The sequence below is a fragment of the Cyprinodon tularosa genome, unplaced genomic scaffold (genome assembly GCF_016077235.1).
Source record: "Cyprinodon tularosa strain WSP-4 unplaced genomic scaffold, ASM1607723v1 ctg55, whole genome shotgun sequence".
NCBI lineage: Eukaryota > Metazoa > Chordata > Actinopteri > Cyprinodontiformes > Cyprinodontidae > Cyprinodon > Cyprinodon tularosa.
Genome location: NW_024039285.1, coordinates 1,224,751 through 1,368,929, shown reverse-complemented (window position 1 = coordinate 1,368,929; position 144,179 = coordinate 1,224,751). Strand labels below are relative to the sequence as shown.

General features: G+C 38.0%; 1 protein-coding gene across 25 annotated transcripts; it reads right to left on the bottom strand.

The window, feature by feature from the left end:
• Window positions 1-66,237: 66,237 nt before the first annotated feature.
• Window positions 66,238-137,548, bottom strand: LOC119796432 (formin-binding protein 1). Of its 25 annotated transcripts, XM_038304962.1 has the most exons (19): window positions 124,671-124,838; window positions 114,457-114,572; window positions 108,433-108,489; window positions 106,915-107,062; window positions 98,866-98,928; window positions 97,488-97,592; window positions 92,856-92,984; window positions 92,463-92,609; window positions 88,205-88,393; window positions 86,076-86,264; window positions 78,149-78,163; window positions 77,790-77,825; window positions 73,522-73,631; window positions 73,297-73,429; window positions 72,727-72,848; window positions 72,434-72,609; window positions 70,088-70,246; window positions 69,243-69,294; window positions 66,238-67,806 (listed from the first exon to the last, which is right to left on the bottom strand). In XM_038304962.1, the coding sequence occupies exons 1-18, from the start codon at window positions 124,821-124,823 to the stop codon at window positions 69,284-69,286; spliced, it is 2,058 nt and encodes a 685-aa protein (XP_038160890.1). In that variant the 5' UTR covers window positions 124,824-124,838; the 3' UTR covers window positions 66,238-67,806; window positions 69,243-69,283. The 25 variants fall into 25 exon arrangements, with proteins under 25 accessions (XP_038160890.1, XP_038160892.1, XP_038160903.1 ...); XM_038304964.1 differs by lacking the exon at window positions 69,243-69,294; XM_038304975.1 differs by lacking the exons at window positions 66,238-67,806; window positions 69,243-69,294; window positions 124,671-124,838 and adding an exon at window positions 137,287-137,548 and having other exon boundaries at window positions 70,053-70,246.
• Window positions 137,549-144,179: the final 6,631 nt, after the last annotated feature.

Here is a 144,179-nt window from a genome sequence, read left to right as displayed (position 1 = left end):
CTGTTTTCCCCTAAAACGCATTCTTTTGTGACAGGCTATTGTGATTGGAAACACTCAGAAAGATTTGGTGAACATGAGCGAAGTGCTGAGCACATAACCTGCATGCAAGCAGTCTTGAACCGCGCCAAAGGTGCTACAGTTGATGCAGACCTGTTCAAACAGTTTCAGGCAGAGAGCAGCTATTGGAGGCAGGTGTTACAAAGAGTTGTTGCAGTCATTAAATTCCTTGCAGAAAGGGGCCTTGCATTTAGGGGTAAAAATGAATCGTTAGGGTCTCCTCTCATAGGGAACTACCTTGGTATTCTGGAGGTCCTGGCTGAATTTGATCCCTTTCTAAAGGATCACATCAGAAAGTTTGGGCAGATGGGTCGAGGTAATACCTCATATCTGTCCTCCACCATTTGTGAGGAATTCATTGAATTGATGGGTGCAAAAACCAAACAGGCTATAGCAGATGAACTGCAAGCAAGCAAATACTACTCTATCATTGTGGATTCAACCCCGGATTTATCTCATGTGGACCAATTGACATTCATATTCCGTTTTGTTAGCAAAGAGGGCAGTGTTGTTTAACGCTTTGTGGGTTTTAAGCCCATTACTAGCCATACAGGTGAAAGTTTGGCTAACTGTGTCATGTCTGTGTTGGAAAATCTAGGGTTAGAGCTGTCAAATTGCAGGGGGCAGGCTTATGATAATGCCAGCAACATGTCAGGGAGGTATAATGGGTTGCAGGCTCACTTAAAGAAAAGCAACCCATTAATACACTATATTCCATGTGCAGCTCACTCTTTGAATTTGGTGGGAGTCAACAGCATTGACAGATGTGGAAATGAAGTCTCTAAATATTTTGACTTGATTCAGTCTATTTACAACTTCACAACTGCATCCACACACCGATGGGACAGGGTATTTGGCAATTCCAACATAGATCTCACACTTAAATCTTTATCCAACACGCGTTGGAGTTGACGTGCAGAATCTACCAAAGCACTGTGGCAGAACTACAGTAAAATAAAAGCAGCACTACAGGTTATTTCCACTGATGACACAGAGAAACGAGACACACGAACTGAAGCTGACAGTCTAGTGCGGAAGCTGGATTCACTTGAGATGCCCTTCATGGCAGGCTTTTGGGACACTGTTCTGTCCAGATTTCAGGCCACAAGTCTGCAACTTCAAAAAGCAGACATGGACCTTGGTACAGCAGTTAGATTGCTGGAATCTCTGCGCACCTTTGTTCTCTCCCAAAGAGATCTATTTGATCCTTTTGAGCAGAAAGCCTTAAACATGTTGGGTGGCACCCCATCTTACAGGGCTGAACGGACGAGGAAACGTAAAAAGTTTGCTGATGAATCAGCATCCCCAGATGTGCTTGAGGGAAGGCAACTGTTTCAAATAGAGACATTTATTGCCTCTATTGATCAACTGAGTTCAAGCCTTAATCACCGTCTGGAGGCCTACAAACATCTGAACAATTTGTTCAGTGTCCATTTCTCTATAGATACAGAGTCCAATGCTTCAGTCCTTCACAAGGCCAAGATTCTCACTGAATCATACCCATCTGACCTCAATGAAAGTCTTGGACAGGAGCTTATACAGTTCAAATCTTTTATACAGCTCAACAACACTGGTGAGGAGAGGACCCCTTCAGGACTGCTCAAAACAATAATACATTTTGGACTACAGCCTACGTTTCCTAATACATACATTGCGCTACAGATTTTTCTCACTCTACCGGTCAGTAACTGTGAGGGAGAACGCTCATTCTCTCTTTTGTCAAGAGTAAAAAATGAGCTGCGCACAAGAATGACTCAGAAAAGATTAAATGCGTTATCTCTAATGGCAATTGAGAGTGAGCTGACAAGAGAGTTGGACTTCAATGATCTGGTGGATGATTTTGCAAAATTGAAAGCACGAAAGAAACCCCTTGCTTAAAGGTGCACTGTGTAAGATTTTTAGGTTATTTCCAGAATTCACCCATTCACTAATGTTAGGCTACCTGTTTTCATGAATACTTACCACCACCATAAAATTCTAAGTATCCATTATGACTTGGAGAATTGCACTTTCGCCATTTCTGGGAAGTGTCACCTGGATTGTGAAGATAGGATTGACTTTAGGCAGAAGCTTGGTGCTTTCTCTGGCAAACTGAACCTCAAGTTTCATTCTCTGCAGCTTTGCATTCTTGTGCAGACTTTCATCCACAAGGAACTTTTCAACTTCCCCACTATCGTGAAGGGGCCATCAAAAGATTTCAGTGTGTCCAGCATGTCTAGTCTCTTACTCTCCTTTCTTTGAGCCATCTCTTGTTTCTCATCTGCCCTACTCTCGAATTTTGCCTTCATGAATTTACTCCAGTTGAGTTCAACCTCCCTTTTTGCTTGTGCTGCTGCCTTGAAACCTCTGAAGCTCCTGGCACTTCTGTAAAATTATTGACCTATTGACTGCGTTCAGCATGCGCAACTTCTTCAGTTTGTAGTACACCTTGCCACATTGTCTCTCCATCCCAATGTTGTGCACAGGGGTGCCATCAATGTTACTAGCCTGTTCACTGACAGGGTCCATTGGGAAGGTCTCCTCATCCATCCTCTGCCTGGCCAGGACAGTCTTCAGATGGGGCAGCATGAGATCTGTCAGCTGCTTCACTTCATCCAAATATTCGGCAGCCACGTCTGACACTGAGTTCAGGACATGTCCAGTGCCTGTCCAGCCACTATAGCATTCTTGGAAATGGGCTATCTTGACCTGCATGCAGCCCTTGTACCATGAACTGGCCTACACCTTTCTTTGTGGTGCTCTTCGATGCATGTTATCATTTTACCTTTCTCCTTCTCCTCAAGCTTAACCACAAATAGATACAGACTTTGAGCCTCAATTTGCTGCACAGCTGCCGTTATGCCAAAGTGTTTTCCTAAGATATTATTTTATTTTTAATGATAGAAGGGAGGAAAAGGGGGCAAAAATCATGTCCGATTTAGTTTTTTGGGTGGGGTGGGGGGTTTATTTCATGATAGCTACCAACTTCCAATACATAACATCTCTCAAATGACCCAATGCACCATCACTGAAGTGGGCATAATCATTTTCCAAAATGTTTATTTTTAGGCCATTTATCCCCTCCCCCTGTGTCTGTGTGAAACCTGTGTTTGTCAGTGTCTGTGTGGTATACCTAATAGTGTGTGTGCAGTATGTGCACTCTTCTGTACAGGACAGTGTGCATGTCTGTTCACAGTATACAGTATTTCTTGCAGAGTGCGTGCGTGTGTGTGCGCCCGCACGCGCGGGGGGTTGAGGGGCCAAGACCATGTCAGGCCCAGGGGGCCAAAATTTCTTAATCCGCCCCTGCACACAATAGAGACTTTTCATTTATTTCCATTCATTTCTATGGCCTAATCTAGACCCTTACCCTAACCCTAACCCTGACTATTACTGTCATATAATTAACCCTAACATAAACTGAATTTACACCTTACCCCTTTAATCTCAAACTCAAGAAGTTAAATTTTTCATATAGGGAACAGTTAGGTGGTCCCTATTTCCACACATGTACCTGTGATTCCCCACCATTTAGCATATTTAACAAGGAATAGCCTTACACTGTCCTTACAAAAGGGAGCAAAAAAGGGAAATTTAAAACACACACCTTCCCCTTTTTCCCCCCCATCCCATTTTCCCAAACAGATGGGCCCGAGTGTTTCATAACGTTTTTATGTGTTTGCAGTTGACCCATGACACAAAGGGGGAAAACCGTAAGTAAGAGAAATTTTTTTACCCTTTTCTTAAGGCCTAGGGTTTGGGGCCCCCAATTCCATTAAAACTTTAAAAAAAGAAAAAAAACCCAAATCATGAAAAAGTTGAAAAAATGATACAATTCTTCACCCACCCGAAAACAAAACCTTTAACCCCAAATTTCCCTACGCATTTTTTAACAAAAAAAACCCCAAAAAATTTTCCCCAAATTTTTGGGGTTTTTAAAGGGTGGGTGCCCCTTTCCAAAAAAACTTAAGAAAATTACAAAAAAGGGTTTGGGGCCCCCCCCCCCCAAAAAAAAAATCCTTAAATTTTCTTTTCCCCCCCCCCCCTAGAAACCCTTAAGGCCCCCCCAGGGTTTCACCCACGGAAAAATCCCCCCAGGGAACCCTGTTAAACCCCGTGGTTAGATTGGTTAAATAAAAAAATAAATTAATTTTAAAAGTAAACCTAAGGAAAAAAAAAAATAAGATAAATTATCCACAGACAGTGTTGTTGTACTTTGGCATATGGCAAAGGGGATTTTAGGATGATGTAAGTTTTCAAAAAACAATCTTCTCATTTTACCATTTCAAACTGGAAAGTATAAAAACGCAGAAGGAAAAGCAAATTCCCAGGCAATGTAAATCAAAACAGAATGAACCCAAGTCAGTCGTAATCAGATGTGTCAAAAATAATCGCCATCATTACTCAAGCAGAAGAAAAGACACCAGGAATAAAAAGACTTTTGTAGATGTTCAAGCATTAGCTCAAGCTTTTGAATCAAGTAGAAGTATAAAATGACTAGTTCCGCGACCCCTAGGGGGTCCACGGAGCTACTGCATGGGGGTCCCAAAAGTTTTGGGGGATTAGACTGTATTTTCCACTAATTGAAATGTCTTTAAATTCACATTAACATGAATTCAACACACTGTAGTAAACAGATAAATGGAGGCAGAAGATGTCTTTCAGTCATCAATGCACACATTCAGCAACACACAGGAGCTCTTTCAAGCTGGGCACCGTTTCATTCAGAACACCTGTCCCATCGAGGAATCAGAATCAGAAATACTTTAATAATCCCAGGGCTAAATTACTTTCATTACATTACTCCATCTGTAATAGAGTGACTATTGGACCAGTTTGATATAACACAATTTCATACAATATATATAATTAGAGGGTCCCTGCTCCATCTTGCTATCAGTTTGGGGGTCCTTGGCCTGGAAAACATTGAAGACCCCTGACTTAAAGTATTAAATTAAAAGTAATGTGAAGGGGGAAAAAATGCCAAAAAATACAAAAGCTTGTATGTTACATAAAAATGTTAATGTTGAATAATTTGGAATACACTATGCTACCTATTTAAGCTGGATATATGTCCACTGAAAATTGTTTGATTTATGTACACTGAAAATATATCAAAGAACCCATCCCACCAAGCAAAAAACTGGTTGAAAAGACAGATAAAAGTTGACATGATTTATTTCCAAACAATGTCTATATTTGGTTGAAAAGTGAAAGTGTTTTAAAATGGGATAGATGAACCCAGTATTCAAGGTGAGACAGCCAGTAGGAAAGTTCAAACGTTTATTAAAATAAAACAGACGAGAACAGGATTGGACAAAGGAGCAGGGCTGAGGAGCTGAAGGCTCACAGGGATAATCTCAGACGCTATTGTTTAACAGATCAGTCCACTCAGGAACGGACAGACCCGGGTTCCAGGAATCCATCAGAGTGTAAAGGCAGGTTGTGAGTCCCATGCATCGAGCATCCAGCTCAGACAGAAATGCACCTTGGAAGACAGGTTCAAAGTCCTGTGCATCGAGCATCAAGCTCAGACAGAAACACACAGACAGGATCCAGCAGGAGTCCAACAGAGGTTCAGGGTGGTAGATCAGGTGGGGACAGACAGGGCCAGTGGGTGAGAGGGAACGGAATCAGGAAAGCAGAAATGCTAAAATGCTCTAAACGCTTGTTAAGGATTAAAACTAGCCTGAAGACATGGGTTGAAAAATAATCTCCTACTGGAAATGGGGACATGTAGTTTGGAAATAACATTAACTGACAGACGGGGCGCTAACAGAAGGCAAACAGGGAACTAACAGAAATTCAAAAATGATCTGGCCCTGATAGCTAGAACTGAGCCCAATATAAGGAAAACAGGTAGGTGGGTGAGATGAGTGACAATTAGAAGCTGGATAGAGTTAAGCAGGTGGAAGGCATGAGCAATTAAGGTGAGCTAACAGGGCAGATCATGACAGATCTTGGAGCTGATGACTGGCTGGATTGCTCATTTCAATCACTTGTCTAACTCTGCCCGTTTCTCATTATCGTTTATCTCATCCACCTGCTCCTGCTTCTATTTAACAAGCCCTCTAACCAGTCATCAGTGCCAGATTATTCTCAAGCCATTTCCTTAGTGTTTCTGATTGCCTGATCCTGTCCTGCTCTCTCTCTCAACCACTGAGCCCTCCTGTTCCTATCTGATCTATTTGCCTGACTTGTCTTTGGACTACCTGTTTGCTTGACTCTGATATTGATCTGCTATTATTGCAGATCTGCAATTTTTTATCAAAAGCTTTTGAATTATCTGACTGTCTGTCTGTCTGCCTTGAATACTGGGTTTCCCTGTTCTGAGCCATGACAGAAAGGTGAAAAGCCATGAGGGAAACTGGTTTTCAACATCTTCTCAATATCTATTACTGGACTAAAGTAGGACAAAATCAGACAAACCCTGAGAGACCAAACACAGCCCCAATTTTAAACAATTACGTCTGGACTGACCAAATTTTATCCTTAAAAACAGCTTCTAAACGCTGTCAGGTGTTTGGCGGGGATTGTGTGCTAGTGTGCAATAATGTGCTTCATGAAGCCCAAGATAGGATGACTAATTGCCTATGGTGCTCAGCTGGGACATTTCTCTTGACCTCTTTAGGATCTTTTCCCTCTTTTCCTCTGCTACGTTCATGCTGAAGTGTGACATAAATGTAATCTGTCTAAAGTCGTGGTAAGACGAACAGTTTATAAACCAATAGGGTGTCCAGATGTTAAACACTTGCTCTTCTCATCCAATTACAATCAAAGAATGTTTTATCAGGATACTGCAGTTTGTTTTTTTCATCCAATGATGACAAAAAAGGTGAACTGAAAATAATTACTCCAGTGAAGGATAGACAATGAAAAGGTCTACTAAAGTAAGGTAATGCAGTATATTTACTTCTTCATTGGATACCTCTGTTTTCATATTTTACAGGGACTTTTCATTGATTTGCTTTGGCAAAATTATTATAATGCATGTGGATTCCTGAAAAAAAATGTCATAAAGATCAGGACTTCCAGTAAGATAGCATTAAACCCACATGTCCAGATATAATCTTAGAGGCAGATAATTGTTCCAAGCTAGAGTTTTAATAATAAGTGTTTCTGTCACACTGTAAAAGAGAAGTCCAGCAATATGATTAAACTATGAGGGAAGAGGATGGCAAAGGAAAGTAGCAGAACAGAGCGACATTCAGGGTGAAAAACACAATGAATGTTGGGCTTTAAAACTGGGGGATGTTTTCTCTGAGATGTGTTCTACTTGGTGAAGACATCTTAGACAAGCCAAAGTCATCAAGGCTGAAATCAATGGTGAACATTCAGAAACCTCGAGAATACCTCTTGAGAAAATACAGATACAGCAGAGGTTTTTGGTTGGAAAAGAAAGTTACAGAGTCTTAATTGCTCCCGTTGATTGGGATTACTTTTTTATTTGGAAGGAATCTAGCAGGGAAACAGTTTATTAAATCTAATATTGAGCAGGGCTGGGATTTAAGCTCCATTGCCTCTACTTTTTACAGTTTCCTCTGCTACTGACTACAACACGTCCAAAACAAATGGAAAGTATTCAAGGGCTGAAGAGGTGCTAGTTGCAGCTGTTAGATATCAATAAAAAAAAAACTTGTAAAAATGGTTCTAAACAAATGTTTGTATTTTATTGACACTGTCTTTCATTAAGTTAAGTTTGTTGTTGCATAACTGCATGGGTTTAATTTGCATTCATTTCACAAACTATGGGGCTAAAGATGTTGATGGAGTTTCTTATTCTATACGTAAACTGAGGATATAATTCTATATAGCATCAGATCCCTTCAAGAAAAGACAACTGATAAGGTGTCTAACTATTCGTTGTCCATTCCTAAGGAGTTTGTTTAATCTTTAGTATCACGTGTACAGACATGTCTACTTTTACCTAATGTGGCCCTTAGAAGAGTAACTTTATTATTAACCATATATAAAGTAAGGAATCATTATCTATCCGCTTTTCTTTTCAGCATCCTTTTTTTAAATTTAAATCAGTTTTTTTGTGTTGTTCCAATTCTCAGCACATGTCATCTCAAGGCACTTTACAGAGACAACCTCTAACTCCTAATCTTTTTGGCTTAGCAGAAAAGATGAATACCTTTAATATGAATACCAAAAAGAATCGTTTCAAATAATTTTACTTTTGAGGTTGATTGAATAAGAATTTTCACTATATACTTTATACCATTATAATATGGGAAGGAAAAAGTAGATAAAGGTGACAGGTCTATTATATTTAACAATCTATCTATTTAGAGTTTACCAAGCCTTTTTATGGATTATAAAGTTTGTTTCTAACATCATCATAACCAAATTTAGTTTACCTGTTTTCCATTTTACAACACATAAACCTAAAGAACAGGGCATAGTGTCTTATATTGCTAAAATTAAAGCTCCACTGAACACGATTTCAACCCATGCTCCAGGCAAAAGACTTTCAAGATTATTCCACCATGCATCGTTTACCACATTAATTGCTAAACTGTCTAATTTATGTTTCTTTTTGGTTTCTCTCAGCCTAATTAAAGTACAGTATGCTTCCCCTCTGTTTTCTGTGCTCAGACATGTTATACTTCAATATTGACTCATCTGAAAAAAGCTGCCCTCTTTATCATACCTGAGTATTTTCAGATTTTCAATCACCTGTAAAACATTCCAAGGTTGATCTTGGTTTGGTTGTAATCACATTGTTATTTAAGCACAACATCCCCTGACCAAAATGTTCCACTTCATATTCTAAATACTTTCCCATATGTTGTTGAGGCTTATATGAAATGTGGAAGGTAAAAAAAAAAAAGGTAAATTCCATCATAAAGTTACAAATTATTCTCTTTATTAATGCTTTTTTTTTTATTTTAGGATCTACAAACCAAGATCTATGCTGGACTCAGTCATTGACCTGAACAGACTCATGCAGTGCATCAGAATGTGCACAACAATACTTTCACTTTTAATGGTAAAAACATTGCTTTCAAACATGTTGTCACTGTTTCGGAAATTACTCCACATTGCAGAATTATCGAGAAAAACTTTTTAATGTAAAATAAATGTCTGATTTCACTAAAAAGATTAAATTTGCTAACATCTGTGAAGAATTCTTAAGCCTTAAGAATGCTATCTAAAGTGTTTGTTCTGAGTAAAGAGAACTTGGGGAAAGAAAGCTGAAAGATGTAAACACAGAGCGTTCCTTTACACCCTGAACAGTGGACTGTATTGATCTTGCCACTGATGACTGACTTGATTGTTCAATCCATTCACCTGTCTAGCACCACCTAGTTCCTCATCACTGTTCATCTGTGTCACCTGCCTGTCTGCTTCCAGCCATTAGTGCCATATTATTAAAGCCTTTGGTGAGAGTTTCCCAGCGTACCTTTGTGTATTCTGATTGCCAGATCCTGACCTGTTGTCAGGAACCGGGGGCAGATGGACTCAGTATTCAAGGAGAGACAGTCAGTAGGAAAGTTCAAACGTTTATTGAATAAAACAAAACAAAAGCGGAGCTGTGGCCCGCGGACACTGCAGGCGGGGGGGCAGGGCACCGCCCAATCTCAGACACTCTAAGGAGGAAACACAGGTAAGTGACCATGATAAACTGATATAGGATAATCTGTGTTGGTCACTTACCTGGTTTAACAGTCCAGACCACGAGTGTCCCCAGTGCTGCACTCTCAGAGGTCATGCTGGAAGTCGATCCTGGTGAGGGATCCAGAACAGACAGGAACAGACAGAAACAGGCAGGATCCAGATCAGGCAGGAACAGAGACAGGTGGCAGGATCCAGACTTCCAGGCATCCACAGGCTTCAGGGTTCAGGGTTCAGGGTTCAGAGTCTGACTGGGACCAGAAGCATGACCAGGTAGTCACGCACAGGAGCAGACAGGGTCAGGTGCAGACAGTCGAAGAGGGTAGCCGAGACAGGACGTAGGAACCGGAACTTGAAGCAGGACTTTAAACTGGTCTCCTCCCTGGAGCCAGGCTTACTTTGATAAAAACTGAATCTCCCCCCATAATGAGCCAAAAACCCAGAGGACTCTGCGGGGGAGGAACAGTGGACAATCAGGAGACAAGACAAACACTAAAACCCTCTCTCCACTGGCAGCTAGGATCCAGGACATGAACCAAATAAAACTGAACAGAAAGACTGACAGAAAGACAAGCAATGATCTGGCACTGAATGCTCAGGCTGAACTGAATATAAACTAGAGGACACAGGTGAGAGAAATAAATTATAATTGAGGCATGGAGGGAAAAACTACAGGTGAAAGGAATGACTAATTAAAGGAGATCAAACAGGCCAGATCATGACACCTGTTCCCTTTCTGATCTGGTTGCCATACCTGTCTTCAGACTCCCAGTGGTTTCTGCCTGTTGACCAACCCTGCTTCCTGACATCGACCTGGATTTTTCTTTGGTACCTCTTCGGATTACTAATCTTTTGGCCCAGACTCCTATGAACCTGTTCGACACCCGCTCTGGCTTCGCTTTCTGGATAGTAGTACCTTCCTTTATGCTTGGATCTGATCTCCTGTCAGTTCGGCAGACTTCAAGGCTTCAGTGTCTGGATATGGCGTGATATTTATTTCAAAATGCCAACGAGCAAAATAAACATACTCACATGTGTGTAAAACTACTTCTGCGCAGGGTTTATCTACCAACGCGCAACAAAATCAAACATGCGTGAAAAATTGTCCCCTTCGAGAGGAGAGAATCGCCCTCCCGCACTTAAGTTCGTGCTCACCCTGCACATTATTGTCTATCCAGCGGTCACCATCGAGGATGGTTGTGTCTGTGCTTTTATTGACTGATTTTCTCCTTGTGTGAAGGAAAATGTGTTTTGAAAGACAAAAAAAAAAGAGACAAACCTCTTCTGTAAGCCTCCTGCTGATTGGGCCTTGCAGACCCATTTAGACGGAAAATAGTGTCAGGAAGTCATCCATCATTGAAGATCATGGCTGGAGGCGGGACAGTCTCCAACGATTGAGGTACATGGTGTAATTGGTAAGTATAACAGGTAAGTGTAACATCCAAGTCCATTTTTGAATAACTGCACATGTGCAAGACCGTCTTACCTGCTCTGTCACTCGTCATGTGCAGCAGCTAGTAAATGTGCATGTCTGAGCCCAACTGTTGTTGTGCACAGCTCTTTTTGTTGGCTTGCCAGTTTGTTTGAACTTTCAAATGATGTAAATGAGTATTGGAGCTACAATATATGGCTGAAATGAGGCTAACTGGATACATAAACACCAGGATTGAGTACATGCAGCAATAGAAAAACTTAGCAAGGAAGAATGCCTTACCTTGCATTAGGTCTATAAAGTAAGTTAGCTCAATCCACAATTATTTTGTGTCTTTCACTAGACGATTCCAAATGAAATATATGAAAAAAAGTTTGTGCAACCAGAGACAATCCCTACTCTTAGAAACCAAACTCTATCATCCAACATGTCAATGCTCAGCCCACAGAGCAAGAGACAACCTGTAGAAAGGAATGGTCCGCCTGCAGTACTGACTTCTACTCTATTCTTACATAGATTCACCCCTGCACTGGGAGTCAATCACAGGTCTTTCAGCTGACATAACTACACATTTCCCTCTTACATGCCTCTGAGGTGCTGAAGCATTAAAGCATGTGAAGATGTGGCTAGGGAACACTCAAGAGTTTAAAAATCAGCTGCTGTTAATGATTTTGCCCTCAGAAACTATGATAAAGGTAAAAGGGTGAGAATGTATCCAGACTTCCTGGCACTTGACTCAACACATTAGCAGCTTTAAAAAAATATTCATCCCATAAAGAGTTTCTGAAGAGAAAATAGAATAAGAAGCATAGTGTAATCTTAAATACAAGAACAAGTTACATTTAATTACATTCATTTTTAAATTGTGTTAAATTTAAAAACTTATATTTACCCAAAGTTTTTGTGACTTAATGAAAAGTCTAATAAAGAAAACTCAGAGGTTTTGGTTGTCTGTCAAAAGCTAATTTTCACATCTGTAAACTGAGCCTATGTTTGTTTTGTTTGTTTTTTTTTAACTAAAATATATTATAATTTCTTTAGCTGAAAAAAACATTGTTCTTATTTAATTTTTTCTAATAACACAAGAACCTACCGCCATGAAAATACTTTTATTGTCATTTTCTGTACACAGAGCGTATAGAAAACAAAATTGTGTTTAGTACAGCTTTTCGGACAGTAAATGAACAAAAGAACATGCTTGAAATACAAAACCAATGTTTACCTTAAATTTTTCTTATTTCATGTTTTGTTATTTTAAGGAGAAATAGTCAAAATTTCACCACTACTGTAGGTGTGCTGTTAAGCACTGTCCGTGGATTACAAAAAAAAAAATACATCATCATGACATGTATTGTGAATGGAAGCTCTAGACATTGTCATCTCAAGGCACTTTACAGCTCACCAGATCATACAGTCAAATTGATTCAAAGTTTTCTATCTGAGGAAAACCAGTTCATTTCAACGACTCATTGACTTGAAGGCAATCCCTCACACTAAGCATGCTTGTAGCGACAGTGAAGAGGAAAAACTCCCTTTTAACAGGAAGCCGAGGCCGACTGCCGAGAAGCAGAGATACAAAAAGCAGCTGTAAAAGGCGGCCCGATCCAGGAAACACACAGCCAGGCAGACGAGCTCCGAGCCAACTCCCATGTCAGAGGATGAAGAGAGCACATCCAGCCAGTAACAGTCAGAGAAACAGGACTACACTGGAAAACAAGCCGATCTCCAGAATCTATAAACAAGGCCGTTGATGGCAGCAGCACAGCTGATATTTCCCTCCAGGATGGTGTCATAGTCAAACAGGAACAGACGAGGCAAAGCTACTATGAGAAAAAGCAGAGAGAGCATAACGTTAGAGATTGAACTAACAGATTCTGCAGAGTGGGAGAATACAGATAGAATGAAGCACAATGATGAAATGGGGGTCCCTATGTACTCCAGAAGTCTAAGCCTATAGCAGCATAACTATGTAGATAGCTCAGAATAACCTGAGCCACTCTAACTATAAGCTTTATCAAAAAGGAAAGTTTTAAGGCTAGCCTTAAAAGTAGACAGGGTGTCTGCCTCAGAGACTAAAACTGGTAGCACAGGACAGGAGAGGAGCCTGATAACTAAAAGGTCTGCCTCCCATTCTGTTTTTTTAGGAACATAAGGAACAGTCAGATCTCTGATATAAGATGGAGCTTGGCCATTTAAGGCTTTATATGTGAGAAGGGGGGTTTTAAATTTTATTCTGGATTTAACAGGATTTAAAAACAAGGCGTTCAAATGCCAGCTCAAAGTAATTCACCCATGGTACAAGCTGCTTAGCCTTGTCCAATACTGATATTCCGCATCTTAGGCACATGTGTATGTTCTATTGCGTGTTAGCAAAACTGCTTTAATTCCAAACAAAAGTAGTTCACATAGGTACTTTTGCCTAAATTGTCCGGGTTTTATTTACAGAAAGGCTTTGGTAACACTGACCAGAGACTTGCATATTGCATATTGCCCACCCCTAAATGCTCTCCACCTTGGAGATGAGGGGCCATCGTTAAGGCTTGTTTTCTCCCTTTCCTTATCAGACAACTTCTCTGTCACTGTCTGAGATGGTTTCTGACATCTTACCATATTTCACCTAGAAAGATACCTTTAGTTCCTATTAGTCTTTTTATCTAAATTAATGCAATTTGGCTTGTTGTTCCTTTAAGCAAGTTAATTGGTAACACCACAGAAATTGCTTCATGTTTCAAACTCCTGGAGGAACTTGAAGTAGACTCACCTCTCCCCAGTACAGAGAAAAGATGCAGTTCCAGGTGTTTAGGTGTCAGGTGTTTTGTAAGGCATTGTTCCCTTCCAGCATATTCTATGTGTAATTTCATGTTAACCTGTGCAAAAGCGGGACTTCTCTTCCCCAGGCTATACTGTACCTTCTTTCACTGTCCAACACATTGCCTACATGTTTTTGTTTGTTTGTTTTTGATTATACTTCCTTTTTTACAAAATGATAAATAACTATTGTATACCAAGTTGTTATATTGGTGTGTATGCTGCAATAATTCAAATCAGTTCATTTATATAGCATCATAAACTTATTTGCTGAACTACAGTCCTGAACTTGTGACCTATGCACTTCTCATCTGTTGTCCATAAGAGAAAAGGATGGGTCCTCAGTAATCAACAAGGCTAGAAAATGGACAGAGGGACGCACATGCCTCCCCAGAACATGGAGACATGTAGGAGGATAGACACATCTAAAGTAAGCCAAACATCAGCCCTTGGGATTTTCAGAAGGACATCACAGGCATATCGCAGTGATCTTGGAACATCTGGAGTTTTCTCATAAGCAACAGGAGAGCATCACCACGCAGAGAGATTTTGGGATTTCCCTTCAGAGACTTCTAACTCCCCAGCCTGATACAGGATGTTAGGAAGAGAAAGGATTGATGGATACACTTTAACTCATTCCCTTTTATTTACTGCAAGGTTTCCTTTCTAACACTACTTCTAGTTAAGTAGTTATTTCTTTATAAACAGGAAACATAGTTCAGTAGCTGTATAAGCAAAGCAAGCTCAGAGAAATGTAAGAAGATACTGCACTAAATGTAAATACAAAGATGTAAGCACAATTTTATGGCAATAAGAAAACAAAAAGGCAGGAAAGATGTTAAGTTTTAGAACATTATGAAGGGTAATCCTGATTATTGGTCCACCTTACTCTGGAAACTGTCATTATTGTATGCAAGGAGAGGAAATGCAAAAAGAAAAGGTAGTTCAAGGCAAGGTCCTGCGCTGAGACTGGAAACCTCAAGGCAAAGGAAGGTGGAGCTGATTGTTGGAAAGGCAGTTTGCTGATATTACTCCTCCTCTTTTTCCCTCTACCCCCTCCCAATGGACTCAGAGATACGGTTTCCCTATATTTCCCCACAGCCTATCGTGTAATAGTAGAAACATATGGACTCTGGTGCGCTGACGTGCGCAGGCTGTGGGTCCACAGGGAGGGTGAGGGATACACGGTGCGCTGAGAAAACTATTAATTCTATTTGTTTTGTTTTTTTGTTTTTTTTTGTTGTTGTTGTTTCTCTTCTGTTCTGGTAATCATTTCACTTTGGACCAACAGCCACCCCACACACACACACACACACCTATCGCAAGTTTGTTGCATATACGGACCATCTCTTTACTGTCTTAATTCCCTTTTCTCTTGCCATCCTCTTTAAAAATTGCAAAATCAAATATTTTTCTTTCTGATTTACATTTATATCTTTTTGACTCTGTGTTGAAACAAGCTGTGCAAAGACGGGAATATGTTTTAAAGAGAACAAAAGTCCTTGACAGCTGCACCCTTGCCTTGGCTTCCACTTTTGAGCAAATTCCATCCCACCCCTTTGCATCACCCTCTGCTCCATCTGCTCACGTTCTCACAGCTCCTGCATTTTAACTTTGCTATTTTTTTCTATCCTCTCTCTCATCTCTCTTAGTCTGCTGTTCCCCTTTTTATTAACCTCTTCTATTCCAGTTCCCCTTCCTCCTTTCTCTCACCTCTCCATTCTAATACCTTTATTCTGGCTCTCTCTCCTCTCCCATCAAACTGCAGCCATTCTTTAATTTTTTTTCCCTCTGTTCCTATTTTGGATGTCAGAATTATCCTTTACAGTGACCATGATCCAAAATCCTACTGTCATCATACTTTAAACCAATAACAGCAAAGAACATCTAATGAGGTATTGAGAGGAAAAATTGGTGGAAAATATATAAAAATAACAAAGGGTTATATCTTCAATCAAATCTGTCTCGGCTCTGTTTTATAAAGCGCAACCAAGGTTTATGGTCTGTCTCCTGATTATATTCTTAGTCTGTGTGGGTGTTTAACAAAAAGGGAGGATGACTTGTCTCTCGGATAGGGAACAGACGGATGCCAAAGTCGTTCCAGGGGAAAAAAATGTAAACAGCTGTATTTTACAGAGTTTGTCATCATTTTCTCAAGACTTCATCCCATTAAAATCAAAGAACTGATAACAATAGAAATCCCAAGTCTAATAACACAGTATTATCTGGATGACCTAAATAATAGGAAACTCAGTGACTGAACAATCTTTTATAGTGTGATTGCAGTAAGCAAGATAACATAATAATGAAATATACAAGAAACATCAGTTACCCTCTTCTTATAGTTTTCACCTGTTCAAACCAAAATGTTCAGTATCACAGCTTTTCCTTTTAAAGTGTTGGATTAGAGCTGAAAGTTAACATTTGGCATCAGGCACGTGCAGGGGGGGGGGGGGGGGGGGGTGCTAAGGGGGCTTGAGCACCTGCCCCTTTTGCTCCATGATCCCAATGTGCCCTTTTGGTCCCTTTTTTTTTTTTTTTTTTTTTTTTTTTTTTTTGACACATGTACTGAAATTATTATTATTATCTTTTTTTTTGGCAAGAAAAACAATACAATAAGCCCTCCGGTCACATTGTTACCTTTGACCTTTTGCCGGTGACGACGCACTTGCCTCTCGCACAGTCAGATAAGGCGGCTAACTGCGAAGCTAAAGGTAGCGAACATTCCACATTACACTGTGGCCGCTGCTCATTTGGCCCTAAGCAAGATCAACCATGATCGGGCGGATGGCTATGTCTTCAGTCTGCACTGCCTCTCCAATGTCAACCTGAATAGACATGTAAGTGAAACCAAATGAGCCCCATGGATGATGCAGTATTGTTTGATCTAAAACACTGTTTACTCTGTGCTTTTAGTCTTTTACATTGAAAATGTAAATGTAATGATTACAAAACAGTTTTTTTGTGAATTAAAAAACATAATTTTTGGTGAAAATACTGGAGTAGGCTTGCTACTTGTCAGACAACGGAAAACTTTGAACGTTGTATAATTTCTCTACTTTAGCAAAGAGTAGCGGTTTAAACGGAGGAAAGTATTTCTTTCTCTGAAGAACTACTGAGCAGGAGGAGACAGCCAGGTGAGGAAAAGCTGTTCTTATCTATCGATTCAGTATTTTTATCATACAGACATTAGGCTGTTGTTCTTGTGCTATGAGCTAGCTGCTAGCTAATGACTTTGCTAGCAAAGCAAGATAACTAAAAAGCTTCTCTGTGTCGTTAATGATAATAGGACATTCTTCAGTATTACTTATGCGGTAGGGGCACATCGCCCGTCAAAAACCTATCATCTCCATAATGGATATATGTCTGATCTTCTAATTTCCTTTGCTGCATGATGTACATTGCATTTATTCTAGCGTTAGGTAAATGTATCTTGAAGGAGAACTCATCCAGAACTACCATGATAGATATATGATAGATATAATGTATGAAGCTGGTGAAAACAAAACTGCGCAGCTTATGCAAGGAGGATCGGTTGTCAGACCTTCTTTTGTTGGCAATCAAGAAGGATGTGCCAATCATTCACAGTGAAGTTATTAACATTTTTAAAGACATGGCTAACAGAAAACTGCTGCTGTGAACAAAAGAGAACAAAAATAGCAAAAATACTTAAAAGTTGGAAATTTGTTTTTAAACAGTTAAATCACCATGACGGAAAATAAGTTTTTGGATCATAATCTTGGATTTAGTTTGGGGGAAAAAGAAAGGCAAGAGACTGAAATAAATAAGACATTGACCTTCACTCAACACAGAAAAGATGAGACAATGAGGAAAAAAAGAAAAGAGAAACTGACAAGAAAAAAACGAAGAGGAAAGATTGAAGAAAATGTATATAGGTACTTACAAAATACACTAAGACACAAACAGAGTAGGCTTTTCTCATGGTGACATGCATTAATTAAATGTTTGTTTTGTTCTTTTTTTCTGCAGTTCCACGTTAAAGTTTGATGCAGCAGCTCTGCTTTTCTGAATGGACCGTCTCCATCTCCTCTGTCAGTACAGCAAACCAAGCAGACATTCTTTTTTATAGATTACAGTACACTAAAAGGTTGCATTGTGCCCTTGTATGCATTTTTAACAGTTTAATTCTGTAAAGACAAAATATGTCTGGTGGTCCAGCTCTGATTTACATCTTTGGCTAAATTGCAGGTTTGAATATTGTAATACTTTCCTATAACAAAATAGACCTGCAGAAAGAAATTACTAATAAAATATTTTACATATGCATAGTTCTATGTTCTATGTAGAGATTTCCCTTAGCTTTGATTGTCTCACAATTTTGTAATTTATCATTGTTCATTAAACTCAGAAAGCTATGTGACTTTGTTAATATTCTGTCCTAAGATGCGATAAGATGTGCCCTTTTTTTTTTTTTGAGCACCTGCCCCTTTAGTGGTCTCTGCACGGCCCTGTTTGGCATGTAAAATAAGTGCATATGTATTAAACGGTTTCAATATCCTTTGAACTTCTCATAGTTTTTCTTGTTAAATTATCAAGGTTTGCTTGGAGTCTGTCTGATGGATCAACACAAATCAGTGCAGATCTGAGAGGTTTGATCAAAACATATTCAGGTTCTCTTTTCAGATTTTTATTTGCAGAAAAACCTAAGTACCGTAATATTCCTTCTACTTCACAGTTATTTTCTACTTCATTCAACCATAGGTGAGTTTGATTGCTATTTAAATATCTATTGTGAGAACTTATAACTAAAGCTATGCTCTGAGATCTTCCAGATTGTGGAAGATCAATTGTGTAATCATGTGAAACTGAGGTCTCATAACTGAACTACTTTTAGCACCCAAGGAAGACTCTCAATCATGCACTGGTGTTTGCTTCAACACCATGCTGAAGCTGTGGTCACACAGAATGAATGTGGCCAGGATGCTGCCTGTTTTGTTTGGAGCTGCAACTTTGTGATGGCTCACGCTCAATTTAGGTGTCAGGTGATATCAAATTAAACTTGATTTACAGAAGCTTGGGGCATGCAAGGAGGCATTTTCTCTTAAGGTGGCTCCAACCGAGACCTGAGAAAACGATGTGAACGACTCTACGCACTTACTATTAAAAGATGTCTTGGAATGAATATAATTTTAATGTGGCAGTGGTTCCAGAATGAGCCAATGTGGATGGTTGGATAGAGCATTCTATCCTGCTGTATGTTCTCTAAAGCTTGCAAAATTAAAAAATGCCTTTAGTTCTAATTTACCCAACTTACAAATGTCTGCTTTATATTTAGTGGTTATATAGCTGTGTAATGTGGCTTGTTGTAGGCATGTTGTGCCCTCACCCTTTAGCTTTCCCAGCTGTGGCATAGAATCTTCAGCCCTGGTTAATGAGGTCCTCCTTCTATGGACGACTAAAGCTTAAACTTAAAAGATTTGCACGTCATCAAACTGTAAAAAAAGGTTGCAATATTTATTTTGAAATAATTAGCCATACATTTTTTTTATGCCTGTTTATTTACATCTTCTGGCACAGAGTAAAAACATGTGTTAAGGAACTCATTATTTTTTCAATTTGGAAAACTTTTAAGTAATTTGATATGACAAACCCACAGAAAGTAGTGGAACATGGACTTTAAAGGACTGATGTTGGGTTTTTTCTGCAAATAAACATCAGAAACATGTTGTGTGCCTTTGTATCCCGCCTCTTTACTCTGAGAAGCCTTATTAAAGTGTAGAGAAATCAATCACTTTCAGTTGTCACATAAGTAAAAGGGTCTGCATGTAATTTAATCTCAGTATGAATACTACTGAATGAAAATACATTAAAAATAACCTAGATGCCCATGCTGACCTTGGGGAAGGTGCAAAGCTAATGTGGGAGAATACACCAACAGCACAAGCATTAGTACAGTATTGTACACCACACATCTAATCATTATGGGTAGATGGGAGCAAAAAGCCTTACAAGCAGTAATAGTGCAATGGCTATAAAAGGTTTTCAAATGCACTGTATGATTTTTGTAGCGTATGATCTAAAGGGGCACCACTTTATAGATTTAATGTTCAGATTTTCCACCAGGAAACTGGAAAATAAGACAAAGAAGAATTATATAAAGGAGTTAGGGTGGTTATATTTTAAATCACTTAGAAGGATGGGAAGCTGTGTGATTTGGGGTTTTGGGCTCATCAGCTCAAAGGGCTAAAGGGCTCTGTTTACAGAATCTGCTAAAGTCATTACACCAATCTCTCCTCTGCTATCAACACTTTCAAGAACATTAGAACACAATCTCTGCCATGCCAACTCAGGTTTATGTCCATTGGTTCATGGGCTTTTACACACATGGCATTTAGAAAAACTGTTAGGAGTAAATTAATTACAGATCAGGGAATTGGTTTCAAACTTTAAATACCCAAAGGCTCTAAGGGAGAGCGCTGACATGGATGTTTTTTTTCTCAGAAGAGATACTTTGAAGTTGAGTCATCCCAGGCAGAAGGAGCCATATCCTTGGCAGGCTGGGCCCCTCTGACCCCTCCTTTGTGCCTCTCTGGGCTTCCTCCCTTCTGCCTCCGTTGAACATCATGTTTCCGAGGCACTCTTGGCAGACATGTTGGATGCCACCTTTTCTGGGAGGTCATCCCAAATTATGAGAACAAGGCAGAACGTTGGCTCCAGTTGGAAAGTGAGAGGATTTAATTTTAAAAAGTTCAAACTAATTATTGGGCACAGGCAGAACCAGGAGGCAATCAAACAGGTTTCGGTCTGTTCCATGTAAACTTCATCCACAGACCAATACCCAAAGCAGACCTGACACCCATGCACATGTGTATGTGTGAGAGTGTGTGTATAACTCCCGACACACAAGATAAACAAAGACCCCTGAAGTCTGGTTGGGTGGGCCTACTATTAGCTAAAATAACAGGAAACATTATCACCATTTTAGAAACCAGATTTATTTATTTATTTTATGGGAGCTTCCACTTATTAGACAATCAGTTAGAGCTCTAACACAATGAAAGGCTACAACTTTATAATTCCTGGTATAATTTTAAACATTTGGAATGTTTTTCCATCCTTGATGCATTAAAAATTCCCACCAACTGATCATTAAACTATCCAATTTATAACTAACAACACACTATTTCGCCAACCCAACAGCTGATACTTCTGAAAAAATATACCACAATATGTTTTCTAATTTATTGTGGCCTCTAAAGTTATTTTCTGTTTGATTTTTTTATGATTAAGTCTCAGGTTTTACCCTGAAATGATTTTATGCATGTGCTCTAAAATTCATAAAGCTGTTATCTGAATGCTAGCTCTCATTACAGCTCACTGTTTTCCCCACATACAGCTGTATTTGTAATGAGCTGTCATATAGCTAATATGCATATGTACTTCATTTTGGTCGGCCTATAAACACCTTGGTTCATAGGACTGAGGGGCAATAAATCCTCCACTTCACAGTTGGAATCGCACAATTCCACTCTGAGATGTGTTATTTCTGAACAGGGATACAACTGAATCTGAACAATACCATGTGCAATAACCTGTGCAATAATCTTTTTTAATATTTGATACCCAGTGCAATAGCAATAAATACCTTGTGCATTAACGCTGTATAATAATCCTGCAAGAAAATAAAAAACTGAGAATTTAGCTGTCAAATGTATATACATATATATATATATATATATATATATATATATATATATATATATATACATATATATATACATATATATATATATATATATACATATATATATATATATATATATATATATATATATATATATATATATATATATATATATATATATATATATATATATATATATATATATATATATATATATATATATATATATATATATACAAGTTATATATATACTTTTTCTTTTTTTTTTTATTCTTTTTGAATATTTGAGCCGTGGTAGCGAGCAAATTTCTCCACCGTAAGATCAATAAAGTCAATCAATGACTCCTAGCCCAGGGATCCATTAAAGGGCAATACAATGTTTTCTTAAGTGAACCATTATTCTAACATCAGAAGAAACCCTCAACAACATTTTGATTGACATTTTAAGAAGACAGTGGATTAAAAGAAATCCACGGTTTTTAATACAAATATTCACTGCAGACAAACATTTATTTAAAAAAACCTGTGTTTCACAAAAGCAGAATTAAGAAATCCACGATGAGAGATAAAGCTAAGCTTGACCTTGTGTGATCAGTGCATCCCAGCTTTCTATTTCACAATGGCCAATCTTTGCTCACCAAGCTATGTGAGGCTATGTGAAAGCCTTCTAGCTAAATGCAGATCTGCAGCCTTTCTTCAGAGACCATAAGGTCTATCACAGATTAATTGATGCATCAAACAATAGTGGATTGACTCAATGCCTAAATAGCCTAAAACAGGGGTCTTCAACGTTTTCAAAGCCAAGGACCCCCAAAATGATTGCGAGATGGAGCGGGGACCCCCTAATTATATATATTGTATGAAATTGTGCTATATCAAACTGGTCCTATAGTCACTCTATTACATATGGAGTCATATAACGAAAGTAATTTCTCCCTGGGATTATTAAAGTATTTCTAATTCTGATTCCTGGTTGATGGGACAGGTGTTGTGAATGAAACGGTGCCCAGGTTTGAAAGAGCTCCTGTGTGTCGCTGAATGTGTGCATTGATGACTGAAAGACATCTTCTGCTTTCATTTATCTGTTTACTACAGTGTGTTGAATGTTAATGTGTATTTAAAGACATTTTAATTAGTGCAAAAAATTGCAGGAGGGAATATTAAAAAAAGTAATTAACCAAGACTTTCGCGACCCCCATGCAGTACCTCCGCAGACCCCCTAGGGGTCACGGATCCCCTGTTGAAGACCTCTGGCCTAAAATATACATTTCTAAGCCCTTTTATTTTACATTGAAATGTCATAATTCTAGAAGCCACTTGTCAATGCCTTAAAAAAAGAAAAGTTGTGGAAGTCAATAAAATGCACAGATCTGACAGATACAAACTATTTAATGAATGTGAAGTTTAGTTTTTTTTTCTTTTGTAAATATGAATACAACATTTTTCAAGTTATAGAACAGTTTTTACAACTCAGTGAAAGTTGTTACATAACTTCTTGATTCCTTGAAAAAAGCCAAAAGCAGCATGTCTGCAGTGCACATACCTGGCTGCAGGTCCTTCTGACATTCTCACATTTCTTCTTTGTTTACCAAGTTTTGTTTTTTATTTGTCCCTTTGTCTATTCAATCTAAATTGCATCCTCGAGATGTTTTTTTCTCTCTTGGTATTCTTCACCACAACCGTCTTCTTTTAAATATTCTGCGGCTTTTTCCATTTCTCTGCAGTTTGCATTCTCTCTATCCTCCTTACCCTCCTTCTCCCCCAGACCTCCATCTCCCCATGTGTATATGGATAAGGAGGGGGTATTGGATGGTGGGAAAAGCTTCTTGTAGGAAGTTTTTTCCCCTTTTTGCGTTAACGTGTTCACCGGCTGGACAGCACATTCTTTCCACCTCTGTCGGCCTCATGGGTCAGGCAAAGCCATACCTCCCCCCCACGCTTATTACACAGCTCTGACTCTACTAAGCTGTTCGAGTGGGGGCTCCAGAGATGCATTGGAAGGAAAGGGGGTGAACTTTTTGGGTCGAATCACAGTTTCCAGCTCTTGTTTTTTTTTCCTTCGATGAAAGACAAAAAAAAAATGAGGAAATGGCTTTAAATATAAACATATGTGGCACTCTCGTAACGTGAGTATTTTTCCTCCCAGACACTTGATTTATGTCTGCCAACTAAAACACACGACACAGGATAAAGAGATGAATGTGGTCAGACTGGAAAGGCTGAAGAGAAGACAGAGGGGTTCTTGTTAAATGCAAGCTTTTCTGAAACATCTTTTTCTGCCACTGAAGAACAAACACATGCTCGTCATTCCCTTTCACAGCTGAGCAATTACCGAGACAAGCTCTGGACACTGTCTCTGTTGTCGTTTTCTTTAAACATCGGTAAAGTCTAAGCAGCTGGTATGTTTGTTTTACCAGTGGTAGGACATCTCTATGCCTCTACACATGACTGGAGATTCTGCAGAGCCATTCAGCGAACACAAACATTCTGTACAACAAGATCGAAGTCAATTCCTTCAGGAGTGAGTCATAGAGCGCTTAGAGGGTAATTTCCCTCATTGTGGGTTTTAAAAGTCTACCACCCCCAGTAATCACCAAGCACAGACACTGAGTAATCCTGACTAAAGGTGATTTAACAGCTGTAGTGCAGATGAAGTTCATTCACCTTAGCAGTTTGAACCTTTTCTGACTTTTCTGTTTTGGGTCACTATTGTAAAATGTTGGAAAATAGTTTAATACACATTTTCAAACACAAGGATTTGTCAGGGATCTGACTTGGCCACATGATTTACCCAGAACGCAATGTTCAGAACCCAAAGAACCAGCGTTGGGGAACTGATTGCTGGCAATAAGGACTGCACTGTGGCACTGAAAAGCGAAGGGATGAGCTAAAAAGGAGGAGGTTTGGCAACGACGAGGACAATATAACAAATAAAGTGAGATGATGCAACAAAGCCCAACTCCTTAAAAAGCACGCAGACACTAATGCCTCAGTTCTTAACATTAAACTTTACACAAGGGGGGCAGATCTTAAAATAACAAATGTCAGACAACTAGGATACTTATGAGGAACAATGTGTGACAGACATGGCTTTTTAAGCTGTGTGTTTAGAGACTGACTTTCACAGTGTTGCTTTACATCACCCTCCCCTTGTATCAGATTTCAAAATAACTTTGTCAAACTTCACAAAAGCTCCCTGAGAATCACCTTTCACTGGCCTTACTGAGTTATAAACAGCTCCACCATCTGTGTTGAGGATGCAATTTCTTCTCTTTAAATGTAGTTTCCATCATATTATACCCAAATCTTTTACCTGTTCTGTTTGTGCGCAGCTTGATCATAACATGGGGGCGCTGATAAGACTCTGTAACAATGACTGCAGTCGTGCTTTTTCTGCATTTTGGAAAAACACCAGAGAATTTTTTTTTTTTACTTTTTATTTGTAATTTGATGCAATCAAAGTCAGCAAATTGCTTTGAATTGTTGGACAGCGAGGCAGAAGTGAGAAATGCCGGACTGTCCCACACAAATCAGGACATCTGGTCACTTTACACAAAGCAGACAGATAAGTTAGACAAACTTTATTGTCATTTTGTACATACAGGGTGTATACAAAAAGAAATTCATTAGGTACAGCTCTCAAGACACTTCCAATTTTTTAAGTGTAGCGATGATCAAATATGAACATAAGACTGAGATAAGATTCACAGTTTTCCCAACAGTCAGTGCTTTTTTCCCCATTTTTTTCGATATTCAGCAGTCTAATGGCAGTGGGGAAAACGCTGTTTCGGAAGCTGCTGGACCTGCATTGGATGCTTCGAAGCCAATTCCCAGAGGGAAGCAGAGAGAACAGTCCATGGTGGGGGTGTGAGGGGTCATTTATGATGTTAGGGGCTTGGGACATGCAGCGCTGGGATAAAATGTCTTTTATGGAGGGAAGAGGAGCCCCAGTGCTCTTCTCTGCTGTTTTCTCCTCTCTTCTCACTTTCTTCCAGTCTTCAGCGCTGCAGCCTCCACACCATACAGTGAGACAGCTGGTCAGAATGCTCTCTATGGTGCTTCTGTAGAAGGTCGTGGGTGGGGGCAGGTGGGCTCTCCTGATCCTCCTCAGGAAGTACAAGTGCTTTTGTTCCCTTTTGAACAGTGAGGTGGTGTTTACAGTCCAGGTGAGGTTGTTTGTGATGTGTGTGATGGCCAAATCCATGGCCACACCTTAACTCTGTACTATACATGCGCCTTTATTTATTTAATCTATGCACATACTTTAGTTTGCAATTAAACTTTATTCTTGGTTCAAATACATGTGTTTTATTTGTAAGCATGCACATTTAGTTCACTGAATTTGTTTGCACTCATTCGTATTTCTTTCTGTTTTTGTCCCTAATCTGTTTCTATGGTGTTGAGGAGTTTCGCCAGACAAAATATGGCAGCCAGAGCTTAGATCTGCAAAATGCAGGAGGGGAAATCAGACTGTTCCATCAGCTATTGCTAAAAGGGGGGAATTTGAATTTTCCTTTTCTCATTTTTTTATTTTTCACTTAATATTTGTTTTGCGGTTGATGTGTCTTTATTTTTTCTAAGATATAGATATTTTTTCACCATACCTAACTGTACTGATGTGGTTTGTAATTTGTGATTGTTTGTTTAGTTTGAAATACCCCTATTGTGTTAATGGTCTGATCAGCCAGTGAATATATACCCTCGTGTGTCATTTTTTTGTTAGGTCAGTTATGTCTTTATGCAGTCAGTTAGTTTGGGCACAGTTTGCTTGAGTTAAATTTTTTCTTTTTGGTTGACCTCTTTTATGACTTGAATCCATGTATTTTTGGTAATATTCTTTTTTAGGTTAAAAATAAAAACACAATTTTTGTATTAATTCCTGTGACTCCTCATGCTTCTTACCTTAGTCCCTCACAATGTGCACCCCCAGGAATTTGGTGCTGCTGACCAGTTCTACAGCTCAGCTGTTGATGAGCTGTGGAGGGTGGATAGGCCGTTTTTTCCTGAAGTCAACGACGATCTCTTTCGTTTTCTCCACATTCAGGATCAGGTTGTCGTCTCTGATGAGGCCCACCTCTGTGGTGTCGTCTGTGAACTTCACAACGTGATTGATGGTGAACCAGGGGATGCAGTCATGTGTCATCAGGGTAAACAGCAGGAGTCTCAGGGCACAGCCCTGAAGGGAGCCTGTGCTTAGGGGGATGACATCAGAGGTGTTCTGTCCGACCTGGACTCACTGAGGTCTGTGTGTGAGGAAGTCTAGCAGCCAATTTCAGAGGGGTGTATTGAATCCCACCTGTTCCAGTTTTGCTATCAGATGCTGTGAGATGATGGTGTGGAAAGCTGAAATGAAGTCTAGGAACAGCTTCCGCATGTGGGTGTTCTTATCCTCCAGGTTTGCCAGGCTCAGATGAAGAGCAGAGGTTATGGAGCAAGCAGTGGAGCGGTTCCGTCGGTAGGCGAAACTAAAATGTTGGCGGCAGACTGGAGACGATGTGTTTTTTAACCAGTCTATCGAAGCACTTAATCATAATGGGAGTCATTGAGTGAAGTGACCTGAGGCTTCTTTAGGACCGGAATGATTGTGGCAGATTTGAAGCATGTTGGCAGTATGGATTGGTCCAGAGAGGTGTTGAATACGTCTGTGAGGACACCAGCAAGCTGACCTGCACACTCCTTGTACACCTTCCCAGGTATGTTATCAGGCCCTGGGGCCTTTCTTGGGTTGAATTTCCTCACTCTTTTCCTCACTTCAGCTATGTCAAGGTTGAGTGCCTCCTCCCCCTGGTTTGGAAAAGCTTTCACAGCTTTCACACAGAGCCCGCCACCCCGAGTCTTACCGCAGAGTTCTTTGTTTCTATCGGCGCAGTATAGCGTTAGCCAGGCTTATAGCATTGTCTGGTATTGCTGGATGCAGCCAAAATTCAGTTAGAATAATGGCGCAGCAGTTACTTGTCACATATTTTGAAGAGTTCGAGTCGGAGATTAACCATTTTGTTATCCAATTAGTGGACGTTGGAGAGCAGGATTGATGGTAGCGGTGGTCTGTGGGTATTCGTACTTAGCTTCCCATTAGTCCGGCTCTGCAGCCTCGCTTCCACTGTCTCGCTCATCTCTTTCTCCGGCCTGGTCTGTTAAGTGAGCCCGCTGTTGCTTTATTTACATCTGTCCGTAGCACTCCTCAGCTTTTTAAACAGTTAAGATTGGTATTTAAAACATTTTGTGACCATAGCTCCTGCAGGCATTGGCGGTCATAGATGCGGGATCCATGCCTAGTTTGTAGCGTTTTAAATGGCATATTTTGTGGAATTGTACAAAGCTGTTCGTGGCCACTGCTCCGAGGCGTCGCCATATTCAAGTGCTGCTCCCATACTGTAGCAACTTCCAAACTCATACTTGTCTACTGGACTTCCAAACATGTGCCCACTGCCCTAGAGTCCAGTTACGAATTCTTTGCTCCATGTTTTGCTTTGCAGTTTTCACCAACGCTCACTACCAGGGGTGTAGCTTTGTGTGGGCCTAGGTCATCCCAATTTAAATCAGGCTCAACCCATCAAACTGTTTTTTTTTTTTTTTTGAAAAATAATGTATGTAATTTTGTTTTATTTCTGAGGAATGTCACTTAAAGTCATCATAAAACAAAAAGAACATCATAACATCTATATTAAACTTGTTCCAAACATGAAAACATCAAGTCTCATGTTTTAACTCAGCAAACTAGCCTCATACAGAGAAACTGTTGCGCCTCAGAGCCAGGGGACTGTATCATACGGTGGCTGAGAAGTGCAAAACACATTTACAATTCAAAAACACATTAACAAATAAAAAACAAAATAACATTTGAAGAAACAAAATTATATTTCATGAAACAAATGTATTTTTGAAAAAAAAAGTTTAAATTTTTAAAAACAAATTTATATTTTAGGAAACAAATTCACATTTTAAATAAGTTAGATTTTAGGTGAGAGAAAGTTTCACTTTAGAGAAAAAAAAATACATTATAGGGAAACAAATTTACTTCTAAAAAAAAATTTGACCGTTTGGAAACACTTGTACAAGTGCAAAGACAAAACTGCAAGCAGCAAAACACAGTTAAATAGCCAAAAACAAATTAACAAAAGACGGCTACACGGAAAGGGAATGTCCCAGTGGCCGGATGTGATGTCACGATTACCCTGACTTGTAGTACAAACAGCTCAATCTGTAGTCCTCCGGCTTCACGTGAAAAGACAGCAGCGATTTTAGATGTAAAGAATTGCACTGAAGCTGTTTTTCTTAAGTTTATGCTAACCAAACAATGTTTTGCCCTTATTGTGGTCTATGGAACTTTTACGGGACATGGACCAGGTGGCAGGACCAAACAGCAGGGCCGAGCTCAATTCATGGCAGTGGCTGCGTTGCAGCAGTTCCGGTGGTCCTGCCACCTGGTCCGTGTCCCGTAAAAGTTCCAGAGACCGTCCGCACGAAGAACAAAATGGTGTAAATTGCCTGAAATTTGCTCCACAATAATAAAATCGCCGCTGACTTTTCACGTAAAGCAGGAGGACTACAGATTGAGCTGTTTGTACTACAAGTCAGGGTAATCGTGACGTCACATCCGGCCACTGGGACATTCCCTTTCCGTGTAGCCGTCTTTTGTTAATTTGTTTTTGGCTATTTAACTGTGTTTTGCCGCTTGCAGTTTTGTCTTTGCACTTGTACTTGTGTTTCCGAACGGTCAAATTTTTTTTAGAAGTAAATTTGTTTCCCTATAGTGTATTTTTTTTTCTCTAAAATGAAACTTTCTCTCACCTAAAATCTAACTTATTTAAAATGTGAATTTGTTTCCTAAAATATAAATTTGTTTGCTAAAATGTAAATTTGTTTGTAAAAATTTTTACTTTTTTTTCAAAAATACATTTGTTTCATAAAATATAATTTTGTTTCTTCAAATTTTATTTTGTTTTTTATTTGTTAATGTGTTTTTGAATTGTAAATGTGTTTTTAAAAATTTAAACTTTTTTTTCAAAAATACATTTGTTTCATAAAATATAATTTTGTTTCTTCAAATGTTATTTTGTTTTTTATTTGTTAATGTGTTTTTGAATTGTAAATGTGTTTTGCACTTCTCAGCCACCGTAGTATCAGGCCAAATGCAAGAAGAAGCAAGAAATATCACATGTTGAGAAACTGTCAACATGTGAAGGTGGGATTGGATATTTTCCAATACCTTCAACCACTAATCTCCACTGTTTTCTCTTTACTAAGAGCCCTTTACAGTGTATTTGCACAGCACTGAAAAGGAAAAAAACAAAAAATGTAATCCCGCCTCACTCTCATAACAGTTATTACTGACAATAGATTATACAGGAACCGGACATTGTGTTCCAAAATAGCCAACTTTTTTTTTTTTTTTTTTTTTACATCAAGTTAGGCTGTTACAAAAAAACTGAAACACAGTGAAATGCAGATTGTTACTCCTATACATATAAAATCTGGGTTTAAAAAAATTGAATCTAGATTTTAAGCCTAAACCCAACCTAGTCAAGTTTGGTACACAAGTTGGCTGTTCTGTGTGGGGTTTGAGTCAGACTCTAAGACCTTTTTTTTTTTTTTCTCATGAAATATAAGCTTAGTCTATTTAGTTGTTGTGGTGAATACAAACATGGTTACACTTGATTTGGAAAAGTTTAGAGTCAGGATGGAAGCTATAGACAGATAGCAGATCAGAGTCAGCTCCGTACTACACCCTGCACATCCGCTATACAACATGAACATCTGGGGAGGACATACTCTGCTGCAAAAGAATATTTTATTTAAGGTATTACTGCTTATAGATAGAGTAACTCCAAGGGGCACAAGCCACAGCACTGACAGCAAACTGACTCCAGTAAGGCTTGCTATATTTGCTGTGATAAGCTGGTAAAAAGAAGTTTGATATGTTTTTAAGTGAGAAAGTCCACATCAGAACACCATCTGTTCAGTTAGTTCATCAAGATTATGATCCTGCCTTAAAATATTATTTTGTCTTTAGAGCTGCTCGGATCCCTACATACCAGCTGGGGGTTTTCCCCTACTGTTCGTCGCGGCTGCAGATAGATGTTAACCTTTATCGGGTACGTGGTATAAACTGCAGGCACCGGAATAATAAAAGCAAACATATTTTGTCAACTGGTTTCGATATTTTAGGTTGATTAAGGCAATGATTAACTGTTTCAGTGGAGTGATCATAGCGATCTGCATTATCAGTGCTGTGTCTGTCTCCCTGCCAGCTCACAGATAAGCTTTTCTGATTGGTTGATGTGTCATGGTGCGCTGCTCCTGCTGCTCCAGATGTGCTGCAGGACCTTTTGATGCGCCTTGATGCACTTCAACTATAAACTTTGCATGTAAACCAGCTGCTTCTGCTGTTTTAACCACGTATTGTGTCTGAACAGAGCATGACAGTCAGCCCACTGGTGCATGATGCTTGTACTGACTGTGTCTAGTAGCAGGAATACTTTCCTTAATTAAAATACGGTATCTAATCAACCTGTGTTTTCTTTATGCTCAGACACACAACACATAGTTCCCAGAAACAGAAATCAGAGACTGAGAAATGCTTCATTCTGGTATAGGATACCTGTAGATAGCTTTATCTTATAGGATGCAAATTTTAGAGTAAGAAAACAGGATAGCTTTTTTATATGAATATATGATCTTTATTTCACTGTCTCAAAAATAAATGAATCTAAATCTAACATTATATATGTTTTTTTACAAGAATGTCAAGAAATTTGTTCGATTAAATGCAATAATGAGGCTTTTCTGTTCTATTCTCTATTGTTTACATGAATGTAGATTTACAGTTTTAAGGGGACGCCAACTTTTTGTTTTATTTTTATATCTGAAAATGTCCTTACCGCTAATGCAGTGATCAGAGTATTAGATGGCTTATGATTTTTCTGTATATTAACCAACCAATCTTGTCGATACTTAATGCAAAGTTGCTAAGTTCATTTTTATTCTAGATTGTGGATCCTAATAATCTACAGCTTAATGCTGCGACTATTCTTTCAGTGGTTAATACCAATATTCATACTAGAAAACAAAAGAAGGTAATACAAATGGCATAGGCTTTATGTAAATAAGAAAAAAAAATGATAATCAAAATGCATAAAAACCCAGCATGTTACATTAGTTCATGTAACTCTTCCCACACCACAATATGAACTAAACTTGAAATTAATAAACCTTACTACATGCCTGTATCAAACTTAGTATTTAAAGTAGTCATATACATGTCACTAAAATCCCATTAATTTTTATCTACTACTTTTGGGAGTGCTAACAAACATATGTATACACATAAACAATAGTAATGTCTTTCATACTTGCTTCAATATTGCTTCAAGGATACTTTAAGCAGAATTTTATCTTAATTCTCAACATTCCAGCCCCTTTTTTGCCATGATTTAATCCTCATGCTTTCCCTGTGTTCGTTTATGGTCAATAATAACTCCAACCAGTTTTAGATTACATACCTGATTAATTGATATTTGATATTTAAATTCAATATGGATGTTTTGCTTAAAGAGTAGTTTAAGCCAAGTATACTACTTGTTGTTTTTGTAATATTTAAATCCAGTTAAATTTGGTCACATGCAGCTTTACTGATTAGTGCGTATTTTTTCTTTCGTCATTTTATGTCTGGCTTAATTGTTCCATGAACTTGCTGTTTTATTTTGGTGCACCAATTTCTGATTTCATTTCAGACTACTTTACTTCTTTTAATCATCCTCGCCACTCCCTGACACTGCTCACTTGTGTCTTGTTGTTATTTGACTAGCCAATTATAAACCTCACCCTCTGCAGCTTTTCTTTGCCAGTTCCTCTTCGTTGTTTGTGTCGAGCGTTCCAGCTTTAATTCTGAATTCCCTCTCAGATATTTTTGCTCTTCTTGGTTTTGACCTGCTTCTACTTTTGTGGATATTTTGCCAGTTTTTTTTACTCAGTGTGCTGACTCTGCTCTCTATTAAAGGATCATTAATTTTATTTCCCTGAGTTGAGTCTTGCATTTGAGTCCTCTTTTTTTTGCCTCATGACAATTTAGTTTTACCCATTGGGACACAGGTTGCAATTTCCTTTTAATAGTCCTGCTAACTTTATTTATCACGAATGCATATAAGTACTGTATATGATTGAGTCATCTGCATTCTCATAATGTTTTGTCTTATTTAGTAATGATGCGTTCCCTGAGGTACTCCTCTGTTACGTTTCTAGCATCAGAATAACAATTATTAAAAACTGTTTGTGTTCCATTTGCCAGATATTTTTCAAGTGGATTATTTATTAGCAGAAAATATTGAATTTTCCATTAAATATATTTTAAATTATTTAACTTGACAGGAAGATCGGATGGCTGTTTGATCCAGAGAGTGGTAGTTTCTTGTTTTCGGCAATGGTACGATTTTAACACTTTTCAAATTTTGTGGACATTGACAGCAGATTAGATTTCGCTTGATAATATGATAACAGGGGCAATTTCCTCTGCCACCAGTAAACAAGCTTGAATTTGGGAGTTAAAGCTGGTGTGAGGCTTAACGTTTTATCTTCATTTTCAATCTTTTTTATATACACGCTATTCAATTTGAATGTATTTTTTATTGATCATTTTTTCTAATGTTGAATGAGCTTGTGTTCGTCTGACTATCTGTATGTAATGGAAACTTCTCATTATTATTTTATCTGGAATGTTCCTAGACCTTTAGACAGAACAATACACAACCATCTTGGTTCTTTGTGACAGTATAAAGACAACTGTCATGGTTTTGGTGATGTTATGCTTTACTTTGCTCCTTGTTTTCTAGTTTTTATTGGTTTAATTCCTATTTTGTTGTAATTTCTAGATTTATGTTAGTCTCATGTTGTCCTATGTTGCCCTCTTGTGTTTGTGTGTGTGTGTGTTCCTTTCCCCTTGGCTCCCTCGTTGTCTCCTCTCACACCTGCTCCTTGTCAGCTCGTTAGCCCTCCCTTTGTCTCTGTCAGCTATTTATGCTCTCCCTCTGCTCTCACTCTTTGTTGGTTCCTCTGTTGTTGCTGCAATCGTCTCCCCTCGTCTCTCCCTGGCTCCTTCTACATGTTTTCCCTTGATGTCTCCATGGTTCTGGTCTGTTACATTTTAGTTGGATTTTTGGACTGCCTTTGTTAATCATTTTTCATTAAAACTACAAGTATTCACCTCAGCACCTCTGCCTCTGCATTTGGGTGCTCCAAACCTCAACCAAGACGTGACAACAACGCTCCAAATACTATCACAGGGCAAGGATGTACTGCAGTGCCCCGAATTTTACGTCATGTGTGAACTATCTATTCAAATGTGTTTGTCGGGGTGGGGTCGATCTGTTAGGACATTTGCTATTGGGTTAAAGGCAATGCAGAGCTGGATCCATTCAGTCCACAGAAACATCTGCTGGGAGAACAACTTCAAACTCAGCATTAGCATGGGTAATTAAGCAGTTCATATGGCAAACCTGTAAGATGTGATAAAACAGGGTTATGCACCATAATGAGCCAAAAGACTAGGAGGAGAACAGGACATAATAGAGGGGGGAAACAGCAGCTGGACCATGCCCAATAACGCAGCATAACAAGGAGGCTTGGTGATATAGTGACAAATTATATTGTAGGTGTGGACTGATAAGAAAACGGCATAGATTGATGACAAACGTGGTTTTCATTTCCCATGTGAAGCTGATTATTCCGACTGAGGCTTTATAGACATCCGTCATATTTCCTTATTTAAGTCATAAAATGAAAAAAAGAGCATGTTCTCTTTACGTTTTGGATTTATTATGTAGAAAACAACTGTAATTTCCCCCTTTTGTAATATTAACTGTAATTTTGTGTTTAATTAAAAAGGAGAAAAAAAGAAGTTTCCCATTCATTTAAAAAAAAATTGCGTTCTGCATGTTTTTATCGATGTTACAGCAGGTGTTTCTAAGTGACAATTTGAGACCACTGGTTTAAAATCATCTGGATGATGGAACACAATCAACGAAAACTAGGCAGGGTTTTTACCCAAATCTGGTTATAACAACACAAACACTTGACATCGGAATATTCAGCGGTGGCCGAAATTCATGAAAGGACTTTTTCACTTTCCTATTATGGTACCATTCAAGGATTTATTTAATGTTTGCAAAAGCAGACTTGGAGCAAGAGTGGCGTCGGATGTAGGAGTTTGTCCTGAAATCAAAGGATTGATGGTTCAAGCCCTGGCTCCGACTTTCATTGTCGTTGTGTCCTTGGACAAGACACTTCATCTGCATTGTCTACTGATGGTGGTCAGAGGGCCCGGTGGCGCCAGTATACGGCAGCCCCGCTTCTGTCAGTGAGCCCCAGGGCAGCTGTGTGTAAGTGTGTGCATTTACCAGACTGTTGTAGAGACCACTGTAAAATATACAGCATGTGAGCATGGCAGAGAATATAGCATAGATTTGGATGGATGACTGAATACTATCAATTAATTTCAGTTTATTCATATAATGCCAATCCAGGACACATGTCATCTAATTGCATTTGAGTGAAGTTAAAGACAACTGGTATTTTGTCATTTAATTTATAATTGTTTATGAACCAGAAATACTTTGGTGAATCTCGTTCTGTGCATGTTTGGATCTTGTGTGCTTGAATGAATCGTGCTGTGCGTGTGTGGATCTTGTATTGTGTGTGTGGGGATTTTTTTGTGCTTCTGTGAATTTTTCTGTGCATGTGTGGATCTTGTCCAATGCATGTATGAATTACATAAGTGCATATGTGAAAATGCACTTATGAGACCAATCTAGAGACCGATCTAGATCCATATAAGAGCACCATAGAACAGGAGAGAGTGTGACCTCATTTGTTTGTACTTGAGGTTATGGACTGTAATGGGTCCATAGGATTTGTGCTATCAAGTGAAAACGGGATTGGTTAGAGGACGGTAGATGCACTAGTTGTATCAGTTCCTTTGCTACTTTTCTAACTTGTTCAGGAAAGCTAGCACTTTTTTCATATCTTTCTAAATTACACTCAGACATAAACGAAATCAAACAAACTCGTACCTCATTATTCGCTGTAACAAAGCACTATGTGAATGAAATGCTTCTTACAAGTGACCATAACTGTTTAAAGCCTCAAGGGAAAGCTATGATTTTTGGACCGTGGGGGGAAAAAAAACAAATAGCTAGTTTTCCTTTAAGAGTTGCTATATTTTGCTTTGTTTATTGAAAAAAAATATATATAAAAAAATGTACTCAGCAGCTACAAAAGTACTGCTTTAAAGGCCCAAAACATTGGGTCAGATGTCTATGATCTGAGAGGTCCCACGGATCTTCGGGGCGGCTTGTATAGTAAAGAAAAACAAAAGTCCACGAGACACGAGAGAGGGGTAATTTTCTTAAACTTGCCTGCCTACGGGTTCTGTTCCCTTCAAATCTGTGTTGATGGATATTGACTGCCATCAGATTTTCTGCACCAAGTAGAAGTAATTAAGAAAGGTGATTGGCATGCACGGCTTGAGGATTTAAACCATAAACTAACATCTGTTCCTATTATTTTTTTTATCTCTCTGTAAGCAAAACCATAACTTCTGATACAAGCAAACTGTGTTGAAACTGTTTCATATTAAATCTCTTCCATTTATATGAAGTGGGCCAAGCAGAAGCAGTTTCTTTCTCCAGTAGCATAGTAAACTGAAAGCTGGTATAATAAACATGCCATTAACTCAGCATAAGCTGAATCCAAACTGCAAGTATCTCTGCATTTCTTCCTGTTTCAAAGACATAAACCAGAACCAGAAAGGGCTCTCTTGCACGTTCTTTGCAATTTGCAGTGAGAAAAGCTAAATGTTCTTCAGGAGCATGCCCAGGCATTATAGGGAGGTCATACCTTCACATGGAGGCCACACACAATACCACGCCTCATTTTGCCCTGTTTTAATGACATTAGATCAAAGTTTGAAGAGACTGTAGTGTGTGTTTTTGCACTTTAATTTTGTGTCTCACTCCAAATCCAGGCCTCCATTGGTTAATAAATGTGATTTCCATTGATTATTTTTATGTGATTTTGTTTTCAGCACAATCAACTTCGTACAGAACAAAGTATTCAATGAGAATATTCTTTCATTCAGATCTAGGATGTGTTATTAGAATGTTCCTTTTCGAGCAGTATATAATGATTAATTTTATTAGACATTTTATGATTTCTAATAAAATGGACGATTTCTTCTAAGTAATAACAAATGTAGTGATTTAGTGAAATAAAAAAGGGTTTGGATTACAGCTCAAAGATTCCTACGTCAAGTCTGGAGCACTCGTAAAATTTGTTTGTGAGAAGATTAGAAATAGGAGAACAATGGTGAATGTGGCATTTTCTCCTAAATCAATAGTGTGAGTGATTTAAAAATTAATTTGTTTGCATGAGGTCCAATGTCTCTATCATATGAGGCAAGTTGTGCAGGTCACACAGAGCTGCCTGAGACCATCTTACTACATCTTTTGTGTCTGATATGATGCTCTCTCTCCAAAATACTCAAAGTTTTATGCCATAAATAAAGCAATACATTGTCGTGTCGATCCAATGAAGGATTATCAAAATATCCTGGGGTTATTCAAGATTTTGAAGGCAAATTTGAGAATGGCTGTGTTATTTTATTCTCAACAATGGTTTTTGCCTTGAAACGTTGCCATGGTTGCCGCTTTAGAGTCTTTCTCACTGTTGAAACATTAACACTGAGCTTAACTGAGGCGAGTGCTGCCTGCATACACTGATGCATATATGGCCTTGTTATTGATAGACTGGACAATCATTGGAAAGGTTCAAATGCAGTGGTGGTTTCTGATGCAGGCATCAAGGTTAGTTGCACAGGGTGTTGTTATCAGGGTGTGTGTGGTTGGAGGGAATGAGCAAAAGAAAAATATTTTTTTTTGTTGCACAACATATTTTTACCCATCCAATATCCAAAGGGATTTTTATGATTTTATTGCTTTTCAGGAGATAGGACTGTTTGGCATTGTCCATCAAACAGAACCTGCCTGGGGTAGACGTCCTTTGCCTTCAGATAACTAGAAAAGCGTCAGTTGTCACTCAAAGTAAGACTTTGTGTTTTGAGAATATACATCCTGATTTAAAGAAGACTTATTTAGTCCAATTGTCTTACTATACTGGCAGATTATTGCACGTGTATGGAATAGAACCCTCTAAAAGGATGACTAATAATCTAACAGAATCCGATCTTTCTTTGTGTATCAATCATAAGACAAGACAAAAACACTTGAATTTAGATATAAGATGGTAAGACCTGATTAGATTGCATGAAGACCTATTTTAAGAAACACCACAAAATTTGAAGCGTATTTAGTTGGCCTATCACAGAAACCTTAAAAATAGTTTTTACTGGCTCTTTCTACTGAAACCACTCACAATACACAACGGTTTTAACAAAGAAATTGTTTAGTAAATAAAAAAATCAAAAATGTTCCACGTCCATGGCATTCTACAGTCCATAGTGAGCGAGAAAACATGTAATATAAACTAATGATTGCATAACAGCAGACAAAAGACTGTGGAAATGGATAGATGGCCTAATAGAGAGGATGACAGATCAGATCCTTTTAACACTAAACCCCAACCCAAAACATTCAGGAGAAGACTAAGTTGTATTCTATTGGCATTATGCAAAGTATTAGACATTATGCCGACAATTTCCTGCAGCTAACCATTTAGTTTTAATGTCTAAAGCTAATAGAACTAGCCGTCTCTTGCATAGGGCAAATTTTGCTTTCAGATTTTTATGAAGCAGTGCAACAACTGCATGTCTAATTATTTAATATTCAGGATATCCTGCACTGTGGTTTATGGCTGCTTTTGCGCCAAACCGGGTTGCATAACTTCAGAAGTGTGAAGAGACAAGTCTGTCCTGTTTGACTCTTGGAATTATCATCAAGTTCAATTCACAGAGATTATGGGTATTTTTTTCCCAGCTTAAAAAGAGCTTTTTTTTTTACAACTTGCATTCCTCCCATCTCTATCTAAATATATAGAGGTGGAAAAAGCAGCAGGGAATGGTAGAAAGGCAAAGGCAACATACAGACTGTGGTGTTTGATTAAAAGCAGCTTGCTGGTCCTCATTACCATGACGTTTCGAGGATAGATGAAGGCAACTCTGACTCAAGACTGCAGCTGGGAATTATTTTGTTCCTCTGTCTTTACGGATATTCGGAGTTGATTTATAAACTCACAGCTGCTGATAAACAGTGTCTAAGACTCACTCATTTTCAGACGTGTTTTCTTGATGATCAACTTAATTTGGCCATTTTGAAAATATTGCTCTTTTATAAGGGTAAAAAAAAGGGGTAGTGACACAAAGCATTTTCTCTGCTTTGCATGAGTGATTCAACGTGTCATATTTATTGCCATTCAATGAATGCCCAAGCCAAGAAACAACTCAGCATGACACAATGGCGTAAAGCCTTTGCAGAAGCCAAGAGCAATATGAAATGTTTCAAAGCCTGCTGCACAGACTTTGGAAAATAAAAGCATAAAAATTTTCAGAAGCAGATACAGAGGTAGCAAATTAAAAGATGATTGTTCACCTCTGAGCGCAGAGATTATGTGATATCCCAACATATTAAGATATTATTAAGAGCATATTCCACAAGTATTTTGTTGGTACTTGCTCTAACTCACAGCAATAATGGTTTCCTTGGGGAATCCTCCAACATAGGAAAGGAATTTATCACCCAGTGAGTCAGATCATTTTCCATTTTATCCAGACAGAAAAAGAAGCATAAGCCCATGGGGGTGGAGGCCTAGTTTTGACAGATTCAGGGGTGGGATTTGGCAGGTTTACCACAATAACCGTGACACCCATCCACTTCAGCATCTCCTCTCCCCAGGAGAGCGTCATGAACATGTGGAGCTGATGATGGTTGGGAGAAAAGAACGAAAGGATCAAAGGGTAAAATAACTGCTTTTTTGTCATAGGTCAGAATGTGATCTGCTGCAAGTATACCCCCCTCTCTCACCCCCAAAAAGAAGACGGTAAGGAGGAGGAGACATGAGACATGACAGGCTGATTTGAGGAAGCAGTAACTTTGTGGCTTTGGTGGTAATGTATCCAAACCCACCAGAGTTCAGGATCAGAGTTCTGGAAAATATTGCTTCACTGTGGTCCGCTGTGCTCTGCAGGCTCTGCTGGAGGACGCAGCATTGCTGTGGCTAGATGGGTTGATCATGCCATTATCAAGTTAAAAAAAAAAAAATCATGGTTTTCTTAGGTTTCACTTCACATTAATCCAGAACTACTCTACCCCCTGGTCCTTCTTGTAACTTTTTTTTTTTTTTTAACAGTCTCCTGTCTGGCAATGTGGCAATAAGAATAATTGTGTTGATGCCAAAGAAGGGCCCAATTTTGCTCTCACAAGTGGAGCAGTATGGCTATTGCCATAGTGTTCCGCTTGATTAATGCATGTAGATAACTTTATTATAATTCAATGCAAGGAGAATTACAGATTATATGGACACTGCAATGTAAGTAGAACAGGAAAGGAAAAACAGAAAAAAGATTAATGAAAGAGGAGATAAAAGGGAGACAACAATAAAACCTCCTCTTTCTGCTTCATCTCCTGGAAAGAGATGTAAAAAAAACAGCACAGTCAATGGATATAGTATAAGAGATACAATAAATTGGCATCTTGATACTATTGTGGAAGTATAAGTAGTATCATTTAATCTGACATGTATACTGTGGTAGCTGAAGATAAGAATATTGGCTTTCTGCATGGAAGTGAATCTCTAAGTACCTGGAACCAAGCACCTGTAGTTTTTTGTAAGAGTGCACTTCTGTATGTTAAGTTTATCCAGAGGGAAAATGCTTAATAGTGGTTGTGAAGAGCCAAAGACCTGCCCCCCCAGAGCACCGACGCAAGCGCCGGGGGACCCAAAACCCCAGACGATTCCTTGGGATGTTCTTGGGAGTTCAGAGATGTTCTTGGGAGAGGGAGCAGTTCAGACCTGGACCTGCCTGGACCCTGACAAGTAAAAAAAAATGTCTCAATCACGCCTTCCCACCCTAGTGTCCCAACTCGCAAGACACAGACTCTTCAAAAAAACAAAAAAACGCACATTCACACTAATCACAGAACTGAGGACTCGGCAGCTCCGGTGCCTGGTCTTACCGGATGACCTACTAGGTGAACCCTGAAATCTGAATGGGGGGGTGGGGAGCGGGGGCACCACCACCACCTATGTAGTTCTTGCTTCAGACCCGCCCACCATACCCCACCCTCCCACCTCTGGTGACCACTTATTTTGATGATCCGAGTGTATCATCAAAATAAATGATCCTCCTAATTCTCAATCATTCTGGTGATATTTTTACATAAGGCCGTCCTATGTGCTTCTCTCCATTTTCGTTTACAGGTGGTGAATCCGGTATAGTGGAAAAGCTTGTATGAGCGATGCAAACAGCAACTTTTAAACAGAGAGTGCACAGGAGAAATGGGTTCGTCCATGCCCTCGCACGCCTTCAATACTGTACCCACTCTCGGGAGCGGGTACAGTATTTTTTTTAAAGTAGAAAGAACGGGTCGAAATTTTGCAAAAATCCTCTACTACACCTGTCAGACACCACGGCCAGCATGCATGGAATGAATATTCCAAAATTAGCCCTACCTCTTCATTGTTTTACTCAAGTAAAAGTAAGAAGCTTTTAAAGAAATTACTGAGATAAAAAGTATTTGGTAAAAATGCTACTCAAGTACTGAATAACTAATCTACTCACTACCAATGATCATAACAAATGATTTAATATTTTTTAAAGATGATGTAAAATTGAACACAATGTCAAGTGATATGCAAATTGTGGTGTTTCAAGGAATAAATAGAGAAGAATAAATATATAACATAAAGTAAATACACAATAAAAAATGAGGTGTGATGAACTTTATATATTTTTATGAGTTACAAAACATACAAAATGAAAAGTTACATTGTGTAAGCTTAAATTACAGTATACTGTTTAATGTATTTTCACTCAATCTACAAATGGCATGGCAAACTCTGAGGATGGTAAATAAAATTTAACCAATAAGGCTTGAACATAAAAAAGAAGAAAGTGTGTCTTTTAATGGCGCATAGTCAAAATGGATGATGTAAGTAAAAGTAGTAATCGTTATCATATTTTTACTCAAAATAAAAAGTAGTTAAAATACTCGTAAAATTTCATTTTTTCCCAAAAACTTACTAAAGTAAACGTCACTAAGTATTACTAGTTACAGTTAGTAAATAAACAGTCTCATAACACCAGGTGAAAACAGTTAAAAAACAAGAAAAAAAAACGAATGGATGGAGGTTAAATTCAAGCTGTATAACTTCCATTAAGTAAACGTTGAGATGGATCATAAAATTCTACAAAGAGTGTAGGCTCAAATTTGCTTTGCGTAAAGGCATGTTGGAACAAACATCTGGCAAACATCTTCAATCAAACCGATGCGCTTATTTCTTCCCCTCTTTTATTTGCACTTACTTTGGGTCTTTACTTTTGAATAGATTCCAAATTAATGCATATAAAATCTCACCCCACATCCAACAACTCATTCTTTATTTGATCTATAAACATTTTACGTTGATCAAATCACAGCAACAGTATAATTTAGAAAATCTGATTGGTGTTGTTTTTCCTCATTAGGCTGTATGAAAACAACATTTAGAGGTTTCTGATTATCAGAGGTGTCAAGTACTCACTGTACTTAAGTACACTTTTTAGGTATCTATACTTTACTCCATTACTGATTTTTCTTCCTACTTCTGACTTCTACTCATGACATTTTGACACAAGTATCTGTATTTTCTATTCCTTAAATTTTTAAAACAAACGTTACTCGTTACTCTTGGCTTCGGTTTAATGTTTATAAATATTTATTTCACGTCATGTTTGCCATCCAATGCAGATCTTTGGCACTATCTACATCTAGTGAAAACTAGTGTAATTGGATGAGTCATATAAGGCAAACACTCATTGGTTAGCTAAAGGAAATCATCAGAAGCAAGCAGGTGTTCTTCAAACTGCAAACGTGAATTCAAACGTCAGCTCATACTAAGTCACTTTTACTTGAGTAAAGAGGTCAGTTTGACACTTCAACTTTGACCAGAATATTTTTAAACGGCAGTATCTATACTTCTACTTAAGTAACAAATGTGTGTACTTTTGACACCACTACTGATTGTGTTATCCGTTCAGATGTCACTCTGTCAGTCTCAAATGGATGAACTTAACAGGAACTGATAGTAGGTGAACCATTTCCCTCTAGTTGCGAGAATGAGAAACAATGTTTCCCTTTCTAACTTATCATAGATATTATTACTGTTTTAAAACATTTTAAAAGAGGAATCATGAATTTCTGAATCTGATCAGTATAAATACCTGTCATTTAAACTAATTCACTATTGTTTCTGATTAAGCATATCAGTTTTTTTTAAGTTTTTTAACTGTAAAAAAATTTATCTGACTTGGGCTTTGTGTTTATGTGCAACATTTGCTGAAAAATAATGTCCTTTGGTGCTTCTTAGTTTCACACATGCGATCTATGGTCATAATGTATTTAACTCGCCTGTTATTTCTCTGACTCTTCTTCTCTAGGTTGCTGATGTGTTCCTGCAGTTTCCCACTCCCTCCCTCCATCTCTCTCTCTTTCTCACACACACACAAACACACACACCCCAACACACTCTTTGGCTCCAGCGTTTCCAGATGTGTGCTTGGATGATGTAATGGCAGACCGGAGGCACTGGGCTTTTATCCCTCTGTTCCTCTCCAGAAAACATTCAGCTCAGATGAGGGAGCACAAGGGGCGGAAGAGCAGAGCGTTGATAAGTTCCCAGACAACGGGGTGGATGAACAATGCTTGAATCAAGTCAATCTGCCCTCTGATTAGTGGAGTGGTTTTTCTGAGTCACAGACTGCTTGTCATAAACTCCAAACAGGGCTATCATCCAAAGAAACCTTGCAGCCTATGGAACAAAACTATTTTAATTGTAATTTTTCATTGCTAGACACTGTGACCCTGAATTACCAGTCATACCTGAGGAGCCCAAACATCAAGCCAATCAAACTGGATTAAAATCTACTATAAATATTAATTTAATATTGCATATTGTTAATAAGGCTTTGGTCTATTTGACTTGAATGTTCTAGTCTCTAAAAGGTTTTCTTGCAGATACGCCCTGTTCTTTGCTTCATCCATCTTTACATTGACTCTGGCTAGCTACCATGACCTGCTAAAGAAAATCTCCCCATCACTAAAAGTGGTTGCGTTCATGACTCATTGTGGGATGATGTGTTCAGGATCAGATGTGTCTCAAATTTTAATACATTACATGTAAGTCAAAGGGTTAAGCTTTAGGTGTTCTTCTACATATTTTCACATGTCCCATATCAGACATAGGGCAAATCCTGTGCAGGATTTCTTCTTGTTTTCTTTGAAAAACTGGATTCTTCTTTGAACTCTTCCATAAAGGTCAGATTTGTGGAGACACATCTAATATTTGTCATGTCAAAATATTCCCCATCATGAACAATAATGGGTTTCTCTATGCCCTTCCTCTAATTAATGCCCTCCTTGCCCAAACTGTCGGTTTTGTTGGACGGGCATGTCTGAGTAAGTTTGCAAATGCAATCCATCAGTAATCAAGCAACGCTCCGTGAGAAGCTTGAAAACTGTTTCAGAAACAAATTCTGCTTTTAAACTTTTAAATCCCACAACTTTCTCCCTGATCTGTCAGCTGTTTGTTCTTGAACGTTGTAGGGCTGTCTAGGTGATTGGGGCAAAACAGAAACACCGACTGTAACATTTTCCTTCCCCTTCACAAATGTGTGCTATGTTGTGTTGTTTTATCATGTACAACTTCTAAAAAAACACTTCGACATTTGTATCACAACTTGACACGATTCAAATTACTTTAAGGTTATGAATACATTCGCAAATAACAGGATTTAGAGCAGCTGTGTGTCTTGGTTGGGTAAAGGTTTAACTACCACTAACATGGCGGGGGGTAGGGAGCAGGAGGAAAAGTTAGTGTTGTTTCCGTTGCTAGACAACTGCAGAGCAAATAAACTGCTAGAGGAAAAAAGGTCACATAAACTCATGGCTGACAGCATGAGGCCTGTCTGAGAGCTCATGGGGATCGTGAAATAGGGGGATGACTGGTGAGGGATGATGTGAGCTGGTCCAATACTTATTGCAAAGCTGCAGCTGGTCAAAGCCTTGTTTACTATCTGTAAGAAGAAAACCCCTCCTTCATACTGAGGAAGGGACTTCAATCTTTTCTTTGCATGAGAAAATAGTCACTAGGGCTAAAATATGCAGCTTCTAGTGTAAAACTGAAACATCTTCAGTTTAAGATATTAACTGTGGCTAAGAGAAAGTGTGAGTTATTTAAATTTTAGATATTTTAAATGTCAAATCCCCAGTTATCAGAATGATTAATGCTTTATTCTTAAAACACATGTGCATAGATCTGCATATCTTGAAGTTAAATGTAATCATACACACAAACATTTATCCAGTCTCCATCACAAACCTCAGTGTGGTTTTTTAGGATTTTATGTTAAGATAATCCTGATTTCTAGATTTTTACCAACAAAACTCAAAAACTCCCCTTAACTGTTATACTATGGACAAAATTCAAAATGGACACAGCTGGCAACTGATTAGTAATTAGAATGAAGAATAACATCTTATCTGGCTGATTTATTAAGGCCTTAGTTATATTTTTTGGCATAATGGCAAATTGCAGCATTATGCTATGGGATGCTGCTTTTGTTGGAAAATGCGAATAGAAAGAAATGTTATAGAGATCCTGGAAAGCTGAGACTGTGATCTATTTATATTCATGTGTAAGGATGGCCTAGTGAAAGGCCAGACATGAAAGCAACTGAAAATCTGTGGCACAGATCTAAGTAGATTTTTCATATTATTAGTGTAACTGTAACTGTTGGTACATCCCTTTCCGTTTGGCACACATTCAGACGAATCCAATACAGCATTATTTAAACTGCAAACTTAGAACAGTTACACAAACGGTGACTCCAATATATTATAAAATTATGCTTTTTAAGGAGAACAGCGAAGCCAAAGGTTTTTAAGCATTTGTCAATGCTTAACTCAGTTCACCTGAATGAACTTTCAGCACAAACACAGATGGTACTGGAGAAAAAAATATAGTTCATCCTGACAGTTTTTACATTGCTGCACTTTTGGCATATTTTGCTTTGTTGTGGGTTTACTCCAGATGGAATTTAATAATCGCTTTCCCTAAAATTCTACACACAAAATATAAATTCTAGAAAGGACAAAAAAACTTCCTATTTACATCTACATTTCAAACTAATAGTTAATGGTGCTCTGGAGCAGGTTTTTAACCAGGATGTCTATTTATATTGCTGGATTCCTTTGTTCATCTATCCTGACTAGGGCTGGATGATTACTTGCATTTGCAGTAATATTACAATATGATAAAACAAGATTTTGTAACTGCATAGGCCGCGATATGACAGGTGACACGATCGAGTTGTGACTCACTAGCAAAGCAAGGAGGGAAAGTCATTACTCGTCTGCACATAAGCTGTCTGCACATAACCAATGGCCTCAGGCTGGACAAAAATGGACACAACTGAAGGTCTGGTACCAAAGAGGAACAGTACCTCTCTTTTAAGGAAATATTTTGGGCTTAAAAAAGAAGACGTTGCACAACATAAGGTTTTGTGCAGGGCATGCATTGCTACTGTTGTTACCTCACGAGGTTGAGGTAACACAACAAACCTTTATCAGCAATAAAAAAAACACCACAAAGCCATGTATGATAGTTGCATGGCTAGAAGGCAAACTAACAGTGCCTCAACATCAAGTAAGTAAAGTACCAGCCGACAGGGGTCATTGACCAAACTGTTTGAAAGGGTTACTCCCTATGAACATGATTCGTAACGGCACGCTGAAATAACTCAGGCAATAATGGTGTTTATAGAGAAAGACATGATTCCCATTAGTGTAGTGACCAAACCCTGGGTTTACAGCTTTGGTAAACCCTCACGCACATATTTTATCCATGTTGCCATACCAGAGCTAAACAAAAAATGCAGAAACTAAGTTGCAGCGGATCTAAAAACTGAAGTGATTTATAAAAAGACTTTTATCAAATGCTCTGAGTTCTGTGTCTCCTCAGCAAGGACTAGATGGCTGCAATGGACGGGAAATGATAGCGAGCATGTGAGTCACTAACCTGCTTATTATGTTCGGTCCGAGCCCAAAGGAAGGAGTGGAATCCAGCCAGATGATTTTGGATGCTGCTGCACAAATTAGGGCTTTAAAAGCAGCAGGAATGTTTCTGTAAACTTCCAAAGATAATCCTGTTTTGGACGTCTACAGACAATTCCTCTACCTCTCTGCTTGGGTGTTTGCACTCTGATGTGCATTGTCAGCATTGGAATATTGTACAGACAGTTGTGTGACTTTTCTGACCAAGTCTGAGCAATTTACGACAGGTGGACTCCATTTAAGCTGTAGAAACGTAAAACACGTAAAAGTGATGGGTGGAAACAGAATGCACAACAGCACAACATGGAGCTGCATGGAAAGCCCTGAAGAAAGAGATTAATGTAATGCAATTTGGAATAAGGCTGTAATATAACTAAATATGGAAAAAGTGCAGCACTGAATACTTTCTTGGTGCATTCAACCAAGCTGAAATGCTATGCGGCAGCAGCCACGTTGACAGGAATCCCTGTGTGAGGAGGCTCAATCCCAGCAGATATCCCAGCACCATACTGTTTAAAGCATACGGACAGTGTCCAGCAGAGATGGCAAAAGTACTCACTTTCCATACTTGAGTAAAAGTACAGATACTTGTGTTAAAAAATACTCTGGTAAAAGTGGAAGTACTGATTAAAATTCTTTACTCAAGTAAAAGTAACAAAGTACAGGCTTGTAAATTTACTTAAAGTATAAAAGTAAAAGTAGAAACCACTTTTTTCATGCCGTTGCCTACATTTTAAATGGATGTCTGCCAATAGGACTAGATCTCCGTTGTGTTCATTTTCAATCATCTCGTCGTCCATACTACTATGCTAACGCCACCGCCACCAAGCTGCAATGATTTGCCGCTAATGAATACCGCAGAATCTGTCGATTCATCTTGTAGTGGTGCGTCAAATGCAACGTAGATTCCCATCCAATTAGATTGAATTTGGTATTGATGAAGTGAAAAATAATAACGGTAACTCCATTGAAATGATTCAAAACTAAAGTAACGAGCCAATTTTTAAAAATGTAAGGAGTAGAAAGTACAGATATTTGTGTAAAAATGTAAGGAGTAGAAGTAAAAAGTCACCATAAAAATAAGTAGTAAAGTAAAGTAAAAATATCAGAAAAATCTACTTGAGTACAGTAACGAAGTATTTGTACTTCGTTACTTCCCATCTCTGGTGTCCAGAACTGTAAATAAGATAAAAGACTTTGTGAAAGTTAAATAAGGGACACTTCTTGGCTAGATGTTGTATTTGAATCTACCGACATTATGAATTTATTTTTGCCTTTCGTTGTAAGTGCTTTGGTTTTAAATACATTGTGGGGCAGATTTTCAGGGAAAATGGCACGTGGTGGAGACTGACAACTCTTTTTGGTGCCCGATGCTTGAGCCTCACATTGGGAATTGCTGTTTTGGGGGTCAGGGGTTTAGCTGGGGGTCAGGTTTAGTTATGAACCCATAATGGTTCATAGCTTAGGAGTAGGATCTGGGATAGACCATAGAGGGGAGTGGGAAATGGACAGAAGCCAATGGAAAGTCCCCATAAGGGTATTGTGACTCAATATGTGTGTGTGAATTGATTTTTTTTTTACATTTAAATTTAACCTAAATTAAGTTAGACACCTAATTAAATTTCTTAATAAAGAACAGTTCCCTTTTTAATGAACAGTTTGCATCCCTAACTTTGACTTTAAATCTGTTATTCATACTGAGCAGAGATTTTAGTAAGTTGTTCTGTTCCACTCTTAATTTGATGGCTGAGAAGCTGTGATTTTACATTCCCTACATTTTCAGTCTGCAGATGTATAAAGCTGGTAAAGAAATTGTCCTTATTCAAAAACCAATTATCATTTGTGTCAGTCTGTCATATAAAATCCCAACAAAATTGTTAATATGATGAAATAATGAGTTCAAGGGTATGAATGCTTCACTGTGGGTCGACATTTAAAACAGAGGCTTCAGCAATATGAGCTACACCCCATACCAGCGATCATTGGAAAAGAAAAATTTTGAACTTTGAAGATAATGGCCTCAATTTCACCATGAGGCCAAGCAGTATTTTGGAGCACATGGTGTTCAACAAGTTCACCTCATTAGATGATGTCACTGTTGTGTGTGGAACATGTTTCAGCGCACAGCAGTTTTGATAAAGTAGGGTTTTTTTGTTTTTTTGGGGGGTATGTGACCTACATAATACTGAAAAGAAACCAATAAGCTCCTCACTGCTCCTCACAAGCTTGAGTAGGAAAAACATTGTGATGTCTCTGTTGAAATTTTATTTGTTATGTTTCACAGGAGCTAAACTTATAAATCTGAGTGCAGAAATAGAATCCAGCAAAAGATTTAGCTCATTAAACAGAAAGGAGGAACAGAGAATAAGACAGTTAGTGTTGTAACTATAACATTGAGAAGTGTACTTAGGTGCTCTGTGTTTGTCAAAATGACTGATGTGTTTTTTCATGCAGAAAGTTTAACATTATTGCAACTGAATCCACCCAGCTTAAGATTTATCCACAGAAATGAAAAGGTTAGTCTAAAATTGTTTAAAAAAACAAATGTAAGGATATTAAATTAAAAGTAAATAACTCCTGTAAAAGAAAATGTTTTTCTTGCTTCAGCAAATAAACAAATCTTGAGTGTCTTTCTAATTATTATGTTTTTATTAAAGTTAAGACAATTATATCTGATGTAAAGATATGGTGTGAATCTCAGATATTACTTTAGCAGCTATTAAAACAGTTTTAATTTGAATGACCACATTTCCCTCAATTGTCTGTATTTCAGAGTAGAAAAAATTAAATATCACATAAATCAAACAGACTTTGGGTCTGAATTACAGTCATAGTGTCAAGGCTCAGAACAGAGGACCCAGTATTCAAAGCAGACACAGTAGGATAATTCAAAAGCATTTACTTAAAAACAGCAGATCTGCGGTAACTGCAAGGATGTCTAAGACAGGAACCTCTAGTTTTACTGTGTACAGAGAAAGAAGTTGATTCCAGCCTGTTGGCTGTCAAACAAGAAGCGGCGGGCACTGCCCAGAGTGTCCCAGACACTGTAGTCTCAGAGGAAGGAGGACAAGCAGGAGTTTAGAACCGAGCAGACAAAGGAGGGCAGGAAAATCCAGAGGGCAAAGCCAAAGCCAGTGTCGAGGAAGTGCTCAGGATTCAGAACCAAGAGATCAGAAGTCCTAAGAGGTTGCAGAGGAAAATCCAGGTCGGTGACAGGAAGAAGTTCCAAGTTCAGTTAACAGGCAGAATCAAGCAGGAGTCCAAAGACAAGTCAGGCAAACAGATCAGACGGGAACAGGCAGACTCAGAGGTTGAGAGGCAGAACAGGTCAGGAATAGGTAATCAGAAACACTAAGGTAATGCTAGAACACTCTCACAACTGGCTCAAGAATAATCTGGCCCTGATTACTGGTTAGAGGGCTGGTTAAATAAAAGCAGGAGCAGCTGGATAAGATGAGTGGTAATGAGGAAACAAACAGAGTTAGGCAGTTGAATGAAATGAGTAATCCAGTCAGTCATCAGCGCCACAGTCATGACACATAGGACATATTACAGTACATTTAGGATAACAATTGAAACTTTTATTAAGGAATTGGGTGATGCTTTTAGCAGTACTTGTAAAACTTTACTTTATCAGAGAACATAAAATAAACAATACCAGACCTGATTATCCACATGTTTTTCTTTTCTAATCAGACACACGCAGATACACACACACACCCCATCTGATAGCTTGACAGCATTATAGGAGATCATATTCAATTCATGTGGCGTGTTTACTTTGATAGAAGATGCAGCCTTAATTGAACAAAGTAGATCAAGTTATTAAGTGGCAACCTTGAAAATTAGTTTTTGTCAAACAAAATATATGAAATTCATTATTGAATCATCAATAATGTAAGTTTATAAGTTTTAGACATAATCCATAATGTAGCACATGGATTTCATATGATTCAATGCAAGTGATTGCTGGTTCTCAAACATAAATGGCTGAAAAGCTCCTGCTTATTTCTATTTGTTATCTCAATCCAAAGAGCATTATGTTGAATATGTTAGTGTTGAGACCTATATTATCCTGAATTATTTTTCTTTTTCAACTCAAGAAATAATTTAAAATAAACGTTGTTAACCCAAATGACCTTTTTACCCTACACATTCACATGTTTTACAAATAGTACAAAGGATTCCATTACTTTGCCCACAGAAATCTCTAAAGAATCCTTTAGTTTCCAAATGTTTGTTTAAACATGTACACTGATGTGTATTTACCTAAGTCTCAGCTGCTGAAACTGCAAAATTGTGATGGCCAAGAAAAGATAAATTTGCAGCCGGATGAAAGAATACTCCTGGCTGGTGAGGTGGAGAAAAATTTGTTTTTCTAATCTAGTGATGAAACATCTCAGCGGCCTTACAGTGGAAAATTTGTTCCAATGTTTCCTGCTCTGGTAACACAGCAAGTAAATCTTGATGGTTCTGACACGCTGGAGGGGCCTCAACTAGACTCTAGGACGATCCTGGAGGAAACAAGGAGATAGATTTGTTGGTGTGAGGGTGTGTGTGTGTTGGGGGGGTAAAAGGAAAAGAGAATCCTCAAGATGTTACCCTGAAACGCTTCACATTCACATGAATTTTGATTGCTGATTCTTTAACATTCGAGCAGTTCAGGAAAGCAGAAACATTTGTTCAGCTAATGTATTTTATAATGGCAATCCTTCATGCAGTTGTGTCTGCACACAATTACAGATGATTAAACACATATGGTCAGTTTCTAAGATAATGTATTAAAATCCTGACACGTCGCCGACTATGAAGGCAATAGCAGCTGGTTCAAAGAATACTGAAAAATGTTATCATTTATAAAGATTTACGTTTCTCCAGCTTGAAAGATTTATCTCTATGCAATTAAAAAATAAAACGCGTGGCTTGTTTATACAGTGTCAGGTTTCAAATTTTCAGGTGTCAGGTTTAATTTGCTAATAGGAAGTAAAATTAAAGGAAACAAGATTTACAAACTTATCTGCTTTGTTTTCAGTACAGTTTATCAATTTATTTTGATTTTTTTCTTTGCTAGATGTATTTAGTTTGAAGTCCCTAAATTGATAAACTCATAAATTAAATAGTTAATCAAAGAGCTTTCCTTGTAAACCTGGAAATAACTATATTTACGCATGAAATTAATCAAGGACATAAAAAAAAAAGTCAAATTATTTTGACAATTTGCTGCCTATTTGTTTTAATCCTTCATAATCTTAAATTGTTCCAAATAAAAATCTTTTCATTATGTTGAACTAAATGGCTTGATTAAAAAGAGGATAGTCATCCTAAAGGTTTGGTTTATGTCCAGTTGAAAACATATTTTTTGGCCTCAAATTCATTGGAAATCATTTCAGTTTAATCCAAAAATACAGTAAGATAACATATGGTATGATACATATAGTATAATGGTAAATTCCATCCTGCAGCATTTTATATTTTATTCAACTTTACCACAATCCGTTATTCTAAGCAGGGAAAGAAAATAAACACCTGAAAGAAACAGCTGAGCACAAGAGCACTAACTCAGGGGTAGTTTTGATGGGAAACAAAAAAAGGTGTTTACTGAGAATGGGTAGCTTCCTTTCTTTCCTATGCACAGAAGCCCAGATTGAGGAGCACATTTTTAATAAAAAAAAGAAATACAGAGCGAGTACACAAAGTAAAAGACAACACTCGTTCACCAGTGTGAGACACAGTTAAACAAGAAGCATTGAGCCATTAGTACTTAAAGGGGAAACATAGCACCTGCTCCTTGTACATTTCATTCAGGAAAAAACTCAAACCTAATGTTATTTAATTCATTGCACATAACATATAATGTGTTATTTCACTACAAATCTTATCTTAAATAAGGAATTATTTTCAAAAAATTTGTCCAATTTACTTATATACTTTTTAAATCCTTGACATTATAATGACTCAGAACAGAAGGACCTGGTATTCAGTCAAGACACACACTTTCATTAAAGCAATGACAAACAGTTTGCGGATCTGCAGCAGCAGCGGCTTGGAAGTTCAATGCAGGTAACTCTGGAGAGAGGAAACAAGTTAGTGACCACGAAAACCTGAGGATGATCTGAACACATGAGTCACTAACCTGGTTTAGAGTTCAGTCCGTGCCCAGAGAACGAGGTTGATACCAGCCAGTCAGCTGACAAGACACAAAGATTGCTGCACAGAGAGTTCCAGAAGCCAAACCCTTGAAGGAAACAGAACTGAGAGGCAGATCCAGGTTCAGCCTACAGTAGAATCCAACAGAAACCGGAAACAGGTCAGGCAAACAGATCAGAACAGGGACAGACAGCCTCAAAGGTCCGAAGATAGAAACTGGTCTTGATCAGGCAATCAAACCCTATAAGTAAAGCTAAAAACTCTGACACCAAAGGCTCAAGAATAATCTGGCACTGACAACTGGGAACATGCACCTTAAATACAGGATGGAACAGGTAGATCAGATGAGCAGGTATGAGAAAACCGGGCAGAAGTGGTCAGGTGAATGAAATGGGGTATAAGAAGCTAACCATCAAGGCATTGGCTTTGCAGAAATTGTTGACATTGACAATGGGGAGAAACATCTCCCTTCTGATGAAGACATTCAGCAGAACTAGACTTAGTGTGAGCAACCATCTGCTTTAGCCAAATGATGGTTAGGTGTACAGAAATCAATCACACAACACTGACTCGGGAGCATGTCCTTTTAAAAAGACTTTCTGAGTCAAAATCTGTGTCTCTGTCTGATATAAAGATACTTTAACTCCTGGAACGGTGGAGAAATCATCCTACTGGTTTCAACTTCTTTCTCTGGGCTCAGACTGAACTTATAAACCAGGTTAGTGACTCACATGCTCGCTATCTTTCCCCGTCAGAGTTTTGTGGTCACTAACTTGAGTTTCCACCTCTACAGAGATTCCAGCTATCCTGCCCCAGCTAACGAGCTTTGTTTGAAATCACTCTCATCTGTCTGCCTGAATTCTGGGTCCTACTTTCCGAGTTCTGACATTATTAGACTTTAACATCAACATCATAGATCTAGTGTTTCACTTTAAATAAGATATACAACATTGGGATTGTATGTCATGGTGTGACAATCTGGGGGAAAGCCTATAAATCCAGGTGGATATAATACAAAAACCAATTAGAGAGAGGTTAATTTTATTATAATACATTTTAAACACATTACTTGTGTTTTGGCTGACATAGCTCACTTAAACTTGGAATTCCTTTTTAGATTCAAGGAAAATTTCATTTGAGAAAATTTCATTTGTCAAAATACTTTTTTTTTGTGTGACTGATAATAGTACAGAAGCAAAACATGTTGGCCAAAAGAGCTCTTTAAGGAAGCAACTGACAGAAATTAGATCTGCAGGTACTGTGAGATTTTCCAACAAAAAGTCTTTTAATTATATCATATTGTCAGGTGCTTCAAGTAATGGGCCATCACCCAGCTATGGATAGGGGTTTCCTAAGAAGCAGGAACTGTATCCAGGTTTAGTGCCTGTATTTTTCATTAGCATCGCTCATTCTCACATACAGCCTTCTAGTAAGCCATTTTTTCCATATTTTCTTCAGTAAATGTTCCTCATAAATGTTTCTCCATTGGGATTATAATTAAGAATTAGCTTCAGCCTCATTGAGGTTTTGGAAATGGTCATTTTAAATAATCTTGAAGGGTCATTGCTGTTCCTTCATTACTGCTTCTGTTTCACCATTGCTGCTTGCTAGATGACTTTCCTGTGGTGCAGCTGCTCAGAGTCAGAGTTGGTCTGGAAGTTTGCCACAGCAGCAGTCATAGTGGGTAAGAAAAAGACCTCATGAAAACGTCCAAAGATTACAAAGAGTGGCTGAAGCAACAGACGATCCTTTGTGCCATGATGAAGGTGTTTCTCTGACTCGTGTACCGTCGGATTCCCTGTAAGTACTCACCACATCTTTCCAAATGTCATTTTCCACTATGCTAAATCCCTGTGTACGTGGGATTTATTATGGGATAGAAGAGAGAATGATGGTGCTGAGCAAGCCCCCAGGTAAGAGAAAAAATGTCACTCTGCAATTTTACTGTGTGGGCAAGAACCACTGTTGAAACCAAATTACAACCCAAGGTGGAGAGGTCAGCAAAGGAATGTCATTGTTGGGGTTTTCTTTTGCTTACAGTGAGTCTTTCTCATTGCATTTCCGTCCCCAAGAGAAAGAAAATGCCAGCAACAGTTAGGAAATAAACACAACAATAAATAGAAGTTTTTGCATGTCATCCATTTACTTGAAAGGCCTTCATTTCCTTCAGTAGGTTGGCGCTTATAAAAATCGAGCAAGATCCAAATTTTCAGAGATAAAAATCATGTGAGCACAAATGCTACTGGGGTTGGACTTGCCACCCCCTCTTTGCTTTGGAAGCTTTCCTTCGCTCAACTTTTCCTCCACTTGGTGCCAGCACATTTTCCACCCCTGTGCCAAAGAATAAATGGGATCTATCAAAATTCTGCTGATGCCTGGAGAGGAAAAAAAGGGGAAAGGGAGAAAGGGGAAAGGAAATGAAAAAATGGAGAGTGCACGGAAAGCATAAGGGAGAAATTCCTCCAGACTGAGAGGTGTTTTATGTTCTTTGACCCTAAGTTGTGTGTCTTTCTCTCTAATTAGCAGCAGGTAATTAGAGAGCAGTATGAGAGCTGAGCAGCAGTCGGGACTTGCAGGCCGAGAAAGTGAAACGTATGCTGACACGCCCCGAGTCTTGTGTAAACATATAGGATAGATCAATGGCACACCAAGTGACCCAGCCCTAGAAGTAAATGCAGGACAAATGGTTGTTCTGGATCTGTTTGAGAGCATGTTAGCAGATAGTTTAAGTCACTTTTTTTTTTTTTTTTTTGCAGTGTGTCAAAAAATAGTTGATACCCATTAAATATTTTTACATCTTAGATCATTTACTGGCATGTTTTTTTATATATTTATTAATTCTTCTAAAAGAATAAGGCAAGAAGAACATAGTGACAGTGAGGGTGCTTAAAACAGCCCCAAATAAGGGTTAAAACGTTTAAATGACAAGTTTTGGCAGCACATCCCACAAATCTTTCTTCAAGGAAGAGTCGCTGTTGATAGAAGTATTTACAGCTTTCATGTAGGCCATGTAATAAACACAGTAAAAATGTGGAAGATGGAGCTCTCTCCCGATTATCAAATTATACTGTTTTTTGGCCAGCATTCTATAACAATTTCTGACCATGTTCTATTATATAAAGTAGGTAATCTGTCATCATTATTTTACTTCAGTCTCTCCGCTATTGTTTATATCTAAACAAGTCGAAAATATTAGCCTACATTTACCCAATAGGTTTGCATGTTCATCTGGAGAGAGATGCCAATAAACTAGTATATGTAGCACTTTCTGAGAAAAGGGTGAAGTGAATTCCTGAGGCAAAATTAAACAAACAAGGACAAAAGTTACCAAATTCCTTCTATTTCTCAAAGTAACCTTAGAAAGCATAAAAGTCCTTCTACAAACTTGCTATGAGTTGTTTATAACTTTCTAGCTGATTATTTGCATCAGAGATGCTTTAATTGATGGAGACTCAACAAAGGATCGAAACTGATGGAGAGTCAACAAGTCTTCTTCTGAACAATCTAAGCAAAATGTTTCTGTGAAGTCATATCATGGCCTTTTTGAATAATAAGCAAAGCTATAGGTTTTTTGTGATATGTTGTTTTAACAGAAGAACTGTATGGTGTTAGTTTGAATACTAACCAAACCTAGGTACATGTAATGTCAGTCTGTAGTTTGAACTCCAAGCTTACTGTGAAAGAGGAGAAAGCCTTAATTTATCCTAAAATTTAATGGAAGCTAAGTAATTGCTGTAGCGGTAGACCTTGCAGTTCATTGGCCTATTGCTTTTAAACTGGAGCAATGCCATTATGCTTAACATAAAACACTGCATGTGAACACGTGTATATAGGCATACTCTTCGCCTTGAGTGGAGGACAATGTATACTTGGATTCCTTATATTTCTGTACTTGTCCCATTATTTTGACCTTTTGTCTCTAAAACCATTTGATTAGTGCCGCCCCAAAATGTAACAAATGTACCGCATCCAATTAATCACACTAGCTTAACTGTACACTGTATTAATATTGATAGCTCTAAAATCATTGTAAAGTCACTAAGAAAAGCTGATGTGAGTGGCTCTGCTGCTGCTGATATAAAAGTTGTTTCATCTCGTATTGTTTGAGTAAAATATAGACGGTACTTTTTACATTTTACTCTTATCTATATCCTAACGATGATCTTACACTGACTGCCCTGTGGCCTCGGTTATCTCTAGATCCAATAGCTTAAAGGGGTATGGCTCAGGGCTGCTGGCCTCTCACAGAACCCTCCTCCCCTTCCCCTCATTTCCAATGCTTCTGGTGAAGACAGTGAAAAGAAGTCCTCCACCTCATACAACCGCTTTGTTGAAAAGCTAGCATCACTGTGATCACTCTCCATGCGTGTGTTGCTGTTGCTGCAAGTGTCACTGCCACTGTCAAATCATCTGTCAATAATATCCGATATTCTAGTCCAAAGACGATACCTTCTGTTTTGTCTGCATTCAGAAGCAGAAAGTTAGGGGTCATCCAGGTTTTTATGTCTTCAAGGTATGCCTGTGGTCTATGTAATGGGTTAGTTTCATCTAGATTAATAGACAGATATAGCTGAGTATCATCAGCATAACAGTGGAAATTAATCCCACGCTACCGATTGGGAGCATAAATATATTAAAGAGAATTGGTCCTAGCACTGATCCCTGTGGTACTCCACAGGTAACCCTGGAGCATGAGGGAGATGTATCATTTATGTGATCAAACTAAAAATCCATCAGAGGAATAAGATTTAAACCAGCCTAGTGCAGTTACTGTAATTCCTGCAAAATATTCAAGTCTTTCTGAAAGAATATTATGATCAGCTGTATTAAATGCAGCACCGAGATATGGACAAGTACAGATACAAGTCTATCATCCGAGGCCATGAGAATATCATTAGTGACTTTAACCAGAGCTGTTTCAGTGCTATGAATCTACCAGGGAATTGGGATAGGGATCTGCAAACTTGACTTCAAATTCATGGCTATACATTTCCACATAGTTAAGAATTGTTTTTTGGGAGGGTATGAAACTGATTCATGTCGGCCATGAAATAATGACATTAATATCGTTTTAGTGTGATTTCACTGGCTGTAATTGCATTCTGGTCTCGTGTCTCAGGAGGCCTTCTGCAGCAGGATTCACTCTGCATGATCTACACAAACAGCCAGGTGAAATGGAGATGGACACATAGAAGACTAATGTTATTGGACTATTAAATTTAGAAAAAAACAAAAAAGAAATTGTAAAAAACACACTTGTAGTCTGTTGTTCCTATGTTCCAGCACGCTCAGCTAACATTGGTAAACAAACGTTGCTTGTGAAATTAGGGGTAAAAACCTGCCTGGGGTACTATATACTTACCCCACTTTTTATCTATTTATTTCTTAAACCTCAATATTTGCTGTTTTGTGTTGATCTAACCCAAAAAACCCAAGCAAAACAACCTTTGTGGTTGTTGACAAAATGTGAAGAAGTTCATGGGGCATAATTCAGCGTGGCATCATATATCTTGCAATGCTTAGGATTGCATAACCATCAGCAGAAAACACAGTGCTAATTTAACACTTCATGTAAAACCCTAAAGCCACAATATTGGAATTCTTTTATTTTTTAAAGCTGAAAATGTGAAAATTTTCCAAGTGAAAAGAACACTGTTTTTCTTTTCTTTTACTGAATATTTCTTGTTTTTGTTAGTGCAAGAAAACTTTACATTCTTACATTAAAGAAATATCTCAACTAAAATTGATAACGGGGGTCTAGGTGAAAAGGTGTCCTGTAATGTATTCATTTAAATGGTTTTTGAATTTTTTTTTACATTACTTTTGCTTAAAGTTCAGAAGGGAGCAAAAACTAGTAAAAGCAGATCTTTTATCAAAATTGAGAAAGCCAAAGGGAATATTCAGGGTTATTCGACAGAATAAATCAGATGGAATCATTTTTAGATGCCTGGTGTACTTTTTCAGAAAACTTCTTTTTAAATCCTGTGCTCACTAGCATAAAACATAAAAGTTTCAGTCACCATGACTCAAACACCTAGCAGGCATGAGGTGAGGAGCCTGATGCATTTTGCAGAGCGCTGCTGGGCAGTCAGCCCCCACCGAACACCAATGTCGGCTCAGACTGGTCTGCATCTCCAGAGGTGTGCTTTCCTCATCAGACAGCCAGTTCCTTTTAGTCCAGACAGGAACTCAGAAGTCATGGAACAGACTTAAAACAGCAGGTAAGATCACAGCTTGGTAATCACACCACAAAAATCCAAAGCTGACTCCAGCAACTCACTGCAAGTTTATTTGTGTGGCAAATTCAGACACAAGGCATTAAAGTGCTGTAGATGAGTAAAACACAAGAAAAGAAAAGACAGAGAAAAGCACATAGCAGTGGCATAATAGATGTAAGCAAAGAAGAATTGGATCACACATCTAAACTAGTGATGTTTCTTAATTTTGTCAGAGTAAACAGTCGATGGCAACTTTAAACAGTGATTTAAAGCAATGTTGGGTTTCAGTCCTTATTGAGTCTTCCGTAAGTTCCAGATCAGATTTAAACCAAAGTCTGCTTGTTCATATTTGAACCTGAAGACCTTAGAGTGGAGGTCTTCAACAGGGGGTCCATGACCCCTTGGGGGTCCAGAGAGGTACTACATGGAGGTTGCAAACATTTTGTCCCCGCTCCATCCTGCCATCAGTTTGGGGGTCCTTGGCCTGGAAAACGCTAAAGTCCCCTGCCTTGGAGGTTATAACTAGTCTGTCATGAGTTCAGGTGCTTGACTAGTCTGCGATTTATAGACTGAAAACGGGCATACATTGTGCGATATTTTCAAGTGTTGCACGCAGCTACAGCTCAAACTGTACGACGAAACCGCAGGGTTTAAAAGTTCACAGATCACGATAGATTTTTTCACACTGTGCTACTCGACGCTCTGATGCAATCTAACTGCTCAAACTGCATGTCCAAAAAATACACGTCTGACTCAACGCCAAGAGATGGTTCTGGTCAGACTTGTCAATCTGGAAGAAGAAGAACAACTCACTAATTTGCACATGCGCAGTGCTCGGCATTCTAGTAAATCGGCTCGTGGATTCTCGCAGCTCTGCTTCAACAGCAGGATTTTACCACGAACACCGCACAATGGCCAACTGAATTTCAAACATCTTTGATTTTCTCCCGACCCTACCATTCCTGATTGGGAGGTGGTCATGAGAGGCTGATTGCCCCTCGTTACCATCTGTATACTACACGATGCAGGAAGCACGATGAGGCTGAAACTCGGCCCAATCGAGAAAATTCTTGCGAGACTGGAGAATCGGCCCAAAAAGGGCAAAAAAATGCCACAGAGATATTTCAAAGTCTATTCTCTGAGGTGATTTCTGAAAATTTTACATTTTTTGGAACTGCCTATGCTGAAGAGCGTTTAGTTATCGGCTTCATGAAGATAAGTCTACTGGTTCAACTTAAAAAGATATCCAGGATTTTTTATACTGAGTTCTTCTGAAGTTGTTTTCAGTATCAGTGCCTTTATGTCCTGTCATACTGCTAGTCCAGTACAGGGCCGGTCTATTCATAAAAGTCTGAAATTCTCATCTGGTTTGCTTTTGTGAAGGCCCAATCAGAATCAGAATGTCTTTGTACGTACACAGCAGAGACAATCTGTGAAGATTTTAGGTCATTCAGGTCATGGTTAAGCTTAAAAAAGTTCAATAGGCAACTGGACGTGAAGATTTCTAGAAGACGTTTCGCCTCTCATCCAAGAGGCTTCTTCAGCTTTAACTACTGGTTGGGAGAACCGAGATTAATATACTGTAGGTGTAACAAAGAATTAGGAGGGGACGAAAGGTGGCTTTGATCCCTCCCACTGGATTGGCCAAGGAGATCACAATGAGGGGTTTTGATGGTCGTTTGGGGGTTCTGAAGGGTTGTTAACGAATGACAATAGGAACATTGTCATCCCCTATGTTGCTGTAGTCCCTGAAAAATCTCAGGATGATTTTCAACCAGCACCAGATCCCTGTGCACTTCAAACCTGGCCTGAGACGAAATCTGGTTAACCTCAGAGAGAAACCCAGAAACAAGACCGACAATGTGGTTCACGTTGTTCAGTGTAGTGAAAGGTACACAGACCTTTACATTGGAGAGAGCAAGCAATCACTACACAGGTGCATAGATAAACACAGTTGGGCAAACTCCTCAGGGCAGGACTCAGTGGTTCACCCACACCTGAAGGGTATACAACACTCGTTTGAGGACAAAGTCCATATTCTTGCAAAGGAAGAAAGATCGTTTGAGTGAGGGGTTAAGGAATCCATCTTTGTTGGAAAACCCATCTCTCAACAGAGGAGGTGGTCTTGGACATAACCTTCCACCTACAAAACACTTTTAGGAACAATATCCAGAGGATTCACCTCCTACCTGCCCCCACCTGACTCACACTTCAATGAGGTATGTGAGCGAAACTGCTCTGACAAGGGACTTGATGACCCATCAGAACCCCCTAATGGCCATTAATAAACCCATGTGACCTCCTTGGCCCATCTAGTGGCAGGTTTTAAATGACTTGTCTTTTTCAAATGACATTTGAATTGAGAAAGCTTCCTGGAGAGGTGGCGAAACGTCTTCAAACTTTGGAAACCAAGTCCAGTGGATTTTTTTGAACTTTTACGGAAAAAGTATCTTGTATGAGAGGCAAAACATCTTCTAGAAAACTTAACGTCGAGTTGCCTAGACTGAAATAAAAAATATCAAATCCAACACAGTATCTTTACAGGACACAATGGCACAATGCAAAAAAGAAAAAAAAAGGGTCATGCAGTTTGAACTGCTCAGTTCTCTTTCTCTTTGTCCTCATTTTTCATTTTTAGATCTTTTCATTTCCTATTTTTTTACTCTTTGCCTCATTAATTTCACACCGAGAGAACAATTTTACTGTTTTATAGATACCCTCTAACGTCCTGTACCTCTGTTGTAAATGTGATGTTATTTTAATATTTCATAGAGTCGTTTTCATGAGTTTTATTAATCTCCAAATGGCTTCCTGTTCTTGTGATTAATAACTGGTTGTGTTGTTTCATTTATTTAAAGTTGCAACTGTATTTCCGTGGACTTTTGTGTTTATGACATAAAATGTATTGTATTACGTCTCTTGGACTTACAGCTCTTTATTTACATTTCATCTGCTTTTCATTTAGTTTTTGTTTTCATCTCGAACTACAGCAACAGCCAACAACCATTTTCATCCTGTTTTTATGGCCATCTTTACCAATAATTATAGGGAATGGTGGATCCTTAAGAAAACAACAGATCAACGATCTTAGCGATAAGCCATCCTTGTTCAAGAGATGTAGCTCAGTTAAAATGTTAAATTGCAGCAGGAAAATATGCATCATCTAACCTTCTGCTTTAGTGCTGGTTTTGATTCTTGTAGAACTCACTATACAAGCTGAGTCCACCTCCTGACACCCTGTGTTGCTGACATGCGAGTGGAAATTGATGTTTTGTCTCGGATGGAGCTCCTTCCTCTCACTGCAGGCAGGTGAGACTCCACAGACCTCTTTAACCCCGGCGCTCACTTCACCAGAGGCCTTCAGCTATACTCTCTGCACTCACTATTCAGAAAAAAACGGAGAGGTGACTGTAAGGTCAAGTTTTCCTGCTGATCAGTTTTTCCCAAACTTTATAGAAAACATTTCGATGAGCAACTAGTAGGAAAAAAAAAATAAAAACATGGAAAATAAACACAACTGTGACGGATTCTTTCTGATTTGATTGTTTTTCAGCACATTTTAAATGAAGCACAGCTCTAAGAGAAAAATTATCTTATAAAAGATTCAAGCTCTATTGATAAAGTTGAATTTGTGTTTTTTGTTGTTGTTGCTTTAATCATGCTGGCCCAAGGAAAAGCTACACTAAGCCAACGCCTGCAAATAATATAAGTTGATGAGTTGGCTTTCCCTGCCAAATAAACCAATTAGGAGCGCAGAGTGGAAGCAGCCCTGAAAAATGTTGGGGGTACGAGGGAAGCTCAGCTTGCTCCATGGCAAATTTCAGTTTCAGTTTATTTTTCTTCAACCTCTCAGAGACACTTATGTCTCCAAAGATCCCAATGAGGCCATCCGAGCGCTGCACGGGGTCAAAAATCTGTTTTCATTTGGATACAGAACTTTGCAAACAAAAAAGGAATATTATCAGTGTAATAACAAAACTATGTATCCTTTATATTAGTAAGCTGTGCCTTTCAGGGAAATTTGAACAATTTCATAAGATAGTAATAGATAGCCCATTTTTCTGTTTGCAAAATATGACAAATGTTAGCAGATATTGTCACATCAATTACTCACATCTGATTTTTTATGATTTTGTTCCAGAACGTTTCCAAAGTTACTACTTAATACTTTCAAACTGCTGGGAGGAACAACGTGTACTTTTCTTAATTTGTTCCTGAGTTGTTAAAGTAAGCTGTTTTAGATGGAACATGTCTACCCCCTGCTGGTCATTCTATGAACTGCAACCAATGTTTATGTGATTCCAGCTTCTTTTCACCGTTTGAATTTAACATATTCTTTGACACCTTGAGAAACTTTTTCGTCTATGAAAAACAACTTATTATCAGAACAGTTAACATCATTTCCGTTTTCTATTAGATATTGTGGATATTTTAAATATCACAGAGCTTTATGTCAGACAGAAGCCAGTAAATATCTTTAGAATATTTTAATTAATCTGTTTAAATAAATAATAAATAAATCTATAAACCTGTATTATGGCTAATTTACATCAAGATGGCATTAATTTCACTGAATTAGCAGCATACTTGTAAGCTCAGCTCATCAGTATAAGGGCTGCTCGCTGTGTCTCTGTTCTTTGTGTCATCTTTAACTCCTTATTAAGGATATATTAGTCAATAAAGGAAATAAACAACTGGATTAGTACTCTTCTCATTCATCCGGATTTCTCTGCTTAAAAAAGGCTTCCCTGTGTTTAGATAAACAGATATGTAGTTTCAGATTAGTGTAGTAATAAGTTGTGATTGTGTTTGAAAGAAGAAGAAAAACAAGCAAGTCAACTCTTTTTTTCAGGCATATTTAATTGGCACATGAAATTAAACACATTACAAAGTATTCAGTGCTCCAAAATGACAAGCATGGGGCCACCAAATGGAACTCAAAAGAAAAAGTGCAAAAACACACCATTTGGTAGGTCTCATAAAGGAAAAGAAGTCTTACTAGTCAAAGCAAATAAATCTGTGGTAAGACTGTCCATAGTTGAAATAGTCGTTTTCCTTTATTTTTTTTATTTATTTATCTTTTTTATTAAAGTCATATATTCTCTCTCTAATATCAACGTATCACATCCTCTGTACAGGCGATTCAATGGCCTAAAAGATTTGGGGTGAGGCAGATCGCTGCAGTAAATCTGCTTCACTCTCATTGTTTATCACAAAAAATAACAAAGCCAGAGAAAGTTGACATCTGATGAGATGGGGGGGGTGGAAGCGTATTTATAGCCCTGCAAATTCGTCATTTTCTCCATCATAAGTGATCATTGCTTTCAGCACCTCTCCATACGAGAATTGTTCATGAAAATCTGCACTGAACAGAACACAACAGAGTGGTATTGTTGGGTTTTTTTTCTTTTTCCTGCAGAGAAGTTATTTAGGGGGGATGAGTAAAAACAACAGAATATTTTAACAACAACAAAATCGAGGAGAAACAAAGAATATCAAAGAAATGAATCAAATAAAAAAGGTTCAAATCTTGTTCACTATGTGCCTTCAAATGTAGGTAAAGAGTCGTAGTCTTCTGAGTTAGGCATGGGCTGATATAACTTTCTGGTTTACCTTTCTAAAACAGTATCAAGGAATAAAGATTTAAAATTAAAAAGCAGCCTGTAAACTATCTGCTCTTGTTTACAGTAAATACCCCCTTTCTAATTTTTTTCTATGTATACCCCTTTGTCATGTTGCTGGTGAAGATTCTCAGTCATCCTGGTCATTGTCATTCTTTAATTTTCTTTGTTTGGAACCCCCTTGTCACAGACTAAGATAACATGCTACAGGAAATTGGCCATTATTCTACTGCCTATTGTATTGAACTGGCTCTTGTGTGTCGCGGTTATAATGTGTGATGTTTGGCTCATGTTTGCATTGCTAAAGAATGGATAAAACCACAGATGAAATGTCACACTGCCAACCCCAAAAAATAGCATTAACCAGAATCCAGCTCTGCTCTGCTGTCTTCCCTAATGAAGATTTACCTCAAATTAAATAAATGGTTTCATTTTATTGCAAACAAATTCATTAACTCATTTTATCACCACTTGGTTAGACTCTTATAGCTCTGAAATATTATTATTTCCAGATGGTCTTCTGATTCCAATATATGCATAAGTACCAAATCAGCACATTCAATCCCAATAGACATCACCAATGCATCAAAGTAGTGACTTTTTCTGTAAAATCCTCTCTTTTGCACATTCTAAATATCCTAACTACACCAGGGAGCGTAATCACAGATCCTTCCTCCCAGCAGCTGTAAGACTCTATGGCCATCCTTGTTCCCAACAACCTCAATATTGAGTTAAATTCATGCTGATTTTTGCACAGTCAGTTAAAGAACATGCTGCTGCCATTTTTGCACATCTCTGGTGTCGCTGCTATTTTTTCCACGTATCCATAACTGTAAAAATGTCCACCGTTATACATTGATTATTTATTCTCCTGATGCACAGTATTTATATCTGTAAAAACACTGTACAGTACAGTATTTTAATTGTTTATTTTCTTTACTCTTGTCACTTATTCTGCCATTTTTATACATTTTTTTTAAGGTCAACATATGTGTGACTACTTTTGCTATATTTTTTGCTGCTGTAACACCACAATTTCCCCATTGTGGGACAATAACGGAATTTTGTATTCTAGGAACCCTGTAATGTTTTTTGTTTCTTTCTTTTAGGAAACAGTTTCTTTATTCAAATTTTTTGTTGCTAAAAACAGTTGAACTGATCCTTTCCATAGGTGTGATTAAAAACACAGTAGTTATCTCTCTGTCAGCTGATTAAAGGTGTGCAGCAGGGGATGGAGTTGTCTAAATGATCAATAAACCTAGAGAACTCTAATGACTTTGATATTTTAAATAAATTCAAACATTGAACTATATCAGAAAATTAAGGTATTTTGCAAACCAGTATCCAGCCCATGCCTACACACACTATGATGATATTAACAAACTCTGACCACATCTTTTTTTTTTTTTTGTCCCAAGTGGTTAAGGCTCAAATCAGGTGATGATCTGCATGTTGTCACACTTCAGTCTCAGAAAAATGTTCATCACAGTACATTTTCATTTACAGTAGAAACAGGGTTCTGTTTTTCTGGAGTAGCCAAAAACCACGCTGAGACATTCCTCACAGGGTAATGAACTGTAAACTAACCACAAGTCGCGTTAAGCTTTACAAACGAATGGTAAAAGAAATGCAAAAGACGTCTGTGACTGATGAATGTGTAAGATCAGTCAAAAAAAACAACATCATGGCTCCCTATCGTCCTCATCTGTGATTAAACTTTGGAGCGAAGGGAGGAGGAAACGATCACATATTTGCAGTTAAATACAAGGAGACATGCTTCTGAACAAACAAGACAAAAGAAATGTACATAAATATAAAAAAACACACAGGCACTGAACCCAAACAGTAGCATTCAGGTTAATTTAAACAGTGTGACCAGGCAATGAGGGTTAACTGAACAGAAAGGCTGGAGGCAGCAGCAGCAGGACGGAGAGAGGTGGGAGCGTAAGCCGCCTCTCCCAGCCGCCAGCAGAGGGGGGCGAGGAGGAGGACAGGGCAAGCATGCACCACACCACATGCCCCGAGCCGTTGCCAATTGAGAGGGAGGGGGAAGAGAAACAAGAGGAAGCAGCTGTGGGACAGGTAGGCTGAGCTACCTGAGGGGGGCGGGAAGGAGAGTAGGGAAAGGGTGTGGTCAGAGAGAGGAACGGACACCAGTGACAGGACAGGGATTTGTTTTGGATGAGATTGATGGGAGGAAACGGATCCATGTCCTCCAACCGATCCTGGATATCTGGGAATAATGACGGTGAACATTGACACAAACAGTGGAACAAATAAAGCAGAAACACGAAAACCAAAGATGATTCCTTTAGTTTCGGCTTAGATGAGAGCTGAAAATGATGGCCTGTTGTTGGTGTTGTTTGTTTTTTTTTCTTTTGAGTGACTTGTGAAGGTGATGCTTTCACAAATGAAACTGGGATGATTTCTTTTTTCCAAACCGATGGAAACACACACAGCTTCCTTCAGCTATGTTGACGTTCCCGGCGGCTCCTTCAGCTCCTCTGTCCTCTTTCTGACCACACACTCTCCCATACTTGTGAGCATCACAAGGATTAGTGGGAAAAATAACAGAAAAAAACAGGGCAGCAGGGGGGGAATAAGAGCGAGGATGCCAGACAGCTTCTTCAATGCCGCAAGCAAGGTTAGTGACATTAAGAAGCAAGGCTCTGCTGTAGAACCAGGAGCAAGATGGTGTGCTGTCCCGTGAGCGGGGAGTTAAATGGAGAATGTTAGGAGAGCCAGAACTGATCTCTTTGTGCAGCGGAGAAAGCTCAACGCTGCCGATAATTACTTTTGCCAAAATGTTTGTGAATTTCAGCCGCCTTCCTATCATCCATCGCTCTCTCTCTCTCTCAGATATTGTTTTTTTAAGATTCAGCCCATCTGTCACTTTCTCGCACGGTGGTTTACTCCGAGGCTGCTTGCCCTGCCATCCCTCAGCCAGCCTCTCGCTTTTAGGAATCTGTAATTTAGAAGGAGAATACACACAAACGGACAAAAAAAAAAATGAACAAAAGGAGGAAAACAATTAGTCATAAAGAAACTCAGGAAAACCCAGAATATTTCAATACGGACAGAAAGGCTGTGAGATTTGTGTCTCTGCATAAAGTAACACTATAGCGGTAAATGCAGCGTTACTCACCACCCTTCAGCTATTCCACATTCTTACATTACAAACCATGATTATTTTTTTGGGATTTTAATGCATGAATGTGCATAATTGTGAGTTGGACGGAAAGAAAAATCTCATGATCATAATAACTTTTGATATTTTTTGAGCTATAAAACTTTCAAAATCCATAGTTACAGTATTTAGATAGAAATACAGTATACTGTTTACTGTATTTTCAATCAACCACCAACTGACAGAGCAATCTCAGCAGGTGGAAAATAACATTTAACCAATTAGCCATGAGTTCAAAAAAAAGAAACTGTCTCTCAGTGGTGCATATTTGTTTAAAACAAGCTTATTTTTATTAAGTGAAGTTACTCACAATGGATGGAGAAGCCAGACATTGTACTCAAGCAAAAGCAAAAAGTACAATGCTTTAAAACTGCTCCTAAAAGTGAATGTGACTATGTGATTACTAGTAACTAGTTACTACCCACCTCTGTCTCTCAAGTCTTCAGTGAAAGCCTGAAATACAGGAATATCCTAACCTGTTGAAGGCTGCATAAGACTTGAGGCTGGTGGTGTGGAGGGCAGAGCTACAGTAACACCATAAATCAAAGCACAGCTGTGTGTTAAAACGGCCTAGTCAAAGTACAGACCCAAAACCAACTGGGAATCTCTAGCAAGGCTTGAACATTGAAGATCTAAAATTTAGCCTAAATGAGATGAAGCTATTTTGCAAAGAGAATTAATAAAAATGCTTCATATAAATAGTAGAAAAATGCTAATCCATTTCGCCAAAACTAGATTCCTGTGTTCTAATTCATTCATTTCCTTCCACTTCACAATTATGCACTAGTTTATGTCTTAAAAACTTTTTAACAGGATAAAATGTGGGGGGAAAAAACAACAAAGAGGTATGACTGTTTTAACAAGGCACTGTATGTGTGTAATCAACCAGAAATATAATCTTAGAGCCACAATCCTCCCAGATTATTAAACTAGAGGAGCAACTGCACTTTGTCACAACTTTCCTACTTCCAAGTCATGACCAGACCTTCAAGGATGCCGCAGCATGCAACACTTCAAACACTCTCTGGTAAAAGCTGTAACACAGCTGACTAAAGCTGAAATAAGGTCTTTGAACTTATCTGTGAAATAGTAAGTTTGTCTTGCAGCAGTAAATATTTAGTGGCAGTGAAGCTGAATGACTGAAGAGTGTTGATAGAAAAACCCATGCAAGACACTGCAGAGCCTCAAAAAGTCACATCTCAGCCCAGTCTCACCATAGAGCTCAGAGAAGCTTATTTCTCTTTCCGTTATTCCTTTACCACTGGCCTGGAAAAAAGATCCAGAACAGGCCAACAATTTCATTATCAAAAAGTGAATCGAAAAGATGGAAAAAGAGGGAAAATAAATGCTTTATAAAATCAACCCTAATAGGGGACAATAATTACTGATGCAGTAGTATCTCTAACATTGAAAGCATGCAACATTATAGAGCTGAGGTCACTGATTTTATTTTGCCTACAAAAGTTACGCGAGACGCAATATTAATACAGCAGATCTAAACAGCATTTTATGTGATTGCACATTGAGCATATTTATCTTAGAAGTGCAAAATGTTACAAAATTCATGATTTTGACTTTTTTTGTGATCAGATCTTTAACACTGTTAGTTTAAGTTGATCTTTACAATCTGACATTTAAAGATAATAAAGAAGATCAAGAGGTTGTGTTTGAGTGTCAGTGACTGATTTGTCCCGGAGCTTTGACTGAAGGTTGCGACTCATGTTGCGTGGCCACCAGGTGGCGGTGCAGTGAAGGGTTGTGCTGTGAGCCTGTCCTTAGGGTCTTCACATGCTAACCATCTGCACAGTTTGCATGTGAGAAACGTCAACCAAGCGCTTTGCTCACACTCCATCTCCCTGCAATAACTGTCATGAGGCACAGCGGACAAATCTGATTGGTCCGTCCCTCTACAGAGGCAGGAAGTGTATCTTTTCAAGCCACTAATAATCTCTAATCTCTGACCCAGTCATTTAGCTTGTGAATGGAAACGTTCTGATTTGGGTAACAAAAAAACCTTGTCATAGGGTGAACTTTCTGGGTTAAATGTACGTCATAGCACCTTTGGCGTTTGGTTCCAAATTGACCTCGATGTAAGATGTTGGGACGTATCCCTCTTCCTCTTCGTTCCTCCGAACCCGTGTCCAGCCGTCTCCTTTGTCTTCCTCTATGACGTATAACAGCTCGCCCTCCGCCACGGCAATGGTGCCCTCGTTATGACCTGCGCAAGGAGGAAAGCAGAGCCGAACTCAGGGAAGTGGCAACTAACACTAACTTTCAACTGATTCACAATAATTCTTGTAAATCAAATTTGGAAAGAAAGAAAAGAAGCAACAGTAAAAGGAAACCATTAAACTACCATTCATAAACTTAGGTCAACATAAAATAGATCTCTATATTTCTGAGATAAGAGCTAAACTAAACTGGGTTCAGCTTGCAATAAAACGGCATCACATCCACCTGCTCAGTCATGCAAGGTGAAGCCTGTCAGAGCCGATTCATCTCACATCAGCGTCACATTCCTAAAGGCTGTTAGAGTAAAACTCATGTTTAGGAGCTGAGAACAGTCAGAGCTAATTGTTTGAAATTAAGAAACAAAAGTATTTTACCCCAAGAAAGTTTTTTTTTTCTAAATTCCTTCAGTCTTGATCACCATCCATGATGTCACCGATTAGGATGTTTAGCAGTAGAACATTACAGTTAGTGCATTTTTGTGAGGAAGAACGTAAGGTTCTCTATTTCCAAATGAAAATCTGAACAGTGTGGCCGTGCATCTATGTTCAAAAAGCTAAAACATCCTGTCAAGGATCAACTTTGCATATAAAAAAATGTGTTTATTTGTTCTTCCTCATTTTGCCACGTATTCTTAATTTGATTTGGGTCTGGACTTTTACTGAACCGTTCTAACTAACAATACGCTTTGATTTTAATCAGAGGTCTTCAACATGGAGGTGGGTTTTTCCCCCTTGTGGCTCAATTTTTCACTTCATGTGTCATATTAACATGAAAATAAAAACTGCTTAAATAATCATTTAAATTACTTTCATGCTTTATTCATACAAGTGCCAAAAGCTGCATTAAGACCTGATAACTGTGGATTTACTCAACATTTAATTTTTTTTATTATTATTTTTTTTTAAATATTAAACAGCACCTTCTACCTATATAAGTAATAAAAACCATGTCTTTTTTTGGCAGAGTTTGAATTGATGGACATTTTTTGGTAAATCGGTAGGGTTACCATAACGCTGCTTTAATAATCTCCACAACTTTTTCCCTTGCCTGCTTGGTCTTTATAATGTTACTAATGTTCTCAAACATTCTACTGATGCGTCACAGAATGGATTTAGCTGAGGTTAAACCAAACTCAGGAAACCTGTGTCTAGTTTCCAATCTAGTTTAGGCACTACTTCCTGGTGCTCTGCCACATAAAACCAGACAGAATACTTTAGAAATAATGAAAGGTGAGTTGAAATTAATTGTTCCACAATCCATTGGACATTTTCAAGTAGGGCTGCAACCAATGATTATTATGCTAATCCATTAATTTGTCTGTTATTGTTTTTTCAATGAACAGCAAATGGGTCCTTATAGGAGACTGTTTACAGAATTTCAAATCAGGTGAAAGTAAAACTTTTCTGGCTAGAGCATTTGGCAGACAAAACTTTTTAAAAAATCATAAATACAAAATATTTATATATCTTTTTTACAAGATTGGTATAATTACTGCCCTAAGTGAGTTTCTCTCCCAGTTAAGGGCATGTTATAGGGTCTCTATACTCCATTTAACTATTAATCAATGACTAAATTAGTTGACGATTATTTCAATAATCGATTACTCAAGCTTTTAAAAAGCTATAGCAGAGATGCTCTTTAAAACTGAGAGAGAACAGGGAGATTTGAATTAAAGTAAAGAACCTCAGAACAGTTGGAAAGCAGAATATTTGGGAGGCATCAAAGGTAAGCCTAATGTGTGATGCACATGTGTCGGTGGCATGAAAACAAAATATCTCCCTTAAGTCCACTTTTTTTATTATAAAGGCCTAAAGTCAGTTAGCTGTTCAGAATCCTGTGGGACTGAATCCTGCAGATGAAGAGAGCTTCTCTTTTACTCTTTTGAAGAATTTAACTCCTTTCTTCGACTTTCTTGGATGTAAGTAATCCATCCTTTACCAAGCATGATATTCAATGATCATTGCACCAACCAGCTCAGGACAGTTTGCAAATATTAGCAGAAAAAGAGGAAGAGAGAAACACACTTCCACAGAAGCGTCCCGACCTAAGCTGCCTGAATCGAAGGAATCGTGCTTTTCCACATCCTTTTTAACTGAGATCATTTCCTAAAATCCAGGCCTTTCACAGCTTCTAACCATAACTGCTCAGAAAATATGTGAAACTGGCTAGCTACCTTCAAAGGGGTACAGAGCTTTGCAGGTGCCGATAGTGGGCAGGGTGTCGTCGTCGTCGAATTCCTCGTCAAAGTCCGGCATGGTGCTGGGGATGGTGTTGGGGTTGATGATTGCTTTGACCTGAGTTTCTGAGTTCTGCTCCTCCGTGTAGCTGCCATCCGGGCTGCTCAGGGACCAACACACACATTAAACATACAGTGAAAACACAAGCAGTTTCCATCCAATATAAGAAGGTGTGTGGCAGTTGCTTGTAGATTTCACCGGCACTGATGTTTGCCTGAGTATACCATACCTCTCTCTGTCCTGTGCACAGTTGTTGCTCACAGCTGTGTTGCTCTGGGCCTCATAAAATCCACTCCTGCGGTTTGAATCGCTCTTGGAAGGCATCTTCTCCTCTACTTCCGCTAGCCAACCCTGAAATAGAAGCAGTTTTTAAACCTACAGAACTGCACTAAGAAGAAGACAAACTCCATAAATATAAGGCAAAGCTGGTAAGAGATGTGAAGCTTGCCATACTTTTGTGACTTTCTTTTTTTTTGTAAAAGATGGTATTGATGTTCTGTATGTCCTGCTTTGTGTTGCTCTATTTAATACACAACCCTTTTAAAATTACCAAAATTTTCAGTGTGCACTTTTCAATGTAGTGCACTAAATTAGTCCAGTCAACTTAACATTTATTAAAAATCCCTTCGGCAAATATTGCAGGACATCTGCAGGACCGCTTCATCTGCATCAGCATCTTGTCCTAATATGTCCTTTCTCTTTTGCACTTTTGGGCACCTCATTACTAACTGTTGTGAATTTACAAACATCCCCTCTCTGCCAACATTAACATTCACGGCGCATCTGGCTCTATACTAACCTCAAACTTTTGCACTTCAGCCTGGAGCTTCTCGATGTTTTGGCCTATTTCCGCTAGCCGGGGGTCCACGCTGGCCGGGTCTCCCATCTGGGGATTCTTTACGTACACATCTTTCATCTTAGTTAGTGCATCCCTAGGAAGAAGCAGGTTCATGAAAGTCATTATTGCATGAATAAAATAGGGAAAAAACAATGACTGTTTTGAATCAAGGTGGCAAATAAACACCTCTGGTCCATCTCTTTATGAATATCTTTGTTGAGGTCATCGATCTTGCCTTGCAGCTTCTTCCTCCTCTGCTCTGGGGGCAGATGACTGAAGTCCTCTGGTCCCGATCCCTATGAGGAGGGAAAAAAGGAGACAAAAAAAGAAAAGGGAATACATAAAATCTGTAAGAATGGAGTAACATTGATAGTGTATAACTTCATAGTAAGCTTATCTATTTAGATGCAGTATCTCCATTTACCAAACACCAGATAAGTCAATAGCTAATAAACGGATTAGATTCATCCTGTTACACAGATCAGTAAAGGAGATACTGCAGCCACTCTTTAAAACACTGAAAACTAAACATGAGAAGTTTGTCTGCAAAGTCTTGAGGCCTTTCACCCGTTCAGTCATCACACCTAATCTAGCACGTTCTGCCAGAAGTGGTATATACTGAGTTAGTGTGAGTAAGCTAATGAGTTTGAAGCGGAGTGATTCATCTCTGGCAGGACTGATTGTCCCTGATTTGGAGGTTTAGGGAGTTTAAAAGCTGGTTTGGCTGTTTCCAGTCTGAATTCCTGCACTAAATGAGTCAGACTGATCAATCTGTCAAACTTTCACATTTCTGCGGTTTTATTTTATAAGCTTTATGAACCCAGGAAAAGCACATGAAGCTTCAAAATAAAACCTCATACTGCAAAAATGGAAATTTAATTAAGTAATTTTTCTTTAAATGTGTATTCTATCTTGCTTTGAGCAGTTAGATAAGACAATTTGCTTTAGGTTCAAATTAAAAAAACTAAACAATTTTGTGCATCATATCTAAATATCCTATTATGAGGCCATAAATACAAATACCTTCAGCAGAAGTTATTTAGCTGCCCAAAATAAAGGCTAATGCTGTCATGATCTGGCCTGTTTGCTCTCCCCTAATTAGTAATTCCTATCACCTGCCCTCTTCTTTCCCTGCCTCAATTATAATTTATTCCCCTCACCTGGATGCTCTGGTTTATATTCAGTTCAGCCTGAGCATTCAGTGCCAGATCATTGCTTGTCTTTCTGTCAGTCTTTCTGTTCAGTTTTTATTTGGTTCATGTCCTGGATCCTGGCAGCCAGTGGAAAGAGGGTTTTAGTGTTTGTCTCGTCTCCTGATCGTCCACTGTTCCTCCCCTGCGGAGTCCTCTGGGTTTTTGGCTCATTATGGGGGGGGGTTCAGTTTTTATCTAAGTAAGCCTGGCTCCTGGGTGGAGACCAGTTTAAAGTCTGCTTCAAGTTCCGGTTCCACGTCCTGTCTTGGCTACCCTCTTCCACTGAGCCTGCCTGTCTGCACCTGATCCTGTCTGCTCCTGTGCGTGACCAACTGGTCATGCTTCTGGTCCCAGTAAGACTCTGAACCCTCCTGGAAGCCTGTGGATGCCTGGAAGTCTGGACCCTGCCTCCTGTCTCTGTTCCTGCCTGATCTGGATCCTGCCTGTTTCTGTCTGTTCCTGTCTGTTCTGGATCCCTGACCAGGATCAGCTTCCACCATCACCTCTGGGACTGCAGCACTGGAACACTTGTGGTCTGGACTGTTAAACCAGGTAAGTGACCAACACAGTTAATCTTCTATTGGTTGATCGTGGTCACTTACCTGTGTTTCCTCCCTAGAGTGTCTGAGATTGGGCGGTGCCCCGCCCCCCCTGCCTGCAGTGTCGGCGAGCCACAGCTCCGCTTTTGTTTTGTTTTTATTTTAATAAACCTTTTGAACTTTCCTACTGACTGTCTCTCCTGAATACTGGGTCCATCTGTCCTCGGTTCATGACAAATGCACCTATTTTAAGAATATTTTTACTTTTTTTTTAATCAGGCTTTGCGGTGCAGCCCCCTTTTCTTTTTACAGATTACTGATAGCCTGTTTCTGTTTAAAATATAATGTTCTTGATCACATTTAACATTGTTATTTTCTAAGACACTGAATTTCCATTATCTATAGGTTACAATTATTAGTTTTAAAGAATAAAGCCTTAGAAAATATTTCACTATGTGTATAATGAAACCTTAAAATAAGTTTGGACATTTTATCTTTTTTTCTTTTTTTTTCTTTTTTTTTTTTTTTTTACATGCAAGTTAAAATATAATTCAGGTCATTTTTGCATGTTGATCTTTCTAAGTCACGAAATGGCCACAAGGGACCAGGCCAGAAGAGGAGTCATGCATATTTTACTATATTTTACTACCACGCCTCGCTGGCTGATGTTAAAAAAAAAAATCCCCTAAGCTCAATGTCAGAAAAAATACCATAAGATTGAACTTTACCAGTAAACTGAAAATGGGTCACCATTTGAATGATCCTTAATAATTCATTAATAATATATTTATTATGCTTATAAGGTTTCCATAATGTTTCCAGGCAAGTAATGTTTGATATTTAACTTTTTAAATTATAAAGCAGGAAGCTACAAAGAATTGTATATTATATTTTAATTTATTTTTGTTTTTTGGTGCTTCAGTTTTCTGACTGTAGGATCTGCTGCTGCCTGTGTGGACTGGAGAGGTGAAGGCCTGCAGTAGATCGCTCTGACAGCTGGGGCTACACACTGGAGGTCAGTAATAGCTATTGTTAACATGGGAACCTTACCCTTTCTCCCCGTATCACCATGCAACACTTAACCCGACATGCAACATAAACATCTGTCAGTCGTCATGCAGGGATATCGTACGTCTTCATCAGTGACAAGCTCAGGAATCAGAGTTCAGATATCTTAGATGTGCAACAGATAAAAAATGCAATTATCTACAGTATAATTATGTGCTGATTGTGTAGATAGACATTTATTCATCTGTGTTTTTGTGGACTGAACAACTGATTCTACTGTTTCTACTTGAAATCAACCAACCTACATAAAAGTTACAGAAACTGGACTTTTAAAGTCAGCTTAAAGGAGAATATAACCCTTTTTTGGGGGGAATTATATTCTCATGACTCCTTGGTGTCACATTTTAACATATAGAAACCTTGCTCTCTTCACACATCAGGCCATATATTAAAGTTAAACCTTATGCTGCCTCAGTATAGAGGTTCAGTCTCCTAAGTGTAAATAATCTGGTCCATTATGTTCCAGTCATGGACAAAAAGGGGAATTCCTTAAAAAGACATTTGTGACCTTTAACAGGTAATTAAAAAGGGCTGTACAAATGATCCAATAGTTTTTTTTTTTTTACTACAAACCTTTGAATTGTGGTTTGATTGGAACCAACTTTTAGTTTGGATTGTTGATCAAGTCGACTTTCATCCAGAAAATGAACATTTTGTCTTTTTTTATATATATATACTAAACAGCGGAATTCAGAAATTACAGATTTAAGTCTTGCGTTTGACTGTTCCATTCTAACCAGTTATAGTTTGATTTAAACCCCACTATCGCAGGAAGTCATCATCCTGCTGGAAGCTAACTTTCTGCACCAGTTATGCTTCATTCAGGCTCTGGCAGGGTTTATTTTAGGTTTGCCTTATCCACCCAGAACTACTCCCCTACACCTTCATCCCCAGCACATCTGAAGCATTTCTTTTAGATAAAGATGTTTGCTTTCTAATGTTTTCCACCAAAACGTTAACACCATCATAAAAAAATCTAGATTTATAATTAAATTAAAATGACAAACTTTGAATTCTAAAGACAATATTTTACACCGGATTATATTTGGAGATATTTGATTAGAGAGGGCTAAAAACTTAAGAATTTTGGTATCTTTTTCACTCTAAGTACTAAGTCCAAACCTTATGTTGGTCTATTGCATAAAAAGCTAATAAAAATAAAGTTTATAGCTGGATTTCAAATGAAAAAGTGTGGTTTAATTGTTTACCCACTTCTTCAAGTTTCCTACAATGTTGTGACTCACTGCCTGTTTTATAACGGTGCATTCAAATGTGACACAAAGGCAGTAAAGTGTCATGGTGGACTTAATATATTCATCATATAAAGATGGAGCCAAAGAGAACATCAAATAAAGATTAGCTATTCCCCAAAGCTGTTTATCTAGTCCAAAAACAGTGTTTAGTTAACAGAAATACTCAAATCAGATCCATTTTCTACATTAGCATGCCCACTAAGTCATTGGTTTCTTATGTTAGCGTCACAAAACAGGATTCTAAATTTTAAAAAAGTACCAGCATGCAGTGTGAGAACATCAGACAACACCATCTACTTCCAGTCAGATTAGTATTTGTTATGAAGATCAACAATTTTGCTGGAGACGGAACGGATTACAGGACAGAGAGACATGTAAAAACATCGAGTAAATCTGATCACCTCAATGAGACTCCGGACGTGGGGGTTGAGTGTGATCTGCACCACACAGATCACAGACACACGTTTGGGAGAGACAGGACGAGAACACAACCACAACGTGAACAAAAACAAACAAACAAACAAACAAAAAAACAACAAAAAAGCACACAGGTGACATAAATCTCAGGTTCACTGGTATGTCAAAGCAAATAAATTACACAATTAAGATATATTTAGGGCAAAAAAAGAAAAAAAAGAAAAGCAAAACGAACATACAAAACACTATTAACACTTGTTACTGGGAGGGAGGGGATGAGGGGATGACATGCGTGCTTCGGTCGTGCCTATAAAGGGACATGCAGTCATACGGTCATGCTTACCAGCTTGAGAGAAAGCTTCATGGGAAGGGAGGGGGGGACAGTAGATAAAAGTGGTGCGGAGCAGGAAGGGAGAAAGAGACAACAGATAACAGTCAGCACCATGTGAAACATTACAGCTAGTTCTTCTCCGAAAAAACAAAACAAAAAAAAAAAAACACTTTACCTTCATTACATAATAAAGCTCTAATTTTTAGACTTCACCCAATGAGGGAAAGAGAGTACAGCGCCGACATGGAGCAAAGGATTTAGATTTACTGAAAACACTGTTGGGCCATAAATAAGCTCTTTCATTAACTATTCGGATTATAAATCCCCTCCTCTCTTTCCCAAAGAGGTGAAGTTTAACATCCGTGACATGAGGGATTAATGAAACATGAGGAAAAATAAGGAAGCCCACCTACAGCATGAAGCATGGAGGGTGAGATCAACTCAAAGTGGTGACAGACGAAGGAAAAGGCAGAGAAAAGAAGTGAACAGAGGTGAAGAGATGTGTTTTATTTTTATCTCTCTGTCACGTTCCACTGCTGATATTGTGACACAAATGGGGCAGCAGATGGCGACAAAAGCCAATGTTCACATAACATGGAGGCTGAAGAGAAGTTTTTTTAAACTGTTTTTTTTTTTTTTGTGAAGAAAGGAATGATTATGAACTTGAATTGGCCAGCCTCAAAATAAAAAGCTAATGGTTTGGTAAAAAGATTTTAAAAACTTGTTTTTTTTGCATGACTGATTGGTATTTAAGCAGGTCTTTTTGGACAGGAAGAGCTGAGATCTGGATAACAACCATTGGCTGGTAGAGCTGGAGCAGATGACTCTTAATCCTGTTACAGGCTCACAGACTCGTGCAATGACGAGCTCCACTCTCATTAGTCCACTAATCAAGTCAACCACCTGGAACGCGCCTCGCTACAAGGCCCGGGGAGACTCACCTCAACCTCAAACATACGCTTAGAGATTTCAGAATGCCAAACATGCGATAAGGTGTATGTGCATGTGAAAACTTTAGTAGAAAAACGTCCACAGTGGCAGTGAGTTGCATTTATTATGTCATTATTAGCATAAATCTATTATTCTAAGGCTTTTAAACATGCATTTTGCAAGGGGGAAAGATTCTACAACCAAATAATTCAACCAATTAATCAATAAAATGCATATTCATTTAAATTGTTCAAAACTTTCTCTAATTGGGTCTTTTAATACACAACAAGACTCAAATTAACTCATAAAAATAAAGCTGCAGGGACACATGCTTTTAATTATAAAATCAGATGTTTGACCTCTGTTCTAATCTAAAATAGAGATCAATAAAACGGTTGGTTTTCCTTGTAAGGGATCGTCTTTTACAGAGAGTCTCAGATAGGGTTTAAGTCGGTATCTTCCAGGAGGCTAATATCAGCCCGTTTGATTCAAAATTTAACTTGAAGCATGTTTCAGGATCCTTGTCAGGAATCCTGCTTTCAACCATCTGACCCAAACTGCTATCTTCGCATGAAAGGAGACAGATTCAGAAAAATCCTTCTAGTTGCGAGGCTATCATCAACTGGAAGAGATGGAAACACCAAATTCACTGTTTACTTCAAAATGAGTTCAGCATCAACATGGAGTTAAAAGGTGCAGATAAAGAAGGAACGCTATGCTTTTAAATCCCATTAAGCTAAATGGAAACTGTTTCAAATGTAAAAAAAATATTTTTTATGGTTAATAAAGACAATGTCTACATTTCCAGTTAATATTTTGGCCAAAGTAAAGAAAGAAAGACAAAGCTAAGAACACAGCACCTGCTAACAAGCATGGTGGTGGCAGCATGATGCTGAGGGTCTGCTTCCCTGTCACTGGTACTAGTACTGGTAAATTTTTTAAACAGGATTTAATGACGTCAGAGGATTAACTCAAATTCCTAAACTTTCTCTTAATCCACACTTCGAAGATTGAAGCTTGGAGAGAAGCCTGTTGATGGCATGTTTGTTCAACATCTTACTTGGCGACTTTTATCCAAAATCTAGTCCTCATCTATCAATCTATTGAAGCCTGTATGTGTAATTTCCACATTGTGAATTAAAGAAAATGCAGTCATGTTTTTGAACTACACAGAAAAAAATAAGAAAAGAAAAGATGGCCTCATTGGAAATGGAAATTTGTAGTTCTTTGGCAGTTATCAGCCTTACTTCTTACAGACCTACAATATGCCTCGATTGTTTATAGGTGGCATAGATTTGCTGAATGTTGCCAAAAGATGATAAAACGTATTAAATCTTAAAACTTTACTTAGGTTATCGTGCTATCGTAGGAGCTACAACTATAAGCAATGAGTGACCAATCGAAATTTGCATGTAGTGCTGGTTTATCTTAAATACAGACACAGATAAACAGGTAAATCAGGTTTTTTTATAGACAGAAAGCAAGTATGGGAGACAGGCACACAGAAAGCCCAGGAAGGGTGAATTATTGGCACTGCAGGCTGACACCGATCCAAAGTGTGACTAACACCTTGTCCAAACATGCACCTCCACAGGACGTTTATTTAACAAGCATTTATGATTCCTGAGCAGCATGGCAGTAGCCACGCATCCTCACATCCACATTCTCCTGCATCTCGGATGCTTGAGACACTTTGTGAATTGAGCCCTTTTGCACATGGAGAGCAGGGGTGGGGGGGAGCCCTGAGACGGCTGCGGGACACTGTGAAAACCTCAAGCCGATAACATGTGATGAGGGATGAGATCACCATCTTCTCCGATCATTCCTCTCCATCCTGACACGTGACACAGCCATGGGATGAACACGGAGCCAGACACAGACACTAGCCTCCTTTGTGAGGTTGTTTCGCCTCATTAATCAGGACCAACAGCATCCTCACATCACAAATAAAGAGGCTACTGCCTGCCTTTAAAACAAGCCTTACTAATCACTCATTCACTCTTTGCTGCAAACACATATAAAAGTGCTGTGATACTCACTGTCTCCTTGCACAAACTCACACACACACACTTACAACATATTGTCTTGCTTCGAAAGCATATGTGGGTTGACCCAGAGTCCTCTTCATAAGCTCTTTGTGATAAATGAGCGAACGCGGGGACTGCTGCTGTGGTGGCAGTCAGAGAAAGTAGAGCTTAAAGTCAGGAAAACAAGATCTTACACTGTCTGCTGCCTTATTAGATGGCTCCTAAAAAACAGACACCTGCGCTTCCTGTTCCAACAGCAACACGCATGCAGTGACAACGAATAGATAGCTTAATATGCAACAAACAGAGGCTCTCCTGCAGGGGGTTCACGTCTTTCCACTGTGCACAACTATCCACCTCCACAGGCACTTTAATCAGTGTAATACTGTGTTCTCCTTGCAGGAAGCAGGCAGAGAAACATAACAGCTCTAATAGATTTTTTATATAAGCTTAAAACATTGAATGATACTGGAAGTAGGTCTTTAATTTTCTCTTACAAAGGTTTCTTTGGAATAACCAAAATTCATGAAAATAAAAGAAAATAACTTATTTGATATAAACAGTCAGACAAATGTGACACGTATAAGATAGCAAAAGAGATGGATGGATTGACAAATGATAATTAACATTTAGGTAATGTTCGGCATGGATCTACACCCTCTCATCATTAAGCTAATCTAATTAGCGATATCAAATCCATATAATCAAATCAGATACAAAATATGATTTACATGGCTGCCTTCTGTTAATCTTTAGTGAGGAACTGACTTTCAAAGAGGAAACAGAAATTTGCAGAGTCTTGTTCTCATTTTGTCACATTGGAGCCACACACCTTGTGTTTAAGTTTTTTGTCAGAGGAAGAAAAATGAGCAGAAAAGGATTTTCTTAGAAACTTCTAACAATAAATTTGACCTGTATTTGTATTCAGTTCCTCTAAATGAGCCTCACAAGCAGAATATTTAATAGTTATTCAAGCATTGGCTTCTTCAAGAGTCTGTTAATGAAACTCATCAATTCACCTGCCTAAACACAGCATTACTGTCTGCAGGGTGAGCTGCACCCAATCACAAAAGTTTTTCCATATCATTCAACCCTTAGAGAACGTTTAAGATGGCGACTCTGACTTTTAGGGCTTTAATTAGTCAAGCATCGTTACACATCTCAGAACTTTTATATCTGTATGTCCCTGGCAGGTCCTGTAGTTATGTAAAATTTTCTTTGACATATCTAGTTTGATGTACTGTTGTATAACGTCTTTAGTTTTTTCAGTGCAGCCTTAAATGTAGAGGTGCACCGATCCAGTTTTTATTCTGATCCAAACCAATACCGATACCTGGGAGGAAAGTATCGGCCGAAAGCGATCTAATTCAACTGTTGAATGGATGAACCATATATCTTGACATGTGGGTAAAGACTTTAGCCTTGACATAAATATTGTAATAAGGGTAACAAATGTACACAGATATAAATATACTTTATGTAAAATGCACTGGATTGTATCTCTGACATCCTTATCAAATCCCTGACATCCGATCCAGATATCAGATCAGTGCATCTCTGTTTAACTGGTGTTATATAAATTCTGATTTAGCTAAATCTCTTCCTCAGAAGCTCCCTACATAAAACACAAATCATTTCTTTGGAAGTTATCTAAGCAATAAATGGTATTTAATTACAGTTATGAGTGGTAGAATCATTCTGTAGGAGTGATTTATTAAGATACATAAATTCTGATCGCTTTCAGCAAAGAAACTCTATTAAAGGTTGCAATCTGGGTAAAGGTTCGCCTATGGTTCCAGAGTAGCTAACCAGAGTCATTATTATAATATGCAAATGTGCAAAATGAAAGTCGCGCGACATGGATGCAATAAATATGGAAATTAGGAAATGATTTGGCTTGTTTGAAGGACTGTTACCAAATAAAAACCTGTTATAGATTTTAGTAATTGAGGGAAGCTCTAGAAGCACTGGGAAACAAAAAAAAGGAGGAAAAAGTGGATGAATTAAAGCTGTTATGCTGTTTTTACAATTTTATTATTTTTGCAATTATCATTTTGGAAAGGAAACTTTGAATCCTGACTGAATTTATATAAAATTCTATGGGAAGGCTTTAAAAATTTGTGTCATGGGTAATTTTATTCCACCTAACAAAGATTTGTTTTTAACAAAACTGGCAAAACATTGAATCTTTATAGTATGAGACAAATGGGTAAAGTCAGCAAGGGTATTACTCAAATAAACCCAAATTCATACAAATGAGGGCAATTATTAATTTACAGGTACTTTACAATAATCCACTGTGTGCTGGTTTATTATGAAAACGTTCAGAAAATAAACCAGTTTTTGACTTAAGGTGACAAAACGTAAAACAAGTTGTATTGGTCTTTTGCATGTTAATGTAGGTGATTCTTCTAATAGCAGCAAACAGGAAGTGTGCTGAAATGTGTAGCTATTAAGAAATATTAGCACAGTCTGCAGCTGAAATCTATAAGGCTACTGGTGTCCTTCAAAGGCTTGTTTAAAGACTTCTTAAAGCATTTTTATGCAAATACTTCCCCAAATAGAAGTTCTTTGAAAAGTAAAAATGTCTCAGTTCTGCTTCGGTCTACATTTAGAAAAAGATAAATGCCACTAAATGAGAAACTTCTTTCCTTCAGTTTCACTCCACGACACGCTTCAGCCTGCTACGACATATAAAACACAGGTTAAACTCCAATATCTCTAAGGTGCCTAACAGTTTGAAGCATATGCATGTGATATGTCTCTGATCCGTTTTTAAATCTTTCTTCTCAAGAGACTGTTGCAGCCCTTCCGCTTTAAGAACAAAAAAAAAATTTGCGCTTCCTGCTGTATATGTCCAGAGTATGAAAAACGACACACTTCCCTGTTCTCTGCGTTCCCCATCATCATTTCCTCCTCAATATTACACTCTAACGGGGCTGTTTCTATCTTCTTCTGTGTTTGCACCAAGTTAATTTTTTTTTACAGTGGGTAAATGCTGCCCTTTTGAAATCATTGAACACAAAATAAAACTCGACAATTGTTTGCCCGGAAGGAACATAGCTAGTGACCGCCTGTTCCTGAGGTCAGGGAGAGCTGGATATGGGAGGGGGGGTACTGGCAGTAACGTAAGCTGTGACCTTCCCCAGTGACTGTCACCCAGCATCTCCATTACAACCCATACTGGGACTGTAGAACAGGAACTGGCGCTGACATAAAGCAGGACACAGGGCTGGTGCTGATAAAACCACCCACCGCACAGAGTTTTTTAACCCCCCCTGTCCATTTTCCATCACTTGACTCTTATCTTGAGCTTGTAATCCCTTTCTTTGTGCTTTCTCTACCGTATCACATGCATCAAAAACAAAAACAGTGACAGTATGGCTCCAGTATAGACTGCAGGGGGAGGAGCATACAGGGGGACTACTGCAGTCTCCATGCTACTGCCTGGAACTGGTGGCGTTTTGCATATTTCTGGGCAAGGGAGGAGGGGATAGGTGAGTGGGTCTGTCATTGTGAGCACGGTTAATATGGAAAGTAAAGGGGACAAAATGAAGAGACTGCTGGTGAGTCAGATGAGAGACGTGGAGTCATAAATATGCACCACAGAAGCACGCAAGTGAAGCAGAAAAGCTGAGCACTGCATGACAGAAGCTGACAGGCCTGCTAGATCGACTGTCTCAGTTAATTACTGGGTTTTAATATTCACTCAAAAGTGTTTTTTAAATAAAGATAACATGCAGGACTGACAGATTTAATATTGGCAGAAAAAAGCTGCAGCAGTTTGCAAATGTGTTCAAACCCTTTGAACTTTTTCCCAGTTTAACTGGCAGAACTCTAAACCACGACATGATACATTTTATGTTTTATCTATTTCAGACCAACACAGGGTTTAATAGACATAAAGGATATATCTATAGCTGTCATTGTATCGGTAATATGCAGCTGCTCAATGTGATTCGGTGCCTTTTTGTACGATGACACCATGGAGATGGCGTTAGCTAAGTGTGACATTTTGTCTGATCTGATATTTTAGATTAGCAGTTCTTCTGGAATTGTCTTTAAAATCATGTTTGTCAAATTTAAAGGAGAAGAAAATTTAAACAGAGCCCTTTTAAACTCTTTTCAAACCGTTTCTCACTTGGGTGGTCGCAAGAGTTTGACTTGTGCATGTGGGCAAGTTTTAACACACGTTTTAACATTAATGAGTCAGATTTCCGGGTGATGACTCCTTTAAGTTTGACTCTGCACGAAGGTCAATAAGTTCCACTTTTTATCTATATGTCTGCGGTGTCCCCTGGTTAGTAGGGTGTACTTCTTGCTACTCTGCATGGAAGAACCTGACCTGTTGCTCTAATTAATTCTTCCTTGGATCGGCTTCTCTTTTTGCCATCCCAGTTGTTTCATACATGCCACACCTCAGAGAACCTTCCCAATACTCGCCCTGATCTATCTATTGTGTTATTTGATGCTGAGGATGCTGTATCTTCAGTACACTGCAAAAAAAAGAGCTAGAAATAAGTACAAATTTTGTAAATTAAGTGTATTTAGCTTTAATTCGATCAGGTCAATAAGAGGATTTGCCAATAGGAATACTTGATTTATTGAAATTTCAATATTTTGCAGTGTAATGTTCTCTACCAAATGAAACCTTTACAGAACTGCTGGATTCATCATAGGATTGCAATAACACACTTTTTAAAAGTCTTTTAGATTCTTTTTTATTCTGACATGTCTTCAGAATAACCTGTAACAGAACAGAATAATAATTCTTGGTCTGTTACAAAAAAATCAAATGAAGCAGAGGTTCAAAGGTTTTGAACATTGTGCAATGTGTAGTTAATGATGATCGTTTTTAGGCTTCAGGCCTTTTTTGAAAGACAAAGGCTTCTTCATGCAGTGCTGCAGGTGCAGAGCTCAGGTACAGGTGCTGGACACACACTCATATACACATGCACAAAGCTTGCTGGACACGCACTTACCCCTCGCCTCAGGCTCCGGAGGCAGTGCATTTTGGGTTTGGAGGCCATGAAGTCGTTGAGGCGGTGGGAGAGGGGCTCCTTGTGCTGCTTGGGAGACTGGGGGTCGTTGGGAACAGCAGAGGGTGAGGGCAGGGTTGAGGCTGGGGGGGCAGGTGGGGGCTGACGGGGGGACGTTAACAGGGACATAAGCTACCAGTGTGAGAGGGAGCCGATTTGGAAAGGAGGGAGGAAGAAAAACATGGAAGAAAAAGAAGGGGGCAGGAATCCAACCAAAAATGACAAAGGAGGAAAAGGAGGAGGGAACACAAAACGAAATAAATAAGCCTCCTACGAATATTAAAAAATGAAACACACAACAGAAAAAGCCAAACAGAACATAAGACAACCAAAGGAATGCCAAACCTAGTGTATGAGTGCTTATGATGTCGAAACAAAAAAACGGTTAACATATGAAAGAAAAGACAGTTAAAAAGAACAAAACCACCAGCGTGAGCTTAGGGTACAAAATGTGTTAAAGCAAGCAGCTGCAACGAAGCAAAAAGCACATGCTGGATTCCATTTTAGAGATCCAACTCCACTCTTTTGTTCAATCTAGAGGATTAATTCACCTCATCCCAAAGGAAATCTGTCACTGAATATCAGGTCATCAGCACACTGTGCCAGTTACCTACAGTACTTCTATCTTAAAACCTCAGAACGCAACGTCTGGCTCTGATGGGAGACAATGAGGCAGAGACAAGAGTTCTCAACACAACAGTGCACATGCAAAGACAAATTATTTAGACAGGCCATTTACTGTATTTCTAATAAATAAGAGCAAACTACAGATCAGTTGAGTGTGTGTTACTCCTGCAGCGTTTGAATTAGTAATGCACAGAAAATTAATTTGGCGAACTGAAAAAGCTGATTGCTAAGAGCTGACTGAAATGTATGCTTACAGGCTAAAAACACTGACATGATTACATGAAGTCTGATGGAGAACAAACACAAGTTATTTAATAGAAAATTGTATTTTTTATTAGAGGAATCTTGGGGCATTCATTTATGCTGCTACTCAAAGAGAGACCAATACTTTCAGTGGATAACAGGAAGGCTGAGAATATTACAGAAAACCTCTGGTCTTCTAATCCTATAGAGCCTTAATTTCTATCATAAATACTGGATTTACTGTTGAAATTATTATGTGTTTAGCAAACTGTCGATTTAAGATAATCCACATTCTCTATTGATCACATAGAGCTTCCACTTACTGATGCTAACCACGATCATTATCTCTCTAATGCACATTGTGTGATATCACTTCTGCTTTTAAAATAAATAGTTAATGTCAAGCTCAGAAAACAAATGAACCCTTGTTGTTATTTCATCTAAAGATGAATCAAAATCCCCTACGTCCATATTTAGCAGTTCTATGCTTTACAAAAACTGGACATTCACCTAAAAAACTCCAACTGCTGCATCAATAGTAACATAGTAACTAAATTTGTCTTTTTTTGTTAGCAATGTATTTGTCCCCTTGACATTATTTTCCTCTCTCAAATACACAATAACTCACTTACAGGCTTAAATAATTCAATTTCAATAGTGCTCCCAGCCCACCAGACAGCCAAAGGTCAGTTTTAGAGTTCATAAACCGGAACCTGAGAAAAGCTGCTTGAAACTGAAGACCAGTCAGTGAAAACAAATAAAAAGGTTAAAAGGAGTGAGTTACTTCGGATCAGACAGCGAGTTATCATCTGCCAGTTGAATCCGCCCATTCAGCCAAGATAGAAATCCATTAGAATGTGTTATAAAAAGGGAGGCCCCAACATCAGTGAGGGAGATTGCGTGGGAGGAGAAAACGGGTGGCAAATAATAACAACCAAAATGGCAACAGTAACAAAGAACTACAAAACAAAATTTCAAGAGCTACAAAAATACTAAACGAAGATTAAAAAAAGCTGTAATTAAATAATAGACTTGTCAAATCAGAATATTCTAGTGTAATTTAACAACTATGAGATTCCTCTAGTGATCTATCTTACAAAATGCCTCTAAAAGAGCAGGGTGACCTGCATCAGATGCTAATTAAAACGGATGAGGCTCTGATTGTGACCGTAGCTCACATCAGGTGTTTATCTGTGCATTACCTTGTTCTTCTTAATGAAAGGCCACAGTTTGGGCTTGCTCTTGCTTGAAGACTTCTCTTTGCCCTCTTTGGAGTTAGACAGACTGTTTTCAGATACCGTCCTCTTCATGGCCTGACTGTAGTCTTCAAACTCCACATCGCCTGGGGGCTCGAAGCCCGACTTATAGGCCTCTACCACCTGCTTGGAGTCCTGGTGGGACAAAGCGGAGGGAAAAGACAATGGAAGTTAGATATGTGGCAAGATTTTCAGTCATCCAGGTCATGGTCAAGCTTGAAACACTTCAGTCTAGGCAACTGGATGCAAAGTTTTCTAGAAGACATATCGCCTTTCATCCAAGAGGCGTCTTCAGTTCTAACTAGTGGTGGAGAGCACTGAGAGTAATAGGTCTAACAAAGAATTAGGGGGGCAAAAGGTGGCTTTGATACCTGCCACTGGATTGGCCAAGGAGGTAAGGTGGGGCGTGTTTAAAAACAATGTCCAGAAGATGTTTAGAAAAGAATATCAGAATTCAGATATTTCCACAGCAATCCACATTATTTTTAATGAATTGCATTTTAGACACTGCAAAAACGATCTAGAAATAGGTAAAAAAAATATATCTTAAATTCAGTGCATTTAGCCTAAATTTGAGCAGGTAAATAAGATTATTTGCCATTATATTTTTACTTCTTGAAATAAGATAATTATATAAAATGCACTTGAACTAAGATGATGCAGTTGTTGTCTCACTTTTCTCCTCAATTCAAGAAAAAATTTACTTATTTTAAGAAAAAATTACTAATTGAGATTTCATTTTTTTGCAGTGGATAATGTGACTTGTGTCAAATGTTTCTGGTATCCTTCCACAGACTTCTTCCAATGTTATTTCTTTAAACAAACTCTCTATAGGGTTCAGATTGAGGCTTATTCAATGGCTCCTCCAACACATTTAGTCTGTTGCTTCTAGCCAGTTTATAATTGCTTTTTAACTATTTGAGTGAATTTTTTTTTTATATAGTGCAGCTTTGCAAAAGTTTTAAATTAGTGGTTTCGGATGCTGCTTCATGAATAACTAATGGTATTTCCTCATAAAGTCCTCTATCTGTGAAGTGAGCCATCCCCTGATGCTTGATGCCAGCTTTTCCCTTCTTCAAATTTACAGGTATTTATCACAGCTGGAAAACTTAAGTGTATGTTTCATCAGACCACAGGGAATGACCCCGGTAAAAATCTGGCTTTTTATGTTTCGCTTTTTGGAGCGTCGGATTCTTCTTTTTTTTATCTTAAACTCATTCTGCACCAAAACATGTTTATTTCTGAGAAACAAAGTCCATTGTTTCCCTGTATGGTATGATGGCTGGACATTCCCACGGTGTTTATAGACACTGTTCAACGTAGAACCTTCAGGGCAAACATAGTTCAGAGCAAACCTGAACCAGGTCCACATTTCTCTTCCTGATGTTTTCCTTAATTTTCATGATTTTCATTTACCAATAAAAAAAACGTGTTTGAAGTGTTGCACATCCAGAGAATTGCTTCCATTTAACTTAAATAACATGAATGAACCTATCAGAAGCTTATAAAGCCATGACATCATCATCTAGGGTTTCCCATATATTCAAAAGGCATAGTATCCACTGTAAATGTAAACTTCTATATTTGAAGAGAAATAATGAATCTCTTTTAAAAAATGTATTTTTCAGATAAAAACAGAAGGAAGACCATTAATGGGAGCGCAGGAAGAAGCTCATCCATCAGCTGCAGCCAACAATCTGAGCTGATAAGAAAGTCTGCTTTGAGTTCAACAGGATCAAGGTTAGAAAATCTGCCATCTCCATATACAGTATGACAGAAGAATAAGAGCGGAGCGGAGAAGAGACAGACAGAGGAAGAGGCATGTGATAAGTCATCCCCAGCCGTTGTTTACTTTAGCAGAGCAGTTCCAGGCTGGAGTCGTCGGCCTCCAGCTAAGTCATGCATGTCACTCGCAACACACACACACACACACACACACACACACACCACGGGATCTATGGGGACAGCCATTTTTATTTATATATTTCTTTTATAATACACCAGGCAACTAGTATACGACATCTTAATTTATCATGGGCTTCTTTTTCTTTTCAGCCTTCCCTTTTAGCATCCAAGTAATAAAGGCACATAAACAGTAACAGAACTGCAGCCAACAACTGTGTGTGAGCTTTAGAGACGTAGATATAGAGCCAGAACTCTTAAACTATTTTTATGAGATTTTGCCAAAAGTGTCTCCATTTACAGTGACTCAGTGATAGTTTGTCTATTTGTGTTGAAAATAGTCTTATCGTCATGAATTCTAATGTGATGCTATAATGCTTTATATTTAACATGACATTTTTTTCTATTTCAAGACTTATCTGATCTTATCTTATATCTGAAGGATATAAGTATAAGTAGTCATCGACAGGACAATTTTTAACCTGAACAAATATTCTTGAAGAGCAGAAATATTTAGCCTCATTTAAATAACATTAACAGTTCATTTTTAGACCTTTCAGATCCTTTTGTCTCAAAAAATCTGCATCAGCATGAAAACTAGGAAAGATTCCTTGTTAGGATAAATATATATTTTCTCTAAGATATTGCTAAAATATCTGGCAAGAGAGTTTAGTAATACGTAGGTTTATTTCTACATATTATTATTCAGAGACTCCTCTGATTGATTGTGTTTGGTTAAAGGTGTGACGTCCAGCAGAACCCTTCTAGCCTATTGGGCACAGCAACAAATAGTGCCTGCCTACCAAAGTTTGGTTTTAACCAATCATGGAGACACATGAAATAGTAGCAGAAATCATAAGGAACCCCAACTTCTGCTTTTATGCTCTTGTTGTTCCTCTTTCAAAGAGGAAATCTTGGATTCTGACAGATGTGAAAGCAGCAGCTACATGTGGGTCCTCATCTGCTGCCATGTTTATTTTGATCTGGCACCTTTTACTAACGTCACAGCTGTATGTCCCGCCTGAAACCACAATACTGCAACGTGATTGGTCGGTCTAGAAAGGTTAAAGTGGAAGAAGGACAAGATGTATTGTAGTGTGTTTATGAATGTACAAATACCATGAGAATTCAGTTAGCTAGCAAAGTTATTAAAATTTGTATTAATATATCTACTTACCAGTATCAATCAAGTTAATTTATTTGATTGAATAATTACAATGCCCAGTCCTCATGGCTGTTATAGAAAAATAACATGCATATCCAATGCCTCTGTGTATTTCCAACTTTTTCTTTAAAGAAACTTTAAGAAAGTTCCCAAGTCTTACCACAAACAAATCTATACTGTCTGTTTCATAGCGCTATCCGCTGCATCTAAAATACTGACTAAGGTTAATTCTGCTCAGAAAACCCAACTTCAAAAACAATTTTTAAGAAGGAGACTTTTTCTCTGAAAATTGAAAGTAGCATTTAGATTTCGTTGAAAACATCCATGATTGTAGTTTCCCTTTATACTTCTGTTATAACATTGATCCCCACCTCTAGATATTTGGAGTAGATCTGTTGCTACTCCAATAGTCTTTTTGGATATTTGAGCCGATGTAACGAGTAAATTACTCCACTGTGACATCAATAAAGTCAGTCAGTCAATCAATCAATCAATCAATCAATCAATCAATCAATCAATTAATTCTACAGGTAAAACTATTTTCAGAGCTGATCAACAGTTTAGAAACACATTCTTGATCTTAACTTTATTGCCTTCAGTATGAAAATCAGCTCCTTCTTTACACAAGTAATGGAGAATAAGGGCTTTGTTTAAAAGTTTGTGTTCATAGAAGAATCCCTGTGACATCATCGGGGACTTTTCTTTTTCAGTTCTTGGAAAGCGTCGCCTAAAGTCATAGATGATGTTCCTACATGTATGGTATGTCTGCAGACATCAATTAATAATAACTTTCTCTGTATAATCCGAGGTGACCATTTGGCACAGACCCTGAGTATGTTTTGAACACACACTCAATATTTGGACCCTTAATATAAAAGAAGTCCCGCACAAACATTAAATATGGATTTTTGCTTGAAAAACCACAAAGATCCCCTTTAAATCCCAAAAGCACCTAGTGAAGTTTTTATTTTATTCTAAAACATCCCCCAAAATCCCAATTCTACCTTCACAGTTCTTGTTTTAGTGATGCCTTAACACACAGTGAGTGGACTGTAAACTGACAGCCTTGGTTAAGTGAGAGATGTTTCAAATAATGGTGGTAATTGTGTGCACATACAGGTGATGCTGTATACTCACAGTCTTGGGCTCGATGGATTCCGCCGCTGTAGTCATGCCGTCCAAACACTTCCCTACTATGGGCAGCACTTGGCGGTCCACCTCTGCGAACGTCTTCATGCACACTCCTATTCTCTCAATCCTTTTCTCTTCCATGTCTTGAAGTTTCTGCATTCATAATCATACATGAAAACTCACATAAATATTACTTGAGGTTCACAACAGACAACAGGTTATAAAAATCATGCATTGATTTCTCATTTTTAAGGTAAAAAATAAACTTGACCTCACAAGAACAATGCATGTTCCTAGCAGCTAATCTTGAGATGAGTGGGTGCCAGCGGCTTTGATTGTATAAGGTGGTTTATGTTTGCATGTGAGGGCAGGGTTGTGCAGCCATCATGTCATATTTACCTGAAATATGTTGGGAATAATTGTGTAGTAATGGTCGTTCTGCTCCTGGTTGAACTTTTGCAGGTAGGCGGAGTATTCGTTCTTACTGTCAGTGGCCATCTGGTGCCTCATCTGAGCTTGCTGTCGCGCCTGAAGGAAAACAAATTTAAAAAGAAACACAGACATGAACATCTCAGAAGCATCTTTTCAATGTATACCCTGATAGACTTGGACATATGCATTACACACAGACAGACTGAAGTTAAACTATTCCTCTATTCATGAGCCTGAGCACTGACAAACACGTAAAAAAAGCAGCTCATGGACGACCAGAGACAGGTGCTAATCTGTGTCAGGAAGCAGCTACAGCCCTGATCAGATGTAGGCCAGAATAAATACGTAAATTAGAAAAATATCTGACACTGAGGGCAGAATAAAGAGGATTTAGATTTGACTGCTTGCCCTATGTGTCTATACCTACGGTTAGTAATGCTGATTATGTTAGGCTAGTTAAACGTGAGGGAAGCAGGCTGACCGTCAGAAAGGCAGCAGGAGCAGGCTATTACTGACCAACAGTGAGCAGATGGGGATGAGATAATCTCAGCTAGACTGTGTGCGGGTGTGTATGTGTGTGTACACGCTCCTAAGTAGTCATATCTGTTTCCTCTTTCCATCAGCACTGAAGCAGATCCACACATTAATAGTGACTGGTAGTCAGAGAGAGTCCACGGCAAAGAGTCAGCTTATAGAACTGGGATTGCAACCTCCACTGGTCTACTGAAAACATGCATTATGAATGGACAGAAGGAAAGCAAATAATCGATTTCTGCAGGGCTGCTGACAAAGTTTTATTATTGGGGAAAAAATGAAAGAAAAGTTCATAGGAATGACACTGTAATAACTACTTAGCAGTTTCTTTACAAATAAAGAATCTGACTTATTTTATTTTGAACCCCTGTATTGATATTTAGCAACTATCTAAGATTATTATGGAAACTATAAGGAAATTAAAGTCATATTAACATTTGACATGTTGGACTTCTTTTATAACTACTTAAATCAGCTGATTATGGTACATTGGCAAGACAACAGGAGGTCAAAATGTGGCAGGCTTAAAGTTGGTACAGGCCTGAATTCCTCATTTAATATCCAGGCACATCTTCTTCCATTTTGTGTCATTGTCCATGCTTAATTTGTGTTTGTACACCTCTCAAGGAAATAAGATATTTAAAAAACGGAGGGAATCATGTAGCGAAGCTATTATAATCACAGTGAAGTGAAATCCAGAGAATTGTACAAGTGAAGAAAAAAGTGAGTGGAAGGTTCCTCACTATATATGCAGGTGTGCCGAACTAGTAGGTGCATGCAAAGTTTGCAGGTTGTGCTTAACAACAACGTGAGTTTATGTTGTCGTCATGGTAACAAGGCAGGTAGCATAACCCTGAAAGAGGCTGCTGCAGCCACATCACATCCTGTTTTCTCTCCGGAAATGGCTTGCTTTGATCTACTTTGCCTCTGTGTGCAACATAGCGTTGAAGAATCAATTAATCCATCCATCCATCCATCCATCCATCCATCCATCCATCCATTTGACTTTGTTTTGTTTTGCACATATAAAAATGTTGCACATAAAGATGCTGAGTAGAGGACATTGTTTAAAGCCACTGGTCACAGTCAGACAGGACAGGACAGACCTGGTTTAAGCTGTGCAGCCCACGAGTCGAGACAGTGTGTCCGCCACAAACAAAGGTTCTCTCCTCACTTGACCTACCTTGTTGAAGCCTCGCTTCAAGGCGTGGCATAGATAAATACACAAACAAAAACAGAGGGATTGTTAACTGTTTCCAGCTAAACAACATGTTGCCATAGGTGCACTTCCTGAACCACAACACTTTTACTCACTATGGTCGACACAGCACATGTCTTTTTTTAGCCACAGAATTTGGGTTCTGGCAGTTCTTAAAACTTAAAAGTAATAAGGAGTCTAGTGGGATTGTTTATTTTGGTTTTAGATTTGGGTTGTTGGACTGGGTAAACAAATTCCAAAATAAGACACTTCCTTGTTTCTCCAATTCTGAACAAAACTTTGACTTTACAAACAGCGGATACCTAATACTAAATCAAATCACATCTAAAAAAAATATAAAATTCCATAAACCCAAACTATACATCTACAGCATTATTATTTCTAATAACAAAACATTAAGTAAAGAACGTAGAGGTTATGATTCTCCTATTAGTTTTATTGTGAACACAAACCTCAATATATTTTGATCAGGTAATATCTGTGAGATCCCCAGAAAGTATTAAATAAAAGTAAGATGAAGCGAAAACGACACTAGTTTACAAATTTTTCTCTAAAATGTGTATTACACATATGCGTTCTTATAATAAGTGAATACTTTGCAAAACCACCTTTCACTGCAATTGCTGTCTAAAAGCTTTTCACATGTAAATACTTAAAATCCTGGCCACATGTTTTGTTTACAAATTATCTGAAACTCAGATTCTTTGTCAGATTGGATAGAAAACGTCCGTGAACATCAGGTTTAAGTTGTTTGGAATTATGTCTTGACTTTAACTAGACATAATTAAAGTCACACTTGAACAAACTTTAATCTAAACAATTAACTTTAGCTCTGGCCTCAGGTTCACCTCCACATCACTTCCCCAGGTTTAACTTTATTCTTCCGCTACCCACAGCATGAATAAGCCAACATCGTGTTTCATCATGGCGTGTTAAGTTTCCAACTAAATATCCATTTGTGGGCTGGCAAATGAAGTTCTGGTGAACTCTGACCAAACAACCTTTTCATATATTTCTGATCCCTCCAAACATGATTAATGCTAAACAGCATAATGTTTTTAATTCATGTGTTTGTTACCCAGGTAAAGTGTTTTGTTACATCATAAAAAATTGTATTATTTTTTTTCTAGCTAACCTCTTTTTAAACTTTAGAATAACTTTCTCCCTATCCTCTCTCCTTTGAGCCTTGGTCTTCGTGCTTTTTGCTACTTAGATTCAATCATTCTCTGATTCCGTTTCCCTGTTAGGTGACTCCTAAAGCCAATTGGTTGCACCTGGTTTATTTAGTCGGAAGAGGATTCAATAAAAAAAAAATGGTTAGGTTTAAAAATCTGCATTAATGGCAAAAATAAATGGAACGCACTTGTTGGTTCAATTCATAAAATACTAATAAGATAAATTGATGGTTGGAGTGATAACAACCATATGTGGAATAAGTTCAACATACAGATATTTTAGCACAAAAATAAGCAAAAAATATGCAATTTATTCATTTTTATTTGCATAATTTAGTTTTTCTCTCCATTTCTGCACAACAATATAGTTACAAGCATATATGAGCTGAAACAGAAACTGTATCCTAAACTAGTCTATCTAAATAATGTTTCCCTTTGTAAAGATGTTTTATACAATATATGTATTTATATTGTAAAAAAAACTTAAGAATATAGTATTTTTTTAAGTCTTCACAATTATGTAATTTTTCATTTTTGTGTTATTTTTTATTTTTTATACACTCTTCTAAGGTCCACATTTATGTGACCATTTTTTCTATAATCTTTTTTCTGCTGTAAATACCAGAATTTCCCCATTGTGGGACAATAAAGGGATTTTCTATTCTTTTGTATTCTTTCTAAAACACATAAAAAAAGACGTGTTTCTTAGCAATGACAGCAACATTGTTTTACATTAATGCAAAACTAATTTAAGATTTTTTTTTTAGAGTGTGGTGGAAATTAAAGACAAGTGTGGTTAATAGATGAGCAGCTCAGATGGTAATTATAAATTAAATGATAAGTATATGAAAATACGTAGAAATCTGTTTCCTTTAACTGCTCTTTCCCTATATCCCTGCTGTGCTGCATCTCTCCAGAGGGGTTCATGGTTCTTCTAAATCCGTTGGTAGATGTTTGGCTGCATGTCTAGATTGTAAAAAGATTTCTTTCTTTCAAACGATATTTGCATAATAATCACGTCTGAACTGTGTCAACCCTGAGCTGTGCCTCAGCAGCTGATGGAAGCAGCCGGAGCACGTGCTGCTGACCCATGATGCCTTGCAGGCGTGGGAGATGTGTGGGTTATGGCCAGAGATTCTTGAGGGCTCTTTTAATTGGTCATGACAACAGGAAATGACATCATCTACAAGCCCATGGGGGCTGAGGGTTGGATGGTGGTCTGTGAGAACTTGATAAATGCTGAATGGCGGTTCATAAATTTTTTTGCTACATGTAGATTTTTATTTTATTTTTTTGCAATGAAAATAAAGAGACACAAGCGTGATGAATCACTAATTCACCTCGCCACACACAGGCATGGCATTAATGCGAAGGCTCATTCAGCCCTGCAGAGTGTCTGGGGGCTCCTCTGCAATGATAATGAGGACTGAGTTGTGCTACCAGCTTTGTTCAGCAGCAAATCTCTGCTGCTAAGACAATGCCAGCTTTGACACAGCCTCCCTGGCATCAGTCACACAGTCACTCAATCTTTATTTTTGATTCCTTTCAGGCTCAGCCGAATGACAAATTAGAGCCGGAAGCTAGAAATGGACTTAAAATGGGTCAAAGGAAAAAAAAAAAAGTGGAAGGTGGGAAAAGGGGTATAGAGGGAGCCGGCGGGATGACACATACCTTCTCCACATCGGCCTTAGTCACGTTAATGTCAGCATCCATCTTCTCAAAGTATTGCTGTGCTCTGTCTGCCTCTTTGCAGTCCCTCTCAAATCGTCTTTTACACTGAAAATATAACCAAATGAGATTGAGTGTTTGTTAACCGCCGCTAAAACCATAAAATATGACCTTTAAATAAGCATAAAAATGGACGTCATAACCTATATGTGTACGTCACAGATGCTTTATTTATTGTGTGCTGTGAAGGCTAATGTCTGCAGGCTGCAGAATAAACAAATATGCATGGTGGTCATTTGTGGAGAGAAAAAAACAAGCCTTTTCCAACCCACAATCCAACCCTCTGACCGAAACAATCACTGTTTGTAGGGCCAGTGTGCACTCTGAACTATGCCTCTCCGCCTTGCACACAATGCTATCATTGAGTGCAGAAGCAAGTTTGAGGAGGGTAAGGCAGTTATGCTTTTCTCCCCCTCGTCAAAGGGGCCAGGCAGAGATAAGTAGTGGTCTACAGGGATTTTTCTCCTGCAAAGTCTTTTATTTAAGTGAATACCAAAACCCAGTCCTTCTCTATTTGAGGCTTTTAGCAACTAATCCGCATTTACCATGAACACACTGCAAAAATGATCTAGAAATAAGAAAAAAATCTTAAGTATCTATTAAGTATATTTACTCTTAATTTGAGCAGGCAAATAAGATGATCTGCCAATGGAATGAGTATTTTTACTCTTAAAATAAGACAGTAAGATAATATGCACTTGAAATTAGACAATAAAATTTTTTTTCTTATTTTAAAAGTAAATAGTCTTGTTCCATTGGCAAAGTGTCTCACTTACCTCCTCAATTCAAGAACAAATACACTTGTTTTAAGAAAAAACTTATTGAGATTTCTATTTTTTTGCAGTGCAGATATTTTTTTTAGGTGTATGATTCCTACTTTAAAATTAGGACATTTACCTTGCTTTGTAAATAAATAATCTTGGTTTTAATGAAATAAAGAGCACATAATTTAGTTTTTAAAGCAGAATCAGAACAAGAGTTTATTGATGACATATGTCATCAATGTTGCAACATGTGTATTTTGGCCTGTAGTTTTTTTATTAGGGATAAACCGGATTTGATCCCAGATACGTATCATGTAGCAGCCTCTTTTAATCATCAGAGCTGGGTTTGGAATCCTCAAGATCTGTCTGGGACTTTATATCATCTGCAGCCTTTAAGTGCAGCTTAACATGTTGGTCTATACCAATAGTTTAAGTGGGGTTGTTTGAAAAGGATATATTGCAAAAAGCTTAGAATTTTAGAGAAAATGTTATATCTGTATTTATTTTAGACCGCTGGAATGTATGTCAGCTGGTAAAAATAGAAGCTTGGAACTTACCGATTCCAGCTGTTTCCACGAGCTTTCAATGTACTGCTGTGCTTTGCGTCCATCATGGAAATGCTGTGGGAGAAACCAAGGAAATGATGAATTTCATTGTTCCAATCCTGCACTCCAGGGATTTAAAGGCAGGTGAGTCTGACCTTGACACACTAAAATCTATTAATGGGAAACTGTGATAGGGGTTTCACAACAACAAGGCTAACTGCTATGAATCTTGAGCAGAATTAAAACACTGACATGCTTAAAACATTGAAGTTCAAGAGGAGGTTAAACAGTTAAGAACTGAAATGTCAAAGACAGCAATAATATTTGGTGAGGGAGAAGCGAAATGGGTAATGAAGCTTTAAAGTATTGTGTTTATGCAAAGCCTGATGCAAGGACTCTACTGTTAAACAACAGTTTGCTCTGTAGAGAAGCCATCAGTGCTTTAAATTCACAAAGATCATTACAAACCCAACAAAGGCTTAAACAAACTTCTTTTTCTTTTCCTTTTCCTCGGATGATCTAAAACATATATTCACATTACAAGGTCCAAGAGTCAGATTAAGATTTAAAAGAAAAATCTGCATTGCTCTACTCTACAGGAGGCTGTGAAATGCAACTACTTTTTTTTTCATACTTGCAAACAAGTCATATTCATGAATCTCATTTCAGTACAGGTGAGCAAACCGTTAGTTTCACCACAGAAATGCTGCTTTACAGGCTGAAACAGACAAACTGCACACTGGCTGGTTTTAAATGAAACTATTCTGATTGACTGATTGTTTTCTGTCATAAATCTCTATACCATGAAACCTTGGTAGTTTTATTCATATTCAATTCAATAAAAAAATTATTTATTAATCCCCCAATAGAAATTCTGTTTCGGTATGAGGGACGTGGAGTCCAGGGCTTTGCTGCCATCAGAGGTGCTGCCCTATTCAACATCATACACTATTGAAACACACTACTGGCTTATGCCTAAGGATAAATATATATAGTATAATTATATAAAATTTGAGTTTAATAAACTTAAATTAGGATTTTTTTTTAGATATAATTTCTCAACCGTTGCAATTTAGAGAAGGCTAAACATCTCTACAGTTTTATTCAACAGTGTGGTTAGTTTTTGTGGTTGAGAGAGAAATTTCTAGAACGCAAACATCAAACATCGGAAGAGAAACCAGCAACAGAAATGAAGGTCCCCCCCCCCCGTCTAAATTTCTTTTAATAATCCCGGTGATTCCCCCACCGGAGTTATCAAACTGTGAGTGAATTCAACTAACAAAAACTATTTCACCTTAAAAACTCTTTTGCCTCAGTCAAAGTTAGCATGAGCTGATTCTTTAACATTTTTAGATTATAATATTTTGTAGATTTTTTAATTTCTTTTCTAAAGGAGGATTGAATAACAAACTTTGAACTAATCGGAAAAAATAGCGGCTCTTGGTAAATGATAACTAGCACTCATCAGATAAGGATTAATGAAGATTGGAAGGATTTTAAATGTGTGCTAATTTTTAATAAGAGAGAATATGGGCTAAAATAAAACTTATTTTGGAAAATTAAAAGTATATTTTCAAACCAACATTTACATTGGTATTAAACATCTGTTTTAAACCATTCTTCAAAACATCTGTCTATGTGTCATTGAGCTATTGTTTTTCGGTGTTTCGGTTTATCAAATTACTGTAAAACAATTCAGTGTAGTCCACAGACACCCACTGGCCACTTTATTAGGTACAGCTGTCAATCCTGTTAGAACACAAATCAAATCATCCAATCACATGGCAGCAACACTCCCTATAACCATATGCTGTGTGTTTCTGTAGAAAACCTTTGTTTTGCTTTAGCTTTCTTGTCCTGAAGGGGAAAAAACACATCTCTAAAGTAGAAAAGAAGAAATCCAGACCACCAAAATGAAAAAAGCTATATATTTTTTTTCTATGATCAGTTTCTAAATCCTTCTAACATAATGTTTCCCTCTTGTTGAATTCCAAAATCCTACAGAGGCACTAGACTTTCTGGGATGTGTCCCTTGGTTACACATGCTGCCGGCCGGAGCTGAGCTGAATATCGATGCTTTTATTCAAAAAGACACTCAGGCCATTATAAAACACTCGGGGCTTGTGGTTGAGCCTAAGCAGGAAGTAATTACCATGTTCTGTCTTTGCACAGACAGACAGACAGTAACAGTGAGGTACAGGAGCCTAAAAGGTTCATCCTACCTGCTGAACACTGGACATGAGACAAGTTTGTGAGAAATGGTTTACCTCTAACAGTCATACTTCTCATTTCCCAAAGATTTTAGGGAAGCTGATTAAAAATGGGAAGTGCTCCTGTGTTTCAGAGGAAGTATTTAAGATTTACCAGAAACAAAACCTTTAGGTGTTATTAAAGTCCTGATAATCCAGTGCAAAATCCAGAAACAACGAAGAGAAAAACCAAAGACACCATTATATCTGCTTAACTAAAAATCTATAGGTGGGAAGTTAAATAAACTACGATGCTGCCTGACTTTAATAGTGATCACCACATGATCAAAACAAAACCAAATATGACCAACCCATCCCATCTATATGAGAAGCAGCCATTTCTTAGTAAACAAAACTCATCCAGATGTTCTGGGATATCGGCTCACTACATTCAGAGACTCCAGAAATAAACATGTCCGGTGGGGTTCACATCACGTGTGCATCCCTTCTGAAACAGCAAATGGCAGCTGGAATATCAGTCACTAACCTGACCCTGCTCCCCTTAGTTACCTGTAAGAGTCAAATTTCTCATTGCAGACATTTTGCTGTTTTGATGGATTAATGTTAATAAAAGAGAAGTTGAAAAGCATTACATAAGAGACAAACATTTTTAAAATGACTGAACACGCTTTCAAAAAAATGCTATTTTAACTGATCTAAATGTTGCCCCCAACTTCAATAAAGCCATTTAAGAGTCTTATGAAATAACCAACAAATTAAAAAAGCTGCCTGAAATAATACATGAACAGTAGGTAGATTTCTGTTGTCTATGGTGCTGAACTTTGTTTCTTATTAATGGATTTTACTCACAGCTACAATAAAGGAGCATTTAAGTGTGTTTTTAAACAAATCGGGACTGAATTTCATCATCCATTGTAGGGCTGCAACTAAAGATTTTGCAAATCGAATAATGTGTCAATTATTTTTTTTCAATTAATCAATTAATAATCAGATAGCCAAACGTTGCTTGGAGAATAATTAAAAAAAAATTAAACCACGTGAAACTAAAACTTTTACACCTGAGGATTTCTCTATAGAGCATAATGAATGACATTTTTTTTATCTTAAATGCAAAATATATATATAGTTTTTTTTTTACAATTTTGATATAGTAAGTACTGCTCTAAGTTGGTTGCTCTCTCAGGTAAAGGCATTTGGCTTTACAGTCTCTGTATTCCAGTTAGTGATTAATCGATTACTAAATTAGTTGATGATTATTTCAATAATTGATTAATCCGATTAACTGTTTCAACAATAGTCCAAGGTTTCAAATCTCAAATGCTCAGAATGTCAGGTCTAAAGTAAACATTTCCTTTTTTATACATGAAACAAAAAAAATGGCAACTTTAAAAAAAAAAAAAAAAATCTGTTAGTGTTATTAAGACAGCCTTAGATCTGGAGAGTTTTAAAATCATGATATCTGGTACCAATACTAACCAAACACTTACTGCTTGATTCCACATAATTTCTTTTTGTTATGTTTTTTGTTGTTGCTGCTATTTTTGCTCCTATTAAGAAGTTAAAGAGAAGAAGATGCTAACCCATTTCTAGTTCTTCATTCCTTTCCTGTTCTACAGGGATCTATAAACTTTGCAGCAGGCTTTATTCAAAACAAAACTGAATGTAGCAACATATTTTTTGCCATCTGACACATCTGAGAGAAAGGAAAGTGTTTTTTCTATGTAGCACACTTGCTGTTTTGGGTTCAGTGAACAAGTTAGTCAATCATTAACTGGACTTGCTTTATAAGAATTTCCACCTCCATTCAGAAACATGGACCTGCGTCCAATTATGTGGCTATTAAATCTGAACAATGTACCAAACTCAGCTTAAATTAAAATGTGAAAGTAGTCTCTATGTTAGGATGTAGAAAGAGCTTATTTTAGCCTTAGTTTCCTCTTAGCCTGCATGTACTATACATCTGTATCTAGGCCACAGAAAGTGGAGTAATAGTAGCTTATGGGAAAGTTGTATTTTTCTCTACTAATTGAAACTGTAAGAATTCAACTTCTTTCGTATCATTTTTCCATATTAGGTGCGTCTCAACCAAAAGCTTGTCTTTGAATAATCAGTACTGGAATCGTTTGCTTAAGAAAACTTCCTGATGATTCCTGATGCTGCTGTGGTTTCTATGTGCTAAATCAGCAGCACTTATAGTTTTACCCCACTAAACCAACACATCTTGATTGCCCTACTTTTAGAAAATGTGCAAAGTTAAATAGACCTCTTTGTGGCATATCCACTCTGGCAGTTTAAAAATCTGTCAGCTCTTCATGTTGAAATCTAAAGGGGAAAAGAGACTGCGCTGGCTGCTTCACCATCATGCCTATGTAAGGAAGCCCACCTATGTTTGGTACTTGAGAATTTATTTACAGAAATCAACTGAAGCAAAAGCCTTTTATTTTATAATGTTCAATGTTAAACAAGAATTTTATGACAGCCAAGTTCCACAGATAATTAACTGGAACCATAGTTAAGCTGAAAATAGTTTAAAAAGTTAAAAATGATAATAATAATAACATGATAATAACCTAGCTAATAGCCTGGCACAAAATTCAATTACTTTACATGAAATTATCATTATCAATGCTAGAAAAGTTTGTTTTAAAGATGAGAAATATTAGCTGAAGAAGATATAGCATATGTTTAAGGTCAGTTTGGACAATGTATAAATGTTACTGATAGAATATGTACAAGGCTGGGCATACACTGTACGACTTTTTGCCCTTTTTGGGCCGATTAGTGAGGATACGTGACAAGTCGTGGGAGAGTCTTTCTGCCTCATCATGCGTTGTGTAGTATACCGGGGTAAGGAGGGGCGATTGGCCTCTCACAACCAACTCCCGATCAGGAATCGTAGGGTTGGGAGTAAATCAAACATGTTTGAATTTCAATCAGCCCTGTTGAAGCAGAGCAACGAGCGTCTTTGAGCCGATTTACCAGAATCTCATGCACTGCGCATATGCAAACAAGGGACTTCTCCTTCTTTTCTACTTCTTCTCCCTCTTCCAGAGGGAGATATTAGCTGCCTCTTCCAGATTGATGAGTCTGACCAGCGCCATCTGTCAGCAGTGACGTGTGGTTTTTTTGGACATGCACTGTGAGCAGTTAGATCGCATCAGAGTGTCGGATCTTAGATTATAAGACTTTTAAACGATGCGGCTTCATCCTACACTCTGCACTGTAAATGGTAAATGGTAAATGGCCTGTACTTATATAGCGCCTTTATTCAAGTTAGGAGACTTGACCAAGGCGCTTTACACTACATTCATTCACCCATTCACACACACACTCACGCACTGATAGTGGCAAGCTACATTGTAGCCACAGCTGCCCTGGGGCTCACTGACAGAAGCGGGGCTGCCATACACTGGCGCCACCGGGCCCTCTGACCACCATCAGTAGACAATGCAGGTGAAGTGTCTTGCAGGTGAAGTGTCTTGCCCAAGGACACAACGACACTGAAAGTCGGAGTCGGGGCTTGAACCGTCAACCCTTCGATTTCAGGGCAAACTCCAACATCCAACGCCACTGTCGCTCTGTAGATGAATAAAACACATGAAAATATCGTACAGTGTATGCCCAGCCTAAGAGAGACATTATTTTTTGAGTTGGACTCTGTGACATTAGATAAATTGAGTCAGGTTGGTATTGGACAGGTAAAAGTCTAAATTTTGAAATCACATTATTAGAACCAGCAAGATGTGTCGGACGGGGAGGTCGTCCAAACTGTTCAAGGGTCTTTATCTGTCCTTATTAGAGAAGACAACTAAGCCACAGGAAGGTCAGCAGGATGCTGACTGAACACCTTAATATGATTCCTCAGCACAACAGTCCAATAGGACTTATATGCTCTTCATCCCATACTAACCTCACCACTTCTGCAATGGGATGCATGAGACCAGTAACCATTGCATTACAAAGAAAAACCATTATCGATTTAAGCTGTAAATCTACAACAGACTGAGCTATAAAGTTCTCTTTCATAAAATATTTCTCCATCTTAGCTCAAACCTAGCAAGCTTAGCAGGAGGTCAACTTTGTGAAACAATACAAAGGAGTAGGGATAGTTACAAAATAACCTTGCTCCTTAGATTCTTGTGATGTAGATTAAACCTGGCCAACAAGCAGCCTGTAGAGCCAACAGAGGGGTCTTTGGAGCGCTAATCCAGCTGTCTGAGTCGGCCTATACAGCTGTGCCTGACATGTACACCCAGGAAAACACCAGTAGGGCTTCATCATACTTGAATATCAGTGGAAGGGGGTGGGGTAAAAAAGGAAACCAGTGAAATGAAGGAAGCTGAGAACACAAAGCGTGACTGTTTTAAAACCACCATTCAGGGTCACATTACCACTTTCTCTACTTTAACATGAATGCACTGACTGTAAAATCTACTGTTTTCTTTATGATCTATAATCAGGCAAAGCCTTTTACGAATTACAGGGACTTCCTGTTCTCAATAGCCTTTTCAACATGATACCATTCATTGGTGGTCAACATGTCTTTGAAATGCCGGGACAAATGTTTGCTCTGAAAGGACAATATTCTGAGTGTGACAGAGAAATTATAGGCTTAATGTCTGCGTTAAACCTCGGCCGACCGAATCAATACAGCTGAAACAAAACACATGACGCTCTAAAAACAGCATCAGCTGCAAGAAACATGCAGTGTTCAGGTTTTAGTTAGAATTTTCAAAGCTGTGAGAATCTTCCATTCTACCATTTGAATTATTTAAACTCCTCTCAGTGAGATTTGTGTTTGTTTGTTTTCTGTCTCTATGCAGAGGAAATCCAAAAATAGCCAATATATCTGGTGTGTAGTCTTCATTATCAGGTTAACACATCATATATTATGGATGTTGTTATAAGATTTGATGTGTCAGACTGCTATAGGGACAATTGCTAATCTTTCTATGCAGATAAATAGACTATTTCTATGTCTTGTTGTTGCAATAATAAGAGGAGAAGGCACTGAAAAGATGGATTTGGATTTAAAAGTATTTAAAAAAGGAAACAGGAGAGATGTCAACAGATATTAGCAGGAAAGTTATTTAGAAAGTGATTTCCTGCAGCATGCAAGCTCTATCAAAGGATTCTCTGTGACAAAATACAACTGTTAATACAGTATCAGATCATAGCTATGCCAGGCTAATCTGAGCCTGGAGGATTCCCCCAAAGATGGGCTGGAAATCCCCTTTTGCCTTCACACGAGATGCAACTCAAAATAAATAAAAAAAGAGAGAGAGAGAAAGGGTGGGGATTATCATAGCTCCCCATATCAAGACAGAGCAACTGCATCTTCCTTGATGCAAATTCAAATGAGGTAATACTAAGAATACAGCCACATCAATGTGCCTTTGAGCAACAAAGGTTTTTCAGTCTAGTTCCCTGAATTGGTCTTCAAAGATAAAAATTTGTTTTGAGAGAAGGCTTTTTCCAAACTGGTGCTTCTCTTTCTTAGTGTTCCTCTATTAATTCTGCGGTTTTTAATGTCCGCCATAGTGTAATCTACTCCTTATGCTGGGTCAGAGCACTTGATAGATTATTCAAGTCGGCTGATTTTGATAAATGGATGGTCTAAAAGAGGTTGAGTATATATATTATTAGACAACAATTCTGTTTTAAAAGCAGGACCCTATGAGTCAGCTTCCACACTTCTGCTAAATGATTGTCTATCTACACGATCTTTATTCACAGTGACCTAAACATGGAGGGGGGGAGGGAGTTTCTTTATTTTTAAGCCACGTGTGATTTAAATAACTCCCATGTCGATCTTAACATTAAGAGAAACCACAACATAAAACCTCCTCACCGATTTTCTCTCAGCCTTCAGCTCCTGCAGATAGCGCGTTAGCTCGGAGATGATTTGGGAGGTCAGGTTCTCCGCTATGACTTCGTGCTGACCCGCGTAGTCGTTCAGCTCATTAAGGGTCGTGAAGAAGGCTCGACAGAAGGTGTACCTGGGGGGAGAAAAGGGAAAGAAACTCAGGAAACTGGAGTAGGAGTTTGGATTTCATCAGAAAGACATTTGTGTTCTGAAAAAGGGAACATCTAAAAGGAACAGTTTGATATTAGAGGAAATGGTTTGAAACTTTCTAAATTACATCTTATACTACAGCAAAGTTTCCATTTCATATAGACACGGAGTGTCGTCTGCAGAATTAAGGAAACAGGTTCAAAATGATTCTTATCTTTTCTCTTATTTGGATGAAACATGTTGACCAGCTGAGTGTTTTTATTCATTCCAAACTTTTGACCTAATATGGAACTTTACAATTCCATGCAAAAGTAGCTTACTTTTTTCCTCTTTAGTGGAAGAAATAACTAAAACCAATGTATTTGATCTCAAAATTAAGAGACCGAGGCAAAGTAGGACAGGCTGTCTGCAAATGTGCGACCCCTCAATCACTATATATTGCAGGGACTATATAGTGGACTTTATAGTGCTCTCAGTTAACTGACCGTTTAGACAGATGACCACTACTTTACACTCCTCTGTGGTCACACTACTCTGGCTCCTGCAACATTTTTGTTCCCACCCAATAAAACCACATCAGGCTTGGCAAGGGGGCTCTTGCAAAGCATTCTGGGATATATATAAGCACTGGACATTCGGACATCCCTAAAAAAAATGGCGTAACCCCTACAGAGTGCTCTATATAGGGGTTAGGGCCCACATCCACATTCTGTTTCTTTTTTAAATATAAAAACAAATATGATTTTCAAGATGCTTGAAAGAAAAAAAAGCTGAAAAGTGTGGCACACATTTATATTTAGCCACCTACACTTAGCATGTTTTTCAGTGGATATCTTCAATATGGATGACTTTTTGACACACATTTCTCCCTGTGCTTTGTATCTTAGTAGCTCCTCCAAAGTCACCATGGGTCTCTTGACTCATGATAGACCTGGTATCAGACTAAAAGGCGCTGAATATTTAGTGCAGGCTACAATTTTCAGATTTCTGTTTGCTAAAAATATAAAGTAATGCATGGTTTTCCTTCGATCGGCTGATACGTGCATGTTTTGGCCAGTTCATTAGTCCATTCAGGAGCCATCCCTTACGATCACTTGAAGTGCACGTATTGCTTCTCCCTTTCATCTGATATCTATTGCTAATATGTTGTTTGATTTATCAGTAAATTTTTCTTTTTTGTTTAAACTTAAACTCGAGTAACATTTGTTACCACTAAACCATTTTATGAGGATCAGTTAAACTGAGGGTCATCATTGGCCTTTAGAAAACCTGTAAAGGTCAAACTCTAGCTTAGCTGCCTGAAAATAATTCAAAGGGTTTTAATACTTTCTGTCACACGATGCTTTAACTTACTTGCTCTCTTCTTCTTCTCGTGAATTCTTCTTGGGTTGATATTTCTTTGAAAGATTCCTGTGACGACAAAAAGTTCAGCCTTGTTAGATGTTTCTCACCATGTCTTTACAAATAGCACAGTCTGCAGACACCGTTCCCACCAACATTCTCTGACCCCGCCCATATAGACCCATCCTGCAGAGCATTTGCTACTACTCCACTTCATTCATATTTGTTTTTATCCCTTGGTGTCATAAATCCATGCCAACAGAAGGGTGAACGCAGAGCATGATCCCAGAAAACTTTCTCTCAAACCGCTGTACATCTGTAGAATAACATTGGAGCGAGGAATATAAACAAAATGAAATGCAGAGTAAAGCAGCTTGTGAACAGACCAAATAAATATGCTATTGTGCCGTCTGTGATGAATTAAAGCTGCGTGAATTCTGCTGTCATCACAGTGACGTCTCTCATTGTCCTTTTCAAACCTCCACAACATGTCGAACTCTAGGCTATGTTTTATTAAGTGACGAAACCTTTTATTTAGACATACAACACAAACATCGCCCAACTGGTCTATCAGCAATGCATACTATGGTTTAACGTCCTCTGGTGGATGGGGAGATCAGTTGTGTGTTTACACTGCCCAAATAACCTGCTCTCAAAGAAAACAAGGACAGCCACAGACACAAGAAAGGCAACATGTTCTACATTCATTGGCACTTTTAAAATAAACGTTTCCTATGTTACAGCTGCATAATCACACATAGAAAAAGGTCTACCTTTTTAGATCTCAGCCCACTTTAAATCAACTTCACAACACGGCCTTTTGGGTAAATACAACTGTAAAAAAATGTGTTTGCTTAAAGATAGATACGAAACATGCTAATCAGCCACTATTTATGCTTCAGATGCGTTTGATACAGTGGTTGCAGCTGGTGGCAAAGCTGCAAAAGCAGCTCAACGTAAAGTTTGTTTAATAAGTGTGCCAATTAGGTGTCAAAATAACCGTTAATTTTAGTTAAAAATTGCAAAGTATTTTTCAAACCCCAGGTTTCCTTTTCTTATACTAAAAAAAAGCCTTGCATTGACACACTGTAACAATTGCAACCCCTCTCTCAATGAGGGAAAGTTTAGAGCTGTATCTATGTTCCTGTTTCCTTTAATTGAGGATCAAATGTCTTCCTTACTTGAAAGGTATATTCTGATTAGTCTTTTTTAATAGAAATAATCCTTTTTCATGATTTCAAAGTAATATCCTAGGACTTTAAAATTACATGTTATGTTTCCATCCAACTGCCAAGGGAATTAAAAGCATTTTTCTATTGCAAAACAAAGAGATAAGATAAATTAACCATCTACTGGTTTGAAACAAACTAACCAGGCTAAAAAACGAAATATTTCTGTAATAAACAAGAAGCAGAGGTTACAAACCAGCACTGAGCATTCATCTGAGGAAAATGGAGAAATGTTTTCTGGAATGTGTTCATGTGGGGTGAGTTTTATTTGGTTTTGCGATGTCACCCAGCGTTGGTGTTAAGAAAGGACATTGTAACACATTGGGAAGCAACTGACACTTTAAAAGAAGCTGTGGTAACGTTCACTAAATAAGAACATATTCGTCAAATGTGATTCGCTTTTCCTCTTAGCTCATTTGAAATAAAAAGTCCAAAAATCTTCAAGCGAGCATAAAATTTTTAAAGATAAATGTCCAATGCTATCTCAAACCTATTCTAACGGAATGCTTCATAATGAAAATAAAATAACGCCAATGCAAACACTGTAATAGATATTAATAATACAATTATAAACAGATCATGAAGTGAAAAAGTATAGTCCAACTTACAAAAAATGGTTCTATAGATTTTATGGATTTTACCTTCTCAGTGAAAGAATGTCCCTAAATTAAAGTGTTTTTTTCTACATTTTGCAGTGTGAGATCTTCCTGCTGCAGTAAATGGATGCATTTGTCTACCAGAGGTGTCATAAAACACCTATATTAATTCACCGACTGCATCAAATCAAAGCCCTAAAATCACACTCCATATTACTTTGCATATTGGCATTCTTTCCAACATTTGTTCCCGCAGCATGCAAAGAACTGATAAAATTGGCCGTTATCTCTTTTACAGCACATTAATCAATAAAGGATTATAAACACTTCTGCCTTGGCGTTCTAAAATAAAGAATCCATAACTCCTACTTAAATAAATGATGCATGGGTTTGAAAAACTACATGTTGGGCAGAGCGCTCCATCTACTTCCCTCTGCTAGCATCCCCCCACGCTTTGACTCCCCAGTGGTGTTTTGAGCTGTTGCTAGGCAGATATATCTGTGTCTTGCTCTCTGTGTTTCTCACCCCCTGTATCTAATTATAGCACTGGTTAGTATTTATTCACGTTCATCACATGAACAGAGATATGGGTTAAACTATACTCCTGTACAGTTTAACTGCATTTAACAAACCTCTGAAAATGTAAAATGTTCCTTTATAATGTATTTTTTGATGCATGACACAATGCTACTTTGTATTGCATTAAGTAGTCAATAAAAAATGACATACACATAAATGCTAATGTATTGAAAATATAAAGAAGCACTTAATGTATCACATTTGCACAGCAGTTCTTTTGTTATTTGGACTTTATTCCAGCTTTATCGTGGATTATGCCAGACTCGAAATTTGGGGGAGGAGGAGGTATTAAAGCACTGGGCTGCACAGACTGGACTGAAGCATTGTGCTTGTTTACACCGATGCAATAGAAGAGGATTAATCATGGATTAGAGGAGTGTGTAGTTGGTATGGTAATAGGGTGCAAAAGTGTTGAAGCTTTTAAAACATTTAATTGATGAGATTTTTCTTAAAAATACGTTTCTAGCTTATAAAACATAATTTCAGATTGCAGGTCTCGTTTCTAGAACTGCGGATCAATTTTTAGTCTATCATAACCGACACAGTTCAGTTGGCCTATTGAATTATTGATCGGTCACAGTTTGTCTCAATCATTCTGTCTACTATATAGCATCTCATGTGTCTTTTTTCTATTTTCCCTTTGCAACTAAATAAACCCCAGCTGCCTATATGAGTTCTAAATATTTAGTTTACCGAGTGAGTTAGAGAAGTGAGTTAGCAAATGGAACTTTCTATGAACTAACTACGTCTGAAGATAATACGAATATCATCTTGTTCAAACTGGGATATACCAGTATATCAGTTGTGTTAAGAAAGTTCACCTCAGTCAAGGAAATCTGCCCAACAACACAGACCAGAGACAAAAGAAAATGATCAAAGGCCCAGCTCCATTAGTTTATTAGATCTAAGAGCTCTATGTTTCTTTTGGTGTGAGTGTGGTTGGTAGATTAAACCGGATCTCATGGACTAAGTTGATTAGAAAGGATAATTAGTTCTTAGGTATGACAAAGTGGCGCCAGAAGACAATGTGTTGAGTGCAACTGGAAACTCTGACTCAAGACTTCCTCTATGTCCAAAATATTCCTCAATTTAGTCACCTCTGACAAGCCCCAATGAGCACAAACGCATGTTTATGCGAAGATGGGCTTAATAACAGACACAGTTAGACAGCTGGCCCCTTTGTATAAGCAGAAATGGAGGAAAACATCCGCTCCATCTGTGGAGAAAGTTTATTAAACCTACAGTGGTGAGATGAGCTCAACACACTGATTGAATTATGTCCAATCGGACAAGAGGCCAAAATCGGAGCTGCAATAAGGTATGGCTTTGTTCTGCAATGTTTGCAGTGTTATTCAATTACTTTCACCCCCTACAACACCCAGCAAATATTATTATTAGGAAATAATTTTAACCTTATAAACAAAGTAATATGTGATATTTTCTTTTAACACATAAAACTGATAATTGCTAAATGGACTTCCATTGATCTCCTTTAGATTGATACCACTCACTGCAACAAAATGGCTTTTAGACAACTAGTAAACAGAGCACACCTTGGTGTGATTCAATCTCTGTAAACGATTCAAGTGTCCTGTGAGGGCATCGGATGTCTCTTAATGATAATCAGAAACAAAAGGCGTCACGACGACTAAGGAACACAAGAGTTATGGAGACTTTTAAGGGTAAGACTATAAAACTAAAATTGACCTCTGTGCATCCCATAGAGAAATCCATAGTAAATGCAAACAAGGAATTGAAGGCTTTTTTAAGACAAGAAGCTAAAATAATTCCAACCCTTGTAGAAAACCATTTAGAACCTGCAAAAGACTTGAAAATGCACTTCACACTATACTTAAACATGCAAACGAGAATCCTTTTTTCTATTACTTTGTGTTGGTCAGAGAGCATTGTGGAAAGATTTTAAGGATACTTTTCTGTAACTACTCTGGACATATAATGGATAAAAACACTTGGACTTGATTAGAGATTATTAAACTAGTTTGCTTCTAAAAACTTAGCTGATATAACATAAAGGATAAAAAGCATAAACGGAAATATAACGACAAGCAAGCACAAAAAAAAGGTTGAATTATTGTTCATCCATAGCCTTATAGAGGGATGAGTGCTTAAAGAAAGTATTTAACTAAACACAAACAAAGTTATGCTTATTACTTAAAGAGGAACGTTGCAAAAAAGGGTCTTAACCAGAGCTTTTTCCTGAAGTTATTTTGTTCAGATAAATCCTGTCACAGTATTAGAGCTTCATTCTGAAATAGGAAGGTTAAAGTAAATGCTTAGGGCATTAGCCATATTGACCATCCTCTTTAAGGATGAAGATGCGGATTTAGGGGAGTATCTCCTTCTGTAGCAGGCTGAGCTGCAGGAGGCCTGAGGAGATGGATCCTCCCAGAGCAGCACTTCTCATGCTCCAAAAACTGCCTTTGAAAATCACTGACTGTACCACAACAGAGTGAGTGACGAGGGAATGGGAGGAGGAGGAGCCGACACATCTGGTTGGTGGAATTAAAAAAATATAAAAAAATCTGGGTCAGACCTGGGGTTGATAATGCCGATACCTTGTTATCACTATGGAAACCCAAGCCCCACCCCCACCCCCCACAATCTGACTTCCTTTTTGCCTCAAGCTCGAGCCAGTGACATCACACAGCTTCACATTCAGAGGAGCAGGAAAGAGGCAGACAGAGATGCAGCTCGACATATGGAAAGGGAAGTCGAGCAGACATCCTCGCTGAATTATTTCATTGGCTCTACACATTCGCTGTGGTTGTATGCAGTCTAAAATACAAAATATGAAACTGACAAAGTTGCACTCCAGAAACAAACTGGGATTAAAACACTTGCAAAACCTAGCATATTGGAATGTGTTGAGTCTCTTTTCTTTTCACTATGTAGGAAACAGCGTTGCACAGAAATTAGGCCACAAAGGCGCTAGCATGAATAAAGGCTCTAATGTTAAAAACACACATCCAGAGTGATGCACATGTGGGAGCCAGTTAGCTTAGTTAGTTGCTAAATAATTCTTAATAAATCTTAAGTTTTAGCAACTTATCAGATCTATCAACTTCGTCTAAAACTAAAAATTTCACATTTACTCTAATCGAGCTGTAGGTTTAGAGGTGTTCAATTAGACCCAATTCAGGAGTCACCTTAAAAGCAGCCTGTAAAGTTTGATGTGAATATGAAAGAAAGGAAATCCTGCAGTTGCCTCCAATTCAATCACATGTGATGTGATTGCTGATATCAGCGCAAGCTAAAACCGCAGTGGAAGAAAAAAAACATGCACTGTATTTTGCCACCTGGTTTTATGTTACCTTAAACATTCTTTAACAAAAACATGCTCAATGAAAAGTTTTAAAACTGTATTTTATGATCGATTTGGGGGGTGTCCCAAATCCTTCTGACGGACAAAAAGGATCCAGAGGTTCTGAATTCGAGCCCCACTCCCACAGACTGCCACTCTGGGTCCCTGAGCAAGACCCTTAACCCCCGATTGCTCCACGGGCCCCCCACGATGGCAGCGCACTGCTCCCCAAGGGAATGGATTAAATTTAGTGGTAAATTTCTCCAAAGTCCGATCAATAAAGTTTCAAAAATGAACTCCAATAACTTACCTAATTTGCTTTGCATAGTTGACTTCAATCTCTGATCGCTCCTTCACAAATTTGTTGTACTTTTCCACAAACTCGATCCCCCACTGTGTATGCTTCTCCAAGTTATCAAACTGATCCTGTTGAGAACAAGAGGAAAAAATGACTTTATTATAAAAAATGTAAAAAAAAACTCCACATCAAACAAGTTTCAAGATGAAACCATGCAGTTAAAATGCTTTGAGGCTACATAGTATACATTTCTCCTCAATTAAGAAACGATTAAATGAGGCAACTAACGAAACGGGACTTTAAAGATACTTAAGTTTGCATATTTTCAACAAATCAGTCAGAAATCACTCAGAAATTATATTTTTTCAAAGATTCTGCATTAAACGTCAAACAGAAATCAGCTGTTTAGCGGGACTGAAATTTAATAGTATCCAAGCGTTCAAGGACGGGAATCTTTTCCAACCAGGCTGATGTATCACAGTAGTCCTTGTCCTGAACACGGTTACTGATTAGAAAATAACTTATCTTTTATTTTTCAGGTTCAGTAAGATGTTAAAATGAATTCAGATTAGATGTTTTTTGAAAAGGAAACATTATTTTCTGCAACACATTGAAACAAGTCTTCTTAGATAACAGAAGGCTGTGGATTAGGCTTTCTTTTATTCTTTCTCTCAACCTGTTTGTCACAGAATGTGCTGAATTTAGAGAAAATAATAATACAATGTAAATTTTAGAGTCAGGACGGATCATATTTCTCCATAGAAAACATATGACGCCCACAGTTAGTAAATAAAAAGTGCAGAAGATATATAACTGATAATACGTCTTAAATACCAAAGCTATAATCATTTAGCCTTTGGGTTTAAAATAGGAAAACCTGATTTTACAGCGAGTGTTCTCTCTCACAGTACCAAACACAGTGTGACGTCACATCTGCCCTTAAAAATAAATCAAACAGAAAGGTTATAAAACAATTATATGAGTGCTGCGAAGCATAAAAATTGCAACCAGCTAAACATAGCCTTCTGTCTCAACCCCTGTAACTTCACCTGCTAACACTGTTTGGCTGCAAAAAAGCTCTTCTTTTAGTAATTCATAATGAAATTCTGCAAATACTTTGCTTTGAATTCCACACTTTGACTTTTTTTGAACTAAAGTCAAAGCCCCAGAATGCTTCTCAGGACAAATTTCATTGGAAAATACAAACATACTAGATACCGTAAACAAAAAAAAATGGCTGTTTATCATATCCTACAGTTATGAGAAGATGGCTTATTTCAAATGGCTAAAATCCCCCTGACTAGCTGTGAGTATTTCTGCTCTGATGATTTATTAGCCTTCCTAAAAAAAAAAAAGAAAGAAAAAAAAAAAAACCTCTGCCATATGACATTTGTCTACTAAAAGGAAACTATTACCTCACTTCCAAATCTATCCCTTTAACGCTACTCTTTAGCCAATCATCTGCAGTCCATCCAAACTCCCACTGGTTATGAATTGATCATAAGGTAAAACAATATCATCTGGCATATAGCCTGTTTATTCACATCTGGCTTATGCATCCACCAATGAAAAGCAGCTCAGCAGTCACTCATCTCTCCGTAAGCTCAGAGCTACTAGGCAACTTCTCCTGCAGATCCAAATATGATTTCTAAAAAGTGGGATGTTCAAGAGACTTATAGTAAAACCAGACCCCAGCAGTCGACAGCACTGATAACCAAACGCAGCTGTTCAGACTGAAGTCATTATTTAAGAGTTGCTCGTGAGTTGTGGGGGAAAGAATGAGCCTCGACTTGGCTAAGGTCATGCCGGGAAAGTCATCAGTTCAGCAAAGACAGAAAAACAATTTATCTGGTAAATCAACACACACACATACGGTATGCCACATCTAAACCCAGACTATATTATCGGTCTCTTAGTTGACCCAATCTAACCAAAAAGGAGAATGAAAAGCAACCTTGGTGTGGCTCCAACAGTCCCCCATCCTCTCCTCCACCATGTCTTTTGGTCTTCTTTGGGTCCAACTAATAGTACTAGCAGGAGGATAAGAAGGTCTTAGAAGGTGGCAGCACCAGAAGAAAGCCTAATTGATTTTCTAAGAAGAGTGAACAGAACTATTCAGGAGTGCTTCAAGCATCCTGCTTTGAGAGCTTTGAGATATGAGAGACACAGGAAGCGGTTGTGGTGATGAAAAAATGAAGAGGACTGCTTTGCTCTGCAGCAGCGTGAAACAATGTCAGCAGCCCAATAGCTTTTTAATAACACTCACGCTAGTCTGAAAGGTAACGTTTTGGAGCTTTACTGCATCCAAAAACTTGTCACATGGGGCGTGATCAAATCACTTCAACGCCCCCGAATGAAGCACTCAGGAACTGGACGACTCTCAATTGATGCACTCAGAGAAAACAATGGAACGAGGGGGGCTTTCCATTCTGCATTGTAGGCCAGTTCAAGAGAGGCTTCTCCTATCAGTCAAGAGCTAGTCAAGAAAATTACTATAAAAGCAAAACTTTCTCTGCTGCGAGAGAATACCTATGAAATCTCTCCTTTTAAGTCCCCAATGTCATGCTCCTTTTAAGAAGTAAAGTACCCAGACTTTTTTTATTTTATCACAACCACAGAGCAAAAGCCTGAAACTAAATAAAAGACAGCTCACATTACTGCTGCTAAATCATGCACAATAAAAACCTCCACTACTCCTCCACACACATTTCTTGAATTACCCTTTTTTGCAGGGGCACCATCTTGTCCAGTGGCTCTCAGCGTGGAAACGTCCAGCCTATGGAAAATGCCCATTCAATCCACAACCTCCGAGTGGAAATGCTAAAGCTAGATCCGAGAGGTCATCCGTGAGACCTTTGTCTGGGTATCCAAAGTGGAAGCAAGTGCTGATCAGGAGAAGTGTGCCTCTTTTGGGAGCAAAGTCTCCTGACCTGCCCCCACTTCAACGAATAAAGAAGGAACTATCCAGCTGGTTCAAGTAAATCCTGATTTTCTGGTAGGAGCATAACATTTGCATGCAGGGAAAGATCCAAAGCACGACTGGGACGCTCAACAAGCAAATGAATATGAGTCCACGGCTGCCTGCAGCAGGCTTAATTCTCCATCAGGCGTAAGGTGGAATAAGTGGGATGAGAGAGGAGGACAGTGAGAGAGAGCAGCAAAACAAAGGGAGGGGGCTTGAAAAGACCAGGAATGACAGAAGAGGCGGGATTACTCATGAGGGGATTACATTGGTTGGGGGTTGGGGGCCTCCTAAAGTTTGCAAGGTTCTCCAAAGTGTGGAAAATCAAGCAAAAAAAAGTGGCACAAATCTTTTGGTTGAGTTTGTGATGAGTCATTGTGAGGTGATGTATCAAGAAGCACTTGCAGGGGTAAAATGGAAAAGCCATCATTGAAGCAATTTCCAAGATACTCTTGAAACATCAGATGATTAATTAATGAATCTCAGGGAGGGAGCTGTAAAAAAAACATTATGAGAAGTGATTGTGTGTATGTATTCAGTTACAACCTTTCTCCTTATCACATCAACGCCCTGCTATTACAGCCAGTAAAGTAGTTAAACTAATCCAAAGGTTCTCTCTCTCTGACCATAGAGATCCTATAGCAAAAATCTATACAACCATAAAAGCAGGGAATTAGTGTATTACGCAGTTGTCTTCTTTTAAAGATGGTAAGCAAAAAAAAATATATTTAAAGTTTTGTTTTTTCAAAAAAAAAAAAAATTTCAGAGATATATATATGTATATATATAAATGGCAAGTGTAAGAAGTAATAAGCTAGCACAGACCACATTTCAATGATGGAGCGAGGTTTTATTCAATGTTTTGCAATCAGCTAGTTGTAGAAATGTTTACATGTCAGCTATAGTAGTATTAGCGATGGTCTATGCCGTCCAGAGACTTTGAAAGAGAAGTTGGATTCTAATGTCTGCATTCAGGATGTCGGCTGGGGAAACAGCTGATCACTTCATCCTCCTACCCTGTTTTAGTTACACTGGAACCCAAAAGTAACCAGATCGCTCCAGGATGCAGACAAACCGAGACCATATAGGATTCTCTGGTCTGCTTCAGGGTCAAGGATAGGTTCAATTTGACAAAACCAAACTCTGTCATTAAAAAAGCTTTTCACTGGTTTGGTTTGAACGGCATTGTGTGGCTCAAGACCAAGGAGGACTTCCACCTCCTTGAAATAACTTTAATGCCCCAATTGCTACAAAGATTAATGTAAATGTGACTTTATGAACCTTGAAACTGCTCCTATGTTTGTATCGGACTCTTTTTAATACAGAACCTGATGTTTACATGGAAAATAGAGCGAATCGCTCTACTTTTCTGCTAAAAGGAAAGATAAACTATTGCGAACAGCAAAATATAACACCAGTTTAAGAGTATAGCTGTGCATTAGGGTAAGTACATGTATCACATAGAAGATCACTAATGGGGACATATATCCATCCTACCTCCTTTTTATTGTAAAATAATAATAATCAACTTTATTTTATTAATCTGTAATCTTTCATTGTGCAGTTGCTTATGAATGGAAATCGTCTTGTGAAATAAACTTTTGGTCTGTTAAGCAGTATTGTTTTAGATCACTGTTCGGTTTTGTACAGGCCTGACTGTATAAAGGCACATATATAAAGTTAGAAAGTCTCATTTATTTTTATCCAACCTGTACTGTCAGCTATATATATAAATATTAAATTGCTAATTCAAAATTAACTTTATATTAAAGTTTTATATTAACATCTTATTAAAGCTTTTCAGAACTATTTCTTCATATAATGTTATACTCCATTTTTTTATGAGTAATTTCTGCCCCCACTACTCCACAGTGGAAACTATAAAGCACCAGAGTGTCAATGATTCAAGCTGTTCTGACTAAAAATGCAAAATGAACATACTTCTGTTTTACACAATGTTATCTCATGGACCATGCATGCAAATAGAACACTGTTAGTAACTCTGCAACAGTTGGCTGCATTCAGGTCAGACCTGCACACAGAACTTAGTGATTTTAACTCCCACCCTCCTATCAAGTCCCTGACCTTGACTTACATCTATTCTTTCATCTGCAGCCTCTGACACCTAACCTTGCTCCCACACAGGGGGATACAGTATGTGGGAGATCCCTTCCAGAACTGCTCGGCTTGTTATTTCAGGCCACAGCCCTGCTCGCCGTGATGCAAGCGCTATTGTAGAAGAACATGAAAGGAAAATAAATAGAACCCTGCAGCTAAAAACAATCCTTTTTTTAATGCAGGAAATTAGGGATTCAAAAATAGAATCCATTTTAGTAGTTGCTAAATACATGTTGGTTCCCTACTGGCTGTAAGAAAAGAAAACAAGTTCATGATTGTTTCAGGATCAGTCTCCTGACCCTGTAAAGCCCCCCTAAGTAGAGATGGGGATTATGGTGCAGGTTAATGTATCAGGCTAGTGGTTAATCTGAACTAATGCAAATTATTTAGCAACTGGTTCAGTCCAAATCACTCAATCACGGCCATACCAGGAGTTCAGCGTGCATTATTAGAGTCTAGCATCAGTCAAATCATTAAGCTTTAAACACTGAGTGGACTTATGTTTCCAGTCTATCATTCTGCAGGTGGTGGAGGACATAAAGGAAAGGTTTTAATGATTGATTCGTTCATTATCAGGAAAATAAAAGTGTTGCATAAAAACAAATGGCAGTAAGGATAAAATCATCAAGCAAAATCTTTCAAAATTAAAATAATAACATGGATTAAAAGCGTAAGTGACTAACTGACTGACAACATACTGGCAACTGCTTTTCCAACATTTAAATCCTGCAAATATCGATGGTTTCAGACACTTTCCTATTTCAGTTCTAAAGAAAAGCTGATGAAAAAGTTGAAAGAGGAGAGTGAAGGTTAAGGCTCTCCTGTAGTACAAACTTCACAGTAACAGAGTGGATTTATAACATAATGGTCAAAGAAATGTACTGATTTTAAAACCCCTGAGCAAACATTTCTGGGGACAATTTACTTTAATGGGGCATGGCCGCCACCTCAGAGGGCGTGCTGCTCTGGTGATCGCAGCTTTAATCAATACACCATTGAAAACACTTTGAGAGGGGGGAGAGTTTATGTCAACGGGAGGATAGGGGCTGACAAAGCATAAAACAAAAGCAGAAATATCTGAGAAGAATTAGAGCATATTCAAATGTAGAAAGTGAACGTATAATGAAGGAAGAATCTGTCCAATTCCTAACCTTAGTAGAGTAACAGTGAGGATGTTTTAGATGAAGGTGACTGTGATGAACTTTAAAAGGGAAGATGAAGCCTTTTCAAACCTACCAACTTCAATTGTTCCCAACCTGTCAGTGGGAGGGCACAGTTAGCATGGAACAGAAAAGAAAAGGACAACATTTGAAGATCAGCTGGCCTTTAGAGGACAGATGTTCTGCTGGACAGAGAACAATGAGAAAATAGGCCTTTTTAGTGATTCCTCTTTCATTTGTTCAGCCTGTGGACTAATAAGTATAGACTGGTAGGAGGGGGTTGGGGTTAGCCATACTGAAAACATCTGCAAGCCCACAAACATACTTACAAAAGACGATTTAGCTTATGTTCTTACATTTTATCACACTACAATAAAAAAATGTTTTACTAAGATTTGCTGTTACAGACCAACAAAAAGGATGGAAATAAAGGAAATAATATGAGGTGATGATAAAACAGGATATATGGGTTAATTACAAATGAAAACTAAAATTCTTATATAAGTTCTCTCCATTTCAGTGTTGTTAAATAATGCTGAAAAATTCAACAGAAAGTATTAAAAAGGGTCCACCTATGTTGAAGTTGTGTGTTTGTCAGAGATCATTCCTGAACAAACATCATCATAAAGACCAAAGATCCGATGAGATGGTGCAGGAATAAAGCATCAAAGATTTTTTAGGCAGGGTTAGCTTTAAAAAACATCCCTCTATGCTTTGGATATCCAATGCATCAACAGTGCAATCCTTCAACCAAAAATGTGCACACTGCAAACCTAACAAAAAATGGCTGCCATCTAAACTTACAGGGTGGGAGGGATGCATTAACTCTGGAGGAGCTGCAAAGATCCAAGGTTGAAAATAGGTTAGAGGCAGGAAGAAAGCTGCTGTTGTGAAGAAAAATCTTGCATCAAGTCAGCTATAAGCCATGCTTTTTTCCCTTTGCAAAACAACTTTAGCTCAGACAGATTAGAATAACAATCTCTGCAAAGACACATTTTTAAATGTCACCACCAATTCTAAATAAGAGTCAGTATATCTGATCAGAACCATTCTGTTGTTACTTTGGCTGCACTGTTACTTAATGTCCTACTGGAAGGTTAACCTTTACTCCAATCTCTTGCCGCCTGTAACAGTTTTACTGTTACACTTTACCTGGCTCAATCCATCTTCCCATCAAATCCCAACAGCTTAAGAAAATCATCCCCACAGGTTGAGTTTACTGTCACCATCATGCTCGGGTTGCTCTGGTCTCATTTTGACCAAAGAACCTTTTTTAGAAAAGGTTGACTCTTCCATTTGCTCTAGGGCAGTCTGCCAGGAAGAAGACAAAGAACATTATTTTCTGTCTCCTGCATGGGGGGGAAGCCATTTCCTGAAAGGTTTGCATCTATTATAATTGAGGAAAAAGGTAGTTTCAGAAGAACTATATGCAAATGCACATCAAACGTTTCAGATTTCTCTACCAATTGTATTTTCATTCATAATAAGGAAAGGATTTTTGCATGTATGTAAAACAAGAAGTAACACTGTGTCTGGATCAAAAATGGTCTTGTTTGAATTGTTGTTTCACTAATTTTGTCTTTATTAAAAGACACAAAAACCTAAATTTTTTTACATTTCTGAGTCTCATTAGCTGACAAACGGGTCTGTTCACCGGACTGTGAGACTCCAACCAATTAAAACTACAAACAAATGGATGAATTGTTCCAGCAACCCTCACCGGCCTCACTGAGAAAAAAAGGACACAAAATGTTTGAAGTGACGGAGTTGTTCTTTCATCAATCAATCATATTCTCACAGGGCATGTAGAAACCACCTAAGTACACCGGATCCACATCTTCAAAGGCTCAAGTGAGGAGAAATCCTGTCAACCAGAACCACACAACTGCCATCATCCATGAGCCGACTGCTGCAGCGACTCATAACAGTAGGCGTCCAGCAGCAAGAACAAATATTTAACAGAGATGCCAAACCCCCTCTCAAACACACACCATGCTTTGTCCAAGAAAGCGGGGTCTGAACAAAGCAACTGCAGGCCAGTGGAAATAAGTTCTTAGGAAGAGATTCATGCAAACACACTGGCTCAGAAAAATACAAATGACAACCACGAGCAAGGCTAAAGCTGATGTCATCCAATATTTAAATTCTGGACTGGTTATCAAAGTTATCATGAGATCCCTCACAGAGAGCAGTTCCACAAAGAACAGGGGAGTTTTCTTTCATTTCATTCAGCAATTATCTTCTACTACTCTAATAAGTAGCCCTTACGACCTTCTATCAACTCCAATAATGAATTATAATATCAAAATGGCTACTTAAACGCATAAACAATAATTGACTATGAATTAGCAAAAGATTTGTGGTAAAGCTTTAGAAAAAAATATCTAAAATCAGGAAGCAGGTGCAAAATTAGCACATAAAACCTAAATTAAACTCAAACATTTATGAAAAACGAAGGGATTGAAAATAATTGCAGTGCCAGTTGTAAGTTTCCACTGATATATAAATTTAGAAAACAGGACATAGTTTTAGGCCCATAGACGAGGGGCAAAGAGTGAGTTAACATCTCCATCAGGAAGTCAGAATGAGGTCACAACAGCATCAGATCTGGTTAAAACTAACATAATTTCAGAAAACCCCATAGTCTGAAGCTGCTTTTATTCTTCAGGAAATGCATCAAAATTCTGCTCTTAATCAGAAAACCCAAAAGGAGAATATCCGGCCGCCGAAAAACAAATCCGAATGGCTTAGTCAAAGTTTGTACTTAAACTGACTGAGACACTGCTGTATCTTTAATTGGGCTGTTCATGCTCAAAAATCTTCCAATGAATCAGGTCATTTTTGCCGAGAGCAACAGGATAATGTTAGATTAAAAGAGGGCAATTGGTCCTTTTTAACCTTAATGAATTAAATCATTATTTAAAAGCTGTATTTTCTATTTTTTCAGGTTATATTTCCGTTATATTTCAGTGGAAATAATATTTTTTCAGTGCACTGCTATTTCTATAGTGGTGTTTAATGGCAAATATATCTCAAAAGGAAAAGGCAATGCAACACATGCTTGCAGCCAAATGAAGACGTATGAATCAGCAGCTTGTTTGTGCAGTGGGAGCACTCAGCAGGTTCCAGGTTTATATATGACATTTCCTGTCTAAACATGTTTTTCTAACCTCTTGTCTATGCATGTGTGCCGCACTGAGAGACGATCTCTGAATCTATGGTTGGATCCATCAAGAAAAGTCTTCCACTTGTTGCTAAGTAGGGTTTTGCACATGGCAGCTGACCCCAACCTGCTGCCATCAGGAAGGAGGATGATTAGTCTTTTCGGTCAGAACCAGCAAAGCAAAGAACAACTCCATCCAACAGGCTGTGAGGAAGCTCAAAAAAAAAAAACTCTGAATCTCATCCACCTGTATCACATTACAAGAGCTTAATGGAAACAAAAACATGCCAATAAACATAGTAAATTTTACTTTTTTATTTTTCGGTTTTTGAGCTCACGTTTTGAGACAAACATTTGTATGAGAAGCTCTGATTTAGAAAGTATTTACCTCTTTCCGCTGCTGGTGTGCTAATAAAACTACATTTCTGTCTCAGCGTCTCCAGATAGCACGTAACGTCACTAATACAGGCTGACATGATAAAGCAATTACAACTTGCCTGATTGCAACACGCTCATTAAAACCTCTGCCCATTACTAGGCCAATCTATGTAAACATATGACAATATTACATTTAACTACACCTGGTTGACTCTCTCCAATGGATTGAAATAGGTCAATTAGCATTTTCTTTTTCAAAATTTACATGACATTCAGATGGAACAGAGCTACCTTATTAATCTACCTCATTGCATTGATTTAACTCTTCCTGTTCTGCTGTTTTATATTAGATTTTTGTCATGGCATGTTGGACTTTAGCTCGAAGCCTTAACTGTGTGCAACGCATGCATTGTTTCAATGGAAAACCTGTCCTCGGCCCACTTACAGCACTGGTCGTCTTGAACTGAAAGAGCATCTGAAGATACTCCTCATAGGGGCTGACTGTCTGCTCCTCTTCTTTTTGCTCCTCTTCTTTTTCCGTTTTCACAGAAAGAGCATTTTCCACGAGCACAAAAAACTGACTTCTTCTTCTCAACATTTTTCTTGCAAGGAGCGCACAAAAAAAAAAAGAAAAAAAAAAAGCCCTGAACAGAGTTAATCCATCTCGGAGGGATAAAAGAAAAGAAAAAAAAACTTAGTTGAACTTAAAAGTCTAGATGGATTTAAACTCCACCAAACGGTAGCCGGATGGCTCACAAGGGGAGAAATGGAAGCTCACCGAATAGATGTCAAGCAACAAGAGCAATGAGAGAAACAACAAGCAGGGTACTTGATTAAATGACCCTGTTATTAATCTGATTACTAAACCTCCCTTGTACCTGCCTTTAACACCCATTAGGCTGCTCTGTGGATTAATCCCGCTAGGGCAACTAAGACACACAAGCCTTTGTTCCTGCTGAGCTGTTTTTGTTCCTTTTGGTGAGGATAAGGCTATTTAATTCTTATATAATATGCTCCCAGGAATGAAGCAAACTCTGAACTTTAGCATAAACTTACTACCAATGAACTGCAGATAAAACAACACCTTGTCACCATGACTTCACACCAACAAACAAAACGCACGTCTATGAATAGACAAAAAAATTCGGATGTCTAGCTCTATTCGAACCACATTTTGCTGCAGATGAAGCTGCTTGTCATTAGGGGTATGTGTCCACCCTCATTGGGGTCTGATCTGAATACTAGCTCCGGAAAACATCCACTTTCCAGTTTTACTTCTTATTTGAATTGGATCTCTAACAAGCTTCCATTGAAGCTCTGATGGCATGTTTACGGTTAAACTCTTGCCAGAATGGGAACTTCTAGCCCAGTCTCAGGTCTTTGCATCCAATAACTAATGTTTCATTCTGTTTTTCAGCAACTCTGAGCAGTTTCCCTGTCTATGCAAAGACGAACCATCACCACAGCATGATGCTGTTGCTACCATGTTTCATCATGGGTACAGTCTCTTGGCAGGTTCTACAATCGATGCTCTCCTTAAACAGAGTTTCACTATGCCATTCATTACTGCTCTCCATACTTTTGATCATATTTGGCCAATAAAAAGTGTCACTTATCTCTCTTGATACTGGATTGGCACATTTACGAACATTAATATTAGTTTTCTGCTCTAACAGTGTAACTCTGCAGTTAAAGCCCCAGAAATGAAATGAAACAAGCAGGAGGCTAAAGGAAGAGGTTTCAATGCTATTCAGTAGGTTGAACTTCCTATATACAGTAACGTTGCTACATTGGTCTCAGGTGAAACTTGTTCTAAAGCATTTCTGCCACAGGCTGTTGCGACATGCTCTGTTCAAAGCAGCAATCAAAAGATTTTAGAACAAGATGTTCCTCTGGAGAGCTAAAATATACCCTTTATGATTACCAGTTAAGTTTAAATCAAACGTGACTGCATCAGACATTTTGCAATGTGGAAAAAAAAAATTACAAACAAGTTGTACTAGATTATAATGTGGATGTAAATGAGAGACTTGATAAAACACATTCGTTTTGCACTCTACACTAAGCTGGCACTGCATGGCTACAGTTTCAGTCCATAAATAGATTAAATAATTTTTTTTATCCATCACGTGTGATGCCGCTTCATGCAGGGTGCCCCTTATTGACTTGCTTACTAGAAGTTGGACTCGTTCTTCGACAGTTTACCGGAATTCAATCCAGTTGTGAATAATTCATGTTTATCATATCCTACTTTAGATTTCTGTTCTCTCTTGGGTTTACCAGTTTAAAATTTCTTAACTTATACACGTAAGAAAAATAGCACAGGGACTAAATCCAGATAAATATTTTTTTTGTACCTTGTTTTTAACAAAAACACTCATCATACCATCCAAAATTCTTAACACCTAAACAACTTAGAGGTCTGAGGGCTACTCCGGAAGATTATTGACCAAAATCTCTTTTTATTTGGTAGACCTTATGGAAGGATTGTTAATTTTGAAAGTTAAGCTTATTATTATGCTATGCATCAATGTCTAACCAAGTATTAGATAATTCATTCAGCTAAAATTCTGTCACACTGTGCAGGTGCTTTGTCTGCACTGATGAAGATTCCCCCAGCTCAGTATTCTAAAATTTATAAAGACTGAAGATTATATTTTTAAGAATTCTTTTCTCTCACTTTGGGGGGGGTCCCTCTGATCATGAAAAGATCATTAAACTTTTAGACTAAGAAGGTCCTGTGATTCTTAATTTTAACACAATATCACAATACCTTACATTTAGATACTTGAAAGACACATATTTACCTAATAAAATTCAACAAAAGAAGCAAGATTAAAAAAAAGTGTAGAAGCAGTTTTAGAGTTTAAACTATACCGCTATAATATACACTGGAAATACGATCTAGAAATAAGTAAGAATTTCTTAAATTAAGTGTACCTACCCTTAATTTGAGTTAGTAAACGAGATGCTAATGGAATTAGTATTTTTACTCTTTAAATAAGATAATTAGATAATATGCACTTGAAATAAGACAATTCAAAAAGTGTAAATTGTCTTGTTCAATTGGCAATTTTCTCTTTTACCTTCTCAATTGAAGAAAAAATGCATTTATTTTAAGAAAAAGTTACTTATTTAGATTTCGATTTTTTTCTAGTGTAGCAGTTTGTATTTGTCAGAAATTAGTTTAGTCCCAGATCTATGTTTAGGTTCATGTTATTGATCTATGTTAGTTCTAGTGAACTCAGTTATCTCATCTTATGTATCAAAATACACTAAGTTAACCTGGTAACAACTCAAGCTAACATGAAATCATACCTACATTCCTTTCTCAGTTCTCCATTGGTGCAAATACCATCTAACTTTTCATGCGGGTGGGTCAAAGGAATTGAGAAATTTGTATAATACATGATCCTCTGATCTAAATGAGCAAAATCTCCTCTGGAGTTTCCCAGGCTTTCAGAATTACATGGCAGCCCTTTCACACCACCCCTACACGCCTCATTTCAGGATATGAGAAAAGGTGGTATTTAATGCAAGAATGCTTGGCACCATGAGGACTTTTTTCTTGCAGGCAGTAAGTTTCAATTTTTGGTATAAAGGACGATTTTCGTGCCATGGGGGAATTTGTTAATGAATAAAACAAAGCATAACAATAACTGAAACAGAACAAAATGTTGAAAGCATATTCTAATCCAGTTATGTTTTATCTTCAGCATAATTTACATTTAAACTCCCAACTGTTTGGAAAAAAATAGCCTAAGAGATTAAGTAGTTTTTAAAGAAGTAAGGAAAATCCGGAAGTGGTGTCCGTTAGCAGAATGAGTCAGATGGATAAAAGACATAAAAGCAGAGGAGGCAATATGAAGAAATTCAAGAGTGGGCAGGAGTCAGTGCTGGATTAATTCCCTGCAGTTTGACAGATCGTGCTGACATGTTTTTTAACACCGGTTTGAATCATTTAACCTTAACCCAAGCAAACAAAAAGGAAACACTGCGGTCAGTGTTTGCACATGTCCTGACCACATGTGGCACCGCCTGGAACAGAGAGATATTAAGGAAGCAGAGTGACGACGCTTCGGCTACAGAAGCAGCAAACTCATTGTTGCGTGGCCTCAGACACAGGCATGAATGTTCATCTGAGACCACAGTGTGATACAGTCCCTCTTATCATGTTTACCCATACAATCTGTGATATCACCCTCCCTCTTTTTAGTAGTGATCTTTAGCTTCCACTGCTTATGAGCTACATAGTTACAACCTAAACCAGAGAATTGAACAGGGAGTTTAATGGTAACGGTTGCTGCAGCCTTTTGTTCACAATCATCCACCTTGACTTGCTATAAATAGCCAACAATGTTCTCTGCTGCCACTGCTGGGGAAACTTGATACAGTCGCCACCTAAAGACCAAATCACATCTCTAGTATGTAGAAGAATAAAAAAGCATTTAGGAGCAGAGGAGTGACTGCAAGGCTCTATCAGTTGCTTCAGGAAAAGAGGCGTATGATTTACAAGAAGAAGGCTGTGATGTAAGATAAGGGGCTGTAACAAACCTCGCTAGGAAGAGACTGAGTCACGTTTTTCAAAGACAAGATGACCAGTCAGTTCCAGATACACCCTCTGTTTTAAGATGAGGAAACAGCTCGGCTTACAAAAACGGTTATGCAAACTGATAGTGTTAACAAGTCATTTAAGCTGGTTGTGTGAATGCAAGGAAGCATTCACTCTCATGTGATCCAGCTGCATTTCTTAAATCGGGAACTCCTCCTGCATACATTAAGTTATATTTCTACTGATCAGCTGCCATTTCCTTCAGCAGATCTAACCTCTGGTTTTTGCAACTTTTTAATCTTCTTTTAAAAATACTTTTTCAATAATTCAGTTTCCTTACAAAAATAAAAGTGTCAAGCCTGTGGCAGTTGTTGATATGGGCCATGTGGGTGCATACTGTACTGTCCATGACTTAATTATTATTACCGTATTAGAGATAATCAGATACATTAGCTGGCCAATATTTCTGCCTCATATTAGTGTATTTAGGTATTGTCTAATGTGTGCATGCATATGCAGATTCATTGGTGCGTTCAGCAGCCGTGCATCAAGTTTGGAGGCATTGACACTCTCTACATTCGTTATATATCTTCTTTGAATTGTCAATAAATATTTATTTTGGTTTATACAGAGATTTGTGTAACATTTGTTACCATTGTGTCATTTTTATAATACAAATGCAGAAAAACAAGGTAATATCAGCCTAAAGAATCCGTCCCAAAAATCATCAGCTTAAAAAAAGTCTTTCTGTTGATCTCTACCTTTAAATATATGCAATATTATGTGGCACCAACGGGAAGCTGGTGCAACCTGCTTTCTCTTCAAAATAGGGAGATCAAGGTGTGTTTGGAGCTAGTTCCACAGAACCTCTCCTTTGGCCAGAAAACTGGCCTCTACCTTTAGATTCTTGGATAGCTGAAGGGGCTGCTGCTGTGGATGTTTGCATCATGGAGGCCACAAAAAGGAGAACATAGAACACTATGTGTATAACTGTATGCCTGCAGGGCAATGCTTCCCTGGCCACTGTACTGTTCATGCACTGGAGAAAACTTTCAAATCATTCCAAAACCTTATGACCTTTTGAAGACAAGTTGCTTCCTCTAATTTCCACTGAGAAAGACCGTTGCTTCTTGTTGCTACACCTCTTATAAAATATCAAAATGTATTATAAATAGGACAGCAAAATTCAATCCCCTTAACACAATTTGGCTTTTAGATAACAGAATCTAATGGAGAATGCTAAGAAACCAGGAGATCCCATTCATACGCATGTAAACTTTATCTCCAGCTTAAATGTATTGCATGCCCTAAAGTTAAGTTTACTCTTGAACTTATAATAGCTTAGTTTGATTGAACGTTTTTAAGCAGGTAGCGACAAATAAATGCATGCATTCACCAATTCGTTGCTGCATATAGCAGCTATACGTTGAAAGCACGTGTAGCGGATCCATTGCTGCTATTGACTGTCAGCATTTTAGTTTGATTTGTTAAATGTTACTTCTCTTTTTTGAATCGAGACATGTGTAGCATTTCTTATCATTTTCATTTTTATCTTTTAAACCTAGAAAGAAAAGCCAAGATCGGCTGCAAGGTTCAGTCCATAAATTCTGCAGCACATATTGAGTAATTCTGGGTAATTAAAACCAGCAAATAAGATGCTTAGAATTAAAAAATCTATCCATGATTAATGCTTAATTAAATTCCTTTAATCAAAAGATTACAAAACAAAATTGTCCCTGAGGTAGTCTCATCGAGGAAGCAGGTGTGATTTGGCGAGCAGGTCCACTGTAGTCTGGCAAAGCTATCAGTCTCTTATGGAAACAAGGCGGCTCATGTTTCAGTCCTGCAAGTGATCTCCAATGTCAAGCAAGCAGCGGGGGGGATGCAACTAAACCCAGAGGGGTTAAAGCCTGACTCAAGATGATATACTGGAATTGGATAGACTGAGGAGATTTAAAGTATAACACCAGGGTGTTTCAAAGGCCAAATAAAAGCCCAAGGAAACGAGCTGAGACATCCCAGCGCTGGGAATGCACAGCCAAAGTTAGTCTAGGCCCCTCTGGCTGGGTGAAAGGGTTCTATGCCACTATTGTGTCTTAAGTCTTTCCAGACAATCCCTTGCACACAATTCAAGTTTGACTCACCTTAAGCTGCTGCTCTTTGATCAGAGTTTCAACTTTGTCCATGCTGCCGTTTTGCAGAGAAATCCACCTTCATTCCACAGAGTTGAAAAACGACTGCATACGTTAGTGTAAAATGTCCGATACATCTACTTCCCAAACGACTCACATGTGGGAAGTGAGAAATATAAGGTGAGAATAATGGTGAAGAGGTGTGACAACTGGCTGGTTTTCACTTACACTTGTGCTGTTTCTGGTTATATATCACCTTTGATACCATTTTGGTTTTAGACCCCACGCGTCTTTTTTGTCTAACTTCAGTGCAGACTTGACACGATGTAGAAGGGTCAGCGAGCTAGGTTCGCTTTAAAATATTCTTGTATGATTTCAGTTTTAGCCATTTCTTTTTACTTTTTTTTTCACTGCAACCAAATCAAATGTATTTGATTTTACTTCCCCATTTTTTCAGCTGAATTTGTACATTGTCCTATAAAGGGAAAAGTAGGATGCACGTGATTTAGGATCCATTTCCCAATTCTCTGCTTGTACAAAAGAAATTATAATTTCCTTTAAAGATTTTTTTATTTTCTCTTTTAAAAAAAAGTCAACTGCTGGTGCACTTTAGCTTCCTGTACAGAGCTTTATCTTCACTCTTTTACTCATATGCATTCTGACTAAATTTTACATTGCAGGTTACAGCTACAGTTTGCGTGCATGCTGTCTTTTTGCAACAACTCTGCGGGTATCCAGTTGGTGATTTTTTTTTTTTTTTCAGGGCAGAATGATGACGACAACAAACATTTCCACATTGTGTTTATAAAGTGAGTGAATACTATAATCAGTCCTGTGATGTTGCACTAAAGGTATTCAACATGTTGGAGCTGAGTCACAAAAGCTGAAAACAAGAGAGAGCTATCAGAATCTGCTCCTTTGTTACGTTTATCTAACTCTGATGCCTTTTCTCCAAAACTTCTCCAATCAGTTTGATCCAGTTCTGCTGATTTTTGTTGTCCTCTCCAGCCTTTATTTGAACGATGTGATGCAGAAGTTTATACCAAACAGCTAACAGAGGGTATATCACAGTCCGACATGTGTGCGCAGCCTCACCGCAGTCATCATGGTGACAAGTTGAGCAGCCCTGGCCTAGATTGACTTCACTTCCTGAAATGTCACTTGCTTTCCTGTTCGCAGCACAGGAACAACAGGATGAGTGCAAAAAATGTGTCATGCATGTGGTGAATAGTGAGCGCCTGACCCCTGTTATAATAGTTCTATATGCAAAATACTAATTGCTGCATAGAGATGCAGCTATATCTGCAACAAGATACATGTTTGGTCCTAAATGTGTTACATGAAGTAAAAGCTTCAGCGGCTTCTAAGGTATAAACATCTGTTAAAAGGTTTCAGAGTTCGTTCCATTACAACCACAAACCTCTATTTGAGAGTAATTTTATGGTAGATTAAAAAAATAGAATGTGTAACACCCATTTGCATTTATTCTACAAAATCAAAACTCTGTTTAAGTAATGCTGCAAGCAAAGTGTTCAGGCAAGATCAGGTGAACCTTTTTGCCTCACTTTAAGCACAATATCTCCATGGTGAAATATGGTGATGGTGTAAATGTTAGCAGGAACGAGGAAACAGGTCAGAGTCGATCAGAGGACGATTGGTGGTAAATACAGGGTAAACTCGGAGGCTTCTGATGGATTTCATCTTAAACTATCTGCAAAGGGTTTAGGTTAACTAATATCTATTTGTTAGATTTTCAGAGATCGAAACTTGAACCTGATTATGTATATATGAAGTCTTCTTCCACCCCAGCTGAGTTATTTTTAAAAGAATAATAGGTTCAACTTTAGCCTCTAGTTGTGTTAAGCTGGTAGACCTGCAGCTGTATTTGCTGCTAAAAGTGGAGCCACAATTTGTTGGAATACAAATGCATGCTACTTACTTCAGATATTTAATTAAAAGACATTTTTTTAAAGAGTCCTATTTTTTCTTCCTCTACACAACTACGCAGGACTTTGTGTCTGTAACATAAAATCCTGTCTGTGGTTGTATTATGACAGAATATAAAACAAGTTTTGTTACCAAAATGAAGCAATCACTCTGCTCCGTGTCGCCGTCTTGTACTATGTTTAAAATTCAGACAGTTATTAGATTTATTTACGAGACAAATTGTTTGGCTGCAGCACTGCCCATTATGACTGAACTTTACTTCAGCTTTCCAAACCACAGCCAGGCTTCTTCTGCTTTGCATAAAAGCATGGATGCTGCCACACAAACAGGAAGGTTGCATGCTTTGCTACTTGAACACAACGCAGCGAGCTGAGCACACTCTCCAGTGGCACAAACCACCTGTGGAGATATGCTGAGCTCTCTATGCTTCCTTACAAAACAGATTGAGATTAAAGAAACAGGTGTCTGGAATCCACTCAGTGTGTTCAGGAAACAAAGCAAGCATCTGGATGTAATACAGTACACCCCTGCAATATTTTAGGCTTTAAAAAAGAAAAAAACTTCTCACTCTTAGACTTGAATGTACATGTGGAGGCCTGTGAAGGCCCTTTGGGCTATACTGGCTTTCTGTGACTGACTAAGCCATGGTGGGAACTAAAAATAGTGGGAAAAAGAAACAAAAAACTTGTGTTTTTTAAGGGGTTTGCTGAAGCAAATTCAGAATCTCTAACTTCACACCATGTGATATGAACTTGGTCATCTGTGCCTTCCCTTTGGGGAATCAGAAATCTCTAATTAGATCTGTAGATCAACAGGATTATGAGATAATAAAAGTCTAGACTTCTGAATATCACAAAGAGTAAAAAAAAAAAAAGTCCAATTCGATACAAAACATAAGAAAAAATATATGATTGTCTTGGAGAAAAAGAAAATGAAAGGAGATCTGCCTGTCCTTTTTCACCTACACTTTTCTGAATTCAGTGGTGTGTTCAGATTTGCCCAAAAGAAATTAAGAAAGTTGGCAAATGCACGGTTTCAGTGATTTAGGGAAGTATATCGAAGTCCTCAGCAAACTATAAGCTGTTTTGGTTGTTTCAAGGCAACCAGATGTCCATCTCTGTCTGCCAGGGGGACATTCCCTATTTGCTTTGGCAACCAAGCAACCTAAAGGACTCATAGTCAACACTGTTTATTACTATTTATGGGGAACTCCAGCAACAGGTTACTCAAGTAGTTTTGGTTTGATCAAGGTTTATAATCTCTTATATCTTAAAATCTAACTTGCCCAAACAGAAACCTAAAAAGTGTTATTAAGCTGTATTATATGATTTTCAGAAAATATGCAGTTAGATTAGAAATATGATTTCAGCAAATGAATGACTTTTAAAGTCTTGAATTCATGGAAATACTTCACATACTAAAAATCTCTTAGAGAACGCAAAATCTCCAACTGAGGTGTGAGTTTTCTCACTTTAACTGTTCCCTGAAACAATGGCTGCACCAAACTAGCAGTGTGAAAGCAACCAAGGTGCCATGTATATATATATATATATATATATATATATATATATATATATATATATATATATATATATATATATATATATATATATATATATATATATATTGTCAAGAACAGAAAAAAAACACATTTAAGTCCAGGAGCAAACCATTTTTTTTCTTCATCCAGGTGAAACAAACAATTTTTTTGGTTCTTCTCCTATCTATTTGTCTTTAACTGCTTGCCTTTCAGGGTTAATCTATGCAGAAAGACCCTAGGCTGGGAATCAAACCCAGGACCTTCTTGCTGCAAGGCAACAACGCTGCAATCTGAGACATTATGCAGCCTTGGTTTTACTTCTTCTCTTTCAAACAGTTTAACAAACATTGCATATTTCACCACAGTCAAGCCATTGATAAAGCTGGATACAGTAACTTTGATTCCAATCTGGTACCATGCCATACCAAATGTATTTATAGAGCACTTTATAGACCCATCAGGAACAAATGGCCATACATACTCATGAGGTATGAATGATCAATCATAAAAGAGTAAATAAAGTGACATATAAAGCAGCAGAAATAAAATAATGAAAGAAAGCTCTCAGGTTGTGTCAGAATTCAGAGAAAATAAATGTGCCTATAGAAGAGATTATGTGAAGCTTTTCCGGTTATCTATTTTCTAATAACGGAAAAACACACCTGACGTAACCTTTCAAAGACTGGACACCCATGGATATTCATCCATTTTAAGTTGGCCGATTATGAGACAAATGCAGGTGCTTTTAGCTAACAACTATTGAACCAAAATTAGACATAAACAGGACTTGAATATTGACATAGTACCAAATCTGCCTGCAACATGCTTAAAAACATTCAATAAAGCTAAACCAGATTTACATATTAGGGAAAAAGGCAAACTTTTCACCGGGGCAATAATCTTTAGACTTTACTTTTGTTATTGAAATAAACCTAACTTCCACATATTAAGTTGAACCATATAAAGCTGAGAAGTCCTTCTGAGTGTTAGACCAGGTGCTGCATAAACATGTTTCAAACCAAATATTAGGACGGTCTGTTAAAGACCAATAGGATTCAAACACGCTTTAAATCACATGAAAATTTACAAACATTGAATCAGAATACGTGAAGAACCTTGCCAAACATCAGACACATAGGCCATATATATTTAAATAATTCCCAGACAAAAGAAATTTCCACTCCCAAGAGCTGCTTATTATCACCTCGTAAAAAAAAAAAAAAAAAAGGCTGGACCCAGAGCGGTTTTCATCATTTACTGTTTGTCTCTTTCCTCCCTGCCTCTAAATATGGTGAAATGCTACAACAAGGACAGAGAGGCAGCCTTGATAAAAGGGCTACCTGGCTCCTTGAGAGTAGGTTTTAGACAGATGAAACGTGACATCACAGCAGAGGAATGCAAAGCAGTGAGATCACCAGACGGCTACGAGGTCTCCTCCTCCTCCTGCTGCTGTGCAGCACAAAAGTTTGGCAAAACGATGAACCAGCATGAGCACATGGACAGCTGGACTTTGATTTGGTGGAAATCAAAATAAGGATTTTGGTTATTCAGGCTTTGAAACACTGAGCCTACAGGATAAAGCATTAGAATTTTTATTGCTTTTAACCCTCAGTATCTTCCCAAAGTTACATTTAAACCTCTCAACATTTCACTTTATGCATATTTTGGTTCATTTGAAAATGTATAACATGACTCGTGTGTGCACAGATCCTTTACTCTGATACCACTAGACAACATCCTGTTCAAAACGTCGCTTTTAGCAGCAACCTGATCAAACAGAAAAACCTCTGTATAATGGATTTAAATTATACATCATATATACCTGATTTATAAAGATGCATTAGAGGTGTTTTAGAGGTGGCAGTATCATGCTGAGGGAACTGTTTTTCTCATAGATTACTCTAATAAACACTTCTAAACGTACGGACAGCACTACCACAGAATGGTAAATAAAAGGAGAGGGCAGGCACCGATTAAAGCTGAAACTTAAACCCAATTTAGAATGGCGAGACTGAAAAATTGCTGCTCTTAGACGTTCCCCAGTCAACCTGACTGAGCGGCTTACAGAGGAGTGGCAAACCATTTAGTAACTACACGTGGAAAGCTGTAATTATATAGAAAAGTTATTCCCATTAATTGAAACTGTGAAACTGGAATACAGAACAGAAATACATGGGAAACTCTTCAGATCTTTATATAAAAAAAGGAAAACTGTTTATTTCAATTCAACTTTACAGCAATTTGGTTTATTGCACACCATCCCCACATAAATAGATTGAAATTAGCTGCTGTGAGGTGACAAAATGTAAACAAATAAATAAAAGGATCAACAGACATTTATTTTTACACATCATTAGTGGTACTAATGTATAATAACAAGTGAGCTACCGAGTAAAGGGAGAAGCATGTGTACTTCCTCTACTGGCAGTGAGTGAAAATACTTCCTGTGAAAGGCACAGTGCAGGTTTTACCTGCTTTAATACTAATCCATCCTATTGTAATAAGGCAGTAATAAACAGAAGCTGCCTGAGCAGACAGCCTGACATCCTAGGACTGCTCTGTTACATTGTTATTGTGAGTGGGTGTGCGCAAAGCGTGATTTGAAACGCACAAATGTGAACTAAAATGGATGGTGAGTTAGCATTAGCTGCGGGATTATTTTATTTTTATTTTTACCAAAACCTTCCAACCCCACTACTATAACAGATGTAGGGAGGGGGAAAACACACATATCAGAGGCTTTGGCAATAATTAGAATCAGCCTGGATGTCACCCAGGCTGGACGCGCGCACAGCGACATACAGAAGGAGATAAACGCGTGTTTATTTTCATCTCAGGACCGTTACAGCCACAGCAGGCTGAATGAGCAAAGATTACAGCTGAGACTCACCCATAGCTCCGTCCCCCAGCTCATGGTTTCAGCGCGGTGTCCTCGAAATAATCCACACTGCTATGGAGGTGTTACTTCAACACACGCACATACAAACAGAGAGAGCGGCAGCAGAGAGACGTTTTTTTTTTTTTTCTTCTTGTCTCTGATGTATTCGCCTGTCGCCAGAGCTACGCGGTGGGAAACCTATCACAGCTCTTTGATTTTCTTTCCTTTTTTTTTTTTATTTCAGAGCTTCATCGTGTCTGTAGGAAGGACTGGAAGGAGCTGCTGCATAATAATCTTCAAAGTGGATAGTCTTGCTTTACGCAGCGCGCGACCCAATGACAGCTGTTCCTGCGCGTGCACTAATAGAGCAGAGGGAGGGAGGGAGGGGAGGAAGCATGGAGGGGGGTGTCACTGCGGGGGCTGTCCAGGAAACCCTCCACCCTTTTATAACTTACTGTCTCCTGCAGAGCTGAATAGGGGAGAGTTCGGAAGAGGATTGGGGCCACTGAAAAAAAATATATTTAACGGATTTTCAAATTTATTTCAGTTTAATATGGTGAAAATGTCAGAATTCTGAGAAAAGAGTCAGAAATCTGAGATTAAAGTCAGAATTCTGAGAAAAAAAAGTCAGAATTCTGAGAAAAAAAGTCAGAATTCTGATATTAAATTCAGCATTTTGAGAAGAAAGCCAGAATTCTGAGATTAAAGTCAGAATTCTGAGAAAAAAGTCAGAAATCTTAGATTAAAGTCAGAATTCAGAGCAAAAAGTAGAATTCTGAGACTAAAGTCAGCATTTTGAGAAGAAAGCCAGAATTCTGAGATTAAAGTCAGAATTCTGAGGGAAAGAAAAGTCAGAATTCTGAGATTAAACTCAACATTTTGAGAAAAAAAGTCAGAATTCTGAGAAAAAAGTCAGAATTCTGAGAAAAACAGTCAGCATTCTGAAATGAAAGTCGGAATTCTGAGATTAAAGTCAAAATTCTGTGAAAAAAGTGAGAATTTTGAGAAAAACAGTCAGCATTCTGAAATTCAAGTCGGAATTCTGAGATTAAAGTCAAAATTCTGAGAAAAAAGTCAGAATTCTGAGAAAAACACTCAGCATTCTGAAATTAAAGTCGGAATTCTGAGATTAAAGTCAGAATTCTGAGAACAAAGTCAGAATACTGAGACTAAAGTCAGCATTTTGAGAAAAAAAGTCAGAATTGTGAGATTAAAGTCAGAATTCTGAGGAAAAAAAAGTTAGAATTCTGAGATTAAAATCAGAATTCAGAGAAAAAAGGCAGAATTCTGAGATTACAGTCAGCATTTTGAGAATTCTGAGGGAAAAAAAGCCAGAATTCTTAGGAAAAAGTTTTTTTCCTCATATTATACTGAAATAAAATCAAAAAATCTGTTAACTTTTTTTTTCTAGGTGACCATAATCCTCTTCTGTAAGAAAGGCTCTGTTTAGAAATGCAGGAGCTTGAATGCTGAAGGTGGGGGGCTCAGAGAGAGGTCACCACCCGTGGCAGATGTTTAATTGAAACCTCCCAGTGGGTTAACTGCTAACCTCTAGGGAGTGATCCCACTTTCTCTGCAGGGCACTCCCTCATGTCTCTCTAAAGCCCCTCAATAATTTTATGTTAATTTGCGTAATATTTGCCCTGTTGCACTCTGGCAGCTGCACACAGGATGTTGCATTCAAGTTGCACAACAGTACCGGTATATGGCGCATAACCGTCAAAGTTATCATCTGCCATCTTCAATGTCATACATTTATTCAAGAATCTCATTATCTGTGGGGGTTTGCATATAGTCACACCAGGTTTTCACATTGTTAGGATCAAAAACAAATGCAAAACATGGTTTTCAAAAGCATATAAATAAGTAAAAGATGTAAAAGTGTTTGTTTTTTTCTCTCCTTTTATTAATTAAAATTATCTCAGAGGTGAATTTATTTAGTCCACCGCTGTCTTACTGAATCTCAGCTGTTTTATTTTAATGTCTGTTAGAGAACAAACTGAGTAAGCTTCTCAAACAATACTCCAAACATCAAATGAAACAGTACAAAATGACCCACTGGAAAAATGAAAGGGTATGCAACAAATTTGAGAGACTTGGCCTATCCCACAGGCTGAATGAAGACATGATTTTGAAAAACATCAAAGAAGCCCTAACTTTGGAAGACTTGCACAGACTACATATTCCATTGTTTTGGTGTGAGGATATGTCAAACAGACATGACACCACCCTCCAAAAACAGAGCAATAAGGAAATATTTGAAAGGCGATTATTTGGTTAAATAAATCTGTAAGCTGACATGCAAAACCTTGTGTGTGGCAGAAAAGTAATAACACAGCACCACCATGCCGCTACCATGTGCCACCGTACCAGCCAAGTATAGAGAAGCATGGTAGTGGCAGCCTCATACTGTGGGGGTGCTTTTTTTTTGGTGGGGGGGGGGGGGGGGGGGGGGGGGGGCAGAAAACTGAGTTGGAGATCATGAATGTATTTCTTGAAACAACACCTCAAAAACATGTTTAAAAATTCTGGTCTAATGACACTTAGATGTCCTGGTAAGAGCGGGCACCGCCTGACACTGAATGTTTTCTTTCAGAGATAAAAAAGGACAAATAAGCCAAATCAGAGAGGTGTGATGTAATTTTGATTATGGTAAATAATTATCTATTATTAATTGTGCTTCCTTCGCCATATTGAGTAAAATTCAGGCGTCAGCAGCCAGCCCCATTTACCTTCGATGACACTGCCATCTAGTGGTATAAAACAGAAACACATCACTTGGTGGAGATTGTTTAACTAATTTGGGACACAACTGGAACTGCACATGTCTAGATCTAATTATTTCATAAGAGTGTAAGGAAGAAGCCTTGGAAATATATTAGTACAACACAAAGTTTTATTATGAGTCACTAGTCCTTTGAAAATACAGCACTTTATTGCACAATTACTTCTACGATGGTTAAAAGACTCTTAAGAGGAAACAAAATGCAAGTATATTCAACACATAGGACAAATTCATATTATGCTATGTTACAACAACACATTTTTATGTATTTAAATGGGGTTTTATATAAAAGGCCTACATAAAGTGGTACATGATTATTTTTTATATAACCAATAACAGTCTAACATATTAAAGGTTTTTATTTGTATTTAACCATTTTCAAAATCCGTGTAGCCAAAATCCAGCTGAAACAGCTGGAGTTAGAGGAAATCTAGTTTTAAAAACAAAGTCTATGTGTGAGTCGTTTAGTCTCGGTATAAATGCAGTTGTCCTTTGAAGGCCTCAGAGTGTTGTTAGAGAACCCTAGTGAGCAACCAGCATCATCAGGCCTAGGAGGAACATCTGGTGGGAAATGTATCACTATCTGTCACATGCAAAAGGGTTCTTTATATTGGATCACTGCAAGTAAGGCAATGAAGTTTGACACAGGCCTTATAGAGGCTATGACAAACAGTGAGGCATTTTGGTGAGATAATACCGTCATTTTCTTTTTTGGCCTTCATGCAAATATCTACGTGCTGAATACAAATACAAAAAATCTCTGAAAACCCTTTTAAGACATTTATTTGTATACACTGTGATCAGTAGGCTTTATGAAAACCTCTAAACCACAGCCTCACTCTTTTTTTTCCACTTTTGTGGAAAATATAACAATTTATATAAAATATAACAATTTTTTTTTCCAATTGCATACTACTTTTTTGTTGTCTTAGAATAAAATCTAAAATTGGGGAATAATTCTCACCCTAAGTTTTGTCCAGTAGCCTAATTATCATATTACCAAGTAAAAATAAAAAAGAGCAACTAAAATAGCATTACAGACATCCACCAATGGATGTCATTTATTAATTTATTTATTTTTATGTTTTGGGTCAGAAGGGTGCATTTTCTTAGGTTATTTGCAACAACAACAAAAAGTACTGTCCCAGGCATGACATTCAGGAAAATAGGTTGTCACAACTGTAGTTAAGGATGTAAGTCACAAAACTTAATTTAAATGAAAGTCTTAACATGTGCCAGGTGCCTCACTCATTAAAAGCTGATGTGGATTATCATCATACATCTCAGTCTCTGTTATTATTTAGCAGAAAGACTGATGATGTTATTCCATTTATTCAAGTGTTATATTAAGTATTTTTATATAATATTCAGCTTTTCTGCTATGCAAAGACATGTGTTGTAACACTGAATAACAAAGGTGCTCTCAGCTGGGTCGTCTTGGCAACAGTCCTCTTATGAACTTATAGTAAGCAGTGTCACCTTTGGTGTTCATCACTGACTAAAAGGGGTGTTGATAAAGAAATGGATGTGACATGATCTAAAATGTAAATCTACCTTACAGCAGGAATACAAAAAAAAAATTATTTTATAAAACTCTATTTTCATATCCTTAAGCAATCCTAGAGTGTTTGTTTTTTTTTTGACAGATTGGTGAATTCCAGCTTTTTATCTCACAGAAATATGTTAATGGACAGAAACGTGGTAGAAAAGAACAGTCGCACACATTTGCTGTGTTCCTGGTTTGCAGCAAACTACAAACCCACATTTCTTTATTTTTTATGCACAATTCAAAGTAAAAACAGAAACCTGAAATATTTTTTTTATATATTAAAACAGCTTTGAAGCAGATCAGTAAGAGTAATCACTGAGCACATTATATCAGGATTATCTATCATCATGCTCCACATCATGTCTTCGATGTGGCTAAAACTTCTTTAGCAGAACTGCTGGACACTTTCAGATTATAGCCAATTGGATTATTACCACTTTATAGCCAATTGGATTATTACCACTAATCCAATTAAACCTCTGCTTTAATCTGCGTTTAAACTGTCTGATGTTCAGGATGACCCATTAGAGGTAGTAAATACTCAGTGATTATTACAGAACTTATTTTGGATGATAGATAATATGAAAAGGTACATAACAGAAAGTTAACTTTATGGCTTTTTAAGGCCTTCCAGTGGACACAAGTGACTAGATTTTCAGAGAGCAGGTTGGCGGCATGTTGTACGCACAGCTTAGCATCAAAGTTAAAATAGAAGAGATATAAATTAATGATGCATAACTAAACATGCCTGTGCAAACACACAGATATTCGGACTGATTAAGGCCTTTTTGTCAGAATAAAAACATGTTTGAAGGATGGTCTTTGCCTGGCCCTTTGTTTGCACTAACGTTGCTTGTAAAGGGCAAGCATAACTTTGCAACGCTGCTTGCCTCTAAATTAAAGGGAAGATAAATGGCGAACTTTAGGAGAGATGACCTTTTAAGGCTCAGTACTCATGTTTAAGAAAATGAGGTATGTGCAATTCTTCTTCTTCTTCGTTTTTTATGTGGTTGGCAAGCAACTTATTGATGTGCATTACGGGCATCTAATGGAATGGAGTGTAGATCGGGATGCTATATATAAATTCTCCCACAAAACAAAACAAAAAAATAAATAAATAAAATAAAATAAAATTATAATAATTAAGATAATAAATCTATTCTTTCTATCAATTTTGCTTTCTTAAGGTAATTCATTAAATAAAAAACATTTAGAGGTAGAAAGTTTGTCAAAAATATCTTGTATATTTAATTGCAATTTATTTTCTTGTAATCGACTAACTAATTCCCTTCTCTCAACAGAATACTTAGAACACACTAACAAAACATGTTTTACTGTCTCTTCTTGAAAACAAAAATCCCATTTCCTGCTGGATGTTTTCCCACTTTAAATAATGTACTATTTAACCTTGTATGATCAAAACGTAATCTGATATAATAGTTTCGTCTTTTCTATTTTTTCCTGTTCTTCTCATTGTGCCAACTTTTCTTTGAATACTGTAAAGTTCCAGTTCTATCCTCTTCCCACTGCTTTTGCCATCTTTCCTGAACCCTTTGTTTAATAATAGATTTAATTTCTTCTTTACTCAGTGGTATCATTATATCAATGTAACTATTTTCTGTAGCTTGTATGTGCAATTCTTCTTCTTCTTCTTTGATTTATTGGCGATTGACAACAAACATTTAATAGCATTACCGCCACTTATGGAGTGTGGTTGGTGATGGACTATCTACTAATAAACATATAAATAATTTCTAATGAAAAAAAAACAAAAAAAACAACATACCTATACATAACTTTGTATTCTACTCGTCTATATCATACACAAATTCACCATCTGTATTATCAAATTCTATTAAATAATTTTGTTTTCTTTATAAATCGAATAATTATTTGTATACGTTTACTCCCCAAATTCTTCCTCAGAATATCTAATAAATTAATCTTTTCCTTAATACATTCAAACTCTCTCCTCATACATCTTCTCTCGCTTTCATATCTATGACATTCCAGTATAACATGTTCTACTGTTTCATATTTACCACTTTTGAATTTTGAAAAGTGTATAATTAAGTACTGTATGCCCAAATCTTAACCTTGTTATCACTCTCTCCTCCTTCCATAGACTTGGAAAGTCTACGGAAGAGGATTAGGGCCACTGAAAAAATTAAACAAGTGAACTGATTATTAAATTTTATTTCAGTATAAAATTTAAAAATCAGTTCACTTTTTTAATTAGATGCATTTTATTTCAGTATAACATGAGAAAAAAGTCAGAATTCTGAGAAAAAAAGTCAGAATTCTGACTTTAATCTTAGAATTCTGATATTTTCTCAGAATTCTGTCTTTTATTTCAGAATTGTGACTTTTTTCTCAAAATTCTAACGAGAGGCGCGGCCAGGCAATAACTAAGTATACTTAGGGGTGACCGAAAGCAGATCGGCACCAGAACCTCAGGGTCAATCTACACTATTGCAACAGGAACAAGAACAACGTCCCCATTTCTAAATAAAGACAAACTATAGTTTAATACGGCCTTTGCTAACAAATAGATGCATATATTTAAACATC

What these genes read in the sequence shown, in the direction of transcription:
- LOC119796432 (XM_038304961.1), bottom strand. Translation starts at nt 124,823, where the DNA reads ATGTTGAGAAGAAGAAGTCAGTTTTTTGTGCTCGTGGAAAATGCTCTT. An exon ending in AGTTCAAGACGACCAGTGCT is followed by an intron (nt 114,573 to 124,670) that starts GTAAGTGGGCCG and finishes TGTTCTCAACAG; the next exon opens with GATCAGTTTGATAACTTGGA. An exon ending in AGCTCTGTACCCCTTTGAAG is followed by an intron (nt 70,247 to 72,433) that starts GTAGCTAGCCAG and finishes CTCCTTGCGCAG; the next exon opens with GTCATAACGAGGGCACCATT.